The sequence below is a fragment of the Mytilus edulis genome, chromosome 9, assembly GCF_963676685.1.
Source record: "Mytilus edulis chromosome 9, xbMytEdul2.2, whole genome shotgun sequence".
Classification (NCBI taxonomy): domain Eukaryota; kingdom Metazoa; phylum Mollusca; class Bivalvia; order Mytilida; family Mytilidae; genus Mytilus; species Mytilus edulis.
Genome location: NC_092352.1, coordinates 29,295,958 through 29,419,903, shown reverse-complemented (window position 1 = coordinate 29,419,903; position 123,946 = coordinate 29,295,958). Strand labels below are relative to the sequence as shown.

The following is a 123,946-nucleotide window of genomic DNA, read 5'->3' as shown; positions in this document are numbered from 1 at the left end:
AACAACTTAACTGCACCATGCAAATGAGTTATTGTCAATTTGTTTAGTTTCTTTTGTTACCTCATCGGACATCGGACTGTGACCTCTTTGAAACTAAATAGGACTGTGCGTTTTGCTGCGTCTTTGTTTATTCTACATTAGCTAGAGGTAGAAACAAGATTAACCTCGCTTCATTATTGTGCCTGTCCAAATTCCGGAGCCTCTGTAATAGTCTCGCATGGTAATTTGTTTTTAAATTATGTTCATTTAAATATTTTGGGGTTCAGTGTGACGTCCGTTTTCATTAAACTAGTACACACATTTTAAGTGCCAAGCTGAAGCCCGCCTCTTGGTGCTGGTTTTTTCTCGCTGTGTTTGAAGACCCATTGGTGGCCTCTGTGGTCTTTGGTCGGGTTGTTGTCTCTGTGATACATTCCCCACTTCCATTCTCAGTTTTATTTCTGAAGTGATGCTAGAGGACTAAAAAATGGAAACGTTTTATTAAAGTCACCTTGAATTGCTGATAAAAATGAATCATAGGAGATACCTTCAAGTAATTAATTTTAAACGACTATTCCAAATTTTTGCAACAGCAATTTTTTTCAACAAAAAACATATTTGACCTGGGTACCAAAATACTGAACTACTGGCTTGTTCGAAGTGTACCATTTTATTGGCCTAGTTTCTTTTATATAGGCAATGTCATTGGGTCATTTCGAACAAAAATCTGTATCTATATCCATTCATAGTTTCAGCATGACTAATCGAATAAAAAAATACCACGTGAAAAATACCATTAGTGCCAAGACATCAAATTATTAAAAGCAGTAAAATTGTGTCTATAGGTGTTCGTTTGTTAATTGGTTTGTTAGATATTTATACACAAACGTGGGATGTTAGGGTAACATTTCTCATGACTTCACCCTATTCAAATCGAAGATCTTAACTCTCAGAAAAGGGATTTCTCTCACTAAGATACGAAAGAATAGTCAACATAACCTTGTTGTCTCTCTCTTGCCTCGGTTTTGTGCTTTCTTTGTGTTTGGTATCTGTCTCATTGTCTCATTATGTTCTTTCTGACACCTGATGTCCCCATTCATCATTGCGACCAAAGGATGCAGCCCTAACATCATTTTGACAGTCAAATGGCGCACGGGGTAACTCTTCACTTCTTTTGTTGCCATTCTTTTTTAGCTCACCTGGCCTAAAAGGCCAAGTGAGCCTTTCTCATCACTTGGCGTCCGGCGTCCGGCGTCGTCCGTCGTCGTCGTCGATAACTTTTACAAAAATCTTCTCCTCTGAAACTACTGGGCCAAATTAATCCAAACTTGGCCACAATCATCATTGGGGTATCTTGTTTAAAAAATGTGCCCGGTGACCCGGCCAACCATCCAAGATGGCCGCCATGGCTAAAAATAGAACATAGGGGTAAAATGCAGTTTTTGGCATATAACTTAAAACCAAAGCATTTAGAGCAAATCTGACAGGGTAGAATTGTTAAACAGGTGAAGATCTATCTGCCCTGAAATTTTCAGATAAATCGGATAACCCGTTGTTGGGTTGCTGCCCCTGAATTAGTAATTTTAAGGAAATTTTGCTGTTTTTGGTTATTATCTTGAATATTATTATAGATAGAGATAAACAGTAAACAGCAATAATGTTCAGCAAAGTAAGATTTACAAATAAGTCAACATGACTGAAATGGTCAGTTGACCCCTTTAGGAGTGATTGCCCTTTATAGTCAATTTTTAACCATTTTTCGTAAATCTTAGTAATATTTTACAAAAATCTTCTCCTCTGAAACTACTGGGCCAAATTAATCCAAACTTGGCCACAATCATCTTTTAGGGTTAGTAGTTTGAAAAATGTGTCCGGTGACCCGGCCATCAAACCAAGATGGCCGCCATTGGCTAAAAATAGAACATGGGGTAAAATGCAGTTTTTGGCTTATAACTCAAAACCCAAAGCATTTAGAGCAAATCTGACATGGGGGTAAAATTGTTTATCAGTTCAAGATCTATCTGCCCTGAAATTTTCAGATGAATCGGACAACCTGTTGTTGGGTTGCTGGCCCTGAATTAGTAATTTTAAGGAAATTTTGCTTTTTTTGGTTATTATCTTGAATATTATTATAGATAGAGATAAACTATAAACAACAATAATGTTCAACAAAGTAAGATTTACAAATAAGTCATCATGACTGAAATGGTCAGTTGACCCCTTTAGGAGTTATTGCCCTTTATAGTCAATTTTTAACCATTTTTCGTAAATCTTAGTAATCTTTTACAAAAATCTTCTCCTCTGAAACTACTGGGCCAAATTAATCCAAACTTGGCCACAATCATCATTGGGGTATCTTGTTTAAAAAATGTGTCCGGTGACCCGGCCAACCATCCAAGATGGCCGCCATGGCTAAAAATAGAACATAGGGGTAAAATGCAGTTTTTGGCATATAACTTAAAAACCAAAGCATTTAGAGCAAATCTGACAAGGGGTAGAATTGTTAAACAGGTGAAGATCTATCTGCCCTGAAATATTCAGATAAATCGGATAACCCGTTGTTGGGTTGCTGCCCCTGAATTAGTAATTTTAAGGAAATTTTGCTGTTTTTGGTTATTATCTTGAATATTATTATAGATAGAGATAAACAGTAAACAGCAATAATTTTCAGCAAAGTAAGATTTACAAATAAGTCAACTTGACTGAAATGGTCAGTTGACCCCTTTAGGAGTTATTGCCCTTTATAGTCAATTTTTAACCATTTTTCGTAAATCTTAGTAATATTTTACAAAAATCTTCTCCTCTGAAACTACTGGGCCAAATTAATTCAAACTTGGCCACAATCATCTTTTAGGGTTAGTAGTTTGAAAAATTAAAAGTATGCCAATGCACGGTGCACTTTAGGACCCTATCATTAACAAATAAACATAAAAAAAACAAAAATACCGGATGAAATTGAATGAACTTCAAACGGTGCGAGGCGTACAGCATCGTCAGTAAGCGTCTATCATTGTACGTACCACCAGTCGTGAGAATCCCCTGAAAGTTACTATAGAAAATAAGACAATATCCGCTATCATGTTCGCAATAGAAATTAAGACAATCCCGGCAGACAACGCCACAATAGAAGTATCGTCAGACGACTGTTTTGTACCAAAACATAAATCTTATATATAAATATAAATATTTTACTAGTCACCGTATCTCGGTCAACCAGTTCAGTTTCAATATGTTAATGCCGAAGTTTGTATAATGTGATCACTGAGATAAATGAGATGCAAGCACACTCTCTGAAATGGTTGATCAATAGTTGGTTACTTGTTGGTGGCAATTATTAAATGCATGTGCAAGACATAAGAACAAGTTAACAATAAATTAAAAAAAGGTAGGTTCTGTAATAGAGGCCATCCGAGATGAAGGTCGGGTATTTGGACTTCCACTGAAAAATCTGGGTACATTTGATAAGGTCAGACATATTGCGTGACACTCTCTTTAAACGAGGAATCGGATATATATAAGTTCCCGGACGTGGCTGCGTACTTGTACATTCATCACTTCCCAAATTAAGTCAGAGGTCATAATAAATGTGACCATAATACTATTCCCCAGTCATCTATGATGGTTCTCTGAAATGAAACAGAACATATACAAAAGTGGTTTCCGAAAGGTTAGTTTGATGCAAGGGGTATTGATGCCACTGGGAAAATGAATATATACTCGTTTTTTTTTTTCGAGGGATTGGAGTATTGTCATGTAATGTTTGTATCAACGATTCACGAATTTAAGTAGCATTGTATTCTTCCAAATCGTGATTTCTGATATAACATCCCCATTCCGCGTTATTTATACATCCTATAAAAATCAAAAGACCCTTTCACGATAAATAAAAGTTAACAGTTGTTATATCACTGTTCAAAAGTTATACAGTTGGACATTATATATCCGAAGAGAATATTGTGAAATTTCATTTGAATAAGTTTGTAAAAATCACTCAAATATATAGCTTGATCCAAAGGCATTGATTTTACATTAAATAGTAAATCCTCATCCAGGGAAATCTTTCCGGCTAACAAGTTTGACATGTGAGTAGCTATCAAAATCCTTTAAATTTTTGATATCAATAATAACCGAACATCAAGATGCTTAATTTTTTACCTATTCTGTTAACAGGATATTATATAACTATTTTATTGAGTTAAGGACATGTTTGCAATAACGACAGACTTAAAAACACTCTCTACTGCGTTTACAAGACTGTAGATCTTAATAAAATATTATTGGTCGAACAGAACCAGAATGTGTTTGGTCAATTTGATACATTTCGCCTCCATGTTTCTCAATCGTATACAATGTTGACCTCTTGAGTTGTTTAACTCATGCTAACATTTGTCGTTCGTTTTGATATGCGAGATGTTTGTCGTTGATGGAAAATGTTCGTTGTTGGTATGGCGTTTACATATTGTTTCGACTACTAAATGTAGTATTATATTTTCTTTTTGTGCGTTCTTAAGTGTGTTTGTGCTGGCATTTTAGAAATCTTTGTTTAACATTGTCATATAAGCTAGAGGTTTGGCTAGCCTAGCAGGTGTTATCAAATCGTTTGTTTCTGTGTATGTTGGCGTTTGATTTGTTGCACTTATTCCAATTATTCCTTTGTTTTCCTGTTATAGTCGATGTTTCCATCAGTTATAGTTTGTAACCCAAAATCGATTTGTTTCTCTCAATGAATTTTAGACCTTTGAACACCTATATAGTTCACCTGTGGACACAAAAAAGAGTGGATTGTGAGTATGATACCATTTAAAAAAAATAATTCAAAACGTAATGTACTTAATAAATGGCAAGTTCAATAGCTATAACACATCTTACTAATGGAACAACTGTCATATTTGTACTTGGTACAGGCATTTCTTTATGTAGAAAATGGTATATTTAACCCATTTGTTTTGATAGATAACTCAATCTCTAACTTCAATGACTGTCGCATAACACCCTTTATATTGAAAACAATGTGTGAGCAAAACACACAGACATAATCTTCATATATCTATATAATAGGTGAAAAGGCAAAAAAATGAGATAGAGCAGTCAGCATTGTGATATAATCTTAATCACTATAAAATACAAACAATATTGTAACAAAGAGAAAATAAATGGAATGCACACTTTACAGGCAATGAACACAAGCAAATATGAAAGACAAGACAACAAAAATTACCATAGCACAATAACACTATGGCGTGTTTAATAACACTATGGCGTGTTAAACACATACCGAGAAACTTTGAATCCATTTGTTGATTTAAACAGTTTGTGAGCTAAAGGACTGTAATCGAGACCTTTTTGTTTCCCTGCAACCATGTTTAAGATTATGTCATTGATAAAGCCGATCATTTGTGGTTTACATGAATAGTCTCTCCTGAATCCATGCTGCAGTGACTTGATTAGTTATCAAAGGTACCAGGCTTATAATTTAATACGACAAACAAGCGTTTCGTCTTCATAAGACCCATCAAAATAGTTGTAAAACCAAACAAGTAAAAGTTGAAGAGAAATATGGACTCAAACATCCAAAACATGGTACCTAATTCTAATGTGTTTTACGAGTTTGCAGCAAATGCAAATAAGTAGGGTGGTAGTTTACTGCATTTAAAAGTAAAATTACATAATTACCGAACTTCATGAAAAATTTAAAACAGTCCGTTAACAATTGATAAAATCAAAGGCTCAAACACATCAAATGAATAGAAACATCTGTCATATTCAAATATGTTCCCTTCTTGATTATCGGACTTACATTTACTTTTTCAATAAAACTGTTTAGCGACCTTTGACATAGGCCCGCATAAAGATAATTGCTCATATTGTCGCAATATCTGGTGAATGATCCTTTAGTACACTTGATTTTATAGTGTCTGCCCCAGCAGCCTTGTATGGATTCAGATTTGATGATTAAATTATTCCATTGTCAATGATAGTTATTTTGTAGAAGCTTAGACTTTTATGGTTACATTCACTATGCGTGTCTAGTAAAAAGTGTTAAGTAATTGCTAGACTTCGAAGTTGTCCTGTGTGTACACCGTCTTTCTCCTTTTTTTATATCAATTTTCTTTTGACACTTTTTTTGTGTTTTTCTACTTCAAATAGAAATACTTACTGATGTTGATTGTGTTCTTTTCAGTCGTTTGCTTATTACATCAATTTTTGTATTTAGACGTTTTATTTGTCCTGATATCTGACAATTATATCTTTTTTGTATGTTTCTGGTTTAATGTGACCTTTGTATTTGTTATAGTTTACAATAACATTAACGGTACCAAATTTCCTGCACCAGATGCTCATTTCGACAATACATGTATCTTCAGTGATGTAAGTGGCCAAAATGTTTGAAATCCAAAGCTGATATAAAAGATGAAGAGCTTTATTCCAAAAGGTCCAAAAAGTATAGCCAAATCCAAATCCGCGAAAGGAATCAGAGCTATGCATGAGGGAGATACATTCCTTAATTTATAATAAGTTTTAACATTTTGTAACAGCAAATTTTAATAACACAAAAAAAGCGTATTTCATGCCAGTACCGAAGTACTGGCTACTGGGCTGGTAATACCCTCAGGGACTAACAGCCCAACAGCAGAGGCATCGACGACCCACTGATAGTAATAACATTAACGGTATCAATTTTCCTGCACCAGATGCGCATTTCGACAATACATCTCTCTTCAGTGATGCTCGTGGCCAAAATATTTGAAATCCAAAGCTAATATAAAAGATGAAGAGCTTTAATCCAAAAGGTCAAAAAGTATAGCCAAATCCGCGAAAGGAATCAGAGCTATTCATGCGGGAGATACATTCCTTAATTTATAATAATTTCCAACATTTTGTAACAGCTGAGACACTAGTAATTTGGGCGGTCAATAGTTTTTATCTCCGATATTTTTCTACTAAATGTCTGACTCTGTTGACTTTGCCTGACTTGTTTTACTATTTGTTCGATGGTCTTGTTGTCTGTATCTATTTACACACCACCACCCTTTAGTAACCAAATCACAGGTACAAATGTACCAGATCACAAATATGATATATTTTGGTAATAAAGTTTTCCGGCCTTACCTATTCGTTTCTGCTTTACATCAAAATTACATGGATGCACATCGAATTCCGATCGGGCGCACTAATCTTGTAGTTGGTGTCCCTAAAAGATAAATGACTATGTGAAGTATAAAGGTCGGTTTATTATAACTATTAAATTGTCATTGTTTGTGTGTGTAGAATTCAGGCTTCTATAAAATAAATCAACTTACAATTCGTCTGTTTTTTACACTTAGGGAATCTTCATTTGAAAACGAAATTTTCAGTTTCTGCGTAATATCATTGAACAACCTCTCCTTATTACTTTCTGTATTAGAGTTAACTGAACTCAATCTGCATTGTCAACACTCAAAAATAAAAAAAAAAGAACTAAAACAAGATCTTTAAACATCAGAAAAGGGACTATACCGTGAAAGTACTTTTATTTGTGGGCAACCAATTTTCGTGATTTTTTTTTTGGATATCTTTATCCACGAATTTAAGTGACCAACGAAATAAAACAACCGTTGTCCAAATCAAAACATCGAACGATCCCCATCTAGGTTCTAGGTTCTACTATCGATATGATCTAGAGAATATATTGAATATCGCCATATCTAATAGTACTATAGTATACACTATGAACTACAACTGCAGACAGGATTCTATCCATTTAATCTTTAAAACATAAACCGTACTACAACTTTTGATCTTTTAATTCTCATTGAAAAAAATCATCGATGAAAGTCAGACTTCCCATATTGATATGCAATAATAAAGTGTTCATTCTATATCCTCATAATTCTCGTACGTATGGGAAATAATAATTTTATGCTGGGCTTGCTTTTGATTAGAATTATTTTACAATTGAAGATACGTTTAAAGCATTTGTTTATGTAACTGTTTTCTTTAGAGGACATGTCTATGGTTCCAGCAACACCTTTGATGGTCTTTAATTTGTTGATCCCTCTATATCGGGTTAATTAGCGTGATCACTACGATTTACACGGCGAGTCAATGTTAACTTTGCAATTTCCTTCAATCCAGACAATTTTTAAACTTCGTATCTAATCAATTTTTCATTTTTTTTTAAACTACAATCGACGAATTTAAAACCCCGAATTCAAGTACTTTCACAGTATTAGAATTGGAAAAGTTTAACTAAACACTTTTATATCATTTAAAAGTCACCCCTAGTTTTTTGTTGGGTTCGTGGTGTTAATTCTTTAGTTTTCCATGTTTGGTCATATGTTCTATTGTTTGTCTGTTTGTTCTTTTCATTTTTTAGCAATGGCGTTGTCAGTTTATTTTCGATTTATGAGGTTGACTCTGGTATATTTCGTCCCTCTTTTAAAAGAGTCATTAGCAGTACTAATCTCCTTTTTCTCCTCCTGGGTGTCCTAGAGGAATACTTGTAAAGCCTCTTAACGCTATAATATTATCTCTTCTTATGACCCATTTCTTGTGTGGAAACTCGTCTTTTTCCTAATTAAATCTTGCCTTAACAGTTCGGTGTTAGATCTCTTCTAAGATGTACTTACTTTTTTTTTTACATTCTTAAGCTTATAAGCACTTCAAAATGTTACCTCTTGCCGCTTGGTTTCTAATTACTATGCCCACTATTCGTATCACGGTGCGGAGCTATTAGTTTCAGTCGATATACATGCCATCTTGAAATATAGAATCTGTTTGGTTGATTTATGATGCGGCTGAGATACAGCACCATCTATTAGCTTTAACTGAGATCAGAATTACAGACTTTTCTCGTCTCAGGATAAGACATGAAATGCCGGATTAACTATGTGTATTTCAGTTCCAATCACCTATCAAAATTCATGTTCGTTCTATTAAGCATATATTGCCCCTGAAATTTAATACTGAAATATCATAATACGTGTTTATTTGCTTTGTTAATCTGCAATGTACATGATTGGTTTTGCTAGACAATAATCCTATACAATGTTTACCAAAAAGTATTATGTGTATTTGATAACTTCTGTCAATCTAGGCACACCTTTAGATTGGCACACCTCCAAAGTCGTGTCTATTTGTAAACGCTTTAATTTTCCACAAGTAAAATGAACACTTTTTTATTAGGATAGAGCGAAGCAGTCCACAGCTTTTTAGAAATCTCAAACTTACACCTTGAGTTTAGCCCTAATCTCTGTAATCAATCAATTGTGAAACATGAATCATCTAAATCTAAGGACTCAGTTATATTTGTTATTCTCTTCGGATTTTGTCAAATGCTTAGTCCGTTTCTGTGTGTGTTACATTTTAATGTTGTGTCGTTGTTCTCCTCTTATATTTAATGCGTTTCCCTCAGTTTTAGTTTGTTACCCCGATTTTGTCTTTTGTCCATAGATTTACGAGTTTTGAACAGCGGTATACTATTGTTGCCTTTATTTATTTATGAATATTAAAGAATATAAGGTTGTCCTCTCTTTTGTTCTCCTCAACTTTATATTCTAACATTGTAACAATTGTCTTTGTGATAAGTGATGGCAAATTGTCGCTCAACTCATTCACTACTTTGTTTTAGCCCTACTATATTCTCTGCTTGACTATCAAGTTTTATACAACATTTACTCATGATAGTGCGTAATACTGTGATTTTTTTGTCAAAATCACCCGGCCTTTTATGCAAAGCGGTAATCATTTTATACACCTTTGGGAGGCATCCTTGCATGGCTTACAGTGCCACTATATCTTTTGGTAGGCAGCCTTGCATGGCCCAGAGTACCACTATATGCTATCAGTAGACTTCTGTAAAAATTCATAATCACTATTTGGGACTATTTTATGTGGAACCACTTCTCACAAAATAAAACAAATTGAAGCCTTATCTGAGCTCGTTACAACTGTCATATTCCTGAATTGATACAGTCATTTTCCTTTGTAGAAAATGGAGGATTTATAATGCTAAACCTCTCACTTGTATGACAGTCGCATCAAATTCCATTACCGGTATATTGACAACGATGCGTGAACAAAACAGACATAAGAGGTAAAATTGTCATAATAGGGGTACAGCAGTCATCACCGTGTCACAATTTCAATCAGAACAAAAACATACCCATATTTAACAAAGAAGTACAAAAAAGCATATGTCAAAGTTCATTGCTTTTTTTTTGTATTTTTTTTAAGTGTGTAAAATATGTTTAGCTAGTTAATGGTGATACGAAGAATGTTAAATATTATGACTTAAAGGTTGGGTAATAAAAATGGACGTATTTAAAGTATGTTGAGTGAAATTTCCCTGAAGAAAACATTGAAATTAACTTATACTAGAATCGGATCCGAGTTGTGAATTCTGAGTTTTTGCTGACTTGAATCCTCAAATTCCTGGAAGAGTCCGTATTATAACTGGAATGAGTGTCCCGAGTTCAGAAATATAGATTGAAAACAGAATGAGTTACTAATAAGGTATTTTCGTCCAAATAAAGTATGCTACATTTACAAGAAATTTTGTACATATTTCAGACTACCAAATTAGTAAGTCATGAGTGGGGTTGTTAAATTGATAATTGTTTAACGTTACCTTAAGCACTAATGTGCTATTTCGTGGCAGTCAGTTGTTGTTGATGGAGTGCCTAGAGAGAACCACAGATCAGCGGTAGGAAAACTGACAATCCTAGTCAATAAAGATTGGAATCGATTTCACCAGCCTCTTGCGGAATTCGTACTCACAGTCCCAGTATTGACAACCTAGTGGCACAGTAGTTCGGCTACTTAGACTCCTTGTCTACCGAGGTCAGTGGTGGTTTCTAAAAGAAGTATAAATGGTCAAATACCAATATGAAGAAGGTGGTGTTTTAAGTAAATCATTTCGGATGTCTCTTAGGGTTGTCTGTTCTCAACGAGTTGCCCGGTGGCTCGAATACTTCGGCTTCATCTACCATAATAACTAACTTCGTGGTACCGGTATCCTATCACTCCCTTCTTGTTGGGTTGGGTTGCCCTTGGTGGTTGGTTATACATAAATTACCTTGAATATGACACATTTAGATCATCATACTAATGACTATAACTGCTGTATTCAGTTCGTCTATAAAACTTTGTGAGCTTCAACGAGTCTGAACAACATGCACTTTCAAAAAGATACTAAATTTGCTAGCAGTTTAACTTCCTTACTAAAATTCTTACTTTTCCAGAAGCTTCGATGATCTGAATAGTTAATTAACAAATCTCGTCTAAGGATTAGAGTGTAGCACTTGCGGACTGTTATCAGTAGTCTGTAAAAGAAAGAAAGGCTTAATAAACGTATGTGCAGCTAGAGCTCAGACATCAGCAACAATGCTAGCGATATTGTTTACTAGCATTTTAATCAGCCTGATTATTCAATCCTTTCTATGTAAATCCACATCATCGAACCAATACGCAGGACTTACAATCCTCAGCTAGCAACACCTCTCCTTGACAAAAGGAAGACTTCTGGATTCGACATTAATTTTGGAAACTGTGACACCAGAATGATGACAGTAAAGGAATTCTAACTAGTTGTTCAGTAGCTCGGTGATTGTTGTTAAATTCTTCATTCACCTCGTAGACGAAGTCATGGTCATCGTCATTAATATGCATCACCTTCTTGCCTTGGTGTCTCTATTAATAACCTGCTGTCAATTATACAAAAGCCGTTGGATATTTATCACAGTTGCACGAAGCTTCATTCACTATCTTTTTCAAAACTTCATTTTCTGTACAACTGATGTTTAGAAATCTTGTTACAAACCCCCATTCAAACCAATACGAAGTTACAGCTATCATGTCAGATATTGCCAGTTGCAGACTTTTTAACCCAGTTTGGATTGGAATAGAATGAAAGAATAGAATTTCCTTAATCACTAAAGGTCTTGGTGCCATCAAGTTGAGCAATTCCCTTCATCATAACTCAGATTGCTTCAGAAAATCCTCCCGAATTTTTTATTCCTTTATCAAACAAATTTTTTATATTTTTTATTACAAACACAGTGTTGCAGAATATCGATATCGACGACTTCATGTCTTAACCTCCTGGTTGCACCTACGCTAGTTCCCATAAAACTGACCGTGTTATAACTGGTGACCTAAACATCGTCGATATTTGTATAGTGCAACACTGTCGAAAATTGTAATTGAAACATATCTTCAAAATACTAATGGATTCAGTCGAGTAATAACTTGCTCAGGTTGGCCTTAGGTGGATTTGGCTAATTTATTTGGTTATTTTTTTGTCATATAGCTCTTCAATTGTTTCGATTCTCATAAATCCTTGGCTTTCTAAAATTTCGCTTTGAGCGTTCCGGATGAAGGTAAATCCAAAAAGCGTTTCGGAATTTATTTCACGTGTTGTTTTCATTTTTAATATTATAAGCAATGGATTAACAAAATGATGACTGCTGTTCCGCAATTTTCAACAGTATTACCCATTACATGTTTGTTTATTTTCCTCACACATTTGTCAGTATAAGGGAATTATATGCGAATGTCATACAAATGAAAGGTTTAGCTGCTTTAAGACCGGGCCATATTCATATGAAAATACCTGTACCAAGTAAAGAATATGAAGAATATAAAGCTCGTTTGATGTGGTTGATCCTTGATTTTGGCATTTGATGAAATCTAAATTTACAAAAATTCTGTACTCTGAGGAAAATTCAAAACGGAAAGTCCATAGTCAAACACCTCCTTCATTTAACAAGTTTCATACACCTCTAGTGATAGCTCCACCATTTTGTATACCCACAATTTGACCAGAATTCGATTTGGGTGTATGCCGTCAGACAGAAGTTTGTAGTTCTTTCTGTATCTGCATTGGTCTTGTTTTTAGGTTTATTGGATATAATTTGGTCTTGTGAGAACCGCGGCGCTGTGAACGTCTTTTTATCATGCAGTTTTAATTGTTTATTATAGTTATCGACTTGATAACACAGTTTTTTGTTTAGGATGATTGCTTGTGTGACAGAGCTTTAAATTACCCTTTTATCTTATCTATGACAAGTGCTGGATAGTGCCTCTTGTTTCCTTCCTTTGTTATACTATTTCTGGTTCTGTTGCCACTATAATTTTTAACTACAAGGGAAGTTTTTGTTGTTTTTGTCTTGATGTTTTGATCTGTTTTGTATTTATCTTTATTCTTCCCTTCTCTGAGTGCTTTGTTAAAATTAATGTAGGAACCGAATACTATGGACATTCAAGAAAAAATATTGTGACATATTTATATCGTGCAAGTAATCTGTTCTTTAATTCTCTGTAGCTTGTTAATATTGGTTCTGTATCCTGATAGGGGTAATTTCTTAAATATATATACTTTCCCCTGGGAAAACCACTTTGTTCACGCTTAAACCCTTGCTGTCCGTGAAGAGTATGATTTCTTTTGTAAGGCCCTGTCTTTTGGAGAAGTTATATAAACCCTTTTATATTCTTTGATAATTTTATTCACTGACATGAAGCTCTAGTGGTTACATAGTAATAAGTTCGGATTTCAAAAATTTAAAATTAAAAAAATCCAATATGGTGGCAATATGCCTAGTGTCAATGCGCAGATTCAAAAAAGGTGTCACGCTACTCGAACATTAATTAAACCATATTTATAGTTTTATATACAGTTATTTATGACTTATTGTATGAAAATACTTTACTTATTTGACAAATGAATCACAGAATGCACACTGAAAACGTATCTTTTTTGACTTTTTGATGGAGCAGAAAAAATCTCGACCATGCCGACCGGAAGTCACGTGAAGTTTGAGCAACAGCTGTAAACTGTCAGGAATACAGAAAACCAGCATACTGTTCTCAACGTTCTGTTCATTGTCATAAAGTATAAACTGTTGTTTGTTGGTTGTTATGGTACATTCTGCTGGTTTGTGACATCTGCAAAGCTCTGGAGGAACAGGTGGTGCTAAACGCTTGTAGCGCATATTGCTTTTACAGATCTCTTCTCTGGGCATCATTGCTTCAACATCATAATAAAATGTAGATATAATAAAATGTAGATATAACCTGGGCGAAGATATGACTTGGTTTGTCTCTGGTGAGAGCAACCTCTTCTTTCATTGCGTACCTAGAATATATTAACCTTTTGCTTATATCACTTGGGTCATGGTTGTGTGTCTGGCCAGGAGTTGGATTTTCATTCTGCAATGAAGTAGTAATAGACCATTTACGTCACGTGCTGGATCGCTTGATGAATTTCCACCATCGTATTGTCTTTCTGGTTTTATGCTTGATATACATGTACCCCTTGTAGCAAAGTTTGGAACCGTCTTTTTTGCTTTTGATTACCTTCATATATTTTACTTTAATTTGAGTCAAATTAAGAAATTCTATATTATGACTTGATCATATGTTATTGTGATTTTTGTTTTTCTATAGCTGTCTTTTTACCCATAACATGAGAATCCTTCAATGTTAAACAAACAAAACATCCCCATTAATAATACTTAAGTAATTTTACAAAATGTATTGATAGTAACTGTTGAGATTAGTTACTGGCTTATTGTGGCACCTCTTTATTTTTTGTATACCTTTCACATACCGATGGAATACAACTCCGGTTCATTTATTAAAGAAAAGGAAACAATAAGCTTTTCCTTTACTTTTAAATAATTTTATTTATTGTGACTTTTTTTCTTGTGATTTTTTCCTGTTACTTTTTTCGTTTACTGTTCGTCAATCTATCTTTGTATTTCCGCACTCGGTCACAACTTTGACTATTACGTGTAGTTGCATGTGTGGCTTATTATCAATAAAAATTAGAATTATTTTGTTTCAGTTATATTAGTTATTATGTAATATTGGTGACCAGAAAATGGAAAATAAATAATGACAGTGATTTGATTAAATTCTTTTGCGGCTTGTTATCCTATAAAAATGTATATTTCTTGGTAAAACTATGTACATGTTATGCAGTGTTCACGGCCGACACTCGGCTAACCGAGCGTTTGGTCGGTTAATCTGTATTGAGTATGCGGCTATATCGGCGGTTGGTCTGTTAATCGGGTTGGATAAAGTCTGTTAATCAGGTGTTATCGAGAAAATCATTGAAAGTTCAGTATGTTTCATTGTATAACTTTTTAAATATATTTTTATCATAAAAAATATTCATGTCTAACAAAACAATGCAATGTACTGAATCCAGTGGTGTAATTATTATTTTTCTAGCTTCAATGTATGATCTATAAAATGAAAAGGCGGATTATTCATCAATAAATTTATACACATTTTACACACACAAACTGTACACAAAATGACACGTTGGTTGAATTTACGTGCATGCAATATTTTGAACATCGAAAAAAGACAGGCATTATGTTTGTTAACCATACTGAAATCATTGTGTGAAAAATCTTCACGAAAATGTGTATTTTGGTGACATAAATCCTTCTTTATTTAAAACCTGGTCTGTTAATGGGTCGGATGTATAAAACCCGGTCTGTTAATTGGTCTGTTAAGAGTTATATGTGTGGTTTTATCGGATCAAATGGGTAGGCTCAAGACGAGCGGCTAAAATATACGGAAACAACACATGAACAATGAACAATTTAAACAATGGAAATTGAAAATTGATAAAAACGGTTTCAAAAAGTGTAATATTAAAGTAATGTTAATTTCATCCAAGAATGGTCGCATATGTCATGTGGATTCTGTTTATTTGTCATGAATGACACCAACTTGTCATCTATGTATTGGTAACCAGTATATAAATCAGAGATAAACGTCGTAATGTTACTAAACATCAGTTAGTAAAATATATTGGGATGCTAAAATATGAAGAATAGAGAAAGAATAATGAGTAAGATAAATAAAAGGTAAAAGGAAAAAAAGTCACGGAAGAAACGTGACATAACAATTTAAAGAATACAGAAATAAACATCACCCCAATCCGAACCCTCATGGTATATACGATACTCTGGATGGAGTAGCAGAATATAGAATAACAGATAAGGATACAAGAGAGAGTGATGCATTGCTAAAAAAGAGAGAAAAAATAATAATTGTTTAAGAATACAGACATGAAACACCCCTGGGTGTTGAAACAGTAACGCGGATTGCGATGTACTCATATTGGTGACAAATGCTAGAAGTTTACATGCGGACAACTGCCGTTCTCCTCTACACTTATGAAGAAAGGAACTAAACGGAATAAAATGTATTAAAACTTAAGATGACCAAATGTAGCTGCATTCGCTCCTTTCCATTTACTTCTTGAGAATGATTTGTAAACAACATATGATTAAGTAATAGAAATATAGAACCAATTGGATGATGCTTACGAATTAGGGTTTAACGTCCAGTGAAACATAGCATGTACATATGAGAATGACAACACGTTATATGCACTGGACAGATGTACAGTTTATATTTATTTTACCGGGACCCTGTGTTGTATTAGAAAGACACTTTCAGTCGGATTTGAGAACGTGCTACTTTGAACAGACACAAAAAATGAGGCTGATTGAACACGTTAATAATAAATTCATGCATATTCCAGCGGCCAATCAATATCACGCTATATTGAAGTGACACATCCTTCAATAAAATGCAAAGAAAGTCAAAATAGAAATGCTCTTACTAGTAAATCACAACCGAAATGAATGACAGACGGAGATTTTTTTACAAAACTTAATGAACAATTAAAATCTTTGCGTTATTTCCCAAAGGTTTGCGTTATTTCGCAAAGGTTTGCGTTACAAAGCAAAGGTCTGCGTTTTATCGCAAAGTTTTGCGTTACAACACAAAAGGTTTGCGTTATAACGCAAATATAGGAAGACAAATTTAAAAAAAATGTGTGGCGCTAATTAGCTTGCGTAGGATACTGTTGCATCGTATTATCATTTTTTTTTACATCTCATTCTTAACTTTTTCTATGGGAAAATATAAAGGTAGCAAAAATAACTGTGGCTAAATTAAACTCTTAACTGACACAATTTAAATTGTCCAACCCATTAACAGACTTTATTCCCACAATTTTCACTAAAACGTGGTAATATTCACGTTATATTACAATTATGAAATATTTACCAATGTAAATTTATTTTTTAGACCCAAAGTACTATTTTGTGTCCTTTAAATGATATCTTAAATTGTTTGTTTCGACTTTTATAAAAAAAAAAAATTGCTATGCGTATAAGCATAAATACTACATACTTGCGCGACGCCTTTTAATTTTACTGAAAACTGCGTAGACTATGAAATGTTTTTACAAGTGGGAAATGTTTTATGATAGATATCATTTTGTCAGACACTTTTCTTTTTTTGATTTGGTTCTTATAATATTCCAAAAATCTGTATATTTGATAGAGTTTAACATTAAATTGTGCGTTTTACTCTAAACAGACATATAACCAACCCGATTAACAGACCAATCTCCCATATAGCCGCATACTCAATATAGATTAACCGACCAATCTCTCTGTTAGCCGAGTGTCGGCCGTGGTGTTTTAAACATTTGTGAAAGAACAGTTTATAAACTGGCTGTAAGATGCCGTCAACTGTTGTACAAAGGTAATATGTTCCATTGTACAATTGTATGCGGATAAAATGAGAATTTGTAAGATTATTGCTTTTGTTGGATTTATTTATAGTGGTTGGTTTGCATATTGATGACCCATTGTGGCCTTCGGTTGTTATCTGCTCTTTGGTCGGGTTGTTGTCTCTTTGACACATTCCCCATTTCCATTTAAATTTGATGCTTACGTCTTGTTTTGCTGTCTGATTTAATGAGACGATTTTTAGGGTAGATTGCGAAATATGTTGGTGTATAATTGTATAGAAAACCTCTAGTCTAGTTGGTATTCGTCTCAATTGTAATGTAGGCCACTGTAGGTGTTGGAGCATATTTGAGATAAAGCTGGTATTGTGGTGTCTATTACATTTACAGTATAGCGAGCATCTCTTCGCTGGACCATCTCAATTTGATTTATTTGATTTTTGCTGTACGGGTCCCAGACACAAGAACTGCACTTAAGCTTAGTTCTAACTAACGACATGTATGCACTTTCTTAAATTTGTTTGGATGAAACTATAGGTTACGTTTTAGAAAATTTAGTTGGGGATTCGCATTTGCTTTTATATTCTATACATGGTTATTCCATTTGAGATCTGATTGGATGGTTATGCCTGTTAAATATTTTGTAGCTGTTTCAGTTGGAAGAATGTTACCAAGGATATAGTCATGGCTGACTGGTTTCTTTTTTGTGTGTGTGATTCTAAGTATGAAGCGTTTGTCTGGATGGAACGACATTAACCAATCATTTTCCCATTGTGGCGCTGAATCTAAGTCCTGTTATAATTTGGATGCATCATCTTGTTTTTTTTTATGTTTCTATAGATGATGCTGTCATCGCCAAATAACCTTAATTTCTGTGTCATTTTGGTCTCTTGTGGACAGTTGTCTCATTGGCAATCATACCACATCTTCTTTTTTTATAATTAAGGTGCTATGTTGTAAGTATTCCGGGAAATCGTTAATATATATGAGGAATACAATTGGTCCAAGGACGGTGCCCTGTGGCACTCCAGATGTTAACCCGCTTTTCCCGATTGTTCTCCATCTAGCATGACTGTCTGTGTACGTCGGTATAAAAAAAATCACGCATCCATTCCAAGGTATTATTGTTAATGCCGTAGTATTGTAACTTATACAGTGACCTTTTGTATTTCACTTGAGCGTTTTGATCGAAATCCATGTTGTAAATCATATAAAATATTGCCGGTTTTTCTCTCTCAAGATGTTCCATTATTTGCCTAGCTATGATATGCTCGGTTAGTTTGCAAAGTATATATGTAAGAAACTGGAAGGAAACCCAACGGCTGGTGCAACTATGCAAGAAAGGAAAAAAACTAAAAAGCAACTGCGCAAAGCGCGAAGACAAGAAATTGCGCGACAACGAGATGAATCGCTACAGAAGATCATGAACGCTAAGCAAAGAGATAGCAAAATATTCCATAGACTTGTAAATGCACAAAGGAAAACCAAAAAATCTTCCATATCAGATCTGACTGTAGAAGACAAAACCTACTCTACTCATCTCGGGAAGAAATACTAAAAGGCTGGAACGAGCATTTCAGCAAGCTCGCAACACCTGAGTCTAATACCACTAACTCCGATCATACCAACAAAGAATTTGATATAGACATTATTGAAGAAATTTGCAAACAAAATGCTGTACCATTAACTTTCACAGCTGAAGAAATTGACAAAGCCATAAACCAACTGAATACCAACAAGGCACCTGATATATACGGTATTACAGCAGAACATATCAAATATGGTGGAGATACATTACTGCAGGCAATAACATCTATAATCAACAACATCTGCTCCTCTGCAACCATACCAGACTGCATAAAACATGGAATCTTAACACCAATATTCAAAAACAAAGGACTACCAAATGAGGCAAAAAATTATAGAGGAATCACTGTACTCCCAATTATTGGAAAAATCCTGGAAATACTACTGAGGAAATTGCTAAGAGACATCATTGATATTCTCCAAAACCGATTACAAAGAGGTTTCACTCCTGGGGTATCTCCTCTATACAGTGCCCTCATCCTCCTAGAATCCATAGCAGAATCAATGGACCAAAAGATGCCTGTTTTTGTTGCTCTGCTAGACGCCAAATCAGCATTTGATGTTGTCAATCTTAATAGCTTACATCGTAAACTCTTTCTATCAGGAGTAGGTGGGACCCTCTGGCTACTTATCCGCCAACTGAGTATATACGCCACAACCTCTATTAAATGGAACGGTCTAATGTCAAAACCATTCCCTGTACAACAAGGAGTAAGACAAGGTGGGATATTAAGCACCGAACTGTACAAAGTTTACATCAATGATGTATTGGACCAATTAGAAAACAGCGGCCTTGGTACCTACATCGGAAATATAAACTGTGGATCCCCGACTTGCGCAGATGATGTTGCTCTCATTGCCAATTCTCCTAATGACCTCCAAACAATGATAAGTACGGTTGAGAATTACAGCATGCAAGAGAAATACTCACTCCAACCAACCAAAAGTGTTATATTAAAACATGAACCACCTTCAAAAGATACAGGCTTCAACTTCAAAATTAATAATATAGAAATGAATGAGCCAGATTCAGCTGTGCATATTGGCATAAAACACAGGTCTGATTTAAAAAAAACTATCAGCATTCACGTTGATGAAAACATCTCAAAGGCAAGACGAACTATGTATAGCCTGATGGGGGCTGGTCTGCATAAACCCACAAACATGTCTTCACATTTTCAACGTTTATGTTCTTCCAGTTCTTATCTATGGAATTGACATTCTTCTTCCAGACAATAAACATTTAGAGCCACTAGAAGTATTCTATCGAAAATCAATCAAACAGATCTTGTCGCTTCCCAACAACACTGCGGATGCAGCAATTTATACTATAGCAGGAGTTATACCACTCCATGGCATTATACACAAAGCAGCCTTAAACATATACAACAAGATTTGTGGTATGGAATCATCCGTCGAAAAAGATCTGGCAGAAAGACAACTCTCGATATCCGGATTTAACTCCAAAAACTGGTTTTCTAAAATACGTTGCTTACTTGCACAATACAATCTACAATCAGCTCATGAACTTATACAGAACCCAGTCAGTAGATACAAATGGAAAGCAAATGTTAAGAAGGCAGTGGACAACGTTTGGCATGAACAACTAAGGACAAAAGTATCATTATTCAGCTCTCTTCGCAATTTATTTGCAAATAATATTCTATGGCACAATACTCATCCATGTCTTGCAAGTGTTGGTACCTCTGCACAAGATATTAGCCGCCTACAACCAAAATTAAAGCTATTAACAGGAAATTATTACCTGCAAAGCAATAAGGCTGCATTTAACCAAAACTCAATAGATCCAACTTGTCTTCTCTGCAATGAAAATTCAGAAACTGTTGAACATTTTATTCTAGACTGTAAACCTCTGAATAACACTCGTATACCATACTTGCATGAATTAGACTGCTTTCTTCGTAGCATTAAAAACTGTGATAAATGCTTTAACCTAACCAGCTTAGTAATAAATAAACAGCTTATTTTAGATCCAAGTAGATTATTATGCGCATGTGACTGTAGATGCAAATGTATGGACAACTGCTTCAAAGTAGAGTATATAAATAGAAAACTGTGCTATGCTTTACATACCAAAAGAAATGAACTTTTGAAAGCTCTACCGTCAAACAAACGAAAGGGCCATTGAATGTAGCCAACATTCACCACACGGGCGTAGATTTTTGCTTTTTTTGAATACCGAAGACCCCTGTAAATATAGTCCTGTAAATATAGATTGTGAACTTTTAAACCGATTCTGAAAAGAAGTTCTCCTTTGAAGGAGGGAATTCCTTTACACAGATACAGATACAGAGATACGCATATCAAACCATTTACGGTAGTTTGAAAACTATAAATTAGGTTTTGAATTCAAATACATGTATTAGAGAGTAACTTCAAACCAACCACCATTACAACTTTTTGGAGTTTCCGAGCTTGTTGTCAACAATTTAATGTGTTTTAAAAAAGCCGGGTTACAAGTGAACTTCTTTCTTTCTTGTGTATAAGCTTCCTATCTAAGGAACACCCCGTACTGGGTAATCAGGAGTATTTACAGGAGTGGGTAAATCAAAGATTTATTTTATATTTTTAAAAGTTGATAAAAGTATGGGTTAGGAAAGAAAAAAAAAGAGACAAATGTAAAAATAATCGATAAAATAAAATTGTGTAAAAAAGGTCCAGTAGACGTGCTCTTGTAAGAGATAAATATGTCCTGGTAAAATATGTCTGGGCGGACACATATAACTAGTAGAAAAAGTCCATGGTTACAAAATTTACTAGTATTTTTTGTCCGATGTTAGTAATTTATGTCCCCAGACTAATTTTCCTAGGAGTTCTAGTCCATGTCATAATAATCCTAGGTAAAAACGTCCATGTCCTCTTTATAGGAAAAATATTAATGAATCAAATCATTTAAGTTTAAACAATGGAAACTTATAAGAGTTGTTTATTTATATTTTTAATAAAATGTATGTCCCCAGACTAATTTTCCTAGGGAATCATGTCCATGCCATTAATATTCCTAGGTAAAATCGTCCATGCCTTTTATTTTGTAATGTAAATAAAAATGTTATATTTTGATATTGTTATATAGAGTTGTGTATCAATTCTTTTAATAAAGTTAATGTTCCCAGACAAATTTTCCTAGAAAATTTTGTCCATGTCATTAATATTCCTAGGTAAAATCGTCCATGTCCTGTATTTTAAAAGGAACGTTTTAATGAAACAAATTATTTACATGGAAATGCAATTTTGGTGTTTTAATATATTGTTCGGATCAAGAGCTCGGGCATTAAAAATTTAATGACATGAATGTCCCCGGACTAATTTTCCTAGGAAATCATGTCCATGTCAATGATATTGCTACTGCCTAGGTAAAATGTCAGACATTTTTTTTAAAAAGATTAATAAAAATTTCATGTTTCAATATTCAGTTTTACAGTTGTATATGAATATGTCCCCAGACTTATTTTCTTAGGAAATCGTGTCCATGTCAATAACATTCCTAGGTAAAATTGTCCATGCCGTTTATTTTAAAATATCAATATAAATGTTATGTTTCAATATTCAGTTATAGAGGTGTGTATTATATTTTAATAAAATATGTCCCCAGACTTATTTTCCTAGGACATCGTGTCCATGTCATTAACATTCCTAGGTTACAAAGTCACTTTTCTTTATTTTAAATGTGAAAAAATAATGAAACTTTCAAATCTTAACTAAAAATATGATTCTGTTTTAATTTTCAATAATTGTTATAAAAAAATAAAAAATACTAGTATAACGTATTAGGACAATTTTTCCTAGGAAAATTTGTGCCAGACATATTTTACTACCTATGGACTTATTTTCCTAGGAAAAATTGTCCTGTGACTTACATTCCTAGTAAAATAATGATCATGGACTTGATTTCCTAGGGAAAAAAGTCTGGCGGACATATTTTGCTACCGGACCAAATTTACTGTTACACTCTGTACATATGGTAGAAAGGTTAAGAGATAAAAATACCAATCAATTTGGGATGGAACAATATTCACAGAGGATTAAAAAATGTACATATTTGGAGACATAAAATCTAAAAATCATCTTATCCAATACAAGTAAAAAATAAATACTTGATTAAGTACAAAAGTCACTAAAAGTGCATTGTCTATAATATTCATTCCTTGAATTCACATACTTCCATAAAAGAGGGACGAAAGATACCAAAGGGACAGTCAAACTCATAAATCTAAAACAAACTGACAACGCCATGGCTAAAAATGAAAAAGACAAACAGAAAAACAATAGTACACATGACACAACATAGAAAACTAAAGAATAAACAACACGAACCCCACCAAAAACTAGGGGTGATCTCAGGTGCTCCGGAAGGGTAAGCAGATCCTGCTCCACATGCGGCACCCGTCGTGTTGCTTATGTGATTACAAATCCGGTAAATAGTCTAATTCGGTAGGTCAAATTCATGAAAGGGAAGGGGATTGTAGTTACGACGTGAGGAACATATCCGATATCATTTGTGAAATGGTTATTCCATAACGGTCAACCAACTCGTGATGGCGTCCGTAAAATTTACGAAGGGATGATTTCAACTTCACCATTTGGAACTCTTGATTTAATAGCTTCCTTGTGAGCAGTAACCCTCTATCAAGAAAATCATGATAGGAAATGCAAGCACGGGAATATCGTATCAATTGAGAGATATATACCCCGTATGCAGGTGCTGCTGGAATGTTGCTACTTAGAAATGGAAAGTTCACAATTGGAAAGCTGAAATCATCTCTTTTGTCGTAAAGTTTTGTCTTCAACCGACCCTCATTGTCAATTTCTAGATGTAAGTCAAGATATGAAGCTGACTTAACTGTATCTGTAGTATCCTTTATCTCCAATTCGATGGGATAGATGCGTTCCACATAGTCACCAAATTTTGAATTGTTTAGTGAAAGAACGTCATCTATATAGCGGAAAGTAGAGTTAAAGGATATTGCTAACTTCTTATCTTTCTTCCTAAGAAGTTCCTGCATGAAGTCAGCCTCATAATAATAAAGAAACAAGTCAGCAAGTAGAGGGGCACAGTTTGTTCCCATTGGTATGCCGACAGTCTGTTGAAAAACACGTCCTCCGAACGTAACAAATATGTTGTCAATCAAGAAATCAAGCATCTTGATAATATCGGTTTCAGAGAATTTTTTGTTTGAATCAGAGTGATTCTTTACAAAGTAGGATTTATCCCTCCCTAAGATTTATCCCTCCCTTCCATAACTTGCCGCAATTTTTTTTTACGATTGCGGTAAATCGGTTATTTTCCCATTGGGACGTGCGTATATATTTTTTTGTAAATTTTATTTCGGTATTTAATTTTATCTTTATTCCATATCAAGATATCCTATTGGACAATTAAAGACCGTTCAACAAATGAAAATATTTGTCACATCAACAGTCTGGTAAACCCTTCAAAATGGCGTCAAAAAGAAAAATTATATTCAACGAAAATAAATACTAATGATATTGGAATGATGCAGTCCCTTTTAAAGCAAAATCAAGAAGAATGAGAGAATAAACATAAAAATGGTAGCACCATGGATAATATAGTCTTTTTGTATCTTTTTTGCTGGTCTTAAGAAGATATTAGTTTCCTGTTGACTGTTGTTCAACAGGTCGGACAAGAATAACCATCAAATTGGTGGATTATTCCTCAATTGACGTATAATCCACCATATGACATACATTGGTATAGACCAATTGACGTATAATGCAAGTCTTTTGTAATAAAATGATAGTGTGAGGTAGGAGCATCATTTTACAACTTACAACCTATTTTATCGTTTGAGGTAATATGAGGCAGTCATTTAAATACCTGTGAAAGGGGACGAAGTCTATGAACTATTATTTTTAATTCAAACTTGTTTTAAAAAAGAACAGAAATACTGTAACGTTTCCGATTTTGGTTCTGTTGTTAGGGATTTTAGTTGTGAAGTTAATGTAATAATAATCATTAAGGTTCATGTGGACCCTATGGCTAAAATGGCCGTATTTTCACCTCAAAATTTTCTCTGAGTACAGGCAAACCTGTGCATCTGGAAAAGTTTTAAGGCTTGGCATGCCCTAGATAAATATGTTTCCCAACTTAGTTTATTTTGGCACCTTCTGGAGGAATGAAAAAATGTGCACCGCAAAATCCTGGTAAGTTTTTATTTTTCTAAAACATAAAACATATTTAAAATTCATTTATCTAGGGCATGCCATGCCTTAAAACTTTTCCAGATGCACAGGTTTGCCTGTACTCAGAGAAAATTTTGAGGTGAAAATACAGCCATTTTAGCCATAGGGTCCACATGAACCTTAACGTACAACAATGTAGACTGATAAATATATATTTTATTCAAAGTCTCATGCAAACAAGACCGGAAAAAGGAAGTAGATTTCTGCGCAGATGCAGGGAATAGAAAAAGTCGGAAAAAAGTTCACTATTTTGAGTTCATTAGTCTGTAGAATGAAAATTTCAGGAATTTTCCCAAATTTTTTGGGGGATTTTTCTAGCTTAATTTGGGACTGGTGGTTATTCCTGACCTTTTCAAATCTTGCTTCTGTTACAATTTAGCGGGTTTGGTGATGATGGAAGTGTTGAATGACCTTGACTGGATATACTTCCCTTGCACGGTCTGTTTGGGGACAGGTCACAACCCTTTTATATTTCTGAGAATGGGGATGGGGGAAGGGGGTTTGAAAAAGATTAATATGGCCTGATGTCATGAAAAATGGAACATAAATAACTCTGCCCAAGACATGGTAAAAATGAATGAGTTGAGCCTAACACAAAATCCAGCAATTAAATGTGTATATAAAAATTTGTGGTAAAATTCTCTCTAATTCTAAAGAGACCAAATGACACAGAATAATTTATTCTCTGTACAGCCTTCATCAATGAGTAACACCCATACTGCATAGTCAGCTTTAAAAGGCCCAAATCGAGACTTGTACCGTTGCAAACTTGTACATGTACCACCTGAACTCATACCACTTAAGTCAATTTAGTACCAACTTTTACTTGCATCAATGTCAAGAAGTACCATTGTGAACTCGTACCACTGCAAAATTTGTACCATTATAAAATATATTGATTTGAAAATCTTGAAAAATCTTTATTAATTTTCTTGTATTAAATATTTTATACAAAAATTTATTTCAAATCAATATACAAAAATTTATTTCAAATCAATATACAAATACACAATTTGCAAATGTTTTTTTTATGAATTTTTGCTAAACTAAAAGTGTCAAGTGAAGGAGGTCAATTTACACTTCCATTTTACAAGAATGTTACAGTTGTCCCATGACTTTGTTCATCTTAACGACGAGGAAGGCAATTGTCTTATTTACCCATGAAGTTCATAAACTTTTTAACTGCTCATCAGAGTTCTGAATAATGTACATAAACAGGGATCTCCATGGCCTGTTTAACGATGGCGCCCCGCATCGTTCAAATGTCTTGCACCATCGTCAAATGACTCGCGCCATCGTTTAATTTTCTACCGCCATCGTTCAAAACTGTGATCGTATTTTATAGCCTGACGCCATTTTTTTTAGCAATTATAATCAAATGCATGTAATTGCATAACCCTCAGGCTTTTTTTTTTATAGTATAATCCAATACAGTTCTAACGCCTGAGGGATATCCGGATTAAGATCACTAATCACTTGTACCTGAGCTTGTACAGGTAGATCAACAAACCAGACAGAAGAATATTATCTGAAGATAGACGATTCATTTGTCGAATTATTTAACAGTCCAGGACTCATGGACTCACCTTAGTGAGAACCCTGGAACTTCAATACCCACAACCACTTTTTTTTTGGCCTCATATTCATATTAGCTGCATCAGCACACAGACAAAATTTTCATTATCACATCATTATAAGCTGTCAAATTAAGACTTATTTTTTTTTATTTTAGACAGAGCTCGATGATGGTCTCTGTACAGCTGATGCTTTATCTACCTTACATGATGAGTTAGAAAATGAAATCATTCAATATGAAGATAAGCTACATGCTTCAAAAACAACACAGTTACTTAGATGTTTGAATCCTTATGAGGTGAAATCTGCTTTTCACTGTACCAGTATTATAATTCTGAGTTTGTTGTCAGTAGCATTGGTTGTGGCTTTTGGTACATTCTTAAGTAGGTATGTATATAACAATATAAAATTAATGAACTTGGACTTGTCTTACTCGAACTAGTCTGCAATTTAGTAGAAATAGGGTTCGATATATTGTATTAAAATCATGAAAATTGTCAGATAAAGACAGTTCAAATATTATGTAGCAAGAGCTACATAAACAGTACTTAGAGGCTAAAATAATAGTGGAGATTTTTTTCTCTCTTATTCAAATGCTGAAGAACATCTTCAAATGCTGAAGTATATCACAAACAATATATGCTATATTAGAGTATCAGCTACTAGATTACCATGATTATACACAATCTTTGTGAGATTGTAGCAATATTACAATGATACAATCTCACAAAGTTGTAAACTGTTCCAGTCAGTCCAAAGAATTGTCTTTCTTGTAAATATACAACATTTCTTTTTCTATTAGTATACAAGTAAGATTTAGAAAATTAATCATGATTTGTATCTTTTATTAAAAATTTAGATGAGATGTGGTTTAGGGTAAACATCACAAGCAACATGAACAAAACAAAATTTTCTTAGAGATCAATATCTTGTCAACCCAAACTTGAAATCCATAACCCTTAATCGTCATTAAAAAAACCTTCAGATCTCCACCCTTATTGTCCCTCAATCATATAATTGATTAACTTCTGATTCATAATGACAGATACAATGACTTGGGGTTTATCCCAACCCCCTTACATCAGTTTTCTGCAGCATAAGTCTTTCTCTTTACGGTAATCCCCAAACCACAAATCAATACTTGTCTCTTTGAAATTCAGAATTATACTCCAAAGTGTTCAGATCAACAATTCTAAATCATTTATTTATTGGTTCCTCCTAACAAGATGCACTACAACATAGGAGATAATTCTGTCCTTTTTTTTGGGGGGGGGGGGGGGGGGGGTGATCTTGGCCCCTTCAAATTTATGAATTTTATAATAATGCAGTAAGGTTGCAATGATGAACTTAACCACATCTGTTATTCTTATAACAACTTGCATTGACTGCAACATACCTATCCTTGTAATGAATAGTTATTATCCTTACATTCCTTTATTACAATGCACTTCACCAAGTTCCTTGTAAACAAGCAACATATTTATTTTGTAGACTTTGTAAGCACAAGATTTTAATCATATCTTGTTTATCGATAATTTAGTTGGCTTCTGCTTTGCACATACATGTATATTATAATCGAGATGTTCCTTTTATTTTCATAAATCATGTAGAATTTAAAGTTTTTTCAATGAAATGTATTCACATTCTTAAAATATAACTACCACTGTGAGATTCTAAACATCATAAAACTTAAATGGATAAAAAAAAAAATGAACTATGGTGGTGTGAAATTGGTTATATATATATATACATTTTATTTATATTTTATATGATCAATTTTTCCTTTCAGTACTATAGATAGTAATCCTTTCTGGTGGATAATAGAAGTAGTTGTATGGCTGATAGTACTTGCACTGAATATTATCAACAGCATATGGAACTGTCATATAGAATTAAAGGAAATTATCAATATTGCCAGACTTACTTTAAAAAAGATCAAAGGTAAATATCATAGATGTAAAGGATGTTGTGTTTTTAAACAATTACATAAAATCATTACATGTACTGGACAAAAGCTAAGAGCACAAGAGCAGCAGTTTCATCACTGTTCACATATCTAAGACAATATCTAGATCTATATTTACTAGATTTTCTACAAAATCATTTCATTAGAGCTGACTTTTCATAAGATGTCTATTAAGTAGTGTTGTCAACGGTTAACCGGTTAATCGGTGGAACGACCGAATACCGAATACCAAAAACGTTAACCGGTTAACCGGACTTTTTTTCAATTTTGATAGATTTTATATAAATTTGTATTGAAATTATTAAAAGGTTAGGTTTTACTTAAAAAATGTCGTTGTGGTAATTAATTTGACTGTAAATTGATTGCTATTGTTAATCCCATCAACATAAAATTAATTCGAATTTGTCTCTCAGCTCGGGGCAGGATCTTAAAGAAACATATTTAGTATACTTGTTTTTTTAGCAGTAACTCTAAATCAGTAATGCGATTAAATTTTACGATTTACTTCATTATTTCGTTTCTGATCTAATATTGTGTTAACCTACATCTAAATGTGCAACCTCCGTCGTGCAAGGCTTAGTCTTACTTTAAACGAAATGCTAACTCAAAAATTGTGAAATGCAAACCAATGTGAATGTGCTCAATGCATACGTGATAGTAAGAGTAACATGCAAACGAAGTAAAGAAATAGGCTGTACGGTGACCTATAGTTGTTGATTTCTGTGTAATTTTGATCTCTTGTGGAGAATTGTCTCATTGTCAATCATACCACATCTTCTTTTTTTATAATTAATCACTCAAAATGAAACACTGCACATCATTTTCGGAGACAACAAGTGAAAAGGAAAGAATAATCATTTTCAAACATATTCAATTCCACGACATCAAGTATTTTTTTTAATTTTATTTTTCAATCTGAAGTTGGTACAAACGCTATAGTTGATATGGTGTAGTTGCTTATTTTAAAAAGTCAAACTTTGCAAGAATCCTCACAGACAAGCCTGATAATGCCAAAGGAAAAACTTCAATTCTAAAAGCATAAATTGATGACTTGGATAACAGGTTGTCAAATTGACACTCATACCACATCTTATATCCATGAGTAGGGTACTATTGATAAGGCTTGCAAGCACCAACTCAAACTACCGGTTAACCGGTTAATCGGTCGAACGATTATCCGAGTAACCGGTTAGGCAAAAGTGTACGATTTGACAACACTACTTTTAAGTATTTCATTTCATTCCAGCAACAATTTGAATATGCACAAGATTGGAGTATTTCAGCATTGATGTTTTTTATAACATGAAATCGATTTTAATTTCTTTTCCACAAAGACGAATTGAAATATGAATAATGTTTTCAACATTAAATACTTGTACTAGGTTTATTATACATGGAAACATTTTGAAACATGCAAAATATGATGTAATTCGCAACCTTGGATGACCATGTATCATTATAAAATGAATAGCAATGTCTTTTAATGGTACCTTCCACTTTGACTTATGAAGATTCAGCTGTGAAAATTTTTCTTCAAGCTTTTTTTAAACATTAGATAAAGAATGTGACTCATTTTTGCCAGTTAGACATGACTCATTTTTTCCATTCACACATGCTCATTTTAACCAATGAAATTTTTGATATTTTTATGCAATGACATAATTTACTCAACTTTTACTAAATATGGAAAGAAAATACTTGTTGAATGATAATTTTATACTTGTTTATTTCAGATTGTTTGAAAGCTCCCTCATGGACTATTGATGATTATGTTAACATTCACACCCCTTTGTCACCATGTGTATCACTGCAGTGGACACTTAGAGATAATCAGGTGGTTAATTTACCTGTCCCATTACTGGTAGCTGGTGATGTAATACTATTAAGGCCTGGACATATTGTTCCAGGTAGCTGCAGACAATTAGAGGTAAAATATTCATACATTGCTGTCATCCTTTTCTGTCATTTATTCAATTGTATGAAAGGAAAAGAATTGTGTATATTATATTTTGATATAACCTATATTGTGAACTACATGTATAAACACTAAAGAAGTCTCTATTTATAGGCAGATGGAAAAGAGGTATTATTGAATCAGGGAGAAATGTATTGTTCTACTTCTCAAGAATATTCTGACTACAAAGGAACGCCACACAACTGTAAACCTGTAACTGCTCAAAAATTTGTAATGCTTGAAACAGTATTTCTACAGAATTTGAGGTAATAATGACTTAGTAAAAGGAGGAAAAATCAATGCTACCTATAAATAATGAAACATCAGAATTTAAAATAGAAGCATCATGTTTTGAGAAGAACGCTTTTAATTATTTTCATTCAATCACTGTTTTTATCAAGGAAATTAACAAAATTATTAAAATGTAATACGTTAAATTAAACTGCATGAAAATTTAGGAATGATCATTATGTTATATTTGAGGTTGCTGTAAAGATATGACATCCAAAAATGAGTTAAAAAATATGTTTCAAAATAAATACAAACGAAGTTTATTTGCAAATGAACAAAAGGAAGATTTGGGGATTTGATTTATTCCATTGAACCACCAAATTCTGGTGCCAAAAAAGTTATTTCTTCTAGTTTCAACAAAATAACTTTTTATGCCACCACTGTACAGAGGGGCATATAAAGTTTTACCTTTTTTGTCTGAAATTCTGTCTATTCATACTTTTGTACGTCCTAAATAGGTTTCTGTTCTCTAATGTTAGGTTGTCTCAACCAAGTTTTATGAAACTTATATACAATGCTTATTACTACAAAACACAGATCAAGTTTGAATTTGGGTACCATCACTTTTTACCATTCTAGAGTTATGCCCCAATCACAATAGAAAAGATGCTGAATTTTTTTGTTTCCTTTCTCTAAAGAAATATTATGATACTGTAAGGCTTATTTCCACAAAATACAGGTCAAGTTTGAATTTTGGTGGCCACACTTTTATTATTCTAGAGTTATGCCCTTTACAAATTTAAAAAATGCAGATTTTTTCTTTGTTGTTCTCTTACCTAACTTTGCCTCAACCAAATGTAATGAACTCTGACCAAGTATAACTATGGGTAGTGTCACTTTTACTGTACTTGAGTTTTGTCCCTATATAATGTTTTATGCAAACAGGGCATCATGGGACACATTCCATTTTATTTTAGATAAATTGTTAAATGAAGCATTTTATATTTATATTGATAATAATAAAAAATTTGTACGTTAATACTTCTGCAATAGATTGAATATTGTTAATGTATGCGATAAAGAAAATCTGAATTGACTTCTTGTCCTTATAATATATTTATGAATTTGTAAGCAGAAATCACTATTTCTTTCCACATTTTAGAACTATGCTTGAAGATGAGTTTCCAAGACCTGTTACAGTAATAGAAAATGAGAGATATTTAATAGCAAGTCATTTGGTTGAGAGGAGATTAATACCTGTAGTATTTGTAAGCTAATTATGACAAACTGTAAATTCAGAAATGAGTGTTGCATTTATTATTGCAATTTTGTAATTTTAGACTAAAATCCGATTTTAATTTTTGCGATATTGAGAAAAATCCTGCCAAGTTCATATGAAAAATTTCAAAATGCAAGTATAAAATATTGTGATGATAACCCTGCCGCATTTTTCGTTATAACAAATATGTAGCAGTAATTTCTGAATTTACAGTACATGTACTATGTATATGCGTATGTTAACAAGAAATTATGATTCAATATTTTTTTCTAGAGTTATGCTTCTTTTAATTTACAATTTTGGCCTTAATATACTTTTGCAACAGTTTGCCATTGCAACTCCTCTGAAACCACATGTCAGAATTTCATGAAATGTTTTAGATAATGAGAACTTAAAATGCAGTTGCGCATATCTGTTCCAGACTTGGACCATGCACGTATGATCCATGATTTTTATTTGAGTCTTTTTTGTCTAGACTTAGAGTTCTCTAGCATTGACTGTAGTCAGCCCTTAGCTTAGTTTGTAGTTTCTAGCTAACAATCAATTTTAATTAGGTGTTAAGAGTAAGGTGCGTGTGTCTTCTTTATTAGACTTTAATGTATTTCTGTTGCTGGTATTATAAAAACATATAAAAGTTAGATAACTCATTACAGACTAGATACTTATGTTGCTTATTCATATTTTTTCAGGCAATAATGTTATTGGTAAACATTCTAAGATACATGTATATGCCTGATCACAGTGGACATTGGACAGAAATGTTTCTGGTTTTACAGGTAATATTCATAGCTCTTTCAAATGTTGTACATTCAGAGATTAATGACATGATTTTTATTAAATGCCAAAAATGGTTGATAACAAAAGTACATGTTGCCAGTCGTTGTCTACTTTTTTTCCAATTGGATATCACATGATACTTCAGCTTAGTTTTGAGTGATATATATTTATATTGTTCTAGGTCCATATCATTCTTCCTATGGTACCTGCTTTATATCCTTTGTTATGGAGGATTCTTGACATATATGGTCAAGCCAGAGTATTTTCAGCATCACATACAGCAAAATATACCAAGGTGTGTATTGAGTACATAAATAGATACAAGATTCCTGTTTTTTAACAAATTTACTCTTTTAAACCCATTAAGTATGGTGTAATGATCAAGTGTACTGCTTTGAATCATTTTAGGGTTAGAGAGCAACAATTTACACATTGCATATACTGGGCGTATATTAGATTAGGAAAAAAATCTGTAACATGATATGCACAAATATGTATACCTAAGGAACGTCTTTTGCTTTGTTCACCTTTGTATTAATTATTTTTCTCTGCTCTTTAGACAAAAATGTTCAAACAGGGCCCTTACAAATCAGTTTTCTTGTTGTGGCTTAAGGGATAGTTACACTTTGAAATTCCAATCAGTTCTAGCCAATTCTAGGATAATCCTGTTGCTTCAGTTCCATCACTTGAGAAGGACATATTCTGCAAAATTGCATTGTACAAGCTCTTTCATATACAATTGTTGCCAGATTTTTAGGAAAGTTATATCACTGATTTATATTATCAATATCTTGGACAAATTCAAATATCAGTGCTGATCAACTATTTTCAAAAGAGTTTTGCCCATGGAAATATTATTTACATGAAAAATTGCATTCATGTACAATTTCCACAATTATTTATCAACATGATCAAAGGTTTATATCAGCATGGTCTTGGACTAGTAAAAAATCAGTGCCAATTAACTATAAAGATAGTTATGCCTTTGGAAATATTAATTATACAGAAATTGCATTTTAAGTGCTCTCTCTCACATGTACAATTCTTGCTAAATTTTTCTGAAATAAATATCAAGATTTATATCTGCGATATCGTTGAAAAGTTTGAAAATCAGTTTAATTGCATCATTAGTGTGCTGAGGCCTATATTTTTTTAGGGACTGATAGGAATTTGTATATCAAATGTTTATATCAGCAATATGTAAGGTCAAGTCAACTATTTTTTTTGAAGTCTACATTTCTCTTAAATATTCATATAAAGTTTTAAATAACAAATTAGATTAATTTGAGTTATTTCCCTTTAACAGTTTTAAAATTTGTGTAAAGATAGAGTCCATTGGAACTATTCATATTCATGTTATTTTTTTATTTTCTATATTTTGAAAGGTTGATTCCGAGAGTAGTTTTAGTAGTGACAGTACTATATCAGAGGACGACACCAAACTGGATGTAAACTACAATAAAATTCTCAGCTGGTTTTGGTCAATATTACAAGGAGATTGTTCTGTGGTAACCAGGAGAGTTAATATAACACAAGTTCTTGGATCTATTACAGTTAGTACAACTATTATACATTTGATATATCCCTTTGGAATGACAAGTCTTATCTTGTACTCTTTATTTAGATGCCATATTGTGTTAATTGTGTTAAGATAAGAAGGGGATCTTGTCCATCTTAGATTGTAAAAAAGAAGAATTGAAGTAGGAAAAGGAGAACACTAAGCTCAAGTTTTTTTTTGTTTTTGTTGAGAGCACACTATAAGAGATTGTCTCCAGAGTTTGGCAAATCAATGAAATCAAATATCAACAAATGAAAAATCTGCAATCCATAATAGTTGGTATCCACGAAAAAAAATGAATCCACAATAATTACTTTCTCAATTACTTGTGTATACTTATGTACCTATTATTTATTTTTTTCCTTTCTGATGTAGTATATTTACATAAACAGTTTAATCAAGTATACAGTATGTCCCTCTTTATCCTCTTTAGTTGATGCTGCTGAAATAACTGCAAGATATAATATAAATTAGTTTGAAATCTGATTTAAACTTGAATATGGATATTTCTTCCTCTTTATAGTTTATTTTCATTGATGCTTTTTTCCTATTTCAGTCTCTCTGTTGTGTTGATAAAAAGGGAATTTTATCTTGGCCTAATCCTACAGCAGAAAAGGTCTTCTTTCTTTCCTCCAACACAAAGAAACCTGCAGAGGAAAACATTGCAATTAATACAAGCTTTAGTAGTGGTGAAAAATCTAAAATCCAAACATCAGGTTAGTAAAAATACATTACATTTTAGCATGAATAACATAAAACACCTTCATGACTGAAATAATATTCTATTTAAAATTCATTTTAAAATTGCAATGCCCATGCCATTCAATGGACAGTCATTTCATCCTTCTGTCCTTGAAAATCAAAAGATTGAAAAGACTTTATTCATTATAACTGCATTATTGTTTAGTCTGAAACATGACAAAGCTTCTTTGTTGTTGTCTTTTGCTGTGGTCTGTTCACTTTTACAGAAATCTTCTCTAAAAATCCTGTCTAAATTTAACCAAACTTCTCCCCAATCATCTTTGAGGTATCATGTTTAAAAAAATGTCTGATTACCCAAATTTTTACCCATTTCTTTGATATGGCTTACTTAGAAAAAAACTATTATAGATAAATAGACACTTTTATCAGGAATAATGATCAGCAAGGCAAATTCTACAAAAAATCAAATGACTGAGATCATCAGAGAACTTGTATTGGAGTAGTTGCCCTTTAACGATTATTTTAACCAATTTCACTCATTTATGTAAGAAATGGAATAATAAAAGGGTAATTGAAGTGTTCAAGCTGAATGAACTATATATGAAAGTTTACTGACTCCATAAAGGTTTCCATATGTCCTTATGTTTATAATATGTTCTAGAGAGGGACATATAATGTGGGTCACCTGTACATAAGAAATCCAGAAAAATTGGTATCCAACAAATAATAATGAATCCAAAGTACTGTGTTTTGGTGGTATTGCACATAAAAGAACAGATTGTGATATACAACTATGATTTGAATACTTTATAGTAGAATTTAGAATCGTATATTTTTTAATGAAATTTTGTTATAGTTTATCAAATGTTTTTTGCATTTACTGGTAATATTCATTTATTTAAAAATTATTTCATCTTTACTGTTTGTTTTCAGCCTATGGATCATTAAGTCATACTGAAGTTCTTGATCTTACTCATCATTCTAAGGTATGTGTTCTATTTTCTTCACATTCTTTAAAAAAAAATTACACTTGATATTTCATGTGATGTACTTTAGTTTTCGTCTCACCTTGACGGAGTAAAAAAGCGAGACATAGGTATGCTGTTTCTGGCGGCGGCAGCAAACAACGACAATGTATAAGTTTGTGATTAGGTCTAGTTTATGGTGAACAACAAGTGGTAGGTCAATCATATTTGGTATGCAGTTGTATAAGCATTGGCACATCTCATTTCCATGGAGATTATTTGGCCCTGCCCCCTCAGTCATGGTCTATTGACTTCAAAACTTTTGCTTATTTTACATGTATGAGTTTGTGATTAGGTCGGTTTATGGGGAACAACAAGTGGTAGGTCAATGATATTTGGTATGCAGTTGTGTAAGCATTGGCATATCTCATTTCCATGGAGATAATTTAGCCCCTCCCCCCCCCCCCCCCCCCCCAAAGTCATGGTATATTGACTTTGAAACTTAAGCTTATTTTACATGTATTAGTTTGTGATTAGGTCAGTTTATGGGGAACCACAAGTGGTAGGTCAGTGATATTTGGTATGTAGCTGTGTAAGCATTGGCATATCTCATTTCCATGGAGATAATTTGGCTCCGCCCCCTGAGTCATGGTCCATTGACTTTGAAATTTTTTCTGAGTTATCATGTACTAGTTTGTGATTAGGTCAATTCAAGGGGAACCATTAGTGGTAGGCCAATGATAATTGGTATTTAGTTGTATAAGCATTGGCACATCTCATTTCCATGGAGAATATTTGGCTTCACCCCTCAGTCACAGTCTAATGACTTTGAAACTTATCGTAGTTTACATGTATTAGTTTGTGATCAGATCAGTTTAAGATGAACTGCTAATGTTAAGTCAATGATATTTCATATGCAAATTTATTTGCATTTTCAAGTATTGTTTCCATGGAGATTATATAGTCCCACCCCCTCTTATCGATTTTGAAACTTTTCTATCGTTTACTTGTTAATGTTTATTTAGATTTGGGAACGACTTATAATAAGTCAATAGTCATTATGGTATTTGGTATGCAGTTGTATAAGCATTGGCACATCTCATTTACATGGAGATTGTTAAGCCATGTAACTCAGTCATGGTTCATCGACTTTAATATGTTCATAACTTGTGTAAGATGTTAAAGTATTGCTATTTTGATTTCAACATTTGCATAATAAAAATTTCAAAAAGGCAAGACATATCTCTGTGATAGCAGTTTATTGGTTTACCTGATCTAATAAGCTGTGTGTGCTATTTTATCACTTGGGATTCATTATAAATGTAATTTATCCTAGTAAAGTTTTGAAAAAAATTGTCCATGAAACTATTTTTCCTATTTTAACCAACATTGATTACAACCACAAAAATAAACTCCAATGAATAGATAAACCTTTTTAGTCATTTCAGGATCGCATTTCAGGGTTTACTGAATTTTCAGTCCAACCAAAACTATCAGATTACTCATCATAAAAAAAGTTGCCCTTTACTGCTAATTTATAATGGTTCGTGTTGTTTATTCTTTAGTTTTCTATGTTGTGTCGTGTGTACTATTGTTTTTCTGTTTGTCTTTTTCATTTTTAGCCATGGCGTTGTCAGTTTGTTTTAGATTTATGAGTTTGACTGTCCCTTTGGTATCTTTCGTCCCTCTTTTATAACAGTTTTTAGCATTGTTGTCTGTTACTGTAAATTAAAAAAATATTGTGAGTTTTTTTTTATTGGGAATAATGCAACAGCATGAGTATCACAATAATATGAATACCTATGGGGATATCTAGTTCATATATCTGTATGTAGATATTTCATTATTGTCCTCTCTTAAAAAATTGCAATAATACATGCACACAATAGTTTCTGAATTTATATTATCCTTAAAACTATAAAAGTTGGGCTGAAGCAGAAAAAGAAATTAATTGCATTTTAAGATGTAAAAGATTTACTAAATTTCTGAAACCAAATGACCATTATTGACAAAATTTAGTATTACTGTTTATTATCTTGAAAAGATGATAATAGAATATTTAGAAAGTGAAAACAGCAAAAACAATCAGCGATACAAGCTACATATTTAAAAGTGATTAAATGAAACAATCAATTGAAAATCTTTAGGAGTTATTGCCCTTAAATGATTTTTTTTTCATGATTAATGTTTTTATTACCTTTCAAACTTAAAGAGAAAAAGTAAAAAACACCTAGGTGTTCTTGTGGTAGCCCAGTTCACCTTGAGTGTGGGAGGTTGTGTGTTTAATACTCAGTCTTGTCAAACCAAAGATTTAAATATTGGTAGTTTCTACTGCATGCTAAGCACCTGGTATTGAGGAGTCACGATCATGTATACTGGTAAGGATATATGTCTTCCTGCTGCTTGAAATCTAGTGCAGGGGTTCAAAGGTCAGATACCTTCCACTTTTGCGATCAGACTTTCGTTTTGGTTACTAGCTACATCTGTTAGACCTTTGGTATAAAATAAAATAAAAATTAACTTTGCCAAAATTTCCAAATGATCTCAATTTTTTTTTCCATCTTTATTATTCATGACAGCGATGTTTATTTTGTTCAACTGCTAGTATTATACTAAAAAATCGCCTTCAAGTAATGTGAAAATATGAGTAAAATTGTATCTGACTGAAAAAACAACATTGAAAAACAATGGAGCCATAACCTGAAATGAAGACAATTATAATACCAGATCAGATTCTGGGTGCAGATAAGGGTAATTCTGGGTTTGCCGATAAAATACAATTAAAAAATAAAAATTCCAGTCAGGTGACAAAATACATCTAAATGTATTGTATGATGATGAAATATAAACACTACAATTGAAAACCAAAAGATACATGGAACATAAAGAAAAAGCAGAAAATATAAATATTTCATACAGAAACTCAAAATTACTTTAAGTTCATAAATTTTCATGTCAAAATCCATTTAAATGTGACATTAATTTTCTTTATTATCATGATCATTAATAAATGTTGATATTACATGTAGATGTTTTTATCATGTTTATAGTGTAAACATATTACTACAATTCCAAGAGGTCATTTCTTATCAATTTTGAAGGTATAGTAAAAATCGGGAAGTTTCTTACTTTGTTTTTACAGAGGAACTAATATAATAGTGCAACTAGATATGAAACACTTAAACAGCTTTGAATTTGAACTGTTACTTTAATTGTAATGCCTTGAGTGAGCATTTCTTTTCCAAATCTTACCACTTTATTTTTTGAATTCTTAATATACAAGACAATTACACTTATTATTCACTTGGAATTTAGGTTGTGGACCTTTCAGTTTGTTGTGTCAAAGGTCCTGGACCTTCCAGTACCAAATGTTAATTTGAACCCCTGTTGTGAACTAGCACATTAAAGATCTGACTTGCTATGTCTGTCAAGTAAACAGTAGAATTCATATTCATATCACATTATATTAACATGTTCTCACCTGAATATGCGTTAATTGGCCATTGAGCATTAAACAGCCAGACATCATCAATAGAGCGTGTACACAAAAAAGTTATTAGCTATACCATACAACTAGATTTACAAATATGTTTCAATTAATTTTTTTACCCTAAATTGACAGTTTTTGTCGAGCCTGCTATTTCTGTCGCTGAAATTGCAACATAGGGATAGATTTTGTTTTTTAGTACTCTTAATTTCTCTCTTATTATGAGTAATAGAATAGCTATACTTGAAAATTAACCTCCAATTCAAGTTCCAAATACCACTCAGACAGTTTCCACTTGACCTTGACCTCATTTCATGCATCAGTGAAGAAGGTTAAGTTTTAGTGGTCAAGTCCATATCTGAGATACTGTAAGCAATCGGTCGACTATATTTGGTGTTTGTTATAATTGTAAGGTGTACATGTCCAACTGTCAGGTGTCATCTGACCTTGACCTCATTTTCATGGTTCAGTGGTTAAAGTAAAGTTTTTATGTTATGGTCTGTTTTTCTAATACTGTATTTAAAAGGTCAAAGTTTGTGTTTAGCTTAGTCTTTAGGGAACCCCTAACAATAAGTCAATGGTATTTGGTATTCAATTTCATATGCATTTGCATTTCTCATTTCCATGGAAATTATTTGGTCTTGCACCTGATGTCATGGTTCATTGACTTTGAATGTTTTGCATAGTTTACATTTTTATATGACCGCAAAAATTGAAAAAATTTTGGTCGTATATTGGTATGACGTTGGCTTATAATACCTTATTCTGATTGGCTACACTGCATATTGGTATTTCACTGACTAGGTGAGACATGCACAGAAGTGATAGATATGCATTATAAATATAGAAAATTCAATATTTTAATCAACAAATATTTTATTTTTTTATTTGTATCATATACCCAAGTGCCTGTGGAATATCCCAGCATTTTTACCCATCAAATGTTGTCCGGGCATTAACTCATGAACCGTTCAACCAAAATTTTAATATGTTGTTACTGACAACTAAATGAAGGTCAAGTTCAATAATGGTGATTTTGACTTTTACCGTTCAGGAGTTATGGTTCTTGAAAGATTGAAAAATGGAGTTTCCAGTTGTGTCCATGCATTTACGCATGAACTGTTCTACCTAAGCTTCCCAAATTTTAATATGTTGTTACTAATGACAAAATGGAGGTCAAGTTCAATAATGGCGATTTTGACTTTTACCGTTCAGGAGTTATGGTTCTTGAAAGATTGAAAAATGGAGTTTTCAGTCGTGTCCGTGCATTTACGCATGAACTGTTCTACCTAAGCTTCCCAAATTTTAATATGTTGTTACTAATGACAAAATGGAGGTCAAGTTCAATAATGGCGATTTTGACTTTTACCGTTCAGGAGTTATGGTTCTTGAAAGTGAAAAATGGAGTTTCCAGTCGTGTCCGTGCATTTACGCATGAACTGTTCTACCTAAGCTTCCCAAATTTTAATATGTTGTTACTGATGACAAAATGGAGGTCAAGTTCAATAATGGCACTTTTACCGTTCAGGAGTTATGGTTCTTGAAAGATTGAAAAATGGAGTTTTCAGTCGTGTCCGTGCATTTACGCATGAACTGTTTTACCAAAGCTTCCCAAATTTTAATATGTTGTTACTGATGACAAAATAGAGGTCAAGTTCAATAATGACGATTTTGACTTTTACCGTTCAGGAGTTATGGTTCTTGAAAGATTGAAAAATGGTGTTTCAATTCACGTTGTTGCATTTACTCATGAACCATTCAAGCAAAGCTTTTCAAATTTTAAGATGATGATACTGATGACAAAATGGAGGTCAAATTTGATATTGACGATTTTCACTTTCACCATTCATCAGTAATGGTTCTTGTGATATTTCCAGGACACAAATAAATATTAATAAATCCGGTTTGCTGTCGTTGTGACAGCCTCTTGTTAATGTTTACATTTTATTTTCTATAGATGTAATACTTTTAATTCAATTTACTATGGATATATAAAATAAACATTAGGCCACACCAATTTAATTTCTTGTTCTACGGCTTTTTGGACTCCAAAATTTGGTGTGAGCGAGCGATTTGAAAATTTTAATAAAAAAATATTTAATTTGCAAATTTTTGAGGCAAAGCTTGAAAAGTAAAGGCGAGCGATTATAATTTTTTTTTGAAAAACATAAAATAGTAGGTTTTGACAATATTAAAGCTTGATTTATCACTTGTACTTTAACATTTCTTTAATTTCTGAAGTATTTTTTCCCTGTTTACCAAGAAATAATTAAATCTGGTCTATGTATGTGTGACTGACAATGAGACAATTCTCCATCCAAGTCATAATCAGTTTGGGGACAACCCCTTAATGTTATAAATATCCCTTTTACATGTTTTATGAGGGATCAATATAAGTTACAATATATTTGTTTGTACAAAAGGGCTCATATTTTCTCAGAGAACTATATATCTATCTGGTATTAAATGGTCAAAACATGTCCAAGAATTTTGTAATATTCCTGGACTTTAACCATGTTAACACATTTACTGTAACAGTTTAATATTATTCAAAATAAGTGGACCCCTCTTTTAGAAAAAGTTGTTTAAAATATGATCTAACTCTCCTCTTTTTGAGTACAAAATTCTAAGTTTTCAAAGGTTTTGTATAGAAGAACTATACAAATCCTTGGTATTTCTATTTTCTTTTCTACATCAGTAAAATGACCCCTTGTCTGAGGGAGGATTGTTCTCAACCTGATAATAACAAACACAGGTCAAAATACGGCCTTTCACACAGGGCTTTGATACAGACCAAACAGCAGGCTATAAAGGACCCCAAAATTATTAGCGTACACAATTCGAACAGGAAAACTAACGATCTAATTTATATATCATGTATATCTAAACGGTACAAATGAACAACATCAACAAACGATAACTGCTGAACGACAGGACCCTCAATCAATCAGGATAGGTGCATAAACATGCAGCGGCTATGGATAGTTTTGTTTTGCCAGCATACAATATAATTGCAGTCGAAGGCAAATCTATCAGAAGTTCTTTGTACTTTATTCTAACGCAACGAACATTTTTTTGATAGGGAATATAAGTACAGATATCCCAGAATTGTTTACAGAATCAGAAATAGAGAAAGTGATAGATTGTCTTAACACCAAAAAGAGTCCGGATGAATATGGACTCACAGCAGAACATCTAAAAAATGCAAAAGAAACTATAACACCAGCTTTAAAATCAATATTTAACAACATCTTATTATATAGGAAAGTTCCAACCTCATTCAAATCTGGTATACTCACTCCAGTGCTTAAAAAAGATAAAGATTACACTGAATTAGGCAATTATAGAGGCATAACAGTTACACCAGTTACAGGAAAAACATTTGAGTACTCATTCCTAACCAAGCTGAATTTAGAATCAAAAACAGACCTCTAGTTTGGCTTTACAATAGGTCTGTCACCAAAAATGGCAAGTCTAATTATATCAGAAGCCAGGTATGAGGAAAAAAAAGGATCCGAAAATTTCTTTATTAATATTTTGGACGTGAAATCTGCATTTGATGTAGTTCAGCATTACATTCTTATGGACAAGATGATAGATCAGGATATACATCCAGTATATTGGAAGATACTTACAGAACTCTATAATGACTTGACATCAAAAGGGAAATGGCTAGATGGTATCAGTACCCCATTCAACATCAAACAAGGTGTAAGACAAGGAGGAATACTGTCCACTCATCTTTTCAAAGTTTTTGTCCAGGACTTACTTGTGGAATTAGAAGAAAATGCTCTTGGATATCACCTAGGAAATATATATGCAGGCACTCCAACATGTGCTGATGACATAGCATTTATCTCTAACAATGAGAATGAGCTTCAGATAATGTTAAATGTACTCAGCAGATATGCCAATGAACATCATTATACCATACATCCAATGAAAACACAAATTATTGATTGCTCAAAGACAAAAAGCAACTTTAAGTGGAACCTAGGTGGAAATGAAATAAATATCGCAGAATCAGGTGTACATTTAGGTATTATAAGAGCTGAAAAGAATGAATGCCAAGTCAATATACAAGAAAGAATACAAATTGCGAGAAGGACGAAATATGCTCTAATTGGGTCAGGAGTCCATGGAACAAATGGTTTAAATTCTCCAACATCATACAGCATCTATAAAACATATGTTGTACCAAGGCTTATATATGGACTCGAAGTATTACCCATGACAAAGGCTAATATTGAGCAACTTGAAAAATTCCACAGGAAAAATCTCAGGCATATACAATCCCTACCAGAAAGAACATCTAACGCAGCAGTCTTACTTTTAATAGGAGCATTACCGATAGAGGCAGAAATACACAAAAGATGTCTATCTCTCCTTTTATCTCTGTTAAACTGTGGAAATGATAAAATACATCAAATACTAACCAGACAAATAACTACAAATTTTGACAACAATAAGAGCTTTTTTACAAGAATAAGGAATATACTAGAAATGTATGGGCTACCAAGCATCACCCAATTACAAAATAACATACCAAAGAAAGAGCATTGGAAAAATTCTATCAAGACAAAAGTGGATAAATTTTGGAATGAAAAGATCTTAGCTGATGTAGAAAACAAATCAAGCCTAGCATTCCTTAATACAAGCAATCTAGAACCAAACAAACCACATCGTGTCTGGAATATTAAACAACTCCCACGATTCGAACTACGAAAGGCAATCATTAAAGCAAGAGTAATGACTGGGACATATACTGCAAGTGGATAAACACAAATTCACACATTACAATGTGGAAGCAACTTGTCAACTTTGTTACAGTGGTAATGAGGATGTGACACATTTCCTAACAACTTGTCCAATACTAAGTACAACAAGAGAAAAGTACTTCTCAGAAATAAGAGAAATCATCACCTATGAGATTACTGCAGAAAATTGGAACAATGTCTTTAAAAACAAGGCAGCAATCTCTCAGTTAATAATAGACTGTACAAAATATAAAGAAGTACTCAACAGCTCTAATAAATTAGTGAACGTGATTGAGAACAAAACAAGAAACTTGATCTTTCAGCTACATATGGACAGATTGAAAGTTCTGGAAAAAAAAGAATGAATAAGAATAGACAGAATGATATGTATATGAATAATTCCATAATAAACAGTATTCATGGATCAGGACAATATGAGGAAATTCAGTCAACAGAATATAGTGCCTTAATATGATACATATAGACATTAAGCCTGGCACCGAGTCTGAAATATGAAAAATAAAGTATATAATGCAAAAAAATATATAAATGTACATAATGTACAAACAAAGAAAAGAAACAGTATTAAGTACATATATTTTAAAATCTATTTTAATCTCATTTAAAAATCACAACTGATGCCAAATTATTTTATTTTATTTTATAATTACTGCAATATTTGAATAAAGTGAATATAAGACATATATATTTTAAAGGAAATATCTTCACAGTTAACATCCCAAACCACCTTATTTAAAAAAAAATAAAAAAATTATCTTTTATAGTTTTAAATCACCAAATCCATTAGGTATTTTACATTAGTATGAAATTGCTACTTAATATATTACAACGGATTTAACCATTTTTTAGCACATTTGATCATATTTTACTTAATTTTATCGCTTAACAATAAATGGTTTACTTTTATTCTAGACTTATATAAAGCAATAATAACAGATTTTTAACATAAACATGAGATAATATAGTTTTAAAAAAACACCCAAGTCCCTGTATATATGCCATGTAAAAAAAAAAACCCAACAACTTCCTTTCTTTTATATGCATGTGATGTACATATTTTTAATGTGTTTACAAATTTTAATAAGACATTAAGGGTATATACTCCATTCGGAGGTGCTCCTACTTAAAGGAGGCTAATACACAGAAGAAGTAAGGGGGAAAGTAACCAATTTTTTGTTCTTTAAATTTATATCGGAGCACTCCCGCTTTGGATAAATAGGTTTCATGCTGAAACAAATATTCTCACAGATATTTACAAAGTGTGGTGGGGTGCTTTTATGTTTAATCGTTATATACAGGTTAAGACTGTGATTTTAAAAACAAATGTTGATATTACAAATGTCATTTCAACTGATCGGGCGGAGCTTACGTTTTAATTTGCATAAGGACAGTCTATTTGAAGATGTGTGTGATAAGGATGATAGCCGATATAATTATTACTGATTTCTAATCACCTATCAGTGTCATCAAAGGAATTTAAAAAACAATGACTGGACACTTCATTGATGAGTTTATCCTAAAACACCTATCTATAGATGGACTGGTTTATTGTGAGCGAATCGGTTAAACTCCGCCCAGTCAAGTGAAATAAATTGAGTAATATCTTTTTATAATATTCACCAAAAAAACGGTGCGGGAAATGGACATGATTACATTTCCGGATGCGGGAAGCGGGAATATAAAAAAAAATAAAAAAATTCTGTTTTGAAAAAAATAGGTGCGGGCGGGTCCGTCGAACAAGGAATCAAATTGGTGTGGCCTTATTATTGTAAGAATTTAAATCAATCAGTCATTTCACGGATACATTATTTGGTTTTGATTATTTTAAGTTTTAAATGTCCAAAGTGAAAACAGATATTGTGTTCTTGCTTTATCCATCCAAAACCACAAGGAAATATTAAACTTTCAGTTATTTTTAAGCAATATTTTTATGAGAGGGAATACATATATGATTAAATATCCCAACTAGTTGATAATCAAAACTACAAATATATAGACATGCATCCTGTTGCTAATGAGAATTTTATTAACATTCAATTAGGGATGGTGATAATTTTCCCTCATATATTGTGTTGTAATAGGTGTTAATTTAGTAACACAGAAACAAAATAAATCTGTTTTAAGATGTGTTAACTTTATAGATTCAATATTAATAGATACATATGATGTTACAACATAATACTAGGTACATGTAGCATTAATAATAGGTATATGAACTATAGATATCAAGTATAAGTACTATTTATGTACTATAGATGTTAGGTTCTTGTACTATTGATATTAAGAGTTTGTACTTTTGATGTACTATTAATATTAGGTATATGTACTATTGATGTACTATTAATATTAGGTATATGTACTATTGATGTACTATTAATATTAGGTATATGTACTATTGATGTACTATTAATACTAGGTATATGTACTATTGATGTACTATTAATACTAGGTATATGTACCATTGATGTACTTTTAATGTACTATTAATATTATGTTCATGTTCTATTAATGTACTATTTATATCATGTTCATGTACTATTAATGTACTATTAATATTAGGTATTTGTACTATTGATATTAGGTTCTTGTACTATTGATATTACATGTATTAGTATGTACACTGTACATGCACTATTGATATAAGTTCATGTTCTGTTGATATCAGGTACATATATACTATTGATATTAGGTACATATACTGTGGATATCAGGTACATGGATCATGTAATATGTTCTGTACACTACAAAATATAATATATAACAAGTCAAAAAGGGTACAACATCACCATTAAATAACTATAAAATGAACAAATATTAGATATTTCGGATAACAGATATCCTTCTTCAATAATAGCACGATGTCAAATGAATCATGTCAATATATTCAAACTGAGAAACTTTTTCTAAATCTTGAAATTTATACAATTTAAGCGAACACCACAGACGCTGATACAATTTTAAAATTTCCAAACACGGCGCAAAGATTACAAAGATATGCCAAATGAAAATAGTTATTTTCGATGTGAATTGGCACAAATCTAAATTTCCAAAGGTTGTGACAGTTTAGATGTTATAACTGCATTGAGGGCAGTCCTCAAACAAAAAAATCAAAAATGTCCTAACCGATCCAAGTTTGTATAATATTTCAAATTTGACAACGGTAGGGCAATTGCAACAGATACTACATATTTAATATTAGGTATATACTTGGTATATGTCCTATCTGTTTTATCAAGAAAGTTACTGATAAATAGAATATTAAATTAATTTGATGTTTTATAACTTTACCAGAGTTATCTGTCTTAGCACAAACCATTCACAGAAAGGGAAAATTAAAATATTGGCAAGATCATATTTGTTTTTTTTCAAGGCTATAGCATTACAGAGAATTATCCACCGGTATAAACAATAATATTATGTCAGCAACATTATTTAGAATATATTGTTAATAGATTAAACTTATGTTTTTAAATGAAAAAAGGATTCCTTAAATATAGCAATGATGAATTTAATACTGACTGGTCAGAATTTTTCTGTAGGGTAGAGTTTACCTTTTCAACTATTCCAGGGTTTCACTTATAAATAAGTAAATTTGAGAATGGAAACAGTTGTAAACAAAGCTAGATTGAATTTACATTTATATCAAGGAATAAAAACAAGATTACTTCTTTTTATCCACTTAAAACATACTTTACATTTGAACACTTACAGCTTTCAAGTCTATGCCAATTATCTTAAAATTAGGGATATTTATGTAATGATTTGTTTGTAAAATCACTTTAAAATGCACATTTAATAGCAGTAATTTCCAGATAAAATGTAAATTCAATAAATGTCTCCCTGACAATAACATGTACTGATGATGCACATTAGAAAGATGTCGGTCACAAACAAGGATGTCTGTACTAAGAATACAGCAATTTTCTATGTCAAAGTACAAGGATGTTACATTTTTTGTAGCTTTCCATAAACCGAGAATGCCCTTTAAAAAAATTAACACAAGTCTATATTATGCAAACAATTCTTTAATTTCAAAAAGCATCGGAAAGATGTAAAACTGCAAAAAAAAATCATTGATCTTTTTTATTTATTAGTATGCATTTTCTTCCCCTTTCAACAATTGGTTTGCTACATGTATTTTAAAGTATGTTGGCCTTGAACCAAAGCCACTAACACTTGAAAATTAAGATTGAATAACCATTTTGGGATGGGAAAGTAAATTCTGTAATGCTTCTCTTGATGCATTCTTAGAAAACACCCAGTGTTTAAGAGTGTAAACATCTAAGTGTTTGGGGATTCACTGGGACATGAATATAAGCAAAAACACTGAACTGACATCTGAGTTAAGTGAATGTAGGTTGCTCAGTTTTTGATTGTTGAACTCAAATATTGAAGCCTGAAACTAATTGATAGTTATCTATGAATATCAAAAAAGTCTCACTTAAGTCAGGATCAGATCCAGCCATTTTTAAAAGGGAGGTTCAAACCCAGGATAAAAGGGGGGAGGGTGTCCAACCATATATCCCCATCTTAAAGCATTGATCATAAAAAAGGGTGGTTCTTTTGCATTTAAGCTCTTGTTATGGTCCATCTTGCTTAAAGATTTGAGTTCTGTGACTCATTTTTGAAAATATTTTTATAATTGTCAAGATGGAGAACAACAAAAATTTAAATATAAAAAAAACAACTCCAAGAAAAAAATTCGAAACAAAAAGTCTCTTATTGAATGGTAAAATCTCTAACACATCAAACGAATGCAAAACAACTGTCATATTCCTGACTTGGTATAGGCATTTCTTTATGTAGAAAAATGCTCTGTTTACAATGTTCCATAATATGATCCTTTTCCCTAAATAATTCTAGTTCGACTTGCTAATGTAATAAGCAGATACAGAATATGTTGTGTAACTTCATTCTACATAATTTGAACTTTAAGCTGAATTGGTTTTGTGAAAAAAAAAAAAAAAATACTTAAAAGCTATTTGTTATAAGATGAGAAGATACAATTATATTCTCCCCTGTTGATGAAAGGATTTGGACCATACCAATCTTAACAATGGACCATACCAATCTTGAAAATGGAACATACTAAATTTGTGGTTATATACATTGACAAAATGGACTGTCCCACCATATCTGCACTGTGATCTAATGGAAAAATGAAGTGCAAAGCAAACTTAAACTAGAGTACACTGTACTGGTGTCCCCAACATGGAACAATCCATTTTCTAAAAAATCTGCACTTGTGATAAAATGAACTATTCCTTTGTACTTTACCCAAGTAATTTGTACTGTAACAAAATAAAAGTGCATATCTTTATACTTTATATAATATTAAAGGTACTGCCATACTATTATAAGTTCAACACACCATTTGCTAAATAGTCTGAATGAATTTAATTATTTGAATGTCAATATCCTTCTAATGGTTTATATTGATTCTCTATAGAGATATTATAGTTAGAATCGATATTTGTGTCAACTGTTAATATAGTGAACTTTGTAAAAAGGTGATTGCATTTAAATAGTTGAAGCTGGTGCATATAGTCATTAACCTGTCTACTGAAAGTATTTATTTACTAGTGCTTAATAACTTTTAGCTATAATCATGATAATGAATGCACACACTCGTTTCCCCTAAAAATTATAAATAATATTTTTGCTATGCAAGTTGTTACCAATTATTTAGAAAAAGGATTAATTAATCACTTTAATTGATTTCTATTTAAAGAAGTTATATATTCAAATTTATTTCATCAACTTCTAACATCCTTTAACATCAATATCTGTGGAATTTATGTAACAGAAATCATTCATGCAATAAATTTGAAACAAATTGGAAATTTCTCTTATATGTTATGTGAAAATCTATGATTTATTCAAGAGTAAAGAACCTTTTTTTCATAAAACTATGCCAAATTCTCTCAGTATATTGAACTCTTGCTGTTTATGATATTTTTCGTTAATTTAATAGTTTAGTAACCTGTCCTTGATTGACTGTAGTAAACAATCTAGTGAACTTTTCGTCAACTTTGTCTTAGGACCTTTAGATGAATTTCATTTAATGGGGGTGTTCTTGGGATAGTCCACTTTAATTCAAGTAAATTCTTGTAAAGCAGCAATGCAAATTTAATATAACACTCTGTACTTAAAGCAATCTGGTACACCCACAAAATATTCAGTATAGTTCAGCTACAATAGGTTAAGTCAGCTACTATGGGTTGAATTTTCATGTTATTTTCAGTGAAAAGAAAGAAAAATGTTATTACACATACCAATAATAGAATATTTTGGAAACTTGAAGTTACATGGTTACTAAAGCTAAAACACAGGGGAAAAAAAGAGGTGAACTTTTAAATGGTTAACTTTCAGTGAACTTTGAAGCATTATATTTCATGTTAAATATTTTATCATATTGAGGATGTCTCAAATTTGTGTTCATTAAAATTTTCATAAAAATTAAAGAATCAATATTCATTTGGTTTTGATGAACCAATTAAAATTGATCGTCAGTTACAATTTTTACCAGTTGGACGGCTCAAATATTTCAGGTTGAGTTTTTTTGTGCTGGACTCCAGCTGTGGTAACAAATTTGGATGTTGTTTGTCATATTCGATGTCACACATTGATAATAGGCAACTCCTTAAAAACTATATGTTAGATTTCTACAAAACTTGCATATATTTCTTTACAGGACATAAATTTGTGCACACACACTCAATTAGTTTTTTATCTGAGTGATTTTTTTGGTTTTTCCATACAAAAACATATACTACATGTAGGTACTTTGCATTTCTGCTTGTGTCATATTTCATCTGCAACTATTTGAAAACATCAAGTTAGAATTCAACCAAACTTGTGCTGATTCTTCTACATTATATGAAGTTGTGAAGCATGTACTCCTATTCTTTTGAATTTTGATCTGTAGGGTGTTAAGTATTTCATAATGTAACAAAAAAGAGACATGAACAATACATTTAGCTGACTCCTTAGTCCTTATAGGAGTTATTGCACTTCAATGGAAATTTTACCCATTCTATCAACATTGCCATGAACTATTGTAGAATTAGTGATGGACAAGGGACTTATTTTTGATGCCCCACCTACGATAGTAGAGGGGCATTATGTTTTCTGGTCTGTGTGTCTGTTCGTTCATCTGTCCTGCTTCAGGGTAAAGTTTTTGGTCGAGGTAGTTTTTGATGAAGTTGAAGTCCAATCAACCTGAAACTTAGTATACATGTTCCTTATGATAGGATCTTTCTAATTTTAGTGTCAAACTAGAGATCTAACCCCAGTTTCACGGTCCACTGAACATAGAAAATGATAGTGCGAGTGGGGCATCCAGTTACTGGGGACACATTCTTGTTAATTTGTACTTAGATAACTTAAATTTCCATTTTCCATTTTTACAGGATGCCTTTGGGTTACAGTTTGATGATTCAACATGGCTGAAACATATAACATCACTCAAGCCACTGGTAAGTTTGTTATAGAAAGACCTTTTTTTATGATGGCTCTTTTAATATTAAATCATGCCACACTCTTTTGGGGAATGGTTAGCTCATTTGGTTAATCATAAGTGTCGATGTGTGCTCTTTCCATTTCTGTATAAAACTTTTCAAGAATGTGAGTCTTGAATCAACTGGAATTTTAAATTCTTGTGGAAATGCAGTTTCCTGCAAATCTTTAACTCCAAAGTTTTACATCATCATTCTATGGTTAACTTGGGTCAATTCATATAAACCACAACTTTTCCAGTATTTGTATGGCCCACTTTGAGGTATATACAGTCTTGCAGATTATTTTCATGGGTTTAAAATTTTGCAAATTTCTTTGAATAAGATATACAAAATATTTTGGTGGTTATTATTTTGGCAGATTCAAAACTTTTATGCAATACCATTGCATGTATACTTTTTAATTTGCAGTATTTATTTTGGCCATTTTGTTCTATTTTGTGAAAATAAGCGAAAAATTACACTTTGCAAAATTGACCCTCTATATGGTATGCTGTTTATTTGAATTTGTTTTTGGGGTTAGTCATCTGTAATAATTTTTAAGGATCATTTAACCAACATTTGGTACTACTCAAAAATATACATACACAAAATGTTGACTCAATACAATTCACTGATTCTTGTTATATGAACTTTTACAAGAAAATTCTGAAAACAACCTGTTACATATATTGCTTTTTCATTTGTTATATAAAGGCATTCCCTCAGACATTAGAAAAAATGCCTTTAAGAAATAGGTGAAGAAATTGAATTGTAGATCATGTCTGTATAAGGTCTCCTGTTGATTGATTTCCACAAAGAAGTTTTTAGCCAAAATTATTCACATAATTAAGAAACTGAGACAAATTTAATGTGCATAATTGTTCGATTTACAAATTTATTGATGTTTTAGAAATAGATTAGGAGACATTTCTACTGAGTATCAAATCGGTTTCTTGGAAATAATGACAAATGAATTTTCAATGAGTGACCTTATATAACATATAATCCTTCAGTCTGGTATAGTGCGTCTAACTTGCAGTCTGGTATAGTGCATCTGTTTTACTTTGAAATATGTCTGGTTGCTCATTTGAATAATCAGTCGTGGACCCAAGTCAGGTCATAGAGGATGTATGCACCATCACTGTGTATGCCTCATTCTTCATTGCTGTAAAAAATTATTAAATTAAATGTTTTCATGATTTATATGTTTTTCAGGATAAAGTTTTTGTTTGTCTCTCCACGTTTTGCTGTATGATTTCATTAATTGCAACCCTTTCAAAAATCTGCCTCTGATAATGACCTCTTTATCTTTGACTTACAGCACAAACTTTATACATCAGAGGCATATTTAGGTGGTGGGGCAGGGTGCACAGGCCCCCAGTTTGTGGAAAAAATTTGGTTGATTATATAGGGAATCACCTGCATGCCTGGAGAGGGCCCACTCATAGGCACTCATTGCCCTTTTTTACCCCAGTTTGGAAGATTCGTTTTTGTGATCAATCAAAAACCCTACATACATTTTGTAATTTTGATTTTAAAACATTTACAGGGATTAAACATATTAGCAAACACTTGTAACAAAAGAACTAGAGACTGGTACACTCAGTTTACTGACCATGTGGCATGTGTGGCATTGGAAAGAGAAGATACTGTGGCAGTAATAAATAGAAGGTAAGATTTATAGACCATGTGGTATGTGTGGCATTGGAAAGAGAAGAAACTGTGGCAGTAATGAATAGAAGGTAAGATTTATAGACCATGTGGCATGTGTGGCATTGGAAAGAGAAGAAACTGTGGCAGTCATCAATAGATGGTAAGTTTGATAGACCAAGTGGCATTTATGGCATTGAAAACAGAATAGAGTGTGGCAGTAGTAAATGAACAATAAGATTTTATGACCATGTGTCATGTATGGGCACTGGAAAGAAAATTCAAATGGAAAGATGGTAAGATGATGGTGAAATAAACAACATTTTATTTTGATGGTAGCTTGTATGATGGAACAGTATACCTACCTGAATTAGGAAACGATTTAAATGCAGTATACAATGTAAGATGAAGCATGCAGCACTCTTGTAGCTTACTTGGAACAGCAAGAAACTTCTGTTGATGGATATTTTGCAAACAAATAACAACAAAATCACACATTATCCTGCTTTTAGATAAATTCCTTGTGTTGACTTAATGTTTATTACATGTACTAGATTCCTAATTGTCTCATTACAGGTGCTTGTGTGAATTAGCCAGGCAAATAGGATTCACCAAAAAGGCATTAAACATATTTGAACTGGATAGAACATTAGGAATGTACAGACAAGTGGTAAGCTTAATACATTGTATAATTCTATAATGTAAAGCTTTCAAATTATCATCATTATTATATTTCCAAAACTATATAGCTTAAACATAATTTGAAAAGGGAAACATTTGAACAAGGAATAGATATTTGCTTTGATGTTAATTTTTGTTGAGCAACGAAGTTGTCGGTGCCATATAGTTTTACCGTTGTCCGTAATTCCGTAATTCTGTAATTCCGTCATTCTGTCATTCCGCAACAAACCATTTTTCAGAGTTTTTTTCTAAACGCCTTCAGATAATTGGCTGTTCCACTCCCCTAATTTTTGCCAAAATTTAGGCCTTTGGAATTTGATTAAATTGTTGAAAATCACAGTTTTACGGACTTTTTTTCTAAATGCTTTCAGATATTGGGATGAGTTTTGGTATATGAGTTACTCATGATGAGTTACAGATCAAGTTTAAGTTTTATTCCGCTCGGCTAAGTTTTTCTGTAATTTCGGGATTTGGACTTTGATAAATTGTTGAAAACCACAGTTATACAGATTTTTTTTCTAAACGCTTTCAGATATTGGGCCGATTTTTGGTGTGTGAGTTACTCATGTTGAGTTAATGATCAAGTTTAAGTTTCATTCAGCTTGGCTAGTTTTTGCTGTAATTTCGGGCTTTGATAATTTTTTGAAAATCACAGTTATATGGACCTTTTTTCTAAAAGCTTTTAGATATTGGACTGATTTTTGGTATGTGAGATAACCATGATGAGTTACAGATCAAGTTAAAGTTTCGTTCCACTCCACTAATTTTTGCCAAAATTAAGGGTTTACAACTTTGAAAATTGTTGAAAATCACAGTTATATGGACATTTTTCTATACACCTCCAAATTTTGAGCTGATTTTTGATATTTGAGACTACCATCATGTTTGTGTCCACATGTGTTATTGAAATTGCAGAATTTTCAACTTTTTGAGACGGGGTCATTTGTGTCGCTTTGACACATCTAGTTGTAATGTTAATTTCTCTCTTATTATAAGTAATAGGATAACTATATTTGGTATGTGCATACCTTGCAAGGTCCTCATGTCCGTCAAACAGTTTTCACTTGACCTTGACCTCATTTCATGGATCAGTGAACAAGGTTAAGTTTTTGTTGTCAAGTCCATATCTCAGATACTATAAGCAATAGGTCTAGTAAATTTAGTGTATGGAAGGACTGTAAGGTGTACTTGACCAACTGGCAGCTGTCATCTGACCTTGACCTCATTTTCATGGTTCAGTGGTTATAGTTAAGTTTTTGTGGTTTGGTCTGTTTTTCTTATACTGTATGCAATAGGTCTACTATATTTGGTGTTGGGAATGATTGTAAGGTAAACATGTCTAGCTGGCAGGTGTCATCTGACCATGACCTGATTTTCATGGTTCAGTGGTCAAAGTTAAGTTTTTGAGTTTTAGTCTTTTTTTCTAATACTAATTGCAATAGGTCAACTAAATTTGGTGTATGGAAATATTTTATGATCTATATGTCAGTCACACAGGTTTTATTTGAACTTGACCTCATTTTCCCAGTTCCTTGCTAAGTGTTAAGTTTTTGTGTTTTGGTCTGTTTTTCTTAAACTATAAGCAATAGGTCAACTATATTTGTTGTATGGAAGAATTGTTAGCTGTACATGCCTGTCTGGCATGGTTCATCTGACCTTGACCTCATTTTCATGGTTCTTTGGTCAAAGTTTAGTTTTTCTTGGTTAGGTTTATGTGACAGTTGTAATAAAGCTTTATATTTAGGACTATCAACATAATATCAATGATTAGTAAAGAAGGCGAGACATTTCAGCGTGTGCACTCTTGTTTATTATTGTTAAAAAATGTTAATGTCATAGTATGTAAAACACAATTAAAACTGTTATTATTTTGTTGTACAAGAATTTACAGAAATCTATTCCACAATTCAACACTCCAGCATCAAATATTTATCTGGAATATTTCAGTCAGCTGAAGAATCTGCCAAAGAGAGGGTCAACAGGTCAAAATCCTTTGTTCAGCATAAAATACCTATGCCAAATATGGTATCTGTTGTATTGAAAGATAGCAATTCAGGTAAATTAACAACATATTCAGAGTAACATTTTTCTCATCTGCAACAAATATTGCAGATGCTAATCAAGCGACCTTGTCAATAGCTTTTGCATAAATCTTTATAATGCTGTTCATGAAAACTGTCACCTTTTGCATTGCAAGTCACTAAAAAGTACATACATTTTAGGATAAATGATCTAGGCTAACTATGCCTTGAAATGATCATCAGAATTTGATTTAAGTTACCTCCCTTAATTGTACATTGTTTACTTTATCTATACTGAGGTAAATGTAGCTTATAGTTCTATTTCAGGAATGAGTCAGGTTCTTTCCCAGGGTACAGCTGACATTTTACTGGATTGTTGCAGTGATTACTGGAATGGAGAAGATGTCAGTACATTTACAGAAAGTGATAGGTATTTATATCATAGAATAAAAATGGTAAAACAAAAAACTCTCTTGATAATGAATGATAATTGATATATAAAGGATCTTCTACAAGAAGCATTATCCATAACAATGTAATGAGCTTTTAAGTGTTGAGATGTCTACAAAGATACACAAAGACTTAAAAACACTTTTGAATTGATAAATTGCAATGGAAAAACAACAAAATGGAATATGCTTATGCAACTATCTGCTGTTGAATTTTCCTGAATATGCCATCAGATTTAATGAATTTAAACTGTCAGAATTGTAAACTATTCGTAAAGAGTGTTATGAAGTTGATCATTTTGTCCTCTGCCTGTCAATCCATTTGTCTGTCCATCTGTCCATCCATCCCATTGAATAGTTTTGTCGCATCTTTCTCTGGAACTACATCATCAGGATTTCTGAAATTTGGTTTCAAGGTTTATAAAAGTCAGCTGCATTTTCAGATTCATCACTCAACAACTTCCTGTTTACCGAACACTTACATCATTTTACGCATGACATCAACGTTTTTCTCTGAAACTACATTTCAAGGATTTGGAATTTTAGTTCAGCTCTAATGGTGATGTGTTTTCAAATTCATCACTCAACAACTCCCTGTTTACCGAAACATTTTTGTGTGTGTATCATCAGTGAGCAGTAGCTCACACTTTCACTTGTTTAAGTCTGTATTATGAGTTATAGAAGAAACTAAGTTTCAAATTTCACACTGTAATGAAATAAAACAAGAATGTTAAAAAAAAGAATATTGATTTTGTTTTACAGAAAGAAGATTTTAGATTTTTACCATAGAACAAGTATGGCATCTTACTGCACAGCTTTCAGTTATAGACCACTAACACAACAAATATCAGCCAGTCTAGATGGTGCCTTCATTCAGCTTCCTCAAAACTGGGCTTGTATGAGTCGGGATATCTCAACATCTGTGTAAGTTTAATTTCCATAGCTTGAGGAAAAATTATAAAATGTGATAGCAAACAAGCCAAACATCATTCCTTTTTTCACTACTCCAAAACTTTTTTCATAATTTTTTGCCTTTTTCCAATGTGAAAGCCATGTAAACTCTTTTTAGTTTGCTTATAATTTTTTTTCACCACATCAAGAAGTCCGTTGTAATATCTCTTTAGAGAAAAATAAAGGGCATATTGGGAATGTGTAATAATGATATTAATTGATTGATTGTTGGTTGCTTAATGTCCAGTGGCAAATATTTCATGCATGTTCAGGAAAAGTGTTAATGATAATTTGATGCCCTATTATAGTTAATTTGATATTGTTTAACTGATAGGACAAAATGATATAAGTTCAACAAATAGAATATTAGATGCATACAAATTGTTCCCGAATGTTTCAACTCTGCTTTCTGAATGCAGGTCCTTTTTTTTTAAATTTTGTTCATTGAGGGTTTAGTAGTATTTTAGCATGTGTCAGATATGAAATTCACTGCTGTTTTCACAACTGTTCAAAGAATTCAAGACAAATCTGAATATATCAAAAAGATTTACACCTTACTATACAATTAAACGGGATACTTTTTCTACTTTAAGGCTATAAGACTATTGTGAAACCCTAATAAATTCATTAAAAGATGGAAAGAAAAGATTTTTTAATTGAATAAAGATATATTGAATGGATTAAAATGTACATAATTGTTCAACTTATTCTGTTCACAAAAGAAATTAAATACATGAAATTGTTTGTTTTCAGAGACTCAGATATCCATATGATGCCTTTTGACTCCACTTCATTGTATGAAGATAACAGGGCATACAGCATGGATTCCCTGTTTGACACAACCAGTACAGCATCAGTTGATGATGTGGGCGGATGTTGTAATGTACAGTGTAATCAGATATTCATAGGAATGGTTACAATGCAGTATCAGGCCAGACAGGTATAGCTCTTGAGAGATTGTGATCAGTTTAAAAAAAAAAAGGTTTTTGAATACTTATTTATCAGAATTAGTATAAAGATTTTTTCCCATTTGAAATAAAAAAAAAAAGTACAACAAAAATACTGAACTCCAAGGCAATTTCAAATAAGAGGGTATTCATAAAATCTGTCAATCAAGTGCTATTAATCAATGGAACAAGTGATTGATTGTTGGTTGCTTGACGTCCAGTGACAAATATTCCATGCCTGTTCAAGACGAACAGAACAAGTCAAAAATAGCTACAATATTGAAAAATAACTACAATATTCCTAACTTGGTACTGGCATTTGGTGGTTTAAACTTGGTTGACACTTTGACAACTCAGATAAAGATTTCACAAGTTATGATTATATGTGAATTGATTTGATAGAAACTAAAAAAACATAAATATTTATTTCCCTTAAAAAAAAAATTAGATCAAGCAAAGTCCAAGAAAACAATGATAGGTTCAAGCATGTTCCATGTGTGGTTAAACTATTGATCATGATCTATAAAGACTCAAACCTTCAAATTTAAATCTCTGTCAGTGGAATAACAGAAGGTACATATCATAATGTACAATGGAAATTAGTTCTTAACAAAAAAAATGCCATTTTAGAATACAATACATTCTTGGTTATACAATAACTGATTCGAAAAATTATTATAATTAAATGTCCTAAACAAAAGAAAATCAACCAACAATGTGAGTTATTTTTATATGAACGCAAAAATTATTTTTTTTTGTGTCGTATATTGGTATCACAGTGTCGTTGTCGTCATCGTCAGCGTTGTCTGAAGATAGATTTTTTCCGGATAATAACTTTTGAATTAGTAAAAAGAAAACAATAAAATTTTAACACAATGTTTATAACCACAAAAGGAAGCTTGGGATTGATTTTGGGGGTATGGTCTAGGAATAAGGGGCTCAAAGGGACCAAAAACAGCATTTATCTAGTTTCAGGACAAAAAGTTATGTATTAGTATTTAAATTGTTCTGAAATTGTTCCACAATGTTTAATCCCATAAGTAGAAGGTTGGGATTTATTTTAAAGGGTTATTGGGCAGTCTAGGAATTATGGGCCAAAAAGGGGATCCAAAAACAAGGATTTTATCTAGTTTCAAGACAATAACTTGAGTGTAACTGTATGGATTTCTCTGACATTGTACCACATATAACACAGGGAAGGCTGGGATTCAGTTTTGGGTTTATTTTCCCAAATATGTAGGAATAAGGGGTCCCAAAAAAGGCCAAAAAGAAGCATTTTTCTAGTTTACAGACAAAAACTTGTGTTTAAGTGTATAGATCTCTATAAATTTTTACAAGAAGGTTCAATACCACTAAAGGAAGGTTAGGATTGATTTTGGGGGTTATGGTCTAAATAGTTTAGGAATTAGGGGCAAAAAAGGGGGCCCAAAATAATCATTTTTGTAGTTTTCTAACAATGACTTATGTTTAAGTGTATGAATCTCTCTGAAATTAAAGCACAAGTTCCCATGCCATGAAGGGATGTTAAGTATTGACTTTGGGGGGTTATGGCTCAATATGTTTCAGAATTAGGGGCAAAAAAGGGGAAAAACTAGGTAGTTCTGGTCAATGGACAATTAAGACAATTTAAAAACAGTGTAAGGGAGGTAATTCTAAAACATTTAACATACAATGATGGGTATGTTTACACTACTTGTATATTATGTATAAAGAAATTTCAGGTTTTTGACTAATTACAAAAAAAAGGGGGGGGGGGGGGGTAGTTGTTTTCAATTTTTTTTCTCTTCAAATTTCTCAAATTCCAAAATATTTGAAAATTTGAAAGAAGAAATCTTTGATTGCACAATATTGCGCAATATATCTGTAAGATCTTGACATTTGTTTTGTGTCAGAAACTCATATTATGTCAAAAATTTGATTGCAATCCAAATTCAGAGCTGTATCAAGCTTGAATGTTATGTCCATACTTGCCCCAACTGTTCAGGGTTTCGACTTCTGCGGTCGTATAAAGCTGCTCTGCGGTCGTATAAAGCTGCACCCTGCGGAGCACCTGGTTCCATCTAAGATACAAACAATGAAAAAAAACATATGATCACATATAGTCCTTTTGATACTGAAACAGTGAATTTCTGGCTTTGAATAATAAAGAGAACCTTATTTATTGTTTTTTTTGCAGGAATTTGTGCAATTAATTGATAAATTAGAAGTAGCCTGTATTAGATTTGTTCATTTCTCAAATGAGAATGAAGTCAGAAGTAGGGTAAGTGCAGTGAACTTTATAAGTACATTTGTACATCATTTTTCATCTAATCTGTCCTTATGAAGAATGTTCCAATTGTTAAAAGATCCACAATATATTATATGTTATAGATGTTCCACATATTAAGAAGTACCATAATTCAGTAATTATTGTAATGTTTTTTATTTAATAATATGAAAAATGCAAGAGCAACAGCTTTGTAATGATATATACTCATATTTAGAATTTCTGTTATAATTATCCAATAAGAATTTTTACAAACTCATTGATTAGATTTCTTATCCTTGTTAGAAGTCAAAGATTCAAATAATAAATGCATGCATTACTTTCTGAATTTCCAGTAAGTAGTCCAAGGAATGAAAATTTCAGATTATAACAACTCTCTATTTCAGGTGTTTTCTGAGAAAATGGGATTAGAGGCTGGATGGAACTGTCATATATCCCTATTATCAGAACAGGAAACCAAATCTCCTTTAGAAACAGCCACCTCACAAACAGAAATAGCTAAGGGGTTTTCCAGACATTCTAGTCGTCATTCCTCTGATGTTGCTAAGGACAAATCATTTACTAGTCTTAAAGCTAAATATAGCAAGCTACAACTGAGAAGTCAGAGTGCACCTAGTATAGTCAATCTTAGTTCTTCACAAGTTAGATTTGAAATGAATGAAGCAGTGACCATTTCTGAAAATGGAATACTAGATGAAGTGTCCATTGACGGGAAACAAAAACTGTTATATGGCATTGAATGTCAAGAAGATAGTGATTATTGTTTATCTAATAAAGACAGTGACGGGGAAAGTCGTCATGCATCTAGTTACTTGACAGAAAATACGGAGGACAGTATCACAGGACCTTTAGATAACCGGGTAGGTTGATAAGATGGGGAAATTTATGGAAGGTTACTTTATGGTAGTATGCTAGGGATATTGAGGGCTGTTGGGATATTGAGGGATAGTGGGGATAGTGGAAATATTTAGGGATGGATACTTGATATAATTGGGGATATTTAGGGATAGTGGAGATATTGAGGAATTAGTACTTGGTATGATTGAGCCCAATGATTTTTATTTCCAAATCAATGTTTTCAATGATTATTGATGTAGATCAACTGTGTTGGCTCATCACAGATTTTTAGGCAATGTCCAACAAGTCTGTTTATCCAGTTTTAAGTTTGGTATGGGACAAACCTTTCATAGAATTTATTGAAAAAAACAATAAAACATAAGATTTATTTTCGGTGTTTGAATGGATTGGCTGAATAAATAAATTTAAAATTATTGTCTGAAATAAAGTATAAATAAATAGTGTAGCATGACATAACTTGTCCTGAACAATCCATCCACAACAATAAAATGTATAGCAACTATGCACTGCATAAATGTTTATAATTGAATATCACTTTTCAATAATGATTCAAAAACATTTTGACTATACAATTCCAAAAGAATATATAATGCAAAGAAGTGCTTTTGTAATATCTACACTACAGATTACTATTAGAATTCAGTTATTGTAAATTCAGAAATTATTGCATGCATTTAGTATTGGGGTTTTGTAATTTAAAACTAAAATGCAATAATTTAATTTTGGATGTAACGCGTCTTCTGATTGGCTGACGTTATTTTGTTATCAGCCCATTGACACAATTTAGTCATGTGACCGTGACGTCATCAATGTTTTTAGACTAAAATGCAATGTTTAGAAAAATCCTGTTTAATTCATGTAAAAATTTCAAACAGCGAGTTTGAATTATTGCGATTAAAACCCTGTCACATTTTTCCCAATAATAAAAACATCGCAAAAATTTCTGAATTTACAGTAACATATAGTTTTATCTTGATATCATAGACTTCCAGGCGTTTCTGTACCTGTCCAGTATCATGTCATTTATGCAACACAATCATAATAACACTTCTACTGGATCTCTAGAGTGCACTAATAAGTATTATATGTAAGTAAATCAGTATTTTATATTCAACATTTCTTATCATATTGATATTCCATTTATGTTTTGTAATTTGAATTTTTACAGGCTAAGCTTCCAAGAGGGATAGAAAATATCCGACCACATTTACAGAGCATTGATAATGTTCCTTTACTGGTTAACTTGTTCACAGATTGTACACCAGAAAGTAAGTTACATTTACAGAGCATTGATAATGTTCCTTTACTGGTTAACTTGTTCACAGATTGTACACCAGAAAGTAAGTTACATTTACAGAGCATTGATAATGTTCCTTTACTGGTTAACTTGTTCACAGATTGTACACCAGAAAGTAAGTTACATTTACAGAGCATTGATAATGTTCCTTTACTGGTTAACTTGTTCAAAGATTGTACACCAGAAAGTAAGATACATTTACAGAGCATTGATAATGTTCCTTTACTGGTTAACTTGTTCACAGATTGTACACCAGAAAGTAAGTTACATTTACAGAGCATTGATAATGTTCCTTTACTGGTTAACTTGTTCACAGATTGTACACCAGAAAGTAAGTTACATTTACAGAGCATTGATAATGTTCCTTTACTGGTTAACTTGTTCACATATTGTACACCAGAAAGTAAGTTACATTTACAGAGCATTGATAATGTTCCTTTACTGGTTAACTTGTTCACAGATTGTACACCAGAAAGTAAGTTACATTTACAGAGCATTGATAATGTTCCTTTACTGGTTAACTTGTTCACAGATTGTACACCAAAAAGTAAGATATATGGATGACTTGTTCTAAGATAGAATTGTTCCCAAACTGAATGATCTAGAATATTTTTTATGATACATAGCTTTTATATTTATCAAAACATAAATATTCTCTCAGACTCAAAAAGTCTTTTTTGTTTTTGCTAACAGTTTATGGAAGCAACGACCACCATATTTGATTAGAAAACACTTCCAGGCATCTTTTTTCTTCTCAAACACAACAGCTCTTCTTCTGATTTTCTCATGGTAGGATGTTCACAGTGATCCCATCTTAATTCAAACTAAAGCCTATAAAATTGGTATTTGCTGCTTTTCTACAAAAGTCTTTGACTGTCAGATGTTGGAGCATACATTGGTTAGATCAGAATTATGTATTATAGAAAGGTGACATGTCTACCTGTTGACTTGCTTTGTGAGCTGGCACATTTTAAAATATTTAGACTTGTGCCTTTTCATGAACAAATCAGAATTTTTCTTGAACATGTTACTGTCCTCTTCATACAAACATGTTGAATGTTTTCGAACGTTTGAAATACAGATGATCCGTTATTGGGACATGGTACTATTTCTCTGTGATACGTCTGTAGCTACTTTACCTGTGTAGGAAGTATTTATTTTCATATTGCAACCAAATATAATTATTATGACTGAGTTCTTATTAAATTAATGTTACTCAGTGATTAATAACTGTAGTTTAATACTTGTACACTTGTAAATATATAAGAGTTTAACAGGCAATACCTGGAAGACAAATTCCTTTTTACAAGTTTATAATGTAAAATGACCCAGATAATTTACATAATAATGTGTAAGTACAAACTTATCTGTGTATACTTTATCTACAGCGACAGAAGAAATGATGAGGATCATGCAGGAGAATGATGAAGTAGTTTTATGTGTTGGCAGCTCATTAAATATCAATAATACTAACATGTTTATGCAGGCTGATTGCAGGTTTGCATACCTTAGAACTATTTTTGTATTGGCTTTTCTATGTTGAAATAGAATATGAATAGAAATCGTTCCAAATAAAATGCTGAACTTGGTTATTATATGAATATCTGAGTGAAGTTTGAAAATTCCAAAATTGCACTGATTGAAATCAACTCACAAAACAGGAAAAAGTATTCTCTAAAATAAGTTTGTATACAGCAATTTTGAAGTACTTTATTCTCAGTTATTTTCATAGCTTCTTTGCATCAATTAATCAGTTTTTCTGTACTTTCAAATTGGAATTTTCCTTTGTAATAGACTGATAATCTTTTTGTATAATTAATGATAGTTTAAGGAGCTAATGAACCTTATATTATAAAATGACTTCGAAATATAATACAGTTTGTTGTATATAAAATTTTGAAAATTTGTTATTTAGGGAATTGATTTTATTTCAGTTTTTCATTGGAACCTCATTATCCACAAATTTGTGCCAAACAAGCCTTAAATGTGGAGCGATGGTATGATGACAGATTATCTCCTACACAGTTAGCTAATGTGATGATCAGTATACCATGTCCACTCATGTTTAGACGAGATGATTATATAGGTCTTGTCCAGATTGTCGCTGAGGTCAGTTATTTTTTATGGTATTTACCTCTAATAAAATATATATTTTTAGCTGACTCTATAAGTCATAAATTTGTTAGCAATAAGAGTGAGTATGTTTATAATATACCAGAATTTGCCAATAGCTGTAGAATAAATGTACATTTAGAACTTCATTGCTTTCAACTCTGGTCATAAACCTTTTCATATTATGCAAGCAGAATTTTTCGTTCAAAGCTTGAAAATTATGGTGTGGATATTGTTTTGTATGTTTTCATTTTACCTTCTTACAGTAAAAGATATATATTTGTTTTTCAGGCGAGAACATTTTTGATGTCACAAAGAAACTGTTTTTATTTGATGTTATGCTACCACCTTTCAATCAGCCTGGCACAGGTTTTGGCCAGTATTGTTCTGTTACCACCACTTTTATCCAGTCAACATCTGTTATGGTTGTTATTTATAGTAGTACCTGCTCTTAGCCTCACTTTGATGGGGAATCCAGTAGACCCTAGGGTGATGAACAATGCTACCAGTAAAAATCCTGAATATATCAGTACACAGGTGAATGTTTTTAGAATTAGAGTTTTGATTTCAGGTGATTCTTTGTGTTGATGGAAATCGTCAAACGAATTAAAGTTGTTCACTTAAAGAAATTGTATGTATAGTCCATTTGACTTCTATAAATCTTCAGAAAATAATTCTTAAAAATTAATTTTTTCAAATAAATATTTTTTTTCTTCATATATGTTAATGTATGATATATACGAACTCTGACTATGAATATCATAATTTTGAACCAATGATAAAAAAAGTTTATTTGGAAAAATTAACCTTGGAATTGACAAACATAATAGCACTTTTTTCAAAGGGTTTGTATTATTAACATATGAATGTATACAAAATATAGTTTTAGGAATTAATATGAAAATGTTTGACCAATATATACACCATATTCATATTGAGTACTACTTAACATAATATTTGATATCTTTGTACTTTTTAGATGGTGCTACAATTCCTGTGTTGTTTTTTATTACGTTTTGTACCATTTACCTGTATTTCCATACTATGTTTTGGTTTGACCTTGAACTCATTGTGTGACATTTCTTCATGTTCATTATACTCATTTAGGTAAGTTCAGTTCCATTTTATTATTACTTGTAGGAAAATGAACAGCGAGTTGCACAAATATAAAATCAAAGAGATGTGGCATGATTGCCAATGAGACAACTATTCACAATACCAAAGAAATACTGTGGATTCATCATTAACCTTTGGATATCAATTTTCCTGGCTTTCAAGTTACAAAATGATATTTTTCACCATACTTGTCAAGAAAATGTTACTTTGTACACATGTGCATGGTATCTGTTCATTGATGTTATTGTCAAGTAGTATTTAAAATTTGAGTTATCTCCCTTTGTTTTATAATTCTTGTTGAAAATTTGCTTAATAAAAAGCAATATGTAATTTTTCAAAATAAACAAAATCTTCAACCTTATTTCATAACAAGCACTTTGATTGGATTATTGATATGATTAAAGGAGATATAAGGTATGCATCAATGAGACACGAGTCCTTTGTCACCTACCAAATTTATGCAGCATGTTGCATGATGGGAACTTTTTTTTTAAATCTGCAGAATTTATGCATTGTGTGGCATGTTGTGAAATTGAAAACGTTGGTCTATTCTCCATCTGATTTATTAATATTAGTCCATTCTCTGACTTAAATAAATGACTTGTGAAAATTATAGAATACAGGTATGCTAAGAAATGTTTTGTTTTTTCAGTCATCATAATAATTCCACACAGTACTGGTATGATGACTTCTCTGAAAGTTTACCTATTGCTCAAAATGTGTTCCTGTTTTTCTTTGTGTTGTATCTTAGTAAGTATAGACCAAGCTTTTGTATTTTTTAATTAAGAAACAACTTGAATAAATCAAATTTAACCTGCTTGCATTGTAAAAACTTGGGTAAATGTGATGTTTTGGTTATAAATGAGAACATTGAGACAAGATATTGTAAAAGAAATCTGCTGTTATCAAAATTTGCACCATAATATTTGCTATGAATAATCTTCCTTAAGATAATTATTTGATTTTTAACCGGATTTTTGTGACAAAAATGTCGGTTATTGATTTGGGGATGTACGGCGGGCGGCCGGGCGGGCGGGCGGGCGGTCGGGCAGTCGGGCGGGCGGGCGGCAATCAAATGTTGTCCGTGCATTAACTCATGAACCATTCAACCAAAGCTTTTAAAATTTTAATATGTTGTTACTGACAACTAAATGAAGGTCAAGTTCAATAATGGCGATTTTGACTTTTACCGTTCAGGAGTTATGGTTCTTGAAAGATTAAAAAATGGAGTTGTCCGTGCATTTACGCATGAACTGTTCTACCAAAGCTTCCCAAATTTTAATATGTTGTTACTAATGAAAGAATGGAGGTCAAGTTCAATAATGACGAATTTGACTTTTACCGTTCAGGAGTTATGGTTCTTGAAAGATTGAAAAATGGAGTTTCCAGTCGTGTCCGTGCATTTATGCATGAACTGTTCAACCAAAGCTTCCGAAATTTTAATATGCTGTTACTGATGACAAAATGGAGGTCAAGTTCAATAATGACGATTTTGACTTTTACCGTTCAGGAGTTATGGTTCTTGAAAGATTGAAAAATGGTTTTTCCCGTCGTGTCCGTGCATTTTCTCATGAACCATTCAACCAAAGCTTTTGAAATTTTAATATGTTGTTACTGATGACAAAATAGAGGTCAAGTTGAATAATGACGATTTTGACTTTTACCGTTCAGGAGTTATGGTTCTTGAAAGATCGTAAAATGGCGTTTCCATTCAGGTTGTTGCATTTACTCATGAACCATTCAATCTAAGCTTTTCAAATTTTAATATGTTGATACTGATGACAAAATGGAGGTCAAATTTGATATTGACGATTTTCACTTTCACCATTCATCAGTAATGGTTCTTGTGATATTGCAACAGAGCTCCAGATAAGAATTCTCAAATTGGGTTTTTTACCCACCATTTTCTTATATAATTGGGTGATAAAGTTTTTTAATTGCATTATCAATTCCAATTCACCCCTCATGTTAATATCAAATTGGGTTTTTCACCACCAAGCTCCTGAATGTAATTGGGTTTTTTCATCAACACACTATTGAATATTTAGGCAATATCAACCCCAGATTTTTTTTCCATATTAAATATGTTTCTTTCTTTGTTTAGCTGTTTTATTTGATTTAGGGTTAGGGTTAGGGTTATTTGCTAGCTGTTTTATTTGGTTTATTCACTGATGAGCAATTGTAGGTTTAATTTGTGTCCCGTTCCAAACCTTCTGCCAGTTTTGTATTTTCTCACAAAAACGGATATGTGTATTCACAGGCACTCGTCTTACACCTTAATATAATAAATTCTGAGACCAGTGCCTGTGTGTGTATTCATTAATTAACCGTAAAATGAAGAAAAAAAAATACTGCATGACCTCTAATTATACATGAATGATTTTGGTTTATTCAATTTATATAAATCTGGGTTTAGTTGTCTTTTATTAGAACTTTTGGTTTCTCATGCTCTATCATGTCATAATTGATTTGGCCTTTCACTTTTTCCAACTGATTTCGTTTTTGACGAAACCCCGTGTTTATTAGCATTGTTCTCGTTAGAAGGTATGCACACACGCCCGTGCTTTCGATGAACGCTTCCTAAAACACTGGCTGAGTCTTGTTATTATAACTTTCCCTCAGCTTTTCAAAAGAAGCAGAAAACATGCTTCTATTCAATATTTTTACCGGACATTCACTTTCGTTTTAGTTCAATGTATGTTTTGATAAATCTCGAGCAATGCAAACAAAATATGACTAAATGACACACGCTAATTGGATACACGCAGAGAAGACCGAAATGTTTTCAAAAACACGTGTACCTATTGAGCAACGGGAAAACTCCAACAGGGACCCATTTCAGCTACTTGATGCAGGGATCTACTTTTAGAACGAAAGGAGATTTCCAATTATAAATATTATAAACATAGATTTACGCGACGACTGTAAACAGATAAGGGTAAATAACGCAAACAGTAGCCAATTAAAGGGTTGAGAACTCATGGTTTGGGCAAATAATTGGGTTTTCCTTTGAAATAATTGGGTTATTGAACCCTGCAATGGGCAATTGCATTGGTTTTTTTATTATTTTTATTGCGTGATCACGCAAATACGCAGCTTATCTGGAGCTCTGTTGCAAGGACACAAATAAATGTTAATAAATCCGGTTTGCTGTCGTTGTGACAGCCTCTTGTTCATTATTTTCCTTTAGATACTCTTTGCACTAATCTATAATTCTGTACCAGTAATGTCATCTTCTGAATGTTATTTATTCTTTCTGTTTTACAGTATGTACATCAGTAGGTTTTGTACATTGGTTTGACCATTTATGGCAGAAATCTCCAACAACAAACAAGCTATGGACATGTGTCATTCCTTTAGTGTAAGTAATATTACAATGATATAAGGACTATTGTTTTACACCACTCTGTCTGTTTGTGTGAATAATTGTTTGTGTTTACAGAAGTAAAAGACTTGTCCTAAATATCCATGAAACTCTCTATTTTAGGCTAACATCAGTCTATTCAACCTAAATATCCATGAAACTCTCTATTTTAGGCTAACATCAGTCTATTCAACCTAAATATCCATGAAACTCTCTATTTTAGGCTAACATCAGTCTATTCAACTGTATAAAAGACAAAATCATTCATATGTCAACTCTTTAGAACTGATCAGTTTGAATTGTATCTGGAGCCAATTCTAATTTGGATTTGTATTTTAAACGGTACAATGGTGGCTCAGAAGACTAACTCAGATTTTTAGTGATTTTGATATCATCACTTTACGCTTTTTAAAGCAGCCCTTTTATAGTCAAAATGGGACTGGTCATGTTAAAACAAGTGATTTGCATATTACAAACAATTTGAAGATTTACTCCTGCTTATAAAAACTCCCTTGTTGTGGGTGCTTACTTGGTATTGAAGCTTATGTCTTTCTAAAAAGAAACAAGCTATACAGTTGATATTAGATTGGTGCTTTCCAACAGTTTAATCATCGTCTTGGCAAGCATCTTCTTATTGCTATACGTGTAGTTATATTTTGATGACTGTTGAAAACAAAATGTTGTGAAAGTGACAGAGAGAAGTTGATTGAGAAGGCTTTGAATGTACCATTATCATATTTTTAAAATGTATTGCTTTATTTTCAGTTTAGTTGGTCAAGTGATTGTTAGTGTCTGTGATATTTTTCTACGAAGTAAGGATCAAAGTCCAATGTCATTTTCTAACATACATCCAGCAGTATATGCTGTAGGATTTAGTTTCCCTCTTGTAATAATTGGTGTAAATGAACTGGTAAAGAAATATGAAATCAAGTAAGTATTTATGATTTAGATACACAACAATATGAGATATATACACAATCTAATTTTAGAACTTAAGTAACAGTATACACAATAAGCAAGATATCACTGTATAATTAAGATAGATAAAATATAAACTTAGAATTCAAGTTTGCAGACTCCCTTAGAAATCCTATATTTTCAGTCTACGCAGTTGATGTACTGTCAGTAAACTGAATTTTATGAATTAGTTTTATCATAGTTTCTTGGGCATAAATTAGTAATGTAACCTCATACACCAGCTATATAAAAATAAGAAGATGCGGCATACTTGACAATGAAACATCTTTCCTCTAGAAATCAATAACATTGCAGCTAGTAAAGTAGGTCATTGTGCAGTCTTCAATAATGAGCAAAACCTATACAAGTCATCTCAAGTTACAGACCTTGTAAGTTTCTGACCTCTGATTAAAACTTACTGGTTTTTGTTAATTAATTTTTTTTATGTTGATGGCATATACCCAGTTTATATATATTTATATATACCAGTATGAAAAAAGGAGATGTGGTATAGTTTCCAACTAGAACCATCCACAACAGACTAAAGGGTCAGAATTTGAAAAACTACAGATCAACGTACACTGTATGGCCTTCAACAATAAGGACATTCCGTAACATATAATTAGCCATAAAAGATTCCTATATAACAAAATATGAAACTATTTAAAAGAGAAAAACAACAGCGTGAGTTACAGATTAGGAAAAAAAACACCATACAAAATTTATTTAGAATTGAGATATATTAACTAATTGATTAATATTTTAAACATACAAAATCTCAGCTTTGAATTCTAACACTAATGGTTAAACGGACAGAATCCTACAATATAGATGCACATATTTTTAGCATTATAGCAAAGCAAACAGTGTAGAAAAACAACAAGTCTGTTGTTAAATATTATACTTTAAATATAGAATAATAGAACCTTTTTTTATAAAGCCATTACATTTTGACAGATACACTATCTTGATCAATATAAGAATTTGTATACAATGTATTAATTAAATAGTTCTAATATGTGTATTTATTTACATGTGTTAAGAAAAATTCATACGATATGATATGAATTTATAACTTGTATACATATCAGTTATTATGAGCTTTCAACTTTTGAAGGGGCCTCTGTGACCAAGTGGTCTATGTTGTCCTCAACTGTTATCACTAGCCAGTCAACACTGAGGTTGCGAGTTCGAACCCGGCTCATGCCATTGATCTTGATTGACTAGGATTGTCAGTTTTCCTACCAAAGGTCGTTGGTTTTCTTTAGGCACTCCAGCTTCTCCACCAATAAAAACAGGATGCCACAAAAATAATACCCCAGAGGCAGGCTTTAGCTGGCCATTAATCAGTGATGTTTACTAGTTCAGCAAAATGGATACCACACTAAGCCCCAAAACATACAAATGAACCAAAATCTAAAAACACACAAAACTAACAAAGGCTAGATGTTCTTGTAGTATTTTAATCTGCAATTTTTTTTGGAGAAAATATCCAAATATAAAGTTTTTAGATATAAGTGATACTGTTAGAGAAAACGGTTTTCAAAATATTTTTTTTTTTATTTCAGCATTTACACAAGATATCAGAAAAGGACAAGACTGAACTTTGGAACAAAACTTGGCATGAATTCACCATTCTAATAGAAAATGATTTTTTAAGATATTAATTATGTTTACAAATTAAGAGTATTTTAAAAAGATTTTAATATTTTTTATAGACTCTGGACATATTGTATAGAAACTTATCTTTTGTTAATGACTATATGAGTTTTCCCCTACATATTTGATTTATTTTGTCATTATGTTGCTGTCTGGTTGATGTATACCTCACATTATATATATGGAAGTGTTTAACGACCTTGACTGGCTATACAGCCCTCGCACAGTCGGTATTGCCTCACATTACCTTTTCATTCAAATTTATATTGAGGTAATAACAGTCAAAACCCCACACAATTACCATATACATATATATATTCTTATTTGCCATTACAATACCTTCCCAGTATTAAATGTGCCTTTTTTGGTTATTCTTAACATGCTCTGTATGAAGTTCAAACATCTTTTAGTCCACCAAAACAGTTCCACATAGTTATTTTTTAAATTATAATTTTCTAGAACACATATATTTTTCATAAATTCAGATGGCTTTTGGAAAGTAAAATTTAGTTTTTTCTTTTTACAGAAATATGTTTGAGCTGTTGTAACAATGTGATTTTAAAGTGCCAGTCTTTGTAAGAATCAGGCAATTTAGGTAAAAATTAAAACATGATAAGAAAAAACCCACCAAGCTAATCATGCTGTTTAATACTAACCATCATCCTGAGTTAAAAAGTATTAGTCTTTCGTTTGTGTGTGTCTGGTAATATCAAATAACTTGGTTAGAAAATTGGTTAGAATGATAGCAAATTACAGAGTTATCTCCCCTTATTCATTAATTTCTAGTGCATTTCAACCAAATTGTATCTTCTATTACCAGAACAGAAAATGGAAACAAATGTTATTTTTGTGCATAACTACATATTATGAACTGAAATCAATGTCAAATTAGGTGGGTTTTTATGGTCATATTTTCACCACTGCCTGATTCTTAGGCAGACTGGTACTTAATGATGACTTTTTTGTTTTATTGTTTGATAAAACCATCAGGAGAAGGAAATTTGTTGTTCAGTTACTGGAGCTTAAATCATGTGACAAATTATATTACATTGTATGAGCAAAATATTTAGAGATATTACAAGTAAAACTGAACATCCTTTGTCTTCTTTGTTTATTTGTGATTATTTTGTATTAAACAAATGACCCTTCACAGCTATTAAATTTTTATCATCATGGTTCATGATTTATTCTTTTAATTTGTGCTTTCTCTTTACAGTACTTACAGTCAGTCCAATTAAGATACTGTAGTGTCAAAAAATAGCATTGTTAACAAACACTGTTTGTTTTCATAACCCTTATTGGTATGCCAAATTTGTGTTATAATATCACAATACCTCTAATACTCACATTGACTTAAAGAAGCCTCCTCTAAATATATGGGTAGATGTATCAAAAATCAGTAGTATTCCAAATTTAATATCATGTATGTTTAGACAGAAAGAAAAAATATCAACATTCAGATTTTTTGTAGGGGTATTGTCCCCTTAAAACTGTATCAATAACCTGATATGTATGTTTATCCAAGAAACTTTTGATAACAAAAAGAGTATTGGTATCACTGTTACAGACTCCTTTAATGTATTTTCATTCTGATTGGATTACCATCAGACAAAAAAAAAGATTTTAATATCTCTGGTACTTCCCTGCTGGTCACAACATATGATTTGTCTGTTGCACTTTAGCATTGGTATTGAAGAAATGAAGGTATACAAGGAAAGCTTTCAATCTCAATGCATTCTAAACTTTCTCTAGTCTCATTACAGCTTACACATAGTGTAGGAAAAAGTAAAATCACAAAAATACTGAACTATGAGGAAAATTCAAAACAGAAATTCCCTAATCAAATGATAAAACTCATCAAACAAATGAACAACAACCGTCATATTCCTGACTTTAAATGTAGAAAATGGTAAATTGAACCTGGTGTAATAGCGCAAATCCATCTCTATTGTGTGGCAGTGGCATCAAATTCCATTATATTTACAAAATGATGCGTGAACAAAACAAACATAATAGGTAAAATTGAGAAATAGGGATACAGCAGTCATCACCGTGTCACAATCTCAACCAGAACAAAAACAAACAAATATGTAACAAAGAAGCACAAATAAGGAAATTATTGGATTGATCCAAACTAGGTTAAACCAGTCTTTTGACATTTAGGAAGAACCGAACCTTGTGAGTAAGCATGTTGAAAATCAAACTTGGTGTGTAGTTCTAATATAAAAGCAGGGTATAATTATATCTCAACATATTATCACCATGAATTTACATGAAATATTTGTTGCTGAACATTAAGCGGTCATCAATTTATTAACCAACAATACATCATACAGCAAATTGACATTGCAGTTCACACATATAGTTAATCTTTTGCTTATTCTATGTAAGAAATGTACTTGAACATGAAAACAAAACACTTACTTTTTGAATCATGCAAATGAGGTCACCACTGTAACCTGCAGACAGACATGTTCACTAACTACCATTAAATACACCAAAAATAGTTGACCTAATGCTTTTAGTTCCTGAGAAACTGACCTTACCATGAAATCTTAACACCTGAGAATGGTCCCATACTCTACGTATCATCGACAAGTTCCTAACATTTATAAATGGACCATGAAAATGAGATTACATTTAGACCTTGCAAGGATCATGTATACCAAATATAGATATCCAGTTACTTATAAGAAGTGAAAAACCCACATTACAAAAAAACTATTCAGTCTTTTGAAGCAGTCTTTAAACCATGAAAATGAGGTCCTGGATGATAAATATATGAGAGGGAAAAACAACATACTTGTATATAAGGTACAAAATATCCAGGTTGTCTATCCCCTAATATATAATGAGTTTATTTAAACAGTTTATGCTGCTGCAGCTGAATTGACATCCCAAGCCTTTCATTCTGTGACTTTCATCACAAACTGTAGACCAAATATAAAATCACTTTCTTTCCTCAGATGCAAATCAAAGTTTGATGAAGTTTTCCCTGTTCAATGTTAAATGAATACAGTTGAATGTTAACTTAGTCATACAAAACGAGTGACCGATGAAAAAAAATGTTATTCCAATTCTTGAACCAATGCATACAAACATCATAAACTTTGTCTTCTGTGCATGATTTTATCATTTTTTTTCGTATAATGGTCAATTTTTTTTCAATCGGTCAGTGTTGTGAAAATATGGCAGGTAATTAAAGTTCAGGTTTTGAAGCCAACTTGCTTGTCAACAATCAACTAAAAGCATGGGTACTGAGTACATGTTTAACATGTACAATCAGATAATAGTTTATTTTTAGGACATCCATGTGTATGCCATGGCGTTGTCAGTTTGTTTTAGATTTATGAGTTTGACTGTCCCTTTGGTATCTTTCGTCCTTCTTTTGCAATCACCGGATTTTTACGAGAACGGTCACACTGAGGTCACTTTGCATATGGAAAATATGTCAGGGAATTGCTTCCTGGAAGGAAGCAAATAAAATAAAGTAAACTTCTTCTAAATATGAACAAATTAAGAATTTTTCTTCAGAAAAAAAATATATGTACATAAAATTATAATGAAAATTATCCATTGAGTTATAAAAAAACATATGCAAATTTTTTTTTAATTTGAGCTTTCTTATGACTTTAACTTGCTTTTGCAATTGGAAACACAGGAATATATGATAATGACAGATGCGCTAATACAAGAGTTACAGAAATATATCTTCATTCTGCACAAGAATGGCAAAAGATTTCACATTAATCAACCTATTAAAGTATCTGACTATCAAGCAGTCGTGAAAACATGAAATTTATTTTGAAAATGTGTAATGGTGCACGTATATAACATAATTTTTCCTTTTCCTGTCCTGTAATTTCAAGATATAATTTGGTTGAAAAGCACTAGAAAGTAACAAATATGGGGAGCTAACTACGCAACTTACCATCATTCTAACCATAAGTTATTTAGAGATTTCTTGAAATTACCAGAACACAAAAAAGAAAAGTCCTAACAAATCTTACTCAGAATGAGGGCAACTTCAAAATAGAAGGTTAGGTCGATGGGTTTTTTTGTCCAGGTTTTGATATTCTTCTAAATTGCCAGATTCTTTAAAATACTGACACTTCAAACAGAACTATCCAATATTACAGGTACAGACTTTGAATGATCAGCCTAAACTACTGTAGATTCTTGTATCATTTCTCATTTCAGGGGGTGTAACCATAACCAAAACTTAAGTTTCAGTGTAGTCGTAGTCTTGTCTATTATTGTGTTGCAGATTATTTTATTCACACAAATACATCTGCTTACTATGCTATATGAGTTCTGCTCATTGTTCTGTTATTTTGTCCCTGATAAAGTTGTCTACTTGGTAAACATACTATATCTTCTTATTTTCATGATTCATATAAAAATGATTTTATTCCTGTCAAGTTTGGTTCTAACTGGGCCTTTGGTATATATACATGTAAACGGACTAGACAATACAAAAAGATCAAATGAAACAATTAAGCAAACCAATACCAAAATACAGCCTCTTTTTTCTGTTGTTATATAGCATTATACTACATGTGTTCGGTCATATATGTACAAAAGAACAAGGGAAAGAATTTTATTTTAATTTGAACTACACTAAAATTGTTGCAATTCAAAATATGTTAGAATATTTTATGATCAACAGTATTTTGTGAAAAATAATTTTACACTCATAAAATAGGAAAGACTAATAATTTGCTAAGATTAACAGAAAAAACGGTGTTCCTGTTGGTAAACAATGCCTTGGAAATCAGTGTTGGCAGATTTTCTTGAGACAGAGTCACTTAATAATAACAGTTGTTGCAATGGAAAAGGGCTAATGAATGATTGACAAACAAGAAAACATGATATAATACAACCATACTCTTTTATTTTTCTGGGTTTTTATAACCCAAAAGCACACTATGACATGGGAAACATACTAACACAAATAGAGGTTCTATTGACAGTTTTCACTTGCTCCATCTAAAATGAGAATATGCTCTGTTAGCTTGACACTCTCGATGTAGATTCTGTTTCTTCCTGATTGCAACACCCTGAAATATACAAAGATACTATGTACATGCATATCTATTCTATAAACATAAAAATGTCTTTGAAAAGAGGTTTGTTTTTTGCAACCATCTATACAGCAATATTAAATGCAAGAATCAGCTAAACATTAGACTGAGACAGTCATGACAGGAAGTACTTTATGTTGTTTTATTTAAATTATGTATGATGAAAATAAATCATCACAAAATATATAATTTTTTTAAAACTTTTCAATCCGAGTTGTTTTTGTAACTAAAGGCATTCAAGCCAATCTAAGGTAACCACATAGGTACAGGATGTTGATGAGAGTTGAGTGTGAAATGCATCTACCACATGAAGCTTGAAAAAAACATGTTCAAATTTTATGGGGTAGACAGAACCAACACAATACTGATAAAAAACAGTATAATCGCTCCTTTCAATGCAGGGGTACAATAAGGAAATAAACAATTTGGGATTTATTGAAAATTAAACTGAGTAACTTCATTGTTTTTCCTATTTATGACATGGCTACCAATTTTGATTCAAGTTGGAAATAAGCAAAACAAAAACAAATTGTACCTCATTTCTGGAAGCGTCAATAATTTCCAGGGATAACCTTTTCCACATTCTTATCCTCTTGTCTTTCTCTTCAGCAGCAGTAATTAAAAACTTCATAGACTTAAAAGATTGTGTATTGCCTTCACATGGACAAGGTACCTGAAAAATTAAAAAGTACAAATATTTGACGTATGTGGATTACACCCTTAATATACTAATCAACTAAAATCTTGTCAACTACTGACCCTGGATACAAAAACCTGTAACAATTTTGTAGAACTTTTGCATTCAATCCTCTTAACATCTGTGAGAGAAAAATCCACTAGTTTCAATGGGATAAAATTTTTACATTTCTTTTGGTATATTTTATGTATAATGTATGATGGTGAAAATAACTGACCACAATTATTAAAGTATGAATTGTTTCTTGTAGAAACATACTAAATTTTTACAACACTTTATGCAATGATAATCTAAGGATCCATTCAGAAAAACTCAAAAAAAAAAATTAATGTCCAATTATTCTAAAAATAACTTGGTATTCTAAAAATAACTTGCTTACATTATATACTCTCTTGAAAATTGTGATAAAAACATGCTTTTGCTATTGAATGTCATCACTTAAAATGTTGTAAATTCATGGTTTTCATATGGACATATATTTTTATTTAATAAGTACAACAGAATTTGTATTTGTATGGTTAAACTGTATTTAAAATTAAATTAAAAAAAAAACCCTCTCAAACTTTATTTACAGCAAACATAATAAGTACTGTCATGCTATTTTTAATAACTAAATATTCAGAGCTCATTCTCTTTCATAAGTAACACCTTCTACATATTTTCATACTTTTAAGGTAAAGTTTAATATTTCAAAAAGGAAGGTAGTGATTTTACATCCTCTTTTCAGAATGAAATCATGCACTATTGTGTTTTTTTTTATCATCCTTGAGAAAGTTTTTTTTTCTATGCCATTTCTTCTAAAATAACAACTCCTTTGACTTAAGTTTTTTTTAAAGGTTCAGTTCTAATGTATTATACTGTGTCTGTAGTGCTGCTACTGTAACTGGAACAATGGATACTCCAATATAAAGATTGTTTACCTTATATTTAAAACCTCCATGTACTTTTGTTCTTGTATACAAGACAGGTTTACAATTTTCATAGGCTTGATGAAATATTTTAACAGGGTCAAGTTCTATTTTCTCCTTTTCCTCTTGTGTTGGAGCTCTGTGGTATCTTTCTATTTGTTTTCTCTTAATATTGGCAAAAGTCTGAAAAATAAGTAACTAAGGGATATGATTTCATAATGAATATAATAAATTTGCAATAAGTATATTTTTTCCATATTCAGAAAATTAACACCATAGATATAACTTTAATATCAAATAATTTAAAGTCTGAAAAGTAGTAAAATCATGCATTTATTTAAAGCATATCAAATATCAATGTTTAATAAAAATTACATTATCACAACTTATTAGAAAACTTAACTATTGATTACAGCAATATATGTTTCCTCCATACAAACTGGGAAGGACACCAACTGAGGCAATAGCTCATACAAACATTTCAGTCAATACATGAAATGTTATACCTCTAAAAGGACATTTTGTTTTCTTATTATAAACAATAGAACAACTTTCATTTATAGTAAAGTGTATCTAATTTCATTCAAAATTGGTGTAAAAAACTTCTGAAGCTACAATAACAATTAACATGGATATAATTTTATGTGTTTTTCAGGGATTGCACAGATTTTCTTCTCTTTTGTCCAAAAATAATGGTATCTGATAAGTCTGATAAATACTACCATGACTACTAGTTTTACCTGATCTATTACACCTCTTGCCACATCTTTCTTCCCATCTCTCATAATTATATTTATGAATTTCCTGAAATGATTATAGTGAGTTTTAATAATTAATTGAACCGTTTTCTATATATTGTACCTCACATGCAGTAGTACTTGATTCATAATAAACAATCCCAGTGAAAAAAAATGTGTATATAATTCTTATGCATATCTAAAACTTAGCTGTTATGAATCAAAAAAAATTTTGCTACACTTGTATCAATTTTCTCTACTGTACCAAACAGAAATCAGATTTATCAATCTTGAAAATATCTCTTAAATTGTGAAGCTTGAGCTTTACTGTTAAAGTCTTTTCACTAGCTGCGATCAGCATGATTTCTTTGATTACTGTTACATGTATGTGTATCTTCTGGTATTTTCTGTGATTGTGGAAAAGTCTGGTGAGGAATGAAACACTTATATTTCAATTTTAATATTATACATTTTGTCATGCTAGGACCTTTCAATGCTTGTTGTGCAGTATGGGTTTTACTCATTGTTGAAGGTTGAAGTGACATATAATTGCTAATATCTGTGTCATTTGATTTCTGATGGATAGTTGTCTTATTACCAATTATACCACTTCTCTGTATTTTATAGATGTAATTTTATTCTGATGTACAAATGTAATTTATTTTCAAAGTATATTTAGTGACTAATTTTTCTGCTACAGAAAAAGTATGATAATCCTGACTCCTTTAAAACATTTACTTACTGTACAGCCTGGTCACCCATAATTGTTTCTTCAGTTCGAGCAGCCTTAACTGGCCGATGCCTTCTGGTATCAAATTCATCTAATGGTTTTGACAACTCTTCTTTTTCTACAATAGGATCTATAAAATCTTTGGCATATCTGGAGAGATTTGATTGTGTAAATCTGAAAACATAAAAAAGCATTCTCTTCATTGTCTTGTAATTATTCATGTCCATTCGTACAACAGTTGGTTTTCTTTATTCCAATAGTTAAGGTCGCTGTTGTTCGCAAATAGTAATCCCCTTTGCACCTACCTCAATTTGATTTTAAAGAATGAGTTAAACTGGTTGCCCCATAATGTTAATCAACATAAACAAGGCCATCAAACAATTGTTTCTTAGTGCGACTTTATAACAAGCATTGTGATGTAGGAAAAGCATGGAAAAGTATGGTGATTGTCAAAGTTTTTGTACGTCATACGAATACGTATATATGTATTATGCATGCTTTTCAATTAAAATTGTGACTTCACAATGCATTCTTAAGGTTCATCATAACAAACGGACAAATATGGCTGTATTTACATGTAAAAAATCATTCTGAGTACAGACTTACTTGTCCAGTTGGAAAAGTTTTTATGCCTGGCATCCACTAGATATATAAAAGTTAAATGCATTTTGTGTTACAGAAAGATAAAATCTCTTTTCGATTTTGATGGGCATTTTTTTTCCCTTCATATATCATTGTGCATTAGGTGTGAAAATTAACTAAGTTGTGGTACAATTTTGAGATGCTCCCTCAGGTAAACACTGGTTTGTATTGTATTGATTGTCCTTAATTGGCATGGACAATAGGATCCTCACAACTATAGGTGAGATAAAGAATTTATCTGAGTAGACAGTATCAAAGTAATACACCTTTTCGCTAATCCCGGCTACCCAGGCCTACAACAATCACTTTTCCATTTTGGTGTCAGATATTTTGTTTTATGATGGCAAAATTTCATGGGAACCTGTGTAGTACAAATGTATCCAGTAATGGCTGACAAATAGCAATAAGGTGTATTCAGGTGTTTGTTTATTCTTACACCTTCTGCAGAAAGAAGAAAAAAAATGCCCATCAAAAACCAAAAAAGATTTTATCTTTCGAGTATAAAAACACAAAATGCATTAAACTTTTATATATCTAGTGGATGCTAGGCCATAAAACTTTCCAAACAGCAAAGGGGGGATATGACCTTTATCAGGACTAAAGGATCGGGTGCTTTTAAGCTCAGGATTTCGAGATTTTCCCTTTCGGGATCTAGGAATTCTTCTTTCGATTTTAGGGATGTCGGGATATAAATTTATTTAAATTCAGGACCTCTGGATTTTGGTTTTTAAGCAAATGTTGTTAAGCCCAGGATTTCGGGATCAGTACCACTCCTACCCCCCTCCAGCATAGGTAAGTCTGTACACAGAGTAGTTTTTGAGTTGAAAATATGGCCATATTTGTCCATTTGTTATGATGAATCTTAAAAGTACAAAACCCACAAGACGAGTATACAATGAATTCGAAAGATGTCGGTCTCGCTTTCAGTATGTTCAGCGACTTCTATCGAGGAGAGAAAAACTATGATGGAGTACAATTTTGCTAGACATATAGGCATAATGTGAAGAGCAGGAAATCCTTGTTTATGTGTTTTTATGGAGTCTAGTATGGCTAGTTAACCTAGTCAGTAACCTAAAGTTGTGCCAGTGGTGGTCATGACATTTTGCCTGAAAAATCACAAACAATTTTTCTATCAACCAAATATATCTGTCAACAGGTTAATGATAGATAAAACAAATTTCTACATTCCAAAAAGTACTAACGAAAGAAATCTTGCATGATTAATGGGGTTATTCAAAAAGTATTGAAATAAAAGTTTTCCTTTGCAAAGTGCCATAGTTATCTAAGGAAAGTCAAAAGAAGTTCCGATGCTTTTCTTCTTTTCCGGTAAATAAAGCAGCAAATTTATTTGGCTAATCAGAAATAGTTTCGTCGCAATATAAAATTTTTATTAAATATTTAAGTAAAAAATAAAAAATTTCGACTAATTATCATTCAATTTTTTTTATTTCAAACATAAAATGTACCTAAAATAATTATATAATGTAGAATGAAAAAAATTATCAAATAGACTATCATTTCGAACCTCTTGGACGTTTCCCATAATTAACAAGAAAAGCTGAAGAATGAAAACATTGAGGGTTTCCCCACGCCACGCTTTGTTTACCCTTTTAATATGAGTTGATTTTGAGAAATGAGAAACCATGTCGAAAATTAGTACAACAATTCTTCTATTTTGTCTGCAAATAACTCTGTTAACGCCTGTTTGTAAGGTAATAACAGAAGTCATGACAAGAGCCTTGAAGAGGCTGGAAAATATGATGAAATTATTCAAAGATAAAAGCTACAACATCTACAACCAATAGCATATAAGCATATAAACTGGTTACGTAAAGTTGGTGCATCACTGAAACTCTGTCGTTCTTTTTACCCAGTTAAACATGATAGACCTATACACCTTATCGCAAATCCCGGTTGACCTGGCCGCTTGAACTTTTGAAGCATGCAACAATCACTTTTTCATTGTGGCGTCAGATATTTTGTATTGTGACGTCAAAATTTTACGGAAATCTGTGTGATATCCAGTAATGGTGGACAAATAGCGATAAGTTGTATACATGGTATGCAATACATGCACATGCTAACAGACTTTAATACTATACACCTTATCGCTATTTGGAAAGTTGCGCTGGTTGACCCGAGAATCTGCACCGCTTGAACTTTTGACATCATACAACAATCACAAATCCATTATGGCTTCAGATATTTTAGTTGTGCCTTCAAAATTTGACAAGGGTCCTTTGTGATGGCGAACAAACTAGTGAAAGGTGCAAGCATTATTAAAAGACTGGGGATAACCCGCCTATTGAAGAACTCTATTTCCCAAATGAGTATCAAACCCTCATTAAAGTAATCATCTAGGTGTTAAAAACAAAATTTTGTAACTGAATTTTATGGACTTTTTTTAGCACTGTCAAACATGTCATATGATTACTCAAATGAGGAATTGTTCCTCATTTAGGGAAATGGTTCCTCATTTGGAGGGTCGTCCTCAGCCAGATTAAACAAGACATGAAACACAGAAAACAAATTAATTAGCTCTGATAAAATTAACACAAACCATACATGTATATAAGTAAACAATTAGGGTACTGATCCATGGGAATAATTTAGCATGCTGCACACACAATTATACATGCAGAAAAACAAAATAACATACATCATGTGGTAGATGCATGTCTGAGTGGGTCATTGCATTAAGGAACTATGTGTATTATAATATCATTGCATGAAGTCAACTAGGGTCTACAGTAAGGACCCAAAAAAATTTCTTGCAGATTCATATTTTAAAAATAAGAAAATGTGGTATGATTGCCAATGAGACAACTCTTCTCAAATGCTTATTACTACAAAAAACAAATCAAGTTTGAATTTGGGTGGCATCACTTCTACCTTTCAAGAGTAATGTGCCTTTACAATGGGAAAAATTGCTGCATTTTTGTTTCTTTTCACTAACTTAAGTTTATCTTAACCAAATGTTAGGAATCTTATACACAAAGCTTATTACCACAAAACACAGATGATGTTTGAATTTTGGTGGTGTCACTTTTATGTTTCTAGATTTATGCCCCTTTACAAATGTAAAAAAGTTCTGTACCTAAGATAATTTTTAATTGATTTACTGTTTTATGATTACATATTATGAAACTATATTTATTTTACAGGCCAACTTTTTATCTTTACATGATTCATTGATGTTTGTGTCTACACTTGATGGTACGTTGCATGCTGTCAGTAAAACAACAGGAAAAACACAGTGGACATTACAAGAAGGTACAATGTATATTGATACTGTATAGCAGGTTATTTTCGCGAGATGTCAATTTTTGCTCATTTTTGCGGAGAGAACAAAATTGCCAAAATAAATGCAGCCATATTATAAGTGTACATGCATAGGTATTGATAAAAGTTTTAAATCCATCAAAATAATAACCGCTAAAATATTTTGTATACCTTATTGAATGAAAATCGTGAATTTTACATCCGCGAAAATAACCAGCTATAGGGTATAAGATATTTAGAAAAAAGCTGTCTTGTCTGGTTACCAACTAATGGTCTTCTTGTAGTGTAGGAATATCTAGGCATTTTAAACCTCAATTCAAAGGTCATGTCTCTTTAATTTGATTTCTCTGTTCCCAATGATAACCTTTGTCAAAATGTTTTAATGTATACAATGTGACATGTAACATATGTTACAATAGTGGGATTTACCTTGGGTCTGATTTTCACTTCATTCACAAAGGTTTGACAAAACATTTGTGGCACATGTTACAATGTAAGGTTCTAAAACATGTCTGATTTTCACTTCATTTACAATCAAGACATTAAAACTTGTAAATCTACCAAAACATGTAGTGATTTAGCTATTTTTTTTCTTTTCTGCAATATGTTTATGTTTTTATTAAGGAAATCATGTTAAATTTACTATGCATAATAATGATATTCTGGAGTATTTTTTGAAAAAAAGACCGAATTGTTTTCTGTAAATCTTTTAAATATTTCCTTCACTAATGTATGAAATTCTTTCCATGATACAAATTTGTAGGAAAAATCTTTCTAAAGATTGAGGGACTTACTGAGATCATATATTTGTTAATTTATGTTTTATTATTTTGGTTTTATATTTTGCAGAACCAGTTATAAAGGTGCCAGTTGAGGTCACAGCAGGGTAAGTGAAAGCAGTCAAAACTGCTTAAATTTGTAAGCTTCTTTAGATTTGCATCACTTAATTACATTCAATGTAATTGAATATCAGACATAATTAAAATTTTCCTCCTTAACATAAGGTCAAATAGCTCACGGCTTGTCTTACTGTCTTTTTGTTGTAAATTATATACACTCAAACTTGCTCTTCAACCTTATTGGTGTATCTTATTATCTTATACTTCTAAAAGTTTTCCTAACTATATATATATATATATATATACAGAATTTATCATATTTTGAAGAATTGGTAAAGACATTTTTTTGTGAATTTCATAGTAACAGCGGGTTGTCTTTCAAGAAGTCTTAATCATTTCATATGTTAGGCTTCTCAAACAGTTGTTGACATCTTTCTTTCTTTTTTTGCATGTAACATTTCTATAATGATTGTATAGAGAACAATTTTAATATTACTGTTTATAATCATATTTAAGGAAACTTAGTTTCTTACCTGACCCCAAAGATGGAAGTTTGTATGCATTAGGAGATGGCATGAATGGAATAAAGAAGTTACCTTTTACAATACCACAGCTTGTTTCAGCATCACCTTGTAAAAGTAACGAAGGAATCTTATATACAGGTATTCAAATTATTACACAAACAAAGTTACCTTTGACAATACCACAGCTTGTTTCAGCATCACCTTGTAAAAGTAACGAAGGAATCTTATATACAGGTATTCAAATTATTACACAAACATTTTGCTTGAAAAAAGTAAGTAGAAAATAAATACTGTTCCTTAGATTATCAGAATTCTAACAGAGTGAATATCTGCAAAAAATGTATATTTTAAACACCATTACTTGACAAAGGAATAATTGAAACCCTTACTGTATACCCATTTAGGATGAACTTGACTGTAAAATAAAGGGGAAGCAACTCTATGTTAACAGTTTTTCAGTTTTAACTTTTAAATTTTTTACCAAAGTGATTTAAAAAAGAATCGGTATACTGAATTACTCTTTCTTATTTAGGACACAAAAAGGATGTATGGATAGCTGTAGACCCTGTCACAGGAGAAAAGATTCGTACTTTATCTATGGATGGTACACAGAAAGTCTGTCCATCTGATGCTGAAAATGTCATATATATTGGAAGATCAGGTAGGTTGTTTCAAAATAAATACTAAATAAACAGTTCACAAAACTAAATACAAAATAATCATTGAAAAATACTTCTCATCTCATTTGGTTTATAACTTGGAAATAAATTAAAATGAAGATACATTTAAAATAACTTTAAAAATATTTCTTTTTCACAATTTTAGGAGCTAGATAATGACTCGTATAAATCTCCCTTTTTGACCAATTAAAAAAATACAGATAGAGATGAATTTTACTGGAATGTGGGTGCTTCTTTGATAGTTAAGTTGAGACCTGCCTTCATATTATAAAAAAATAAAGTATTGCTGGCCTCAGAGAAATTTGTATACGCCTTTGACGGGACGTATTATGGTATACAAATGTCTGGCGTTCATTCGTCTGTCCGTCCGTCCGTCTGTCAGGATTTTAGAGGTATTTCGTTTTTTGTAAAAAAAGGGGGCTGGTTTTTCACATGTTGCGCCATATCTCATAAACGATTTAAAATTATTGCTTAAAACTTTACACACTTCTTAGTTATATTAATCTAAAGATCTACATACTTTTTGGTGATGATTCAAAATTTTATTTTAGAGTTATTGAGTTTTTTGTAAAAAAAGTTTTTTTTCACATGTCGCACTGTATCTCAGAAACTATTTATGATTATTGCATAAAACTTCTCACACAAGACGAAGGGTGTATCATGTGCTCATGGGGCAGCTGTTTATTAATTAAGTTATCACACTACCATGTATCTTATTAAAAGATATGAAAACAGGCCTTCGGCTTTTGTCTGCTCTATGGTCGTTTTGTTGTCTCTTTGACACATTCCCCACTTCCATTCTCAATTTAATTAAGTATGGTTTCTATTTTTTAATCAGATGGCAATAAAAAAAATATTTTGTTTCCCTTATTTTTCTCTATTCGTTATTTTTTTGCCCTTTTTTCTCACATTTGACCCACTATTCCCTATTTTGTTAACCTTATCCTGCCTCTCATTCAGTTTGATCTGTTACTGTATAGCTATAAATGATGTACATATTATTTTAATCTCTTTCAGAGTATACAATAACTATGTTTGACAGTAAAACTGGACATAAAAGGTAAGGATAAGTTAAGCTTAGAATTTGTCGTATTTACTGTGGATTCATTTATTTTCGTGGGTATCAATTTTCGTGGATAGAGAAAAAAAGACGTTTCGTGGTATACGTAAATTCGTGGATCGCTGATTACAACAACAAAAAATCAGATACGTAATTTGTGGATTTCTTTTTGATTTATGAGATCATATAACCTCCTTGGTTTGATCAATAATAAAACAAAACAAAAATGAAGGAAATCATTGAAAAAGTTTTGAATTGTCAAAATCCTCGCTTGGTCATTCTAGGTTAAAGTGTTCATTGATAACTTTGATTACAATAATGGACAGAGACAACTAATTATTTGTTTGTTTTACAATTTATAAATCCTTGTCTGAATCCTATAAGGCATTCAAAACTTTATGATTGAAAGCTCATTTCTCTAATCACGATATAATAAACAGTGATATAAGTATAAGGTGTGAAAATAAATGTTCCTGTCATAAACAATATTACCTACGGGCAATATCCCCGTACTTAATCCTGTTGATTTTTAATCACTGGTAAACCAAACTATGACACGGTAATTAACAACTTGCAGTTATTTTCCATGAACAGTTTTAATCAATTTTAAAAAGTAAATTATCACTGATATTCGATATATTTATTATAGATTTAATCAAAATACTTGTATCTTCTTTCAATAAAAAACACGTGTTATGTTACAATGTTAATCGCTAGTCAACACTATACTAGAACTGCATAACATAACCGGAAATAAACATCCGACTCCATACACATTTCTCGGGATTATTCTTCGTTGAATTCTTAAATTCGTGGTTCGCTGTGACCCACGAAACCCACGAAAATTGGTATACCACAAATAAAAAGAAATCCACAGTAATTGATAATTACAGATTATTTACTTATTTTGATAAAATATATTAAATTCAAATAGTGAATTAAGGCCTTAAGAATCCTGTCGATAGAGTTTTAATAAAGTGGATACCTTGGTTTGCAGGGTTGTCAATTAATGCAACATTATTAAAAATTAAAATACCAGTAAATGACAACAACACTCCAAGAGTCTGCAGACAATTAAAGTGTGTCATATAATGATATGTCAATCAAAGTATACTATGAAAATATCATTGATTGCAGATTTTAGTTTAGAACATTGAACAGAAAAACAAATGACAGCATAAAAGCTAAGAATACACTGAAAATTTTGAATCATAGATTACTTTCAGTAATCTTACACAGGACAGCAAGTACTTGATGTCTGTGATACGTCATATATTGACTCATTGACTCTGTCAGATAAAAAAATGACATGTGTCAAATGAAAAATCAATTGTGGAATTTGTGTTTTTAAAAGGTGCTCAGCAATATTAAATTACATTTAAAAATACCCATGTGAGTTATATGTCAGTGAGACATCAATACAGCTACAAATAAATTTAAAAAAAATATATATCCAGGTGTTTTTTTTTCCAAATACAGTTAATTAAGGTATTCTAAGTGTTCAGTTCTAATTCTTGTTGCATACTTGATTTGAATGATCAAGTCAGTTTTCTCAATACTATGTTTTTTTTATCTTTCCAGGTGGAATGCTACATTTACAGATTATTCTACAAACGTAGCAAACAAGGATAGTAAAGATTATGGTATGAAGGATTATCATTAATATCAACTTATAATTCATTTTGTTAGTTTGCTTGCATTCAAATTACATTTCTCTTTAACTTCTATGAAAAACATATATCCGTTGAATTCCTCCCAATTCATAACCTCATAGAATGAAATGTCTTATCTTATGCATCTTAAAATCAACACCAACTCTCAGTCATTTTTATGACAGGAATTACATTTGACTGTCTGTTAGGATTGAGCATATTATGTCATTGACTGTTTGAATTTGAAGTCTTGCATTACTTTATCACATTAGAAAGTATATCTTAACCTGTTATAATGTTTTAAAATAATGTGAAAGTAAAATGATTAAAACTGTGAAATAAACCACAATGTGGTCAGCCACTGACATTGTAAATCAATAATACCAATGACAGCAAGGTGTATCATATTTTAATGAATAGTCACATCCATATATGATTTTCATTTTATGTGTTTACATATTTCATTCTCATTAAAGTTTTATATATTTTCAGATTTCAAACATTTATCATCCAGTTCAAATGGAATGAGTGTAACCCTGGATTCCAAATCTGGTAAATTTCCTTTAATTGATATTTTACGTTGATCTCAAGAGGATTTTTATTCTATATTTTTTTATACGACCGCAAAAATTGAAAATTTTTTGGTCGTATATTGGTATGACGCCGGTGTCTGCGTCCGAAGACATTTGGTTTTCACACTATAACTTTAGTATCAGTAAAATAGAAATCTATGAAATTTAAACACAAGGTTTATGACCATAAAAGGAAGGTTGGGATTGATTTTGGGAGTTTTGGTCCAAACAGTTTAGGAATTAGGGGCCAAAAAAAGTCCCAAATAAGCATTTTTCTAGTTTTTTTCACAATAACTTTAGTATAAGTAAATAGAAATCTATGAAATTTTAACACAAGGTTTATAACCACTAAAGGAAGGTTGGGATTGATTTTGGGAGTTTTGGTCCAAACAGTTTAGGAATTAGGGGCCAAAAAAAGTCCCAAATAAGCATTTTTCTTGGTTTTTGCACAATAACTTTAGTATAAGTAAATAGAAATCTATGAAATTTTAACACAAGGTTTATGACCACTAAAGGAAGGTTGAGATTGATTTTGGGAGTTTAGTCCTAACAGTTTAGGATTTAAGGTCCAAAGGGTCCAAAATTAAACTTAGTTCGATTTTAACAAAAATTGAACCCTTGGGGTTCTTTGATATGCTGAATCTAAAAATGCACTTAAATTTTTGATTATTGGCCCAGTTTTCAAGTTGGTCCAAAATTAAACTTTGTTTGATTTCATCAAAAAATTAATTGTTTGGGTTCTTTGATATGCCAAATCTAACAGTGTATTTAGATTCTTAATTTTTGGTCCTGTTTTCAAATTGGTCTACATTCGTGATATTAAGGTCCAAAGGGTCCAAAATTAAACTTAGTTTGATTTTAACAAAAATTGAAATCTTGGGGTTCTTTGATATGCTGAATCTAAACATGTACTTAGATTTTTGATTATGGGCCCAGTTTTCAAGTTGATTCAAATTGGGGTCCAAAATTAAACTTTGTTTGATTTCAACAAAAATTGAATATGGGTTCTTCAATATGCTGAATGTAACCATGTATTTATATTTTTAATATTTGTGCCCGGTTATCAAATTGGTCCACATTGAGGTCTAAAGGGTCTAAAATTGAACATTATTTGATTTCATCAAAAATTGAATTTTTGGGGTTCTATGATATGCTGAATCTAACCATGTATTTAGATTTTGGATATTGGACCATAATAGGTAAATGTCCAATTTAAAATTTTAAAGTTTTTAAGTTTAAGTTCTTAGACCACATTCATTCTGTGTCAGAAACCTATGTTATGTCAACTTTTTAATCACAATCCAAATTCAGAGCTGTATCAAGCTTGAATGTTGTGTCCATACTTGCACCAACTGTTCAGGGTTCAACCTCTGTGGTCATATAAAGCTCTGCCCTGCAGAGCATCTGGTTAAATGATAAAATACTGGTAGTTAATTAACGTATAGAAATAGTGAAGAATGTGATTTCAGGATAGCTGCAAAATTTTCTTGATTTTCATTTAATATTTATAAAATAAGACTTATTGTATACTTCTATATGTTGGGAAACATTCATACATCTATATAACACATGTGTAATTATATTTTATATTTCTCTTTTACAGGTGAAATCAAGTGGTTAAATAATTATAATTCTCCAGTAGTTGCTATGTATTCCTTATCTCCAGATGGTCTTCAGAAAATACCTTTCTATACCTTTGCTCCAGAGACATTGGAGCATTTAACAGGGAAACTCACCTCTAGGTTATGGAAGGAAAAGTTTTTAAAACATGGAGATCAGGAAGTATTCTAGTAAGTGAATTATGAGAATGTGATGGATTTGTATTTTCACCAAAGCAGCAATTTTATATATATATATGTAGGACTCAAATCTATGATGGGTTTCAAATCAATTGCAGATTCCTAATCTGTGGTAAATATAAAGTCATGCCATTCCAAATCTATGGCAGATTTTTAAACCCTAATCTATGGCAAGTTTTTTAATTTCCTAATCTATGGCGGTTTTTTGTTGTTTCCAAATCTATGGCAGATTTTATACAAATGTCCTACAAGGCAGTACATGTACAAGTAATAATGTTAATATACAATGTAACTCCATTCCCCAAATATCCCCTACTTAAAACAGCTGTTCCTTTCTTCATTGCGGGATTCGGACGGTACATTACATAATTATTGTCCCTTCTATGGATAAAAGATAACATCTTTCTTTAAACCATCGTCTAATTGTTCTAGAGGGAAAACACTTTTTAACACAGGACATCAGGAATGTTTGGAAGGCCAACAACTTTGCTGAAGTCGGCGACAACTAATTTGGCATATTTTTTATTGTGACGTTATATTCCACTTTTTCCCTGGAAAATAACGTAATTCTAAAATCTGCCATAGATTTAGACAAAATAAAAATCTGCCATAGATTTAGACAAAACAAAACTCTGCCATAGATTTGATTTTTTTGGCATTTGTTACGTCATATTTACCATAGATTAGGAATCTGCCATAGATTTGGAACCTGCCATAGATTTGAGTCAACAAAATATAACATTATTTTACAATGTGGAACATCATTAAATAGATTTTAAAAGTTAACAAACCAATATTTTTTTCTTAAAAGAAAGAAAATTATTGGCAGCAAAAAATGAGATGGTAAAATCTATTTGTTATTCAAATATAACTATAAAATTTTAATATAAAATTAATGGAGTTGATAATTCTAAGCTGTATCTTGTGTCCAATTCTTTTGTCATAATAAAACTTGTTTCAACTTTTCAATATTACTAAGGGGCCTAGGTGGCCAAGTGGTCTAAGTTGTGCAATACTGAATAATTAGCCAGTCTACACTGAAGTTGTGAGTTTAATTCCCAAAAGGGGCAGGTGAACTTGACTCAAATCTTAATTGACTAGGACTGTAAGTTTTATACAGAAGGTGGTAGTACTCTCTGGGCACTCCAGTATCCTCCACCAATAAAAACTGACCACCACCAAAAAGCACAATACTGTTGAAAGTGGCTAATAACACCAATCAGTCAGTCAAATATGACTCTGATATATAGATTCTCTAAAACGATTTTTTCATTTTTTTCATTCATCTCCAAGCACTTCTGCTTATAGAAATACATTGTTACTTATAATTAGTGATGATATTTATTTTCAGCCCTACATTATATGTTGGAGAATATGAACATGGATTTTATGCCTTAGGATCTCTAGTGGATGAAACAACTGTAGCAGTTGCAGTAAGTTTGAAATTATGTCCCCTGAATAGTTTTTTTATGCCCCACCTACGATAGTAGTTTTGACCCCAATTTCACGGTCCACTGAACATGGAAAATTATAGTGCGAGTGGGGCATCCGTGTACTATGGACACATTCTTGTTTTAAATATTCATTTAGAAAGTTTTGCATGCATATTTGTATTAGTGGTAAGGAATAGTACATGTTTGTTATTACTTGACACTTGAAATAGAAACAAGAGAACAAATTAAACAGGTCGAATTATCAACAACAACAATAACAACAACAATGCTTTATTTTAAGAGGGTTCACAGTTAGCTATATAACCAGTCTTCCCTGAGGCCCTTATCAATGCTTAGAAAGGAAGCTATTGTAGACAAAAGATGACAAAAGCAAAAAACAATTATTTTTATCCTTTTTGTGTCATCTATTGTGGATGTGTATTTAGGAACTTCAGACATACAACTACAGTTAAATATTATTTTTGAAAGTGATTGAATCTAAATCTAGCCTAAAATATGAAAATATAAAAAAAACCATTTGAAGTGTTTTAAAGGTTGAGAAGTGTGGTAAACTCAAACATGTGTATATCAAAATTGTGTATCCTACTTGCTTATTTGTGATTATATTATTTCCAATTTCAAACATATCAAAACTGTATGCATAGGTTGGGAGAGGTGTTTTAAAGAAGTGTTGACATCAGATCCGACCAGTTTCAAGAATATTATAAAAAAGGTTGAGGTCATAAAAAAAAATTGGCAGTAAACACCAAAACTAGAAAATATTAAAATAATTCTCTACCTTTTTCATTAATATTTCAGCCAAAAAATCAAGGACCATTACTTCTTGAGGGACCAAAGTTACCTCCAAAGAAAGGGTCCAGTCGTGAGGAAACTTCTACAGCCTCAACCAAACGTAGAGAACACTCTTACATGATGTTAGGTGAGAAGTAAACTCAAATATAAATATGTGTCAGCTTTACCTTTTTTCTTACACAGATCCACATGTCAGAAAGGTTCATTAATAAAATCTAAGACCTGCTGAAACATGGTTACACTGTAAGAGCTCTAGATAAGATATTAATAAATAATATAGATGAGATACTAGATTAACAATACCCATTTAAATGATAGAGGAGGTATTTTAATACTTAATTTTGATTAAATATTTTTGCCTATGATGGCTTTTTGATCTCTCATCTGTGTGTCTGTCTATTAATCCTTCCGTTTGATGTCCCTCATCAGGTTAAAATTTTGGTTGAAAGAAGTTTACTATGATGTTGTTGTCACATCAACTTGAAACTTAGTAAACATTTATTTGATGCATACTTTAAAAAAAGTCAACTTAGGGTTTTTTAAACTGCATATTGAAATTAGATTAAGTGAACGGGGCATGGAGTTTTTTGGAAAATTTCTTCTTTTAGAATAAATTGAATGGATGAAAGAAAATAAGAAAATGTTTTTTATTGTAGGTCACCATGAGATTCCAGAAGAATCTAGCAACAAAATGTCACCTGCATTAGCAATAACTGACAAATCAAATAATGTGATCTTTCCAAATATTGACCCTGTTCCGGAACCTATAAAACCTAACATTACCACAACAACTGACCAAGGGATATATCAATATATTGATGTCAAGGTTGTTAGTTCGGCAGCAGTCCTAATCATCACTGTTCTTATGGCATTCTATATGTTCACAAGGGTAAGTTACAAGACATTGGGTTGAAACTACTCTTTAAATGGTTTGATTATTTTTAGGGTAGTATTTTACAGTTTATGATTTGTACAAAAAAGACAAGAAACATAATAAAGTATACTCTACAATGTATTGATGGTTAGACAGACTGATAGAATTTTGTATAATCTGTCTGTGATGCTTAATTTCTTAATAGTTTTATGAATTCTAAAGATTTGAAGTATTTAAACTTATCTTTTGTAGAGAACAGAACAGTCTATTAAGATATTACTACAGAAACAATTAGAAGAACAAAAGTTAATGAGCCAAGAGCAAAAATCTGCTCAGACATCAATGCATAAAAGTGGAAGTTCTTCATCTGATTTATATGATGGTAAGTATACTGTACATTAATTATTTGTGTAGGAAACAATAACCTTTCAAACAATTGTACACAGAAGTCATAAGATTTACTTCATATTTATATGATTGTAATTTCATTAAATATTTAAAATTACTGGTGAATGATATGTTGTTGTTTTGAAATATGAGACAAAAAGTGGAAATTATGCTGCTTTATAAGCAGATGTGGTATGATTGCCAATGAAAAAAAATATCCAAGAGCCCAAAAGAAGTTGATGTAAGTAAGCACTAAAGGCAACAGAATGGACTTTAACAATGAACAAGACGAATCTATATAGTGATCAACTAAATGCCCCAATCTTAATTCTACTGTCAATATTTAAAGTCAATAACTATTAATGATATATTATTTACTTCCAGCTGTACCAGATGGACATGTACAGGTTGGTAAAATAGTTTATAATCCTAAGGCAGTACTTGGCCATGGTTGTGAAGGAACATTTGTTTATAAGTAAGTCAGTTACAATCTAAACATATTATAATCTATCAGCCATATTTTATTTTGTTCATTACACATTATATAACCTTATTGAAATATAATAAAGGCACCAAACTAACACAATTCTTCAACTGTAATATTCTAATAATATGTAATATAACCGAAAATGTGATTATTTATAAATATATATAAAAATTAACTTTACATGAATTCTATATAGAAACATTAACTTTATAAGAATTCTATATAGAAACATTAACTTTACATGAATTCTATATAGAAACATTAACTTAACTTGAATTCTATATAGAAACATTAACTTTACATGAATTCTATATAGAAACATTAACTTTACATGAATTATATATAGAAACATTAACTTTACATGAATTCTATATAGAAAAATTAACTTTACTTGAATTATATATAGAAAAATTAACTTTACATGAATTATATATAGAAAAATTAACTTTATATGAGTTATATATAGAAAATTTATTTTATGTAAATAAAATAAAATATTTCAGAGGAAGATTTGAGAACAGACCTTGTGCTGTAAAGAGGTTGTTACCAGAATGTTTTACATTTGCTGACAGAGAAGTAGAGCTGTTGAGAGAATCTGACCAACATGCACATGTCATTAGATATTTTTGTATGGTAGGTGTAAAGGAACTAAAAATGTTTATAAACATTGATTGATTTACTTTATAAGTCTCAGGAAAGGATATGCTATATTGTCCATGTAAAATTCTAAAACCTACATCCAGGCCTTAACATGAATGGATATGTATAGGTTTCATATCAAGTTAGAATGGGATATAACTTGTCATTAACTCCAGTTATTTAATTTAAATATCTTGACAAATGAGCCTTTGGTGAGTTTATTATTTCAATGGAAATTCCGTAATATCATCTTATGATACTGGATAAGCCAATCAAATTAACACAGATTTTCGTATCACTTTTCCTTATCACATCCCATGTAGTGTGATACAGGAAATATCTTATCACACAAGAAATAGAGAACAGGCCACAACCATAAGAGGAATATGTTTCTCTAAATTTTATATCCCCTGCATCAAAGTCATGCAAAAATAACCACACTAAGAAACACGAAATTTTAACTTCCCCAAGACAAATTTCATAGGTTGAAAAGCAAATAGTGATATAGAACATTTTCTTAAGATCATTTCACAATAGGCATAACAAAGCACAAGTATATAACATAGATATAAAGACAAAGCATTCATTATATGTTCTTTGTACTTAATAAAATTGAGAATAGTTGGGGAATGTGTCAAAGAGACAGCAACCCTACCAAAAATCATACAAGACTAACAAAGGCCGTAGAATAGTTTTTAGGTAAAGATTGCATGAAATGCAATCAATACCTTATGGGACTGACTTGATATCTAAATGTTCTAAGGCTTATCACTACCTTTTTTGATACACAAAATATAGTGCATTGATCATAACATTCTATACATCCTATCCATGAAATTTATCAATGTAATATATGCTCAGATACTTAAGGCACAAAATGATGTTACACTTATGAAGAAAATTACATAACTTTTGCAAGAGAAGGAATCTAATATCTGTTCTAAAAATAGAATGATGTCATTGTTAAAATCGTCTTTGAAAAATTTGGAGTTCCTTTGTCTAGAATTGCTGTTAAATCAACTACAACCAAAGCAATAAATACTTTTACTTCAAACTGATAAATTAAAGCAATATTTACCGTTCAGTGCTTATAAGCACTTTGATTGTTGATGTTTTACCAAACATACCATTATTAATGACACTTTGTATATTTTGTGTAGGAATCAGATAACCAGTTTAGATACATAGCCTTAGAGTTATGTGTAGCTACACTTCAGGATTATGTTGAAGGAAAAAGTCAGTATTCCAGAACATTTGATTCTCTACAACTGTTACACCAAGCTGCATCAGGAATAGCTCATCTACATTCTTTGGGAATTGGTGAGTTAGTATTGGAAAACAATAAAAAGTTACCTTCTCTTGTTAAGATAATCTGGTACTAGGTCAAGTAAGAGCAACAGCGAGAAGTAAATCAAGCTTAAAAGTTATGCAATTTTGGAAAATGATTGTTTCTAATGGTTTTGTTGTGTATAAAAAGCATAGAAATAGCATATACGGTTTGAAGTTAGCATACATGAACAAGAAACCTGTCTACCTTGATGGTATCCCTTATTTCATGTAATAAGAATAGTAACTAAACATAAAAAGCAGTTTAAGTGTAATGACAGGATTTAAAGCCAAAGAACACATAGAACGAGAACAACAATGTCCCACCTTACGGGAAATAACTTTTTGAGAAAAATTAAATCCAAAATTAAATATAGAAATGGAGATGTGATGTTAAATAATGCTAATGAGGCAACATATCACTAGTGACCAAATGACACAGAAATTAATAACTAGGATGCCATAAAGCCTTAAGTCTTTAATAAAAAAATAGACTAATGCAGTACATGGAAAATATGAAATCTAAATACTGAGGATTATTTACAAAGCAAATCAAAAGCAACAGGAGACTTGTTGTACAGATAGCATGGTAAGATAAAATACGGTCTTAAGCTGTCACATTGGCTTATTGGTATATACAAACTGTATGCATTTTATTAAATTTTATACTTAAATTGAATATACAATCTGCTTACAGTTCATCGAGATATAAAACCACACAATGTACTCATTTCACAGCCTGACACAGGAGGCAATGTAAAAGCTCTTATATCAGATTTTGGTTTATGTAAAAAGTTGACAGCAGGCAGAATCTCATTTTCACGAAGGTCAGGAGCAGCGGGAACAGAAGGATGGATAGCACCAGAAATGCTAGATGAAGATAAAAGAACAGTATGTGAACTCTTTTTACAATTACTTGTACATTATATTTATAAAATGTCAATGAAACAGTAAATACCTGCATAGAAGAACAGAATGTTAACCCTACTTACAATTACTTGTACACTATATTCATATGTAAATTCAGCACCAACTGTCAAAGACCTGAAATCTAACATCATGGTTATATACTTGACAAGAAGTTTAAAATGTGTGGTAATAGAATTCTTTGCAGAGTGATTTTAACCTTGTGAAAGATTCATGTGCATAAACTTGTGTATAAAGCAACTATTCTGTATCTGTTGATGGGACTTATTGAAAAGAAATTATATGGTGTACATTCAATTCATGACACAAAATCACTATAAACATATGTAAAAAATAAACAAAAGCAAAGAAATAGCACTCTAATTGCTGTATACATTTGGTATATTGGCTAAGAAGGATTTGAGTATGGCCATCATATTTTACATATTTCCAAGTGAACTCGATTAAAATTAAAAACACAAATGAGAGGGATTTTTCTAAGCATAAGCCTCTGGCCTTTGCTAGTCTTGTATGTTTTTTTAATTTTAGTTCATTTATGTTTTGGAGTTTAGTATGTCGTCCATTTTCACTGAACTAGTACATATTTTTATTTAGGGGCCAGCTGAGGCCCACCTCAGGGTGCAGGAATTCTCTATGCATTGAGGACCCATTGGTGGCCTTGGCTGTTATCTGCTCTTTGGTCGGGTTTTTGTCTCTTTGACATATTCCCCATTTCTATTCTCAACTATATAACTAATTAATTTAAGTGTGTTTTGGTGTTCACAAGATGTTATAATTTGTTTTTTTCAGACATGTGCAGTAGACATGTTTTCTTTTGGATGTGTGATATATTATGTTTTAACAAGAGGAAAGCATCCATTTGGTGATTCACTCAGAAGGCAATCAAATATCCTGGAAGGAGACTACAGTCTACAAAGTCTTCCCATGACAGGTAAGATATTTTTTTAGAGATAAATGGTTTGAAGCAATAGTTTACCAGCAGAATTTATACCCTCGCTTTAAAAAAGTGGGGGTAGAGGGTATACTGATTTACCTCTGTCTGTCCATCCTTCAGTCAGTCCATCAGTCCGTCTGTCCCATAAATATTTCCGTCACATTACAATACAAGGATTTCTGAAATTTGCTTTCATAGTTTATATAAGTCAGTGTGATGCGTTTTCAGATTCATCACTCAACAAATTCCTGTTTACCAAACACTTGTTTCATTTTATACATGATAGCTAAGTTGAAATTTTTCGTAACATTTTTCTCAGGAACTACAATACAAGGATTTCTGAAATTTGGTTTCAGAGTTTATATAAGTCAGCTATACCCTGTTTTCAGATTCACCACTCAACAATTTCCTGTTAACAGAAATATTTCAGCTGGTGAATCATCAGTGAGCAGTAGCTTGCAGTTTCACTTGTTTTATTTATGTTTATTGTAGAAAATCAAATTGAAATGTATTGTCATTTAAATTTCAGGTTTATTTTTTGTTCTATGCATGTAATATGAAATTCAATTGCATCTGATATACAACAAAGAGAAGTTCAATGCAAAGGTGACAAAGTTATGCTTTTATTGGTGATGGAAAAATAACTAAATATAACGGGACATAAACAGTTATTTGAGTTAATCCAAATAGTTTCATGCAAACAACAAAATTGTTCTACATTTTAAACCATTTGACACAAGCATAAAAAGGTTTGCATTAAAATAAAGTCCTAACCTGTCATTGTGGGAGTTTTTTAGTGAATTTTTACATATGAGGCAAGCTAATAGGTATAGATGGTAAAATTTCAAAATAAAATTAATTTTGGCATTGGCTAGGAAATCATACTACCGGTATTTATTCAATAAGTATTGATTGAAGTCTATGGTTAAACTCGGAACAATTATAGAACACCAATGTAGACCTAACATGGTTTGTTTTTAATGAAAAGTAATGACAAACTGATTCTTATTTATTTTATTTCAGATTTTTATGTAAGAAGAGATTTGATTGACAGACTTTTATGTTTTGAACCATCAAAAAGATTATGTGCAAAAGCTATTTTGAAACATCCCCTGTTTTGGAGTAGAGAAAGACAAATGGCATTTTTTCAGGTATTGATTTCTATCTTCTTAATGAGACTAGATACAGTTCAGCTTGGTTGACAATGTTTATAAGATTGAATAAAACACTGTTGTTTTCAATTTGAATTTCATGTTTACAAGATTTATCAGGAATAACTTATGCATAGTGCCTTACTCATATTATTTCTAGATCAAAATTGCTCTGATGTCCTTTTTGTACCTGCTGAAAACATGAAAATAAAAAGTTTGTTTCTTGAAGTCATACTACATGATATACTATTTGTTTCCTTAATAATGGAGTAGGTCCGGTAAGGACTGATTTTGGCCTCAAATTTCAGGTTCTTCTGACGAAAGATTTTGACCACTTTTTAAACACTTAACCCTTTCACCGATTGCTGCCCAGACAGAAGCTACTCCGAGACGATGGCTTCCCTGGCTACTTTTACTCAAGTGGGAGATCTTCATAATAAATATCAATAAAAACCTGTTTGTAGGTATTTGTGTATTTATTTTATTCACTAACACCATGTTTACAGTTTTGTTTATGTTTTGATAATTTTTATACGACCGCAAAATTTGAAAAATTTTTCGTCGTATATTGCTATCACGTTGGCGTCGTCGTCGTCGTCCGAATACTTTTAGTTTTCGCACTCTAACTTTAGTAAAAGTGAATGGAAATCTATGAAATTTTAACACAAGGTTTATGACCACAAAAGGAAGGTTGGTATTGATTTTGGGAGTTTTGGTCCCAACATTTTAGGAATTAGGGGCCAAAAGGGCCCAAATAAGCATTTTCTTGGTTTTCGCACTATATCTTTAGTTTAAGTTAATAGAAATCTATGAAATTTTGACACAAGGTTTATGACCACAAAAGAACGGTTGTGATTGATTTTGGGAGTTTTGGTTTCAACAGTTTAGGAATTAGGGGCCAAAAAAGGGCCCAAATAAGCATTATTCTTGGTTTTCGCACAATAACTTTAGTTTAAGTAAATAGAAATCAATGAAATTTAAACACAATGTTAATGACTACAAAAGGAAGGTTGATATTGATTTTGGGAGTTTAGGTCCAAACAGTTTAGGAATTAGGGGCCAAAAAGGGACCCAAATAAGCATTTTTCTTGGTTTTCGCACCATAACGTTAGTATAAGTAAATAGAAATCTATGAAATTTAAACACAAGGTTTATGACCATATAAGGAAGGTTGATATTGATTTTGGGAGTTTTGGTCCCAACAGAATAAGGGTCCCAAAGGGTCCAAAATTAAACTTTGTTTGATTTCATCAAAATTGAATAATTGGGGTTCTTTGATATGCCGAATCTAACTGTCATGACTGTGTATGTAGATTCTTAACTTTTGGTCCCGTTTTCAAATTGGTCTACATTAAGGTCCAAAGGGTCCAAAATTAAACTTAGTTTGATTTTGACAAAAAATGAATCAGTTAGGTTCTTTGATATGCTGAATCTAAAAATGTACTTAGATTCTTCATTATTGGCCCAGTTTTCAAGTTGGTCCAAATCGGGGTCCAAAATTAAACTTTGTTTGATTTCATCAAAAATTGAATAAATGGGGTTCTTTGATATACCAAATCTAACTGTGTATGTAGATTCTTCATTTTTGGTCCTGTTTTCAAATTGGTCTACACTAAAGTCCAAAGGGTCCAAAATTAAACTTAGTCTGATTTTAACAAAAATTGAAATCTTGGGGTTCTTTGATATGCTGAATCCAAAAATGTACTTAGATTTTTTTATTATGGGCCCAGTTTTCAAGTTGGTCCAAATCAGGATCTAAAATTATTATATTAAGTATTGTGCAATAGCAAGTCTTTTCAATTGCACAGTATTGCGCAATGGCAAGAAATATCTAATTGCACAATATTGTGAAATAGCAAATTTTTTTTTAATTAGAGTTATCTTTCTTTGTCCAGAATAGTAAGCAAGAAATATCTAATTGCAAAATATTGTGCAATAGCAAGATTTTTTTTTAATTGGAGTTATCTTTCTTTGTCCAGAATCAACTTAAATCTTTGTTATATACAATATACAATGTATATTCACTTTTTACTACCAACTGATAAATTAAAATAATCTTTACCATTCAGTGATAACAAGCAGTTTTTTTACATCTTATTTCCTTATCTTATCTAAAATGTTTTTAGATAATGTATGTTGGACATTTGCCAGACATGACTATGATGTCATTTTCTATTTTTATTTGCCAATAACTTTATGTAAATAACTTCATTGGAAATTTGCCAATATAAAATGTTGCTGATGAAGTTTTTTTTATTGTTTTATACAATAAACAATGTATATTCACTTTTACTACCAACCAATCTTTACCATTCAGTGATAACAAGCACTTTATTTTACATTTTAATATTTTATGATGTATTTAAAAGAGTAGTTATTGTTGCAAACTCCATTAGAAATTTGAATTGATATCAGTTTTGGCAAAAGGGAAACGGGGATGTGAAAAAAGGGGGGGGGGGGTTAAATTTTTCTCATTTCAGATTTCATAAATAAAAAGAAAATTTCTTCAAACATTTTTTTGAGAGGATTAATATTCAACAGCATAGTGAATTGCTAAAAGGCAAAAACAAACTTTTAAGTTCATTAGACCACATTCATTCTGTGTCAGAAACCTATGCTGTGTCAACTATTTAATTTTAGATTTAAAAAGTTTGAAGAAGAAATCTTTAATTGTAAAATTTGTAAAATCTTGACATTTGTTTTGTGTAAAAAAAACACCATGTAATGTCAAAAATTGGATCACAATCCAAATTCAGAGCTGTATCACGCTAGAATGTTTTGTCCATACTTGCCCCAACTGTTCAGGGTTCGACCTCTGCGGTCGTATAAAGCTGCGCCCTGCGGAGCACCTGGTTTCTTCATAAAATATTCAAATTTTCAAATTTTCAGCTTAATATAGGTGAAATTCTCAAAATTCTGCTCTTTCACCCCATAAATCGTAATTTTTTAACCCAAAACGGCAAAATTTTGAAAATATTTATGAGGCTGTACAAATTCCACACACTGAACGATGTCCATTCCAAGTGTTTTGTACAAAAAACAACATTTTATGTCAAAAAAGTATACTAGTTTGGCTTCAATTCTTCCATATTCTTTCAAAAAAAATGTTCCCTCATTTCAAATTCTCGTCAATTCCGTAAATTTCCTCTGATTTTGACACGGTTTTCAACAAACGGAAGCGTCATGTTTACACTTTAATCCGGGTATTCATCAAAGAAAGATAACTCATGTTTGCACTGTTTTGAGCGGGAAATATAAAAGATGTATTCTGATCCCAGTAAAACGGGACTCATCGTCAGCTGTCTGAAGCGTAAATCCCGGTAAACCGGGACTCATCGGCGAAAGGGTTAAGTGTCTATTTTATTTGAATCTATTAGTTTATGTAAAAGATTTTAACAGATTTAGTCATTAAAAACGATCCGATTCAAGCTCAAATATGAAAAATCTACCTAATATGCCGAAAAATGTCACTTTTCAGATGGTTTTTGGTAAAAATGAAAGTGGCCGCATCCGTGTTCATCCTCAACCTTTATATATGTTATGTATTATCATAAAATACAACTTACATTTCAATATTAAGGATGAACACGAATGCGGCCACTTTCGTTTTACACGAAAACCGTCTAAAATTTAACTAAAATGCTAGAATTATGAGGATTTCAGTAATTTAGCATGACTTAATGGTGCTAGTACCGGATATATGTGCATTGTATTGTCAAAAGAGCCCATATTTATGTAGCAGAAGCATTCTACTGTCCAATAAATAACTAAAGGTTTACATTTTAACAATTTTGTAAAACTGCTATTTTTTGGGGCCAAAAAGGGGTCTTACTGAACCTACTCCTTTCTCTACTAATATGTACCTTTCATCAAATTCATTCAAATTGGGAAATTATGAAATATTGATTACTTAAAAAAAATATTTTATTTAAAAAATAAATTTTAAAGTGAAGTAGGCTGATAAAGTTTTTACATTCAAAACTTATTTAATTAAGTCACTGTTTTATGATTTGAAGTTAAACATTTAATATATTATTTTAAAACATTTTTTGATATTTAAAAAAAGTATGGAGATAGTATTTTATCGGTATCTTTTTCTGGTGGAAGTAATTTAACCAAAGGAATAGGTTCAGTAAGGCCCCTTTTTGGCCCCAAAATATAGCAGTTTTACAAAATTGTTAAAATGTATACTTTTACTTATTCATTGGAAAGTAAAATGCTTCTGCTACATAAATATGGGCTGTTTTTGACAATACAATGAACATATATCGGGTACTAGCACCATGAAGTCATGCTAAATTACTGAAATCTTCACAATTTAAGCATTTTAGTTAAATTTTAGACGGTTTCCATCTTAAATGATAGTGGCCGCATTTGTGTCCATTCTTAATATGGAAATGTAAGTTCTATTTTATGATAATACATAACATATATAAAGTTTGTGGATGAATGCTGATGCGGCCACTTTCATTTTTGACAAAAACACCCGAACAATGACATTTTTGGGCATATTTGATAGATTTTTCATATTTAAGCTAGAATCGGAGCACTTTTAATGAGACAATCAGTTTAAATCTTTCATATTAACTTATTGAAACAACTGAAATAGACACTTAAGTGTGTGAAAAGTGTCTAAAATCTTTCGTCAGATGAACTTGAAATTTGAGGCCAAAATCAGACCTTACAGGACCTACTCCTTTGGTGCAAACAGTGTATTGATATCAAATTGGATTTATCATATTTGGATCTAAAAAAATGTATGTCCAAAGTGCTCAGTTATTCAAATTTGTTGTTTTAAATATGTTTAAAGGGAGACCATACAGTTTCAAAATACATTGCACTTTTTGCCTCATTTAAAAAAATCAAATTATGCTTAAAATGTTCTCATAAAGTTTACAACTTTTAAAAACAAGTTACATGAATATTTGTTGATTAACATACTTGACTGAAAAAACCTCCAACAACTGTTTGATTAAAACATTTGTAATAATTTGGTCTAATGAGATGATTTTTGAGTTACCAATTCAGACACTTCAAACCAAATTTTTAGCTCACCTGGCCTGATGGTGAAAAAAATAAGGAAATGTGAAATGATTGTCTATGAGACAACTATTCATCACAGTTAAAATGAAGTGTACTTAAACAATTAAAGGCACCTGAGAATGAGAAAAATTCATATCGTGTAGTCAACTATAAAGGCCCCAACATAACAATGTGAAACAATTAAAAGCAGAAAACTAACAGTCTAATTTATAACAAATATGTATTCTTTTTTAAACAGGATGTGAGTGATAGAATAGAGAAAGAAACTGTTGATAGTGAAGTTCTCATTTGTTTAGAAGAAAAAGGTTTGGAAGTTGTCAAGTTTGACTGGAGAAAGCATATCAGTGAGGAATTACAGAATGGTAAATACTGGCAATTAAAAATAAGATATAGAAAAAGTATAACAGTGACTTTGGTTTTTTATTTTTCTTTATATGCAAAGCATATTTGAAATTCAGGAAGATAAGTTTGATACTTTTGGTGTAAATAAATATGATAAATTTTTATAGAAATTTTGTATTTTGTCTATTGTCATTATTTTTAACTTGTTGTAGGTTAACTTCATCTGTAAGTGCTGAATTTCTTGTATTTGAATATATGATAATGCTTTGATAAGCTTTATGTTATAGATAAGTAAAGTTCAAACATTGAAAGAAAACAAAAAGAAACAAAAGTTGTCATTGAAGTAAAATTATCTATATTCCACAGATATAGCATACTAATGATTTATTTAAGTATAACACTGCTAGTCTATTTTTGTAGATCTCAGAAAGTTTAGAACATACAAGGGAGAAAACATCAGAGATTTGTTGAGAGCCATGAGAAACAAAGTAAGGAATTCATCTATGTTTTTTATGCCCCACCTACGATAGTAGAGGGGCATTATGTTTTCTGGTCTGTGCGTCCGTTCGTCCGTCCGTCCGTTCGTTCGTCCGTTCGTCCGTCTGTCCCGCTTCAGGTTAAAGTTTTTGGTCGAGGTAGTTTTTGATGAAGTTGAAGTCCAATCGACTTCAAACTTGGTACACATGTTCCCTATGATATGATCTTTCTAATTTTAATGCCAAATTAGAGATTTTACCCCAATTTCACGGTCCACTGAACATAGAAAATCATAGTGCGAGTGGGGCATTCGTGTACTGAGGACACATTCTTGTTGAATATGTATTCTCTATATTTTTCTTAGATATGAACCTTATACCTATGTTTAAAGAAAGACAGGGGAAACTCAAATTATTTTGCTCTTTTGCTCATTGCTGAAGGCCATACATTAACATATAGTTCTGAACTAATACATTATTTGATCTGTGGTGGATAGTTGTCTCATACCACATCTTCTTATTTTGGAGGTTTCAGTCATGTGTTGTCAGAGCAGTCTTGACATTCATCTTTTATTCTCAGTATTGTCCCCATTATAGGACTCTTAATAGTTAAAATATATTTGCAAATCTGATGTGTTGTTTTATTTTTGTTTTCTAAGATTTCAGTAAAGTTTGTTTTCTTTACTGTTACTTGGTATTTATGGTCTTAATTCTTTATCCTGAAAGCACTTTACAAAACTTATTTTGTCTGTAATAAAATGTCAAAATGATTATGAAAAGATCACCGTTGCTTTTGGTCTATGTTTAGTTTGAAAGGACTTAATCTGTAGTATATACTATAATGACATATACACAACATCTTCTTTTATTCACATATATCATTAAACTATTTGTATACTGTTCATTTTCTGTCAGCTAACTGGGTATCATAGGGAACAAAGTAGACAAACAGTAACCATGATTTAAATAATGATGTCAATATATTTATGTTTACTATGACTTGTCGTCTCGTAGGAGGACTCACATTGATTCTCATTCATAATAAGATTGTTCACTCATCTGTTTAGTCCGTAACACTTTATATGTAAATTTGAAGGGACTACTTTTAAGTTAGCCAATCAAATTGAAGGGGTAGGGTTTGTATAACGGGTATCAGCTACCTATACTAGAAATTTGATAACGTTGATCTTAACAGTGATTTATCGATGCTTAACAGTTAAATTTTGACAAAATTCTTTACCGGGTGCATCGAAAAATCTGAATATGACCTAGACAAAGTTTAAACACCTATGGTTTGTGGTTAATAAATAAGTGTGCAAGACTATAAAATTTAAATTTTGATGACATTTTTTTTTGTATCATTGTAAAGTGAATAGATTTGTTGAATCATATTTACATGGGTTTGATAATATAACACAGTATTTAATTCATCTTTTAAATATCATGGTAATTTTTTTTTTATTTAAATTTTTAAATTATAAGTTGAAGAAGTACATTTGATCCATTAAGTTAAGGACATACTTTCCACAAAAATCTTGAGAAACATTACCATAGAAATATGAAAATAGGGATGGTTAATTTTAAAACAGATATTCATTGAGTTGTGATAAAACCTAGAAGTTTCTTATTACCGGTACTTGTTTGGTTGTAAAATCATTCTGATATGACTTTTCTGCTCTATAATCAGTATATCACAGTAATATAATTATCTTTCATCTCATATCATTGTCAAATGTGATTCTTTCAATCCAAAGCCAATCAAACCAGCAACAAATAGAATGATGACCTGTCAGGAATTATTCCTAATTTAATATTTTATTTTTTTTTTAAATTTGGACATTTGAATTTATGACAATGGAGACTTCCTAAGCTTGAAATTCTGCATAGATGCCAACCATTACAATTTTTCTGTAATTTTTCTGATTTTGCGATCAAAACTATGCTATTACAGTCAAAGTCGAATAGTTCAGATTCCCAATTCGCTGTTCAATTTTGTAAACATGGCTTTTTATCACACCAATGCTTCCAGTTTCTCAGGAGTTATCGACCTATTCTTGGGTAACTAACTGACTTCCGAAAGTAGCTTTCCCCTTTCTCTACTTCTCCTTGACAAAATGAAAATGAGTCGAGAGCATCTGAACAATTAATGAATGGAATACATACTACAGATAACATGTTTAATGAAACATGTTAGTGCACATCAATTTGCAACCACTTGTCAGTATTTTTTATTGGTAAATGCACGTTTTTGAATGATTACTGACACCTTTTTAAAAATACGGAAAATTTTATAGTTTGTTACTGAATGTGTCAAAAGGGGGTTGGCATCTATGAATTATGATGTAACTTTATACATGTATATTTATATCACACTTGTAAAATGAAAAATTTCTAAAAACATCAGGGTATTGTGATTAAATTGTTGCAAACCAAGGAGTTTTTTTTTATGAAAAGGATTTGTTATCAAGCATTTTCTCTTTTTACTCTGTAATAACTTAAGCAATGGGGGCATTATATATTTCCCGTGACTTTCCTTCCAGCCTTCCATTTTTCAATCTGTCCAATTTTCTTTCCGCATTGATAGATTAATTGCCTCTTCCAAATTTTATTCAACTCATTCACAATGCTAAGAACCCAAACTAGCAGACATAGTTTGAATTTGGGTTGCTAGTCATTTACTTTTATAGAGTTATGCCCTTTTAAAATTAGACAATTGCAAAGCTTGAGCAATGACATTTGTGTCCTCAGAAACATTCTTCTATTTCTGCATATTGCGTATAGTGATCATTTGAATATTATGAAAAAATGTATTTTTTTTGTTATTTTAGAAACATCACTACAGAGAGTTGCCTGAAGATTTAAAGAGATCACTTGGTGCTGTTCCTGACCAGTTTGTTCAATATTTCACCTCTCGTTTCCCTAAGTTGTTAATACATACCTATAATGCCTTACGTTGTTGTCAATATGAACGCGTCTTTCAGCAATATTACTATATTGAATAAAGATTCATTCAAATTCTTTAAAATACATTTTGTGAAAAGACTTATTTTTAATCTTGTTAAAATATGAAATTTTAAAATATCAAATTATAAATCACAAAATCATGGTTGTATGATTTCATTTAAAGAATGTGTATTTGATGCTTTTTTTATTGTCTCATGGTTATCATATGTTTGTTCAATTCAACACAACTCAATGAATTTTATCTTTTCAAAATTCCTTCATACATGACAATTTGTTTTTTTAAATTCTTAACTTTCAGAATAATCAACTGAAAACTAGTACTTTTGTTTTAGTATCCAACTCTTCTTATTTTTTTAGGAATGCAATAAAAAATTTAAATTTACAATGAGGTTATTACATCGATTTTAGAATTTACAAGGAAGATTTTAATAAAAGTTATTTATTATCAATGAAAAAATGGTAGCTTGATAAATTTAAATCAGACTAACTTGGTAAACTAGCTCTAAATTGTGATTGAAATTTTGTAGAGAATTTGTTATTCTATTTTTAGAATCTTTTTACAGCCAAAATATTGTCTCTTTATCATCATAGATCATTTGCTGTTAAGATAATTATTTAATTTTCTTGTATTAGATGCAAACAGGGAATTTTTGGTTCAGAATTTAATATTTAATGCCAAAATCCTGTATATTAAAGAAAGTTTGATAGCTTAAACATATCAAATTCATTTTCTTTTCAAAGTCTTTGTTTCCATTATGCTTCCTTAAAAATTAAAATCTAGTTTATATTACCTATGGTCAGTCTATAGATTGACTTTACAATTTTTAATTGAGTTGTTAAGTGTAATATGTTCCCAAAGTGTGTCATAAGGATTCATATAATTGCATAATGTTTCGTTAAATACTGTGATAATTTGCTCTTATCAAAATATGTATCTTTTAACTATAACAATCATGATATTGGAAAAAAAATTGTTATATTTGCCTTAGTTTTAACACATGTATCATACATTGACTTCTGCTTTTTGAGGTTCCATTTTTTTGGTCACTCAGCTACTGTGGATTTATTATTATTTGTAGGATATCAATTTTTGTTATTTTTATAGGCAAAGGTAAACCACAAATTAACCGTTCAAAAACCGACAAATTGGGTATATGCCAGTATGCAAACTTTTGCAAAACCACAAAAGTACAATTTTTCCTCAATCCAGGAAAGTTCATATCTACAAAAATAAACGAATCCATATAGTATTTGCCACTGTTTATTAATAATATAATTCTTAGTCTTGCCTCCCACAACTCTGTCAGGAACAATGTTGACAATTGCAAGGTGCTTTATATCTCAACTCGACTTTCCTATGGAAGACAATTTTCTTTTTAGATTGGCTGTTTATATTGAGACCTGGTCTGCAAGGAAGTATCACTTGGTCTAAGCGTCATTTTAACACTTCAGTAGTCCAGTTTAGGATAAGGTCTTGTTTCATCCTAACTTTGTATTACAAGTCAACAAAATGTGTATGTAAATTCGTTGAAAGTAGTAAATGTCATGTGATCTTGACCTTATATACCCTTTAGTGGTCATATTAAGTATTTATGTTGAAGTTTTTACAGTAGTTTCAATATTGGTGACAGGTGAAGAACATTTTGCATATGGATTTAAAGGAGTAGGTTCAGTAAGACCCCTTTCTGGCCCCAAAATATAGCAGTTTTACCAAATTGTTAAAATGTAAACCTTTAGTTATTCATTGGACAGTAGAATGCTTCTGCTACATAAATATGGGCTGTTTTTGACAATACAATGCACATATATCTGGTACTAGCACCATTAAGTCATGCTAAATTACTGAAATCCTCATAATTCTAGCATTTTAGTTAAATTTTAGACGGTTTTTGTGTAAAACGAAAGTGGACGCATTCGTGTTCATCCTTAATATTGAAATGTAAGTTGTATTTAATGATAATACATAACATATATAAAGGTTGAGGATGAACACGGATGCGGCCACTTTCATTTTTACCAAAAACCATCTGAAAAGTGACATTTTTCGGCATATTAGGTAGATTTTTCATATTTGAGCTTGAATTGGATCGTTTTTAATGACTAAATCTGTTTAAATCTTTCACATAAACTAATTAACTGAAATAAAATAGACACTTAAGTGTTTAAAAAGTGGTCAAAATTTTTCGTCAGATGAACCTGAAATTTGAGGCCAAAATCGGTCCTTACCGGACCTACTCCTTTGTTGTTAGTAGTGTATAATGGGAAAGAAAGAAACTATGTATCAGAGGTACTTCAAATTTGATATAATACAGTGTGATGAGTTTTCACATGAATTGCTCATCAATTTCCTGTTTAATGAATACTTGTAACGGTGGTAGCATCAGTGATCTATAGCTCAAGTTACATCTTGGTTGTTTCTGTTTTTAATGTTGCCTAAGTAATCTTTTGATATTATGTGTAAGTACAAAATGTATCATCAAATGAATATTATCATGTTTATATCTGTTACTTGCACCAGATAGGCATTACGACAGGTATTATCTTTTCAGTGAAGCTTTCGGCGGAAATATTTAAAAGTTCTTTGAACAGCAGGCAAAACTGTAAATGTTTCTCTGAATAAAGTCACTGGTTTGAGGTACTCCTAAATATCTGTTGTACATTAGCTTTTTTTTGTAATTTTTTTTATAATTAAGTTTTTGTATATGTAAAATGTATATATTGTTTTATTTTACAAATTTACTACAAACTGTAAATTATGAACTATGAAATAAGATTTTGACGTAGATGTTTGCATATTCTATTAATGTAATTTATTTGTTATTTGCAGATTAGATTAATATATTATTATCATTATTATTTATTGAAGTATTGTTCATTTATTTGTTATGTTATTATACCCACACTGCTTTGGTGTATTTACTCATTATGCAATATTTGCATGTCTAATAGATAAGGTCTGTGTCTATGAATCAAATGTGTGATATGAATCCTCAAAATGCACATTTTACATCACAGAATCATATCTAGTAAACAAAATTCTAAAACTTGGTTGTTTTACAGTTAAACATCATATTTAAAAATGGCTTATAAGAAAGTTATTCATTGAATGGTGATGGTTCCTTGCTATCCTGTGAATGTACATCTTTGTTTGTTATATTTTGTGTTATGTTTACCATTCATTGTAATTTATCATCATAATTTTTGTTTTATTTCAATTATTTCTTGATTCAAATTATCACTGCCTTTAGAGTCAGTAATTGTATCTAGCATCCCTGTAAACATTCTCAAATGTCATGAACTCTTATGTCTTAATGTTTTTAAATTAAACTGAACAAAATTCTATGTTTGATTGAGAATGTATATTTAACAATTAACATTACATGACATTTTCATCAAAATGTACACATAGTCATATTTGTAATTCTTTTACATAATCATGTTATTGTTTCATATAAAAACATTCCTATATTTTGTTACATGCAAATGGAGAATAAAAGTCTATTGAAATGAAACTGGTTATTTCTGTCAATATCTATTTATAAATTTGTATGGCCCATTAATGGGTATCATATTTTCTGGTGTGTGCGTCCATTCCTTCGTTTGTCCATCCGTCTGGCTTCAGGTTAAAGTTTTTGGTCGAGGTAGATTTTAATGAAGTTGTTGAAGTCCAATCAACTTGAAACTTAGTAAACATGTTTCCTATGATATGATCTTTCTAATTTTAATGCCAAATTAGAGATTTTATTCCATTTTCACGGTCCACTGAACATAGAAAATGATAGTGCAGATGGGGCATTAGTGTACTTTGGACACATTCTTGTTAATGGATGATTCTATGCAATATCCATCTATAACTAAAGCCCCACTCAAAAAAAAAAAAAGAAAGGAGAATATGCTGAAATATCTCGTCTGCTTTACTGACCATTGATTAAAGTCTTAAAGAAAATGGGGTCAAGGTTAGATGATACAAGCCAAAAGACCTGTATACATTCATTACATACACCAAATATAGTTACCTATTGCTTACAGTACTCGAAAAATAGACCAAATCAGAAAAACTTAACATTGACCAATGAACCATGAAAATGAGATTAAGGTCAGATGGAACCTGCCAGACTGACATGTATCCCTTTCAATCATTCTATACACCACTTATAGTTGAACTACTGCATATAGTATCGATACAGACCTAATCATGTACTTCAACCTTGATCATTGATCCATGAAATAAGTTAGAAGTCAGGTGAACCCTTGTACGATGAACATGTAGACATTGCAAGGAACCCATAAACCAAAAGAAGTTATTCTATATTCTATTACTAATAGTACATGAGAAATTCACATGCAGGATAAGGAGATCAAGAACAATGGACATACGAGTATGACAGACCAAACTTTAAAGATACGGTATGAAGCATCAAGGTCTTGCACCTTCAAAATTATAAAACTTTACACAAATATTTAACAGCACCACCACCAGATAGTATTTTGTTGTCTTCCCATACTACAACCATTGTCACAGTATGCCTGACAGTACTACCCAGTTACAAAACCCCAAACTGATTAGCACAAGTAAATTTCATTGATTTCAGACTAAATTATCAAGAGTATTTTTTCTCTGGAACATTTGAAATGTGCATCACATATTCCATTTGCAGATGAATCTAATTTCTATAATGAAAATACTGGGTTAATATTAGCTTATTATTTATGTGAGATTGAAGAACACACAGTCGACTCTAGAGCAATGATTTATGTAATTCCATCATTGTAGCCACAGTAAAATAGTCCAATAATTCCAGTTTGAAAAGTTGAGACTATTTCAGCATTCATATCAATTTATATGTAGACCTTATTTGGTGATTTATTGTTTTTTTGATAAAGTTTTCTGTACCTACTTAAGTCTTTATATACCAAAACCTCACAAAGGGTAAATATCAACATACAAGGGAAATAACTGATGATTTCTGCTTTGGTGGTTTATTTGTATATCTTTTTTTATGATCACTTTTACCAGTTGTAGTTTCACTTTAGTATACATTCTGCCAAAATCACAAAACTATGAGTGTGACTTCTGTTCAGATTCTTCTTATTCAAAGTAAATGCATTTATTCAGACTCAATCAACCCTGTGTTATTTGTAATACAATTCATGGACCTTAACTTTTGACCTTGATTGACTTGGTCTCCCAATCACCAAGAATAGTTATTATCATACCTTTGAAGAATGAACTAATATTTAAAGCCCCACTTTGTTTCTACGATTGCCCCAATGTTATATTTATTAACCAAGATATTAAGAAGTACTTATTTGCTCATCATCACAAGCTATTTTCATTGAACAATGGATGTCAATTCAGGATCATTCTGTTCCATGAAGGATTTTGAAAAGTGAACAAAATAATTTATTAGGTCTCTCGAAGAGAGTTGTCTCATTGGCTGTCATACCACATTGTCTTTTTTTATTATTCACTCTTTTCAAAATTACAGTACTAATGTACTTGTGGGAATCAATAGTATAAACAAAGCTTTTTATAACAAAGTTTATTTCCACATTTAAAATGTGACAATTTAAGCACCATTTGTTTCGAATTCAAAATAATTGTACAGCTCCCAGAATAAATACGTTCACATGTTACAATTATTATAAAACCATACAAATACATCAAACCATGTTGCAAAATAATCACATTGACTAGATTAAAATTCGTTTATATCAGCAAACATTGTACATTTTGCACATGTGAAATATTAATGAAGGCTTGTAAAATAACAAAAATAATTGGTCCTTTTCAAATAAAAACAACCTGTCAAATTTATGAAAACGGTCTATAGTAAGAAAACAATAAGTGACATTTTGACTTGAAATTAAATTCACTACTACATAAAATCTGTCACATCTCGAAAACACCCCATTTGAAAATCTTTTAAATCAAAAAATCAGAAGCTTATATATATTTAATGGCCATTGAACAGCTTGTAAAAATTCACTGCAATCATTGATAACAGGAGGTCTGCATCAATATACATTGAATTTTTTTTTTTTAAATTCAAATGAAATTTGATTCTAACATTGAATGTCATTCCAAAAAAAAATGAAATTAAAAAACTATGTATATAAATTGTTTCTCGTTATTGTGTTTTAAGGAATTATAATTTATAAAAAAAAAAACATTGTTATCAAAGACTGCTATTTTAACATTCTGAAACTTTGAAAGTCATCAGAAACATGCTTAATCTGCTTACTCTTTTTTAAAGAATATAAACATGACAAACATTTTTTTAACAAAGCAGCATGAGATAGAAAATATATACATGTTGTAGTTCAGATAATTTAATTATCTTAAACCATGTTTATACCCATACTCATGCGTTACCTGTACCTGTAACATAGAAGAACTAAATATGAAAACAACAACTTCACAATAACATCCAAACTCAAACATAACACTTCAAACAAAACATGAAAACAATCCAAAGTACACACTTACAAATAAAACAAAATAATAAATAACTTTTGAATAAATTATCAGTCAGACTTGTGCTAGAATACAATTTCAAACATTATAGACTGCAAACAAAATTTGAATATGGTATTTCTCATCACACATGTACAGTATTGTGTTCCCTGCATAATTTGGTCATTATTTTTCTATTTCACCACATGTGAACAAATAGGGGGATTAGAAGGGTAGAATGTACATCCATATATTGTTACTCATTTCGCTGTGTAACAGAAAATGGAATGTGTCATGTACAATGTAGAAAGATGATTTTTACAAGTATTATATAACTGGTACATGTAAATATGTATAAATGTATGTTTATAGAAGTTAAAGCTGTAAACCATTAAGAGAACAAGGTGAAATTTTCATATATTTGGAAGTTACAATATCAAAACAGTATTTCTACAAACAATGATTACTTTCATGTACATGTGTTCTTCAGATCTTACTAAGTGTGTCCAAACTGTTCACCAAATTGTTCTCTCTCATACAAAGTCATAAGTTTGACTTATTTTTGCACAAGATAAGATTCTTTTATTCCTATATAAGTACATTGCATGTCTATGTCATGTGTATAACCAGAATATAATGATTTAAAATAAATAATTATATTTTCTCGAAAATCAAATGTTTTCGAATGAAACCATACTATAATAAAATAAGTAAAATTCATTCCACAAAAAATGGCATCCCCTATATACTCATTTGTGTGTGATCAATTTAACAGTGTTGATCTACCTTGAATACAAAATAAATTGTATACTAATGTATAACAAGTTCAGCTGAGTTATCTATCTTACTACATCCTGATGTAATACATTGGACATTGAAATAGTAGGAGTTCAAAGTGAATCTTCTTATTTTTATAATTTTGTACAAACATGACATAAAGAGAAAAATTTATAGAAATTATTATTCTTATTAGCTGATTTGTATTCAATATTTTGGCAACACTAATCCACATGATCCATGTTCACACAAAAAAATGTGTGTGCACTAGTACTATGCAGTTCAATTCTATATTTAACCATGTTAACAGTAAACCTTTAGCATGATAAGCAAAATATGTCTTTGGAACAATACAACCAGAAGGCAATGATTGCAAACACAAAATTATTGGAAAATCATAAAGTTTGAGAAATTAGTAAAAAATTATCTTATCAGGTTTGAAGGTATTTTTGTAATAAAAATTTGTTGATTATTCAAGGATATTTGTTCACTTTATTGATATCACCAATACATGTGCATTGTACATGTATATCACATGCAAAAATATGGTATATTAAATTAAAACATGCAATTTTACAGACATTACACATTGTTACAGAGATGATTATAAGTATGAAGACATGATGGTTTTAGAAAAAATTGAGTTAAATTTGATATATTGTTTTTATTAAAAGACTCCCTTTCACATCTAAAATGAATAACTGCATGAACTTGCACATGAAAAAACAAATTGATGATAAATGAAATATTTAAATAAAAATTTCATATCCATTATCCCTTTCATGCCTTTAATCAAATTTTGTACAGTTGATAACAGTTTGTGTGCACATGTATACAATTGTTCGATGTCCATATTCATGTAGGACTAGTACATTGTACTATGTTAAAATAAAAGGCAAAAAAAAAAGAAAAAAGATTAATTGCTTTATTGTAAATTGACTTCTAAATTCATGTACATAAGATTTTGTATGTGTACAGGAAGCAAGCTTCCCCTAGCATGTAAAGAATATTTTATACTCTCACAGTAACAAAGATGTACACCATTTATGTCTACAGGCCTTCTATTCTGGAACATAGGTTTTTTATGTATAAATGAAATTTAAACTCTTTAAGCAAGCTCCTTTAATTTGTAAGCCACACTTTAAATATATGACAATTATAGAAATATTGACTAACTTTTATTTTCAGACATGTTTATACATGTTATAGGGGGTACTGAAAGTTTAACACAAGCCTCTGTACACACAAAAGTTCAATTAATAGTTGGCCACATAGCGGTGTTAAAGCCCTAACACACACACATGTAAGCATTAAAGTATATAAATTTTACAAGCTAAGAGAAATAATAAATTAGAACCAAAACCCAAATTCAACTATTACATTGCAGTATGATGACCTGAAAGTTTTGTACATGTAGCTGTTATATTTCTTAAACATGTGTAATCACATAAACAAATAACTCTTTTCATAATTTATAGTCCAGTTACCACGTTACATTTTTTCAAAAATCATAAACCCTTCATACATGTCATATAACAATTAAGAAGTGTACATGTACTGTACGTACAAATGTATCTGACCAGGAGAGCCCACAGTAAGGTCCTTAGGATAACTGGTAAAGATTTAAAGAAGATACATACCGGTATATGTACATACATGTATTTATGATTACCATGGCAGTTATTTTAACAACATTTATTTACTTTTTTCAAGTAAATTGTTTATTACATGTACATTTATGTTATACATGATCAGTGGCAGATCCAGAACTTTTCATAAGGAGGGCCCTCTCCCGTCATGCTTCAGTGATTCTCAATACAATCAACCAAATTTTCCCCACCAAAGTCCCTCCCCTCCTAAGTCCACCTAAGATCATCATGATCATGTAAAAAAGTTTTTAATTAGCTTTAGTAATGTTAGAATAAAATAAGATCTTTCAATATTCTTTCCATGATTTGTTTACCACAGCATGAAAATCTGAAGACTAAGCTACTTACTGTATGGGACTATGTCCTGTGACCTTTTGGTATCCATTCAAATATTTGCCTTTTAATAGTTTTTGTACTTTTAACTATTGTAATATATTGTCATGTAAAGTTTCATTGTTTTACAAAGAATTCAATTTCTGTATTATAAATCATAAGCTCAAGTCAATAAAATATTTATACAATTTTGATTCAACTTTACTTTAAGAAGAAATTTGTAATTAGATGTATATAGTGCCAGTGCTAGCATTCCACTTGGAATAGTTACAACCAAACATGCCAAATGTACAAAATGTAGTTGATTGATTAAAATGTGCATACAATGTAAACTGTCGTCTATATATAAATATGACCCCTTGTGGAAGTCTTCAGATAATAAAAGCTGCCACAAACAAATCTAATGAAGCAAAGTGAAACTGTGAAAGATTATTTTTTACATGTTTTAATCAGTTTGAGTTTTTCACAACTAAAACTTATAAATTTTCTTATATATACGTGTACAATGTACATTGTATATATCATGTATAAGATAGATTCACCTAAATCATGTAAATAAAGTTAAAAACAATGTTAAACCTGTTTAACATAAATGTTTAAGGGACAAATCTACATGTACATGATGTATAAACATTTCTTTTACAACAAATCCTGCTAATACTGTACCATTTGTTTTACATGTATGTACAAGTATAACTATAATTTTAATGAATTTAAACTGGATGTTTGTTGTGAAAAACAAACCATCATCACAAAAGAAACTAAGAACTACATATGTAATTGTTTAATACACTTACACTTTACTTACTTTAAGTCTTATATACACACCAAATACTTGTACACAAAAAAGACTTTTCTAATTTTCTACTTTTAACAATAAATAACATTTCAAAATTTGTGGAAGTGGTAATGTTTCAATGTTTTGTCCAAAATATTTTCCTTTACAACTTTCACTGACTGCTGTTCTCAATATCCTTCGACATATTTGTTTTAGCGATGGTGCATTTCTTGTAAAATCATCAAGATAGCCTATAGCCGCAGCATTTCTCCCTGTGGCATCATGTAATGAATGTTTTACACATCGTATAAGCCACATTGGAACTCCTGCTAAAAGAATCAATCTCATCATCTCAAAGTCTTTATATTTAGAAGCCCAGAATAAAGGACTGTTTTGGTATGAGGACACTACTCTCGGTCCATCTAAATTACTTCCATTTAGCACAAGTGCTTTAGTAATGTGAGATGTCACCTTGTACATCATGGCTGTAATGAGGGGTGTGTAGTTATATCGGTCTGTGATATTTACACTAGCACCATTGACTATTAAATATTCCACAAGATCTGGCATTTGCTGTCTAGCGGCCACCCATAGGGCTGTATGTCCAAAATTATCTTGGGCATCAATATCAGCTCCTGCATTCACCAGTGATATAACTCCTTCAGTAAAATGCATCCTACATGCTGTAATTAAAGGAGGTTCTCTTCTGTTTAATTCATCCTTACTGACGGTGTTCAAACAAGTTTTACCTCTCCTTTCAGAATGTCGCATTAACAAATTAAAGATATCAAAATGTCGCTTATAAAGGGACAGTGACAAAACCGTTGCCCCTTTCACTAGAATGTTGAAATCAGCATCTGGGTGAGACAACAATATATTCCTAACATTTTGTGCATGGCCAGAAATAACTGCCATGTAGAGATCAAAGAAAATATGTGACTGATTATAAAAGTTTATAGCCTGGAATGACCCAGTCACTAAAATACCTTCATTTTTCATGTTATCAGCTGATTTTGGCTGGAATGTACTATAGTCTTCCCGAGACACACGTTCAACTCGACTCAACATTGTCGCTGTATTGAGATCTATTGACAATTCTTCACCAATTCTTTGATAGCACTATTTTATGAACATCAGTTTATAGTTTATAGTAACTTTTTTTACAATTGTGATTACATCAATACACTACGCATGAAGCTTACGTCACTACTGCATTACACTGAAATGTGATCCTCTAGCATAATCCCTACCCGGGTTTCATATTTCAATCAATGTTCTGGGTTCGTGTTTCAATAATCGATAAATTTGGTGAATTTGTGATTGTCCGTGCCAACCTTTCCATGAAATCGATGCATATATCAATTTTTTAATAGGATAATTTCATAATTTCATTCAAAAACAGGATATACGTTTTTCCTGTGCGGTTAATCAAACTAAACAAGGTGACCAAACCCACAAATTAGTTGCAGAGTATTTTGAATCCATGATATCTCGGCCTATAACAAAATCGGACTATAACAAAATCGGACTATAACAAACTCGGCCTCCCAAAATCGGACTATAACAAACTCGGACTATACCAAACTCGGACTACTAGAAGAATATAAGTATAATGTTGGTTGTTGTTGTTATTGGAAATTTATTTTCTATTCTTAATTTAAAATGAATTTTTATATTCAATTTATTAAATAATTTATTTTTGAACATTTTTGAAGGGGATAAAAAAAATACGTTAACAAGATATATTTAAAAATAAAAACACAAAAAAAAATCATATATTGAAAATTTACCACTCATTTGTCTTTGTATTATTAATTGTAATAATGTCCCTCTCAGAATAAATTGTTATTATATGCATATCTTAATTGATTATGACATCATGCCACGTGTATAGTACAATACAATACAATACAATATTTTATTAACGTCTCACCTTTTACAAAGCAATACATAACACATTGATTAAAACAAATTACACATATGTAAAAGCCATTCATATAGAATTATGAGAGACGATTATTTACACATTCCAAACAAATTTCATACCGCTTAAAACATTAAATATATATATATACTAAAAAAAAAAAAAAAAAAAAATAAAAAAAAAAAAAAAAAAAAAAAAAAAAAAATTTTAAAAAAAATAAATTAAAAAGAAAAAAGAAAATAAAAAAATTAAGAATATTAAAAAATAAAAAAATAAAAAACAAGCAAATACAAAACTATCTACATGTATATTAAAATCTACGTCTCCTATCTAAAATGTCTCTGCAGGTTTTGGCACACAAACGTATATTGTTAACACCACCTAGAATCACAGATAGCTTATCTTGACTAGAAAAATTATCAAAACCATCAATATTTAAAGTATTAAAACAACTGTCCCTAATATCATCATACAGTGGGCAAAATAAAAGTACATGTTCTTCGTTTTCAATGGAATCAGGACAGCAAAAGCAAGTTCGTTCTAGCAATCTTAGGTTCTCGTATCTCCCGGTCTCGACGCGGATTGGCGCTACTCCACACCTAAACTTAGCGTAAGCACTTCTGTACGATGTTGGCATGTTCACTTTAAGGTATGACTCAGTCTCAAAAGTGTTTTTGAACTGTCTGTAGATTCGTAGCTTGTTTTGTCCGTTTCCTCTAACAGCGGCAATTCTGTTTAAATCTTCCTGCCATTTGGAAATATGTTCATTTAAAACAGAATGACAAATAGTGTCTTTTATTTCGCAAAATTGTACGTTTTCATCATGTATATTATAACGCTCTAAAATTCCACACGTTTTAAATTTGTCTCTTATTTTAAAGTTCCAGTTTTTGGCGTTTGAAAAGGCTTGACTGTCAGCCCATACAAAGACCCTTTTATTCAATCGACCACTATCAAAATTTCGAAGTCTATTCCACTGATTTAGCACAGATTTCCATTGTTTTACTATAACCGGAGTCCAACCAATATCCCCATGTACGGCTGTATTGGGCGTATATCGTCCTACACACATAAAGAAACGAGCTGCTCGATTTTGTACGGCAGCAATACATGGGAAATGTTTTGTACCCCAGATTGAAACACCATAGTTAATAACACTCCAAACCATTGTATCATATAGTTTTGTGTAACAGTTATACGGGAGTCCACCAAATGTTTTAAACTTTGCTATTACTAATCCAAGTGCTCTACTCGCAGATTTCGCAACATTACTGGCCATGCGGTTGTAATCTAAATGTTCCGTAAAAACTAATCCAAGATAGGTATATGTTTCTACTGTTGATATTGAAAGGTCGCCACATTTAAAACAAAGCTCAGTTCTTTCAATGGATAACGGCCTGAAATGTATAACTTTAGACTTTTCAGCGTTTACAATCATATGATTATTAGCACACCAAGAAGAAAGAATGTTTAGGAGTAATTGTAGGTCCTCAGGGGAACTAGCTAGAAGGACCATATCATCTGCGTATAACAGAATTCCAATTGTTTCTCCATCTATATTGATACCAACATCCAAAGTTTTGACTAAATTTACGAAATCGTTAATATAGAAGTTGAACATCAAGGGAGATAATAAACATCCTTGTTTTAATCCGCAATTTACTGAAAACCAGTCTGTAGAAAATCCATTTACACGCACACAGCTTCGAACATCACTGTATAAAGATCGTAGAGCGTTGAACATAGTTCCGTTTATACCAAGGTCTTTCAATTTAGTGAATAAAATTTGCCTGTTGATAGAATCATACGCTTTCTTAAAGTCTATAAACGCGGCGTACGTAGACATTCGTTTTAATTTTCTACACTCGATGATTGAAGTCAGTGTTGAAATATGGTCAATCGTGCTTCGGCCCTTACGAAAACCGTTCTGTTCGTCATTCAAAACGTTATGTTCTTCTTCCCAAAATACTAGTCGATTATTTAGAATATTGCAGTAAATTTTGTATATAACTGGTACCAAGGCTATACCACGGTAATTCGATGGATCGCGGCTGTCGGCAGTAGAAGACTTTGGAATTGGGTTAATAATAGTTTTACTCCATATGTCTGGCACCATCCCAGTCTCAAAACATTTATTGAATAGAGTTAACAAAAACTTCACCAATTTAGGATTTTTCAATACTTCTCCAGGTATTTCGTCGATTCCTGACGCTTTGTTGTTTTTAAGAGAACGGATAGCTCGAATAAGTTCCTCTAGGCTAATGTGTTCATTTAAATATGATCCATCACTTTCGTTTATTTCGTTTTGTGTTTCACTTATACTATTATTACCCGACGAATTTAATAAAGTCTGAAAACTATCTTGCCACACTTGAAGTATATCTGTCATATCATTACTTGTTGTACCATCCTCTCTAACCACTTCCATTGGAATGCGTTTACGTCTTTCTTGACCAACACCAATTTTGCCAATTTCTTTCCAAAACTGTTGACTATTTGAAGTTAGTAAATTTTCAATATTATCTTGCTGTTTTTTCCAATATATACGCTTACACTTTTGCACTTCTTTATCAAAGCATTTCCGTCTCTGTACAAAT

General features: G+C 31.6%; 4 protein-coding genes across 6 annotated transcripts; 2 read left to right on the top strand and 2 right to left on the bottom strand.

Annotated features, from left to right (window-relative positions):
- The first annotated feature begins 24,545 nt into the window (after nt 1–24,545).
- Nucleotides 24,546–73,605, top strand: LOC139488037 (transmembrane protein 94-like). 2 transcript variants are annotated; one of them, XM_071273351.1, is made up of 29 exons: nt 24,546–24,679; nt 27,063–27,292; nt 28,695–28,846; nt 30,605–30,798; nt 30,940–31,091; nt 32,219–32,324; nt 33,025–33,111; nt 33,294–33,407; nt 34,498–34,665; nt 35,227–35,386; nt 36,306–36,358; nt 52,015–52,080; nt 53,651–53,772; nt 54,328–54,421; nt 56,380–56,488; nt 56,781–56,883; nt 57,665–57,826; nt 58,607–58,793; nt 60,977–61,060; nt 61,453–61,926; nt 63,093–63,192; nt 64,610–64,718; nt 65,156–65,330; nt 65,625–65,870; nt 66,313–66,440; nt 67,102–67,199; nt 69,717–69,810; nt 70,579–70,743; nt 72,339–73,605. In XM_071273351.1, the coding sequence occupies exons 1-29, from the start codon at nt 24,677–24,679 to the stop codon at nt 72,409–72,411; spliced, it is 4,008 nt and encodes a 1,335-aa protein (XP_071129452.1). In that variant the 5' UTR covers nt 24,546–24,676; the 3' UTR covers nt 72,412–73,605. The 2 variants fall into 2 exon arrangements, with proteins under 2 accessions (XP_071129452.1, XP_071129451.1); XM_071273350.1 differs by lacking the exon at nt 24,546–24,679 and adding an exon at nt 25,699–25,768.
- A 3,698-nt stretch (nt 73,606–77,303) lies between these two features.
- Nucleotides 77,304–82,553, bottom strand: LOC139488035 (small ribosomal subunit protein uS7m-like). The gene is made up of 6 exons (XM_071273349.1): nt 82,430–82,553; nt 80,598–80,759; nt 79,859–79,922; nt 79,131–79,301; nt 78,049–78,186; nt 77,304–77,489 (listed from the first exon to the last, which is right to left on the bottom strand). Exons 1-6 carry the CDS (start codon nt 82,501–82,503, stop codon nt 77,406–77,408), a joined length of 693 nt encoding a protein of 230 aa, XP_071129450.1. The 5' UTR covers nt 82,504–82,553; the 3' UTR covers nt 77,304–77,405.
- Nucleotides 82,554–82,757: 204 nt separating this feature from the next.
- LOC139488033 (serine/threonine-protein kinase/endoribonuclease IRE1-like) lies at nt 82,758–112,943 on the top strand. 2 transcript variants are annotated; one of them, XR_011655921.1, is made up of 23 exons: nt 82,758–82,939; nt 84,392–84,500; nt 85,359–85,395; nt 85,865–86,010; nt 86,405–86,533; nt 87,570–87,612; nt 89,194–89,255; nt 89,757–89,816; nt 91,440–91,626; nt 92,987–93,068; nt 93,888–94,008; nt 94,538–94,770; nt 95,008–95,137; nt 95,527–95,617; nt 96,133–96,262; nt 97,429–97,588; nt 98,292–98,485; nt 99,311–99,452; nt 100,479–100,606; nt 105,888–106,011; nt 106,412–106,479; nt 109,296–111,103; nt 111,681–112,943. XR_011655921.1 is itself a non-coding variant. In XM_071273347.1 (22 exons), the coding sequence occupies exons 1-22, from the start codon at nt 82,871–82,873 to the stop codon at nt 109,467–109,469; spliced, it is 2,619 nt and encodes an 872-aa protein (XP_071129448.1). In that variant the 5' UTR covers nt 82,758–82,870; the 3' UTR covers nt 109,470–112,943. The 2 variants fall into 2 exon arrangements, 1 of the variants encoding a protein (XP_071129448.1); XM_071273347.1 differs by having other exon boundaries at nt 109,296–112,943.
- Nucleotides 112,944–114,959: 2,016 nt separating this feature from the next.
- Nucleotides 114,960–120,898, bottom strand: LOC139488034 (ankyrin repeat and SOCS box protein 8-like). The gene is made up of 2 exons (XM_071273348.1): nt 116,428–120,898; nt 114,960–116,380 (listed from the first exon to the last, which is right to left on the bottom strand). Exon 1 carries the CDS (start codon nt 120,491–120,493, stop codon nt 119,504–119,506), a length of 990 nt encoding a protein of 329 aa, XP_071129449.1. The 5' UTR covers nt 120,494–120,898; the 3' UTR covers nt 114,960–116,380; nt 116,428–119,503.
- Between the last annotated feature and the right edge of the window lie 3,048 nt (nt 120,899–123,946).

Coding starts and splice junctions, on each gene's coding strand:
- LOC139488037 (XM_071273350.1), top strand. CDS start 25,721: ATGATGGAAGTGTTGAATGACCTTGACTGGATATACTTCCCTTGCACG. Junction 65,871..66,312: donor CTGAATATATCAGTACACAG/GTGAATGTTTTT, acceptor TGTACTTTTTAG/ATGGTGCTACAATTCCTGTG. Junction 66,441..67,101: donor TGTTCATTATACTCATTTAG/GTAAGTTCAGTT, acceptor TTGTTTTTTCAG/TCATCATAATAATTCCACAC.
- LOC139488035 (XM_071273349.1), bottom strand. CDS start 82,503: ATGGCACTTTGCAAAGGAAAACTTTTATTTCAATACTTTTTGAATAAC. Junction 79,923..80,597: donor ATGGGTGACCAGGCTGTACA/GTAAGTAAATGT, acceptor TAATCATTTCAG/GAAATTCATAAATATAATTA. Junction 79,302..79,858: donor CAAGAGGTGTAATAGATCAG/GTAAAACTAGTA, acceptor CTTATTTTTCAG/ACTTTTGCCAATATTAAGAG.
- LOC139488033 (XM_071273347.1), top strand. CDS start 82,871: ATGTCGAAAATTAGTACAACAATTCTTCTATTTTGTCTGCAAATAACT. Junction 93,069..93,887: donor AAACAACTGTAGCAGTTGCA/GTAAGTTTGAAA, acceptor TTAATATTTCAG/CCAAAAAATCAAGGACCATT. Junction 98,486..99,310: donor TAGATGAAGATAAAAGAACA/GTATGTGAACTC, acceptor TGTTTTTTTCAG/ACATGTGCAGTAGACATGTT.
- LOC139488034 (XM_071273348.1), bottom strand. CDS start 120,493: ATGTTGAGTCGAGTTGAACGTGTGTCTCGGGAAGACTATAGTACATTC.